The 126,775-nt window shown below is 47.1% G+C and overlaps 1 protein-coding gene across 1 annotated transcript; it reads left to right on the forward strand.

Moving 5' to 3' along the window:
• Window positions 1-24,764: 24,764 nt before the first annotated feature.
• Window positions 24,765-86,064, forward strand: LOC123353111 (myeloperoxidase-like). The gene is made up of 13 exons (XM_044993938.1): window positions 24,765-24,840; window positions 33,966-34,059; window positions 42,106-42,281; window positions 45,978-46,101; window positions 51,573-51,702; window positions 54,178-54,381; window positions 56,845-57,160; window positions 61,623-61,783; window positions 68,543-68,795; window positions 74,320-74,490; window positions 78,393-78,630; window positions 81,354-81,571; window positions 85,657-86,064. The coding sequence occupies exons 1-12, from the start codon at window positions 24,765-24,767 to the stop codon at window positions 81,559-81,561; spliced, it is 2,151 nt and encodes a 716-aa protein (XP_044849873.1). The 3' UTR covers window positions 81,562-81,571; window positions 85,657-86,064.
• Window positions 86,065-126,775: the final 40,711 nt, after the last annotated feature.

Here is a 126,775-nt window from a genome sequence, read left to right on the forward strand (position 1 = left end):
CCCTTTTGTGTGGGTTCGTCTTGTTTTGTCTCCTTAGGAAACAGCGTTGGACTGTGACCACACCAGCAATACAAACAGGTCCTGCCCCTTTCTGCTTACTTCTCTTTCTCCCTAAAAGACAGTTTTTATCATCTTTTATACCTCATAAAAGACTGTCAAATGGGAGACGGGAGGGAGGGGGAGCTTTCCTTCTAAAAAGTGTCTCCTGCTAAAGGGAATAAGGAATGTTGTTCACATAAAAGCCTTATTTAATATTTTCCATTTCAGATGCTTTAACTGATTTTCCTTCTTTTCTGTATGTTTAATAAAAAATTAGAACAAAGTCTAATATTGGTCTTGCCCTTGGACTAAGCAGGCTGGGCTCTCTGTGTACCAAACCCTGAACCTTGGTTAAAACTGTTTAGTTTTGGACAGTGACTGGGGGTATGTCTACACTACGGGATTATTCCGATTTTACAGAAACCGGTTTTGTAAAACAGATTGTATAAAGTCGAGTGCACGTGGCCACACTAAGCACATTAATTCAGTGGTGTGCGTCCATGTACCGAGGCTAGTGTCAATTTCCGGAGCGTTGCACTGTGGGTAGCTATCCCATAGTTCCTGCAGTCTTCCCTGCCCATTGGAATTCTGGGTTGAGATCACAATGCATGATGGGGCAAAAACAGTGTCGTGGGTGATTCTGGGTAAATGTCGTCACTCAATCCTTCCTCCGTGAAAGCAACGGCAGACAATCATTTCACGCCCTTTTTCTCTGGATTGCCATAGCATGGTAACCATGGAGCCCGTTTAGCCTTTTTTCACTGTCACCGTATGTGTACTAGATGCTGCTAACAGACGCGGTAGTGCAGTGCTACACAGCAGCATTCATTTGCCTTTGCAAGGTAGCAGAGACGGTTACCAGCCCTATTGCACCGTCTGCTGCTTTGGAAATTGGCGATGACGTTTACCAGTCATATTGTACCGTCTGCTGCTGTCATGGGTGCTCCTGGCTGGCCTCGCTGAGGTCGGCCGGAGGCGCATGGACAAAAATGGGAATGACTTCCCAGGTCATTCCCTTCTTTATGTTTTGTCTAAAAATAGAGTCAGTCCTGCCTAGAATATGGGGCAAGTCTACTAGAGAACCAGAGAGGCAAACGGCCGCTCCGGGTCAGAGCCCCTGAGATCCCGCAGAAATGATGAGCTGCATGCCATTCTAGGGGGTGCCCCTGCAACAACCCCACCCGTTGCTTCCCTCCTCCCACACCCCTCCTGGGCTACCGTGGCAGTTATCCCCCCATTTGTGTGATGAAGTAATAAAGAATGCAGGAATAAGAAACACTGACTCTTTAGTGAGATAAAATGAGGGGGAGGCAGCCTCCAGCTGCTATGATAGTCCAGGCAGGACAGAATCTCCATTACTCATTAAAGGGTGGGGGGGAGAGGAGCACAGCCTCCCGCTGCTATGATGAGGACGGTTACCAGCCCTATTGCACCATCTGCCAGGACTGAATCTCCAAGACACAAAGCTTAAAGAAGGGAATGACCGGGAGTCATTTCCATTTTTGCCCAGGCGCCCCCGGCCGACCTCACCGAGGCCAGCCAGGAGCACTCACAGGATGATGACAAGGACAGCTATCAGTCATATTGTACCGTACCGTCTGCCACCGGGGAGGGGAGAGGATGCTGCTGTTTAGCGCTGCAGCACCCCGTCTACCAGCAGCATCCAGTAGACATACGGTGACATTGAAAAGAGGCGAGAAACGATTTTTCCCCTTTGAGGGGGCGGAGGGGGGGTAAATTGATGACATATTCCCTGAACCACTGGCGTCAATGTTTTTGACCCTTCAGGCATTGGGAACTCATCCAAGAATGCAAATGCTTTTCGGAGACTGCAGGAACTGTGGGATAGCTCGAGTCCTCAGTCCCCCCTCCCTCCCTCCATGAGCGTCCATTTGATTCTTTGGCTTTCCATTACGCTTGTCGCACAGCACTGTGTTGAGTCCCTGCTGTGGCCTCCGTCTATCATAGCCTGGAGATCTTTTCAAATGCTTTGGCATTTCGTCTTCTGGAATGGAGCTCTGATAGAACACATTTGTCTCCTCATACAGTGATCAGATCCAGTTTCTCCCGTACGGTCCATGCTGGAGCTCTTTTTGGATTTGGGACTGCATGGCCACCCGTGCTGATCAGCGCTGCATGCTGGGCAAACAGGAAATGAAATTCAAAAGTTCGCGGGGCTTTTCCTGTCTACCTGGCCAGTGCATCCGAGTTCAGCTTGCTGTCCAGAACAGTCACAATGGTGCACTGTGGGATACCGCCCGGAGGCCAAAACTGTTGAATTGTGGCCACACTAACCCTAATCCGACATGGCAATACTGATTTCAGCGCTACTCCCCTTGTCGGGGAGGAGTACAGAAATCGGTTTTAAGAGCCCTGTATATTGATATAAAGGGCTTCGTTGTGTGGATGGGTGCAGGGTTAAATCAGTTTAACGCTGCTAAATTCGGTATAAACGCGTAGTGTAGACCAGGCCTGGGTTATGTTACTACCTTCTCCAATTGCTACTCCACTGTTTATATGTCCAATAGCCCCTTTTGCTATGGCAAGGCTCAGCAAGCTTATGTTGAGTCGCTTGTCTGCTCTGACCCCTATGTCTTTTTCAGAGAACGTGTCTATGCTTCACGCTGCGGGTATAAATTCTAGGGCAGCAGACATGACCATGCTAGCTGTGGCTGAGCTACTGTGCCAGAAACAGTATAGCCGCATTAGTGTCCGATCCCGCCCAAGATGCCAGGCACATACTCAGAGTGGCTGATGCCTCCACTGTCACGGCCTCACTTTTATTTTTAGTATGCGAGTTTGAGTGGAGCTAGTGGAAGTGTTTCTCCTCGAGCTGGAATTTATACCTCCAGCTCAAAGTGTATGTCACGCTGTCTGGAGTGGCTCGTGAGCATGAGTGCCAACCTCAGGGCAGACTTCCTGCCACTTTAGGTGCCTAAATCCAAGTTTTAGATTCTCAAAACTCCTGTGCACCTGCTATCCAGCCCTGTAGGTGTCTAAATTCTACTGGAGAACGTGCACAAAACCATCCAAGTCCCGACACCACTGAACTACTCAGCACCATAGATGACAACGAAGCCCTATGAGATTCCCATCCTAGGCATTCCTCCAGCTATCTTGCCTGCAGGGTCCAATCTGGTAGCTGTCCTCTTCTGTGTGTCTTCTACAAGGCAGTGGTCCTGTGGGAAAAATACTATGTGATTATGTAATTACAGACTGTACAATAACTGGGGCAAATTAAGGTTCCATGTAGTATAAGTAAATAGAGTGATTGGAGCAGAGGGACTGGACCCTGGGTCTCCCATCTACTAGGTAGGTGCCCTGGTCACCAACCTATATAGCCATTTTCATATTTTACTCTCACTGGCCCAATGACTCTACGTTTTTAATCCACAGAGGAACAGTTTCAGTGGGAGAGACTGAGGCAGCCCTACATCAGACTGTCCCATAGGTCAATGGCTCGTGCACTCCTCTGAGAGGTGGGAGACAAATCCTCTCTTCAAATCCTTTCTCCCCACCAGGTAGAGTGGAGACCTGGACCGGGGTCTCCCACATCCCAGGCAAGTGCTCTAGCCACTTCCTAAAAGTTAGAAGATGGGCACCACAAACACCTCCTCCACTGATTATTTTGTGTTGAGTAGGGCAGGTGTGTAACTGGGATACAGACATTACAAGTAGGATTAATACATGTAGCAACTCACAAACATTTCATAGGCTAACACTAAATACACTGTTATAAATCCAATACCCATCTTAACCATGCTAACAGACAGGGCCATCTCCAGGCACCAGCTTATCAAGCAGGTGCTTGGGGCGGCAACTCCGGAGCGGGGCGGCACTTTCAGGTATTCGGCGGCAATTCGACGGAGGGTCCCTCACTCCCGCTCGGAGCAAAGGACCTCCCGCTGAATTGCCGCAGATCGCGATCGCGGCTTTTTTTTTTTTTTTTTTGCTGCTTGGGGCGGCAAAACCCCTGGAGCTGGCCCTGCTAACAGAAAGGTGAGATGGTCTGGTTTCCAGCAATGAATTTGTCAGTTCTCGGCTGAGGCCTAAAGCCTTGGCAAGAGCTGGAACCTGGTCTGCCAGCAACTTTTGGGGTATGTCTATACTGCAGTCTGCTGTGTGACAGAACAACAATATGAGTGGGTCCCCAGTGTGCTTATACAGCCTGCACTGAAGCCTCTGCCACCATATCTGCAATGCCATTTTTAGCTGTAGTCAAGCTAGCATGGGTATGGGTACCTAAGCTGTAGTCACACATAGGTAATCTACAAGAGTGCTCGAGCCAGAAATCTGTGCATAGTGCTGATGTGCCATCAACAACTGAGTCTAACTGATACTTTGTAGACTCAAAATCAAACTAATTTGGGGGTTTTGAGCTTGATATTGGTATTGGACACTAGACGTCACAGAGGATATTCCAGAGAAGTAAAATTAATATCGATTCTCGCCCCACATTTCTTCTCTACTTCTCAGCAAAAAATAAGCATGATAACAATCCTGACATTTTAACAACAGGTTCTTTTGGGAGGAAGTTGAGTATTAGGAATTCCTTGAGCAAACAGCCTGAAATTTACACCACAAACTCTATCACAGACCCTGGACTGGCAACCCAACTTTCAGGCCAGTCTTTCTGCCAATGTTGATTTTAGGACAGATTGAAAATTCAGCTATAAACAAAAACTGGGTTGCAAAACTTAATTCTGGTTTGGCTACTCACTGCCCCATAGTGTTCTTCTCTTCAAAAGAATGCTCCCGTGCAATGCTCTGTTCAGCTTTAGAAAAACGGAGGCGATCTTTCTCTAGTAAAACACATTTCACCTTATTGGCTTTTACTTTTTGATTTGGTTAATTTTTCATAAGTTCCTGTGTAATGATGCAAAAACTCAGAAGGAAAGTGTAAATGCACTGGCATGTATATGTATTTTGCTAAAATTAGTGCATTTCACAGTTTATGCTTTTAGTTATGCAGTTTGCCCTCAAAATGTCAATTTAAATGTTTAAGAATAAGTTAAAATGTCTGTGCTGGTTTGTAGAAACATGGGAGTTGCCATACTGGACTGGATTCAAGGTCCATCTAGTCCTTGGCCCTGTCTCTGACAGAGACCAGAAACAAATGCTTCAGAGGAAGGAACAAGAAGCCCTGCAGTAGGCAGGTCTGAGTACAGCTGGTTGGAAAATGGAATTTCGATTCCATGAGAAATTCTGACATTTTGAAACTTGTTTGCATTCTGAATTGGAACATAACGTGGAGATTTCTAAAGTGCTCCTGGAACAGAAATTCTGAAAAAATTCTATTTGGAAATACCAAAACTTTTTTTCATAATTTGCAATTGTTTCATTTAGATAATGTCAAAACGTAATACAAAATATCAACTCTAGTATATATTAAATAAAATATGTTGACATTAATATTCTAATATAACAAATACAATCAAATGGTAAAGTTAAAATGACACACTTTTACCTTATTGCAATTAAATGTTTCAACATTATCAAATTGAGACAAGAAAATCGAAAAGATTAATTTTAACATTTTTTCTGGAAACAGTATAGTCCAAAATCAACACATTTCCAGGCATTTTATTTTTGATGAAATTGCATTTTCAAGTGGAAAATATTTTATCATCTAATTATGAGATAATCTTCCCCCATGAAGTCCTCATTCTAATCCCTAATAGTTAGAGATTGGGTTAAACCATGAAGCATAAGGTTTTATATCCCTTCCAACATTTTTGTAGTGTTAACTATTGTAACTCATAATAATTATATTTAATCAGAAAAAACTGGGCCTCATCTAAGAACACCTTACTAAATGCCCCCAAAGCCACCAACTCATAATCAAGATACAAAACCAGGCAGGTAAAACACCAGGCTGGTTTAGAGGGTAAGTGAAGGCAGCAGTAATAAACAAATAAATAAATTAATTAATGGAAGAAAGAGGAAGTTGAGGATAATGAATATACATCAAAAGTTAGGAACTGTAGAAAATTGATAAGGGAAGCAAAGGGACATAAGGCGAAAGCTATTTCCAGAACAGTTGAGGACAATAAGGCAGAGTTTTTGTTTAAACTGTTGTGATGGGGCAAGGCCAGATGGCTACAGTAAAGTACTGAGGAACAGGTATGTTAGCCCCAGGCTAAACAAATCCCTAGTACCATGGTAACCAAATGGCAGTTGCTCCAGGTTAATCAAGGCACCTGGGGCCAATTAAGATCTTTCTAGAAGGCAGTGGCGATAGCTACATTGATTAGAACACCTGCAGCCAATCAAGGCAGGCTAATCAGGGCACCTGGGTTTAAAAAGGAGCTCACTCCAGTCAGGTGGGGAGGAGTCAGAGGAGAGGAAGTGTGTGTGAGGAGCTGGGAGCAAGAGGCACCAGGAGCTGAGAGGGAGAGGGAGAGGGAGAGGGTGAGCTGCTGCTGGAGGACTGAGGAGTACAAGCGTCATCAGACACCAGGAGGAAGGACCTGTGGTGAGGATAAAGAAGGTGTTTGGAGGCGGCCATGGGGAAGTGGCCCAGGGAGTTGTAGCTGTCATGCAGCTGTTCCAGGAGGCGCTATAGACAGCTGCAATCCACAGGGCCCTGGGCTGGAACCCGGAGTAGAGGGCGGGCCCAGGTTCCCCCCAAACCTCCCAACTCCTGATCAGACACAGGAGGAGTTGACCCAGACTGTGGGGAAGATCACTGAGGTGAGCAAATCTGCCAATAAGTGCTGGTCCCACCAAGGTAGAGGAGGAACTTTGTCACACTGTACTAGGAACAAAAAGAATCCTGACAATGGTATTGGTCCATTATTAGTTGGAAATCATAGAATTATCAATAATAATGCAGAAAAGGTGGAATTATTCAATAAATATGTCTTTTCTATATTTGGGGGAAAACAGTGTGATCATATGATGATTACTCCTGGGGGGATTCTGTGCCATAAAATTAAAAATTCTGTGCCAAAAAAATTCAAAATTCTGCATACTATATTTGTCAAAATAATACAATATAGTCACACCAGTGTCAATTGTTCTGGTAATTTATTTAAACTACAATACAGAAAAAAGTCACAATAGCTATTCAGCATTTCCTAAACACATCAAGGTTAAGTTGCAAGCACAGTTATAATCCTGGATTTTCATTTAAATTTCATTACAGAAAACCAAACAGAGAAAAAAAGTAGAATGTCATTTTAAATTGCTCAGACTTTCACACATGAAACTCATACAGTTATTCTAATCATTGTCCTGGACCTGGCTGGGCACTTTGGGAAGTGCTTGGTTCTGATTGTCCTGACATTTTATTGACTGCTTGGTAAATGTTTTATTTGCCCTCAAAGTCTTATTTTTTAATGGGTAAGTAAAATAAATCCTGAGCTGTAATCTAACCCCATTGTGCCACTTTGGCACAGGAAAAAAGTGAAAAGCACATAGGATATAAATCCTCAGCTAGGAAGATCTATCTTCCTGGCTGTCATTTATAATAAGGCTCCTTTACCTCACTCTGGCAATGAAGGGGCCTTAAAACTTTCACAGGTTTTATGCTCCTGGGGGAATTGACGGAGAATGGGGACAGTTAAATAACAATAGGAACATTAACAATGTTACTATGTAGGCAGGCTGCTGCATTTCTACTTCAGAGAATGAGCTCAATTAACCATCAACAGGAACTTTAACAACATCACTACATTGTCAAGCTGCTACATGTGTGCCTCAGAAAATGAGACCAATTAACTCAGGCAGGCTGCTACATTTCTGCCTCTAGCCCGCCTTGTGCATAATCAAAAGCCCTACCCTCCTACACCAGTGAGCTGCAGCCTCAAGAGAGAGGGACAGAATCTCTCACTTGTTGTCACACACGTATGCCCAGCCCCGCCCCCCGACAGTGATCACTCACTCAGGCACACATGCCCAATCCCCCTCCCTCATCCCTGAGGCTGATCCAGGCACACTGGAACACACGCTCTGCCTGAACTGCTGGGGAAGAGGCGCATGTCCTCCAGCAGATTTTTTTTTGCATTTTTCTGCGCAGGGGCACAGAAAAATGCAGGCTATATGAGGGGGCACAGAATTCTGTCAGGAGTAGATGATAACACTCTTTCCATTGCATTAGTAGCTCTGGAGGATGTTAAACAGAAGCTACTCAATTTAGACTTTTTAAAATTGGCAGATCCAGATAACTTGCATCCAAGAGTTTTAAAAGAGCTGGCTAAGGTGTTAATGTTGATTTTCAAAATATCTTGGAGCACTGGGGAAGTTCCAGAAGAGTGGAAGAAAGCTAATGTGCCAATGTGTAAAAAGGTCATTGGGATGCCCTGGATAATTATGGGCCCGTCAGCCTGACATTAATCCCGGGCAAGATAATGGAGCAACTCATACAGGACTTGATTAATAAAGAATTAAAGGAGGGTAATGCAATTAATGCAAATCAACATGGGTTTATGGAAGATACATCCTGTCAAACTAACGTGACACCGACCAGACTGGAATGTACGGCTGCAAGACTTCTTCACCAGTGACAAAGGACAGGAATATGATGCACCTAAAAGCTAAAAAGGCCCGCACATTTCCCAGAGTCACTACCCTTGATAACAGAACGTCAATGATTGCATTGGCTACTTGGATCACAGAAGACCCCACAAGTAGAGTTGCCCACAACAGCAGCGTGATGGTGAGCTGAGCGGGCTCCATGCTTGCTGTGCTATGGCGTCTGCACGGGTAACCCAGGAAAAAAGGTGCAAAACGATTGTCTGCCGTTGCTTTCACGGAGGGAGGGGCGACTGACAACATGTACCCAAAACCACCCGCGACAATGTTTTTGCCCCATCAGGCATGGAAGCTTAACCCAGAATTCCAATGGGCGGCGGAGACTGTGGGAACTGTGGGATAGCTACCCACAGTGCACCGCTTCATAAGTCGATGCTAGCCACGGTAGTGAGGATGCACTCCACTGACTTAATGCACTTACTGTGGCCATACACAATCAATTGTATAAAACTGATTTCTAAAAATTGACTTCCATAAAATCGACCTAATTTCATAGTGTAGACATACCCTTAGTGACAAGGCTGTGTCAACACAGCCTTGTCGCTAAAAGCTGCGTAGTGTAGACAAGTCCTGAGTGTCTGTGTGTAACTGAGATCTGTCAGCTACACACTGGCTCTCACTAGCCTGGGTTATATTTCAGGGTGACCCCAATACACCTCCAGTCCTGGATCTTCCCCCAGAAATATATTTTGTGTACTGTCCAGCCCTCTCCTAGACAGTACAAATATATTAATGCCATTATTCTTTTAAGGGAATAATATGCCAGTTTGCCATTTTAAATAGAGCACCCAGACACTCCAATTTAAACACACTGTATTGGAAAAAACAGGAAAACAAGTTTATTACCTATAAAGAGAGATTTTAAGTGAATATAAGTAATGAGGCATAAAAGTCAGAAATGCTTACAAGAAAAATAAAGATAAAACTAGTATCTGCTTAAGCAACTATCTTAGCTGCAAAGCAAACTGTCTCACCACATGCTCCGGCAGATTACTGACCAAACTCTTTAGGTCAGGACCCCTGCCCCAGTGTCCAATGGCTGTTTCCTTTGGAAGACAAGGAGAGAGCGGGGGTGCCTTGAGGTGTTTGTCCCTCTTTTTGATATTTTCAGTCACCCTCTCAAAAAACATTTCCAGCTGAGACCCAGGAGACAAAGATTCTATGTGGAAGGATGTTCCCTGCTGGTTTTTTTCACCTGTTTGCACGTCCTTTGTTTTCCCTCCCTACTTTATGACTCTGTTTACTGCTTGCATGCAAATTAAGGCAACCACACATTCCTTTGTTTAGGACAGACCTCTTTGCCCACTTCTGCTTGGGCAGGCTGTGGGGTTTGGAACATACGTTAATAATATCCTACAGGGGAATCTTATAACTTCACATACAATGTTGTCGCATATTTTATCAGGACAATACTGACCAGCAAATTGTGAGTTTTCAAATTATATCTTAATAGGCAGCTGTTGTACAAAGATGATGACAATAGTGTGTAGGGTGTGAATACTGGGGTGTATTCTGTCTCATACAGTAAAAGACGTGTTAAGGTTCTCATGTTCTAGAAGCTATGCAGCAATAACTTGTGGAATATGTCACAATTTATCAATTAATATCTCAAGATGTCAAGTAATTATGTCTTGAGCAATACTACGACTGCTCTCACGTTGTGGGGTGCAATCCAGACCAATGAGAAGTTGTCTCACCCACTGCCCGGCACCAATGGCTGGCTGACAGAGTGCCCAACCTGGGCCTCTCACAAACAGCAGGCAGCTCACACGGTGGGTGTCTGTATATAGCTGCAGTCTGGGCTCAGTAGCTCTGACCGCAGCAGCCTGTCAGCTACAAACCAGTGCCACTCTGGCTTCTGCCAGCCTTGGGCACTACCTTCAGAGTGAGCCCAACACACTCCAGTACCAGATTTTCCCCACCAACGTGTTCTGCACTGTCCAGCCCTCTCCTGGACAGTTCAGAGGTCCATGGCCCCTGTAAGGGGTCAATGCAGAGGTGACACGGGGGAGGGGGGGTCCACATGCCCCACCTCCAATTTCTACCAGGGAGGGTTCACCCCAGAATGTGACCAGCAGCAGCCTTTGGGCACTGTGCAGGCAGGAAGGGAGGGGAGCTGCTGCCAGCCACAGGCGGGAGGAGGGGAAAGGGATCCCGGGTCTTTGCAGACCTCATCCCTTACTCCCCTCCCCCCAGTGGCTGGAAGCAGCTCCCCTCCCTTCCTGCCTGCAAAAGGCAGCTGACGCCTCCAGGCTGCTGCTGGCCACCACCAAGACTCAGCCGCCTCCTGTGCCCCAGCTGCAGTGAGAGCAGCAAGTGATTGAGCCCTAAGGAGGCACTGGGCACTAGAGTCCCAGGAAACCTGACTGCAGGGGCTTCAGCGGCCAGAGGTGGCTCAGCAGTGGGGGCGCCTGTGGGATAGAGCGGCTCTGTGCTCCCTGGGGCCAGGACTAAGCCCCTGCCCAGGGGGCTGCTGTGGATTCTGCAGATTGGGCTGGAAATCGCTTCCCCTCCCTACTCCAGTGCGTATCTGAGCGGCTCCCTCGTGCTGGTGTAGTGTCCCAATGGTGCTGTGCGGGGCTCTGGCACAGACAGGGCTTGGCTCCTCCTGGGCAGAGCCCTGTGCGGGAGAGTCAATTGCCAGTCAACTCTGATGACAGCTGCCTAGAGCATCAGCTTGTCTTTGAGAAACGGGTTTACCCTTCCTCAGGCTTGCCTGGTACACACATTTCAGTCATAATTTCCGTTTACTTTCATAACTGTACATAAAACATTGCTACACACATTTCACCATGATATTATTGACCAGCAGCTCGTTAGTTTTCAAAGGATACCTCAAAAGGTATATTTAGTACAAAGATGATTTCAGTAGCGTGTAGGGTATGAACACAAGGTGCAATCGGTCACAACCGCAAGTCACCGTAGTAACTCACTGACATAAATGCTAATGAAAGTGAGAGGAACCAAGGAGTTAGCCTATGAAAAGCAAGGCAGCCTGAAATTAGCGGCATGTGGCAGTACAGTTAAGGAAAAGGGCTGAAATAATTATTTAGAAGGTTCAGGGGGTGTCAGTGTAACACACTATACAGCCCGCATGTTTTGGGGGAAAGAGAAGCCAAGATGGTGATGAGGATGACAATGATGATGATAATGAGACTAATAGCTGACACCTCAGGGTCCCCACCCAGAAATGTAAGTGATGCCAGTGTTAGTATTAGACATGCTGTGAACCCCCTTTCTTTCCTGCTCTGTTGTATTGGTTTTGATATTGTTTATCTGCTCAGTAAGATTCTTAATAAAAGGAGAGTTGAGAACTTTAAGTAGTTTAGTTGTAGTCATTGTTCCTCGAGTGCCCCTAGAGTCTCCAAACCTAACGGTATTTCTAATGCTGATTCACTCCCTGCTAATCCCGATACTGTCGTATCTCTTAGCCCAGGCGACTGTGAGCTAATGTAAAACCAATGTTATATTACTCCAGACATTAATCAGGCGACACTGGTCTGTAAGAGGCTCCCCCGTGCTGGTGTAGTGTCCACCTGGTGCCCCAGGTCACTCCGACAGTCTTTTTTAAATATAGGGACAACATTTGCTACCTTCCTGCCCTCCTGTATAGTACATGTTTTCAATGCAAGATTAAATTAATTTTTTAGCAGCTCAACCACTTCACTCTTAAGCCTCCTTGGGATTTATTTCTTTTAAAATTATTAATTTATTCAGTGCCCTCTTCTGACACCCCAATTTCTGATGGCCGTCCATATTTATACTGATAATATAAAGAAGCGAGCAGGTCAGCGATAGATATCTCCCCAACATCCTCTGAAGTGAAGACTGATGCAAAGAAAGCATTTAGACCCAGATCCTAAAAAGTATTACGGTGCCCTACTTCCATTGATTTCAGTGGGAGTTAGGCACTGCACCTAAACATCTTCGAATAACTGCATTTATCTTCTTAGCTATGTCCTTACCTTTTTCTTAATTGCTCCCTATAGCTCCTGGCAATCCACAGATTGATTCACACTCCTCCTGTTTCTGATATACTTAAAGAATCTCGTTAGTTGTTTTTTTAGCTTTTAGCTACCTGCTCTTCAGAATCCAGCTTACACCCAGGGCTGGCTCCAGACCCCAGCGCACCAAGCGTGTGCTTGGGGTGGTGTCCCGTGGGAGGGCGGCAGGCAGCTCCAGTGGACCTCCTGCAGACGTGCCTGTGGAGGGTCCACTGGTCCCGCAGCTTCGGTGGAGCATCTGCAGGCGTGCCTGCGGGAAGTCCACCGGAGCCGCAGGACCAGCGGACCCTCCACAGGCACGTCTGCAGGAGGTCCACCGGAGCCGCGGGACCGGCGACCACCAGAGCGCCCCCCGCTGCTGCCGCCCTGCTTGGGGTGGTGCAAATCCTAGAGCCGCCCCTGCTTACACCTCCCAATTTCCCTCTTCCATATTAACTGCTGTTTATTGGCTTCACTGGGGATAGATTTCCAGATTCCAAAGGATTTTTGATTGGCTTAGATAACCAATAAATAACCTCTTGACCCAGGCTTGCTATCTTCTGCCTTCCTCGTTTCTTTTTCATTTGCATGAGACTCTTTTATTGTTTCTTTAAAACATAAGGCCGTGATTTCCTTTACTTTGTGACTGTAGGCGCTTCCTGAGCAGCTTCCTCATTTTATTCAAATATCCTTTGCAAAGTTTAGTGAAATTGTGACAGTTTTTGGATGTTGACCCTATTTATTGAACTGGGGTTATGGTCAGTATTACTGAATGGCTCACCTACTGTTAAGTATCAGAGGGGTAGCCGTGTTAGTCTGGTTCTGTAGAAGCAGCAAAGAATCCTGTGGCACCTTATAGACTAACAGTCATTTTGCAGCATGAGCTTTAGTGGGTGAATACTTGCATCCGAAGAAGTGGGTATTCACCCACGAAAGCTCATGCTGCAAAATGACTGTTAGTCTATAAGGTGCCACAGGATTCTTTGCTGCACCTACTGTTAGTTATTTAATTCTTTGCATTTTCTCGGAGAATCTGCAGTCAGGTTTCCAGGACAAGCCTGCTTTTGCCCTGCCTCTAAAATTCACAAAGGAATATTGGTTTCAGAATGGGTAAGTTAAATCTGGGGTTGGCCTCAAAGGGGGCAGAGATGCAGTTAATTCCCAAAATTCTCAATTAAAAAAGAGGACATGCTATGTCGGACTCTCATAAACAGCCATTCCTTTGGCACACCAGCCATTTTTGAACCATTTTTGTCCCGGATGACTAAAAATTGCTCAGTAGACTCTTGGGAGGATGTGCGGATGCTGCATATAGTTTTGATTCAAATTAATTCAGCACATACAATATTATGAATAAAAAGGCACCAACTCACTTCTTCCTCCAATAAGCCAGCAAGTAATAACAACCACAACATAACTGGGTTTAATAGCCAAAGGGAACTAAGATACAAAAACCTATCAGAGGGATACTAAATATAGAAAAGGGGATTTCTATAATGAGGAAGCTCTTCAGAAAAGGCCTAATGTCAGGAGTAAAGGAAGCACCACCCTTAGATCTGGCTATCTAAGAAAACAGTAGTAGGCTTATGCAAACTGCTGAGCAAAAAGGGAACCAGGAAGAGAAAAGTAAATGTGAAGGTTCAAGTCTTCACAAGGTTATCTGGGCCAGAGAGAAATTCTCTGGGATTTGGAAATCCAGCCCGCTAAAGCGGCGGTTTTCAAACTGCGGGTCTGGGTCGCGGCGGTTCTGGTCAGCACCACCGACTGGGCCGTTAAAAGTCCCATTGGCGGTGCTGCCCGGCTGAGGCGGGCTGGTCCCTACCCTGAGCACCGGCTCCACAATCCCATTGGCCCGGAATCAGCCAATGGGAGCTGGGGGGCAGTTCCTACGGGCGAGAGCCGCAGGGAGCCGCTTGCACGCCTCCGCCTAGGAGTCAGACCTGCTGCTGGCTGCTTCCAGGGTGCAGCGCGGTCCGTGGTGCCAGGACAGGCAGGAAGCCTCCCTCTGCACCCCGGCTGCACCACTGACCGGGAGCCCCCCAACATAAGCCTGCGCCCCAATCCCCTGCCCCAGCCCTGAGCCTCCTCCTGCACTCAGAGCCCCCTCTTGCACCCCAAACCCCTCTCCCCCAGCCACACCCCACAGCCATCACCCCTGCACCCCCAAGCTTCTGCCCCAGCCCTGAGCCCCTCCGACACCACAGATCCCTCATCCCCAGCTTTCTTCACCTGGGTCGCCAGAAAAAAAGGTTGAAAACCACCGCGCTAAAGAATCAGTGGGTCCACTGACTCACCAGGGGGTTAAACAGAGCAGCTAAACTAGAGAAGGACACTGCTGAAAAACGAAATTATTTCTTTCATCAGCCCCACAATTGAATTCCTGAGTCTCATTATAAGGCAGATTTTCTCATCCTTTCCTCGTTCTCACAGTTCTAAGGGTAGGTGGGGGATTTGAGGAGCTACAGTTTGGAATTAAGTGCCTACAATGGCAGTTAGTTGCCTAAATCCCTTCGGGGATCTAACTGTTGGTGTTTTTTAAAATTTGGCTCTACCCATGGTCCATGGGTTCACCCGCATGCATAGAAATCAGGCCTGGGTGTGCGCTACCATGCAGGCACCTGCCATATCTCCGCTGGTACCCAGGTCCCACTCTGCCTGCCAGCAGCAGCAGCTCCTCTCAGCACCAGGAACCAGTGGTGACAGCAGGGATGGGAGTGGCAGGCAGGGAGAGCTCCTGCTGCAAGGGAGCACAGCCAGCCCCTAAGTCTGGGTCTGCCAGCTGGGCCCTCTTAGTGGACAGGGCCGGCTCCAGGCAGCAGCGCAGCAAGCTGGTGCTTGGGGCGGCCCATGGAAGGGGGCAGCACGTCCGGGTCTTCAGCGGCAATTTGACGGCGGGTCCCTCAGTCCCTCTCAGAGGGAAGGACCGGCCGCCGAATTGCCACCGAAGAATGAAGTGAGTGAGAGCAGCCGCCGAAGTGCCACCGATCGCGGCTTCCCCCCCCCTTCGCTGCTTGGGGCAGCAAAAAAGCTGGAGCCGGCCCTGTTAGTGGAACCCATCAACAGCTCCACTGGGTGCCGGGGAGCTGCAGGGAGGGGTAAGGATTTAGGCAGTGCAGCCGCAGGGTCATGGGGGGAGGGGGAATGATCTGTTCTCTTTACCTGCTTTGGATGGGAGCTGCAGCACAGGGGGAGGATTGAGGTCTGCAGGGTGGGGGAGTCTGTGCCACCACCACTGGTGCAGGGGTGTTTGTGCCACATGATGCCGCCCACTCTGGGCTGTGATGGCAGCTCTCTTGGCCAAGAGATCCCGGGGTAGCAGGGCTGGACATGGGGCAGAGAGGGAGGGGAGCAGGGCTGGTTAGGTTCCAGTGCACCTATTGAATTGGGAGACAACATCTCTTAAATGCTAGCTTCAAACTTGTAAATTTGCCTTTATTCAAAATGGTCATGACCTTCTGTTCCTGGCAATGGGTCTCAGACAAGATGGCAGCCATTCACACAGGCTTTGCCTGTGGAAGAGAGACTGACCGTAGTAACAATGACCATTAATTCCCAGTTTTCAGTGGGACTGCAGCTAGGCTGTCTGCAGGGAAGGTCATTACCTCTCTATAGCAGAGGGCTGGACAGGAACCTATGAGGACATGGGAACATGACACACAGGAGGGAGGTTGCAACAGAAGACTGACAGAGAGCAGGGAAAGAAAGAGAGAGAGGGATACATAAGCTGTAAGAAAATATGGGAGCAGATAGATTGGGGGCGTTGCATTGGGCAAAGGAGCCTGGGGGAGCATGAAAGGAGACTGTGAGTGGGGAGGGAGGGTAGATGGTGACTGGAGATGGACTGTCTAATGGTCAGTGCAGGTAGCACCTCTGCCCATAAGTAATGCTGTATCTCTAGCTCAGTGCTGAGGTGTGGATGTTTTGATGTTATCTTGCTGTGATCAGCAGAGGGCAGGAGTGGGAGGGGTGGCTAGTAGGAAGTGATATCCTGCTTGTGTGTGCTGGAGTTGATACTTGCAGTGTTCCAATAAATCCTTTGATTCAAATAAAGAGTATCACAACTGGTGGCAGCAGCTTTAAGAAGGCAAAAGCACTTTTGGTTCAGAACAAAGGTACTGGTGACAAAGAGGAGACTGGAACCTGTGAGCATTTGACAAACTTTGAGCTGTTGCACTCTGTGAATGAGTGGCCTGCTGAGTAAGCAGCACAGACCTGGCAGTGTTTCTGGATGGTGACACCAATGCATTTTACCAGCAGCTTCCAGTGTGGATCATGGATCTTACAGACTGTTACGCAAACACTGAACTGCCAAAAGGCCTGGCAAGCCAGGAAGTGGTGGGGGAACCCCTGCCTAGTTATTGGTGCGTATTGAGGAAACTGCTGGGTAGGGCTTTTGCTGTGTCAGCATCTGTGCGATATGACTCGAATGAGGCAGCACCATGATACCAGCCATTTTTGAACCAGGGATTCAGAGTCATTGGCCAGAAATGTTACGGAGACCCTACTCAGAATTCCACAGAGTCATCACATTAAGTCAGCAATCCCATCAGTAGTTTAAGCCAACATGATATTAAGCTTCACCTGCACACAGTCTGGAATGTTTACAATGATTCAATAAGTAATTCCTCTGCTGGTACCAGGCCTAGCCTGAACCAGGACACGGTAAAAGAGTGAATGTAATCCATGCTATGAGAAGAGTCAAGGGTTTTTGCAAAGGATGTCAGGACATAGGCCAGGCTGAGAGTTTAAAAATGCACATAAAGGTCCATGACTCCCAACCAGTATAGAAGGGTTATTTAGCAGTACACCATGCCCTATGCCAGGAGGTGAAAGACTATTTTCAGGGCCTACTAACTGTATAATAATAATAAAAGGAGGTATTCCTATTACATAGAACTGGAAGGGACCCTGAAGGGTCATTGAGTCAAGCCCTCTGCCTTCACTAGCAGGGCCAAGTACTGATTTTGCCTAGATCCCTAAGTAGCCCTCTCAAGGATTGAACTCATGACTCTGGGTTTAAAAGGTAAATGTTCAAATCACTGAGCTATTCCTCCCCTCTATGAAGCGAATCATAGATTAGGGTTGGAAGGGACCTCAGGAGGTCATCTAGTCCAACCCCCTGCTCAAAGCAGGACCAACCCCAACTAAATCATCCCAGCCAGGGCTGTGTCAAGCCAGGTGTTAAAAATCTCTAAGGATGGAGATTCTCCCACCTCCCTACGTAACCCATTGCAGTGCTTCACCACCCTCCTAGTGAAATAGTATTTCCTAATATCCAACCTAGACCTCGCCCACTGCAACTTGAGACCATTGCTCCCTGTTCTGTCATCTGCTGCCACTGAGAACAGCTGAGCTCCATCCTCTTTGGAACCCCGCGTCAGGTAATTGAAGGCTGCTATCAAATCCCACTCCCCCACTCTTCTCTTCTGCAGATTAAGTAAGCCCAAAAAACCAACAAGGAGTCTGGTGGCACCTTAAAGATTAACAGAAGTGTTTTTTAACCCACAAAAGCTTTTTCCCAAATAAATCTGTTAGTCTTTAAGGTGCTACCGGACTCCTCGTTGTTTTTGTGGGTACAGATTAACACAGCTACCTGACTGATACTTAAATAAACCCGGTTCCCTCACCCTCTCCTCCTATGCCCCAGCCACCTAACAATTTTTGTTGCCCTTTGCTATACTCTCTCCAGTTTGTCCGCATCCTTTCTGTAGTGGCCCAAAACTGAATGCAATACTCCAGATGTGGCCTCACCAGTGCCGAAGAAAGGGGAATAATCACTTCCCTCAATATCTCCTGGTAATGTTCCTACTAATGCAGCCCAATATGTGGTTAGCCTTATTGGCAACAAAGGCACTCTGGTGACTTATATCCAGCATCTCATCCATTGTAATCCCCAGGTCCTTTTCTGCAGAACTGTAGCTTAGCCACTCGGTCCCTAGCCTGTAGCAGTGCATAAGATTCTTCCATTTTAAGTGCAGGACTCTGCACTTGTCCTTGTTGAACCTCATGAGATTTCTTTTGGCCAAATTCTCCAATTTGTCTAGGTCCTTCTAGACCCTATCCCTATCCTCCAGCATATCTAGCTCTCCCCCCAGTTTAGTGTCATCCGCGAACTTGCTGAGGGTGCAATCCATCCCATCATCCAGATCATTAATGAAGATGTTGAACAAAACTGTCCCCAGGACTGACCCGTGGGGCACTCCGCTTGTTACCAGCTGCCAACTAGGCATCGATCTGTTGATCACTACCCATTGAGCCCGATGATCTAGCCAGCTTTCTATCCACCTTATAGTCCATTCATCCAAACCATACTTTTTTAACTTGCTGGCAAGAATACCGTGGGAGACCGCTTTCCCCATAGCCACTGCTTTCCCTATATCCACTGAGCCAGTTATCTCATCATAGAAGGCAATCAGGTTAGTCAGGCATCACTTGCCCTTGGTGAATCCATGCTGACTGCTCCTGATCACCTTCCTCTCCTCCAAGTGCTTCAAAATGGATTCCTTGATGACCTGCTCCATGATTTTTCCAGGGACAGTGGTGAGGCTGACTGATCTGTAGTTCCCTGGATTCTCCTTCTTCCCTTTTTTAAAGATGGGCACTATAGTTGCCTTTTTCCAATTGTCCGGGTCCTCCCCCGATCGCCATGAGTTTCCAAAGATGGCTCTGCGATCACATCAGCCAACTCCCTCAGCACCCTCGGATGCAGCGCATCCGGCCTCATGGACTTGTGCACGTCCAGCTTTTTCTGAATAGTCCTTAACCTGGTCTTTCACCACTGAGGGCTGCTCACCTCCTCCCCATACTGCGCTGCCCAGTGCAGCAGTCTGGGAGCTGAACCTGCCTGTGAAGACTGAGGCAAAAAAAGCACTGAGTACTTCAGCTTTTTCCACATCCTCTGTCATTAGGTTGCCTCCCCCTTCAGTAAGGATCTAATGCAGGGGTAGGCAACCTATGGCACGGGTGCCAAAGGCGGCACGTGAGCTAATTTTCAGTGGCACTCACACTGCCCGGGTCCTGGCCACCTGTGCGGGGGGCTCTGCATTTTAATTTAATTTTAAATGAATCTTCTTAAACATTGTAAATACCTTATTTACTTTACATACAACAATAGTTTAGTTATATATTATAGACTTATAGAAAGAGACCTTCTAAAAACGTTACAATGTATGACTGGCACGCGAAACCTTAAATTAGAGTGAATAAATGAAGACTCGGCACAGCACTGCTGACAGGTTGCCGACCCCTGATCCAATGTGATCCTGCAAGGCAGGAAAAGGGGAATCTTGAGGGGGATTAGAGTAGTTATTTTCCCTCTGTATTTGGCACTGGTGGAATCCTGTATCCAGTTCTGGTGCCCACAATTCACAAATCATCTTGATAAATTGGAGATGGGTCAGAGAAGAGTCATGAGAATGAGTAAAAGTTTAGTAAACATGCATTATGGTGAGAGACTCAAAGAGTTCAATCCGTTTAGCTTGACACTGAGAAGGTCAATGGGTGACTTGGAAACAAGGCATGAATTTTTAATTTTGAGAGTAGTTAACCACTGGAGCAAGTTACCAGGGGTCATTGTGGATTCTTCATCACTGGCAGTTTTTAAATCAAGATTTAATGTTTTTCTAAAAGATCTGCTCCAGGAATTATTTTGGGGATATTTTCTGGCCTGTGTTATATAGAACTGCCTAAATGATACACATGGTCCCTCCTGGCCTTGGAATCTTTTAATCATCTAATGTTTTATCAGTTGAATCCCATCTCAGCTTTTCCTGGGATTATTTTGCCTGGGATTGATGTCAGGCTAAATGGCCTGTAGTTACCCAGGTCATCCACCTTGCCTTGTTTTAAACAGTGGCACAACAAGAGCACTCTTCCAGTCTTCTGGAATTTCTCTGCAATTATTCCCCACCATAGATTTTTGCAGGTGCATCAAATGCTGGGTATCCATTTAAGCACCTGATGATGCCCAGCTAAAGCCAAGGTGAAATTATGGCCCAGAGAATCGCAGTTTTTCTTTTAGATATGTCTTACTTATTTCTAGTTTTTCTACACATATTGAAAGTGTTGATTGAAAGAGTGAAAAATGCATTAACTAACAATTAGACTCTTTCACCATTCAGTTCCCTAGAAGTTAAGGAACTGCATAGTAAAATATTGCTCTCTTCCCCTGTTCTATGGATGCATCACAAAGGAAAAATCTGTTGCCTGGGAGGAATGTAGAAATGTGCATTTCTCAACTTCATCTAGGGAAGAAGCAGTAAATATTTCCTCTTGGCCCAGCCTATCCCTAGAGGTGTTTCCTCTTGACAAAGCCCAGCTCAAACTCTGTGAGTGCCCGCCCTGAGATCAGTGCAGCTGCTATAAAAGACCAAGTCACTGAGCTACCCTCACCAGCTGAGCAGAGATGGCAGGTGAGTTGCTGTTACCATTTACTCTCTTTTTTATGGCTTTGTCATTTGTAATAAACTAGGCAGCGTGTTTCTGCGGGAGGGCATGACAAGCCAGGCGTGGTAAGGAAGAGTCAGTAATGGGTAGGAGTGGGGCTGCAGGATCCCTGGCCCTCCTTCGTTCCTTTTGGGTGAGGGAAATTGATAAAGAAATGGGAAGAAAAGGAGTCTCCTCTCCCTCCCCCTGTTCCAACCCCATCCCTTGCAGGAGGAAAGTGGATAAGGAAAAGTTATTTACTTATTCCCATAATACAAGAACTAGGGGTCACCAAATGAAATTAATAGGCAGCAGATTTAAAACAAATAAAAGGAAGTTCTTCTTCACGCAGCGCACAGTCAACTTGTGGAACTCCTTGCCTGAGGAGGTTGTGAAGGCTAGGACTATAACAATGTTTAAAAGGGAACTGGATAAATTCATGGAGACTAAGTCCATAAAAGGCTATTAGCCAGGATGGGTAAGGAATGGTGTCCCTAGCCTCTGTTCGTCAGAGGATGGAGATGGATGGCAGGAGAGAGATCACTTGATCATTGCCTGTTAGGTTCACTCCCTCTGGTGCACCTGGCATTGGCCACTGTCGGTAGACAGATACTGGGCTAGATGGACCTTTGGTCTGACCCAGTACGGCCTTTCTTATGTTCTTATGTTATGTTATGTTCTTATGAAACATTGGGATACCTTACAGTAAAGGACTAGGGGGGATAGAAAACACTAGTTGTTGAGACGAAAGTGCAAGAGTCCTTCCATTATACAAACAGGGGCTAACCTGCCCCTCCCAACCCCCAGCATTATGGAGCCAAGTACATTTCTTTTACTTGGAGATTGATTTAAACCTTGAAACACGAGGTCCAATAACTCATCTAAAATGTATGTTAGCGCTAACTGCTCTAACTGGATATTCCTTTATCCATCCGAATCTTCAGGCCCTTTTCCAGTCTCACTACATTATTGCCCCCAGTGACATCCTGTAGCAGTGAGTTCCCCAGTCTAATTACCCACTATGGGAAAAAGCATTTCTCTTTATGCCAGTTTGGAATTTTCCATTTTTTAATTTCCTCAACTGGCCCCTTTTTTCTTGTATCAGGAGCCAGGCAGAATAGAAGCTCCTGATCTCCCTTCTCTAGGCAGAGCTTTGTTATAGATGGAACTAGTAGAGCCACCTACATTGAAGTTTGCCCAACGAGTCCCGTTGTAAGACCCAGTTTTAGTGACTCACAACCTCACCAAACTTTAACTTTGTGGCTGAAATTTTCCTTGACGAGTGTTTGTAAGTTTCAGAAAAACGGTTTATTCATTTCTCAGAATGAAATCAGGGAAAAATAAAATTTACCCCATTAAAAAATTCTTACAATAGTTTAATTGAGACGTTCTAGCACCTCCATGCTCTAATGCTGTTCTCTGAAAAACCGGGTCCTACGTATCACAAAATTGGGCGCCTAAAATTAGTGGATTCTTTTGATTTACCTTCTCTGTGCGTCAGTTCTCCATCTGTAAAATGGGGATAATGACGCCCCCTTAGATCACAGCGGTGTGTGAAAGTAGATCCATTAATTGCGAAGTGCTCAGAAACTCTAGCAACGAGCAGCACCGAAAATCTGAGGAGGAAAATAATAATTGTGTTTTCAGGGCAGGTTTTGAATAGAGTGCAGTAAATGAGGCCTGGGGCCACACACTGGACAGTGAGAGTAAGACAAAATATTGAGTACGTGTTTCCAGTGAACACTGTCCGTCCTGTGCAAGGAATGAGGCAGGGTCCTGTAGCCAAGAATAGACTGTATCACAAGGCATATGCAGAAGAGGACCCAAGGTTGTACGGGCAACCTTAATCCTGGCATTTCCTAACTTTTGAACAGACGACTTCACTGAACAGTGATCTTTTAATGGAGATTGTGCATGGAATTGTAAATATTTTTATCATCTCCCCTGTTATTCATTTCATCCTTCTCTCTCCCCCTTCCAGTCAGGCTTGTCCCTTCCTATAATCTTTACTGTCTCTTAAACACCTTCATGTATGTCCACCCCCAATTTACCTCCACTCATTCCAACCTGTCCTCCACCCAGCTCAGCATCCTCGCCAACTCTCCTCGCCCCTCTCCAGCACAGTGCCTTCTGCCGAACCCCCCCCAACTGAGAACTTCTCCTACCTAGCCTCCCCAAGTCAGCACCCTCCCCCCTGTCCTGGCCTCCCTCCAGGCTGACAAGCCCCCCTTCCCACCTGATCCCCAGACGCACACTCCCCGTAACTGCCGCAGGCTCAGAACCCCTCCCCTGCTCACAACTCCTCCCATCCGACCCCCAGCTCTAAAAACTCGCTTCCTACCAAACTGCCATCCCCAGAGCACTGAACTCTTGCCCCTCCAGCTGACCTCCAAGCTCCCAAGTCAGAAATCCCCCATCCAGGCCAACCTCAAGCAGGCAAAAATCATGAGACTGGCTCCAAACCACCCCCCTTGCCATCAGGATAAAAATAGCGAGGTTTTTTTGTTAAAAAAATTATAGAATTTATTTGTTTTCTGGTTTCTGAGCATTTATAGACTCATAGACTGTAAGGTCAGAAGGGACCATTATGATCATCTAGTCTGACCTCCTGCACAATGCAGGCCACAGAATCTCACCCACCCACTCCTGTAACAAACCCCTAACCTATGTCTGAGTTATTGAAGTCCTCAAATCGTGGTTTAAAGACCTCAAGGTGCAGAGAATCCTCCAGCAAGTGACCCGTGCCCCACGCTGCAGAGGAAGGAGAAAATCTTCCAGGGCCTCTGCCAATCTTCCCTGGTCCCCTCACTACAGAAGGGATGAGGACAAACTGGAGAGAGTCCAGCGGAGGGCAACGAAACTGATTAGGGGCTGGGGCACATGACTTATGAGGAGAGGCTGAGGGAACTGGGGATATTTAGTCTGCAGGAGAGGAGAGTGAGGGGGGATTTGATAGCAGCCTTCAACCACCTGAAGGGGGGCTCCAAAGAGGATAGATCTAGACTGTTCTCAGTGGTGGAAGATGACAGAACAAGGAGCAATGGTCTCAAGTTGCAGTGGGGGAGGTCTAGGTTGGATATTAGGAAACACTATTTCACTAGGAGGGTGGTGAAGCACTGGAACGGGTTACCTAGGGAGGTGGTGGAATCTCCATCCTGGCTGGGATGATTTAGTTGGGGTTGGTCCTGCTTTGAGCAGGGGATTGGACTAGATGACCTCCTGAGGTCCCTTCCAATCCTAATATTCTATGATTCTATGGTGCACTCCCCATTTGCAAGCTTTTCTCTGAGTCATAGAAGGGACCACCCAATTGAGTCTGACCTCTTGTATCTCATGGGCCAGTAATCCCCACCAAATTACCCTTGTATTGAGCCCAAGAAATTGGCTTGGACTAAAATATTGCAGCCCTCAGGAGGCAAAACTATTGTGAGGGACAGGCAGAGGATAGGAAGGACAAGGTGCACCTGTGCCAGAGGCTCCTGCAATGGCAGGGAACTGATTTCATAAAATGTGCCCAGATGATCTTAGCAAACTCCCATGCTAAAACCCAAAAGTTACTGCCAATCTGATCTGGGGGCAAAATCCTTCACCCCACCAATCATAGCCTCATCTGCAAACTTTATCAGCAGCAAATCTATGTTTCCTTCCAGAACACTGATACAAATATTCAGTGAACAGAGCTGTGGAAGTTGATCTCTTTCAGTGGGTGCATGACATCCATGGGCCTTTTACCTCCTTTAATTATTGCTAATAACCGAGGTGTATTTGTGTTTCTCTCCAGGGATGAAGCCAGGGATCCCCCTCTTCGGATTCTTGGTGACCCTGAGCCTGTGCCAGGCATCTGGATCTTCCATAAATGGTACCGTCCCCTTTCTTCTGCTGCTGATGCTCTGCATTGGGGGGTTAATGCTTTGTGGTGGGATCCAAAGTCAAAACTCACTGTGCCGCCCCCCCCCCAGTCTATATAGGTTTGAAGTGTTCCCTCTCCCACCCAAAATAAAACATATGCCTGGGAAGTAAACAGTCACTATGAATATCCAAGGACTTCAGAGAACCTGGTCCTTATCCCCTTTTTACAGATGGGGAAACTGAGGCACAGAGAGGGTAGATGTCTGCCTCCAGGACATAAAGAGTCACATACAGTAGAGGCAAGAACAGAACCCAGGTCTCCTAATGCACAGTGCACTCGTGTCCGAGTCCAGGGCCATGCTGACTCACTAGTGTCCTCTGTAGTAAAACAAAATGAATTGGCGATATAATCAAAAAAACTCCATGTCCTAAAGGGGTTGCTTTTGCATCCACACCATATCTCACACCCTCCCTCAAAAAAGTTAGCATTTGCTTGGGAAAGTTTTGGCAAAAACAAGGCAGCTCGTTTTTTTTTTACAATAAATAAACCACTGATTCCAGGCTTATTCGCCTGCTAAATTTCAGTTCTCAACTCATGGAGGCACTAGAGCTCTTCAAGGAAATGGCTGGAAAAAAAGTTGGCAAAAGTTCATTCATAGAAACAGCTGAACTGTTTTGCTTAAACTTGCCAAAAATATTCAGCCTGAGGCAGACAGCACGCCTGGAACGTTCCAGCCCCTGAAAGATTAAAGCTTGGCCAAGTTATAACAACGGAAAACAGGGTGCTATAATGGGAAGTCCTGGGCAAGTTCAATAATAAGGGTCACCACCAATGTCCCCTATAATTAGAGCTCAGGTGTAAAGAATTTATGTGCATAAGTGTTTATGCACTGAAAAAATCCATGGACTCCTGCTAGGATTAAAAGCTCTATAGAAATGGTTATGACTAAAAATCGCTCAGTAGAGTCTTGGGGGATGTACAGACTCTGCATACAGTTTTGATTCAAATTACTTCTGCATATAATGAATTGAAAGGCCCCAACTCATGTCTTCCTCCAATGAGTTAGCAAGTAATAACAACCACAACATAATTGTGCTTAATAGTGAAGGGAAATAAGGTACAAAAAACGATCACAGTGACACTAAATGTACAAAAGGGGATTTCACTGCAATAAGGAAGCTTTTCAGAAAAGCCCTAATGCCAAGAGCAAAGGAAGCAACACCCTTGGATCTGCCCACCTAAGAAAACAGTCGTAGGCTTGTGCAAACTGCTGAGCAAAAAGGGAACCAGGAAAAGAAAAGTAAATGGCAAAGTTCAAGTCTTCAAGAGGATATTTGGAAATCCAGCCCCAGCCAAGCCAATTAACAAGAACATACACTACTGCAGTCAATACGTAAGAGGGAAAGGAGGAGGCTGGGATGGATTTTGTACAGTAAGTAGTTGAAGGTATAAACACAATGAGAAATTATCTAGAAGTAGGGTGACCAGACAGCAAGTGTGAAGTGAAAAATCAGGACAGGGGGTGGGGGGCAATTGATGCCTGTATAAGACAAAGCCCCAAATATTGGAACTGTCTCTATAAAATCAGGACATCTGGTCACCCATCTAGAAGAAGCAGGAAGCCCACTAAAGAATCAGTGGGTCCGCTGACTTACCAGGGGGTTAAATAGAGCAGTTAAAATTGAGAAGGACATTGTTGAAAAACTAAATGATTTCTTTCATCAGCCTTGTATATTCATTTATTCCAAGGCCAGAAGGAACCATTGTCATCATCTAGTCTGACTTCCCATGTTACACAGGCCACAAAACTTCCCCAAATAATTCCTAGAGCATATTTTTAGAGAATCATCAGCTCTTGCTTTAAAAATTGTCAGTGATGGAGAATCCACAGTGACCCTTGCTAAATTGTTAATTACTCCAACTGTTCAGAATTCACGCCTTATATCCAGTCTGAATTTATCCAGCTTCAGCTTCCAGCAATTGGATGATGTTATACCTTTCTCTGCTCGATTGAAGAGCCCAGTATTAATTATTTGTTCCCCATGTAGATACTTTCAGACATAATCAAGTCACCTCTTAGCCTTCTATTTGTTAAATTAAATATAATGAGAGACTCAAGAAGTTCAAGCTCAGGCAGATTTTCTCGTCCTTGTGTCATTCTCATGACTCTTCTCTGACCCTCTCTTCAATTTATCAACATTCTTCTTGAATTGTGGACCCCAGAACTGGACGCAATATTCCAGCAACAACCGGACACAGTTGACAAATTTATATGCAGGTGATACAAAGTTATTCAGGTTAGTCAAGCCCTGGAAGACTGTGAGATATTTCAGACAGATCTGTCCAATCTAAGTGAATGGGCAACAGAATGGCAGATGAAATTCAGCGTTAATGAAAAATACTCATAAAGCGTACAAGGCTCTAAATTAATGGTATCAACTCGGGAAAGTGACCCGAGCTTCATTATAAAGAGCTGAATAAAGCCCTTTGCCCAATATACAGCTGTGGTCAAAAAAGCAGGCAGGATGTTCTGACACATAAGGAAGGGGATGAAGAGGGATAAGGAAAACATGGCTGTTATATAAATCAGTTCCCTCGTCTGGGATACTGTGTTCGGTGTTGTCCATCCCATCTCAGAAAAGGACAATGTATAATTCCAGGGCCTTCAGAGAAGGGCAATGAGAAGGATTAGGGAACGGCAAAACTCTCCTCTGGAGAGAGACAGGACATGAAAAATTACACAAAACAACAGTCTAGGTAAGTTACACAGGGAGCTGTCAGGTGCTGGCTCCAGGCAGTCAGGCCTGCTGGTGGGAGTGGAGGTTGAAGCCAGGTGGTCAGAGTCGGTAGACAAGCCAAACTCGCTGGAGTCAGGGCTGGAGCAAGGTCAGAGCAGGGCATGGGCAGGCTGGGGCAGGAACCAGCACTGGATCACAGGCAGGCTGGGAATCTAGAGTCTGTTACATGGCAAGGCAGCAGGAGGGTCACTGCCCAGCTAGTGCTGCTGCACGGCCTAATTTGCAGCTCCGATGGGGATGGGGAAATACCTGAGCGTGGGGGTCATCTGACCCAGGCTCTGCTCAGGGATAGGCTGCTGCCCTGTGCCTGAGGGCTGAGTCACTGCAGGCTCTGTCGGAAGGGTTGGGCAGATGGGTCTAGACTCCTTCTCAGCAGTCCGAGTCCTAGCCCAGGCCAAACCTGATCTTAGAAACACCATATGTCCTGAATCTGCAGAGGGTCCGAGTTCTGTAACCGTCTTTAATTACAGAACTCAGAGAGCTCCTGCTGCAAGGGAGCACAGCCAGCCCCTAAGTCTGGGTCTGCCAGCTGGGCCCTCTTAGTGGAACCCTCAACAGCTCCACTGGGTGCCAGGGAGCTGCAGGGAGGCGAAAGGATTTAGGCAGTGCAGCCGCAGGGTCATGGGGGCGTGGGGGAATGATCTGTTCTCTTTGCCTGCTTTGGATGGGAGCTGCAGCACAGGGGGAGGACTGAGGTCTGCAGGGTGGGGGGGTCTGTGCCACCGCCACTGGTGCAGGGGTGTTCGCTCCATGTGCTCCCGCCCGCTCTGGGCTGTGATGGCAGCTCCCGCTTGGCCAAGAGATCCCGGGGTAGCAGGACTGGACATGGGGCAGAGAGGGAGGGGAGCAGGGCTGGATAGGTTCCAGTGCTCCTATTGAACTGGGAGACTACATCTGTCCCAGGTTTCAAATGATCTCTTAATTTCTAGCTTCAAACTTTTCCTTTATTCAAAATGGCCACACCTTCTGTTCCTAGCAATGGGTCTCAGACAAGATGGCAGCTGTTCACACAGGCTTTGCCTGTGGAAGAGAGACTGACCTTAGTAACAATGACCATCAATTCCCAGTTTTCAGTGGGACTGCAGCTAGGCTGTCTGCAGGCTGTTCTATAGCAGAGGGCTGGACAGGAACCTGTGCGGAGATGGGAACATGACACACAGGAGGGAGGTTGCAACAGAAGACTGACAGAGAGCAGGGAAAGAAAGAGAGAGAGGGATACATAAGCTGTAAGAAAATATGGTAGCAGATATATTGGGGGGGGCACTGGGGAAAGGAGCCTGGGGGAGCATGAAAGGAGACTGTGAGTGGGGAGGGAGGGAGGGTAGATGGTGACTGGAGATGGACTGTCTAATGGTCAGTGCAGGTAGCACCTCTGCCCATAAGTAATGCTGTATCTCTAGCTCAGTGCTGAGGTGTGGATGTTTTGATGTTATGCTGCTGTGATCAGCGGCGGGCAGGCGGAGGGGTGGCTAGTAGGAAGTGAAATCCTGCCTGTGTGTGCTGGAGTTGGTACTTGCAGTGTTCCAATAAATCCTTTGATTCAAATAAGAGAATATCACAACTGGTGGCAGCAGCTTTAAGAAGGCAAAAGCACTTTTGGTTCAGAACAAAGAGGAGACTGGAACCTGTGAGCATTTGACAAACTTTGAGCTGTTGCACTCTGTGAATGTGTGGCCTGCTGAGTAAGCAGCACAGACCTGGCAGTGTTTCTGGATGGTGACACCAAAGCATTTTACCAGCAGCTTCCAGTGTGGATCATGGATCTTACCGACTGTTACGCAAACACTGAACTGCCAAAAGGCCTGGCAAGCCAGGAGGTGGTGGGGGAACCCCCTGCCTAGTTATTGGTGCGTATTGAGGAGACTGCTGGGTAGGGCTTTCGCTGTGTCAGCCTCTGTGTGATAAGTCTTGAAAGAGGCAGAACTGGCTGTACTGCCTGCAGAGTTGGCAACGCAGAAAGGGGCTTATGCTCACTGGTGAGCCATGAGAATACTCTGTGACAAGTCAGTTTATAAATGGTTTAACAAGGGAATTTCCTAACCTGCTGGGGAAGGAGGATAACGTACTGGATAAATGCATGGATCAGACTAGACCGGGGTCGGCAACCTTTCAGCAGTGCTGTGCCGAGTCTTCATTTAGTCACTCTGAGTTAAGGTCTCGCATGCCAGTAATACATTTTAATGTTTTTAGAAGGTCTCTTTCTATAAGTCTTTAATATATAACTAAACTATTGTATGTAAAGTAAATAAGGTTTTAAAAATGTTTAAGAAGCTTCATTTAAAATTAAATTAAAAAGCAGAGCCCTTGGACTGGTGGCCAGGACCCAGGCAGTGTGTGTGCCACTGAAAATCAGCTCGCGTGCCGCCTTCGGCACCCATGCCATAGGTTGCCTACCCCTGGACTTGACGCAGAATTATAAATGTGGAAGCAGAAACTTAGGTTTCTTTAAGCTCTCAACTATTAATTCCCAGCCCCCAGGTGAGTCCTGTATACCACATGCAGCTCTTCAAGTAGATTGCTAGGGAAGTGGCTACAAAATTGGAGAAGGCCCCGGTGCAAGCTATTCACAGGTGTCCTTTAGGTCAGATGAGAGAGAGAGATTCCCAAGGGACTCCCAGACCAGACGACATTTGCAGATGATGTGGAGGCAAAGGCCTTTGCAGACAGAATTGCTCAAGCAGAGGAAACCCAGACCAGGCAAACTAGAAGTTGCTGATGCAGTGGTGCCACCATCCGGAAATATTAGAACGGCTCATGTGAAGTGCTACCTGGATACCTATTACAAGTCTACATGGTGTCAGACTGCACCAGAGGGATATGAATTCTCATGCACATTAGTGTGTTGCACTTCTGTGGATGCTGCTGATGCGCACTAGTAGTTCCCTAGTGGGTTCATGTAATCGCATTTCAAACAGGACTCCATTGCCAGCTTGGCTTAACAGAGCAAATTTCCGTGAGCTTAAACACAAGAAGGAAGCTTACAAGAAGTGGAAACTTGAACAGATGACCAGGGAGGAGTATATAAATATTTCTTGAGCATGCAGGGGTGTGCTTTGGCCTTCCTGATTACAACTGAAGTTGCAGCTAGCAAGGGATGTGAAGCAAGAAGATTAGGGAAAGTGTGGAACCCTTACTGGGGGAGGGATAGCTCAGTGGTTTGAGCATTGGCCTGCTAAACCCAGGGCTGTAAGTTCAATCCTTGAGGGGGGCCATGTGGGGAACTGGTGTAAAAATCTGGGGACTGGTCCTGTTTTGAGCAGGGGGTTGGACTAGATGACCTCCTGAGGTCCCTTCCAATTCTATGAATGGGGGAGGCAACCTAGTGACAGATGATGTGAAAAAAGCTGAAGTTGTAATGTAATAATTGGAGATATACCAATCTCCTAGAACTGGAAAGGACCTCAAAAGGTCATCAAGTCCAGCCCTCTGCCTTCACTAGCAGGACCAATTTTTGCCCCAGATCCCCTAAGTGGCCTCCTCAATGATTGAACTCACAAGCCGGGTAAGGCAGGCCAATGCGCAAACCACTGAGCTATCCCTCCATTCTCTTTTTGTCTTGTTCTTCACAGACAATTTCAGCTCCCAGTAACAGCAGGGGGAAGTTACTATGGTAAAGTGGCAAATTAAGTCTGTCACTCAATAACAGACTTAAAAGTGGCCATTCTTCAACAAAAAAAACTTCAAAAACAGACTCCAATGAGAAACTGCAGAACTGGAATTAATTTGCAAACTGGACACCATCAAGTTAGGCCTGAATAAAGACTGGGAGTGGATGGGTCACTACAAAAACTAATGTTTATCATTTAGTGTGACCTCACCTATATGCAAAATCAACCAGGAGTCCTTGTGGCACCTTATGCCACAAGGACTCCTTGTTGTTTTTGCTGATACAGACTAACACGGCACCACTCTGAGGGTACGTCTACACTACGGGATTATTCCGAATTTGCATAAACCGGTTTTGTAAAACAGAATTTATAAAATCGGGTGGAGCGCGGCCATACTAAGCACATTAAATCGGTGGTGTGCGTCCATGGTCCGTGGCTAGCGTCGATTTCTGGAGCGTTGCACTGTGGGTAGCTATTCCCTAGCTATCCCATAGTTCCCGCAGCCTCCCCCGCCCCTTGGAACTTCCGGGTTGAGATCCCAGTGCCTGATGGGGCAAAAATCATTGTCGCGGGTGGTTCTGGGTAAATGTCGTCAGTCACTCCTTCGTCTGGGAAAGCAACGGCAGACAAGCATTTCGCGCCTTTTTCCCCTGGATTGCCCTGGCAGATGCCATAGCATGGCAATCATGGAGCTTTTTTTGCCATTTGTGACTCTCACCGTATGTGTACTAGATGCCGCTCACACAGGCGATTCAGCAGCGCTACACAGAAGCATGCTTTTGCTTTTGCATGACAGCAGAGATGGTTACTAGCCATATTGCACCATCCAAACCCTTCCATAAATTGGAACTGAGGATGATCATGGCTACCAGTCCTTTTGTACCATTTGCTGCTAGTGCCCCTGGTCAATCAGCCAGGGGCGCAAAAGCCAAGAGTGGTTACTAGCCATATTGCACCTTCCATCGTTTTGTACCATTGGCTGCTGTCATAAGTGCCCCTGGCCGATCAGCCAGGGGCGCAAAAAGCAAAAATTGGGAATGACTCCCTGAGTCAATCCCTCCTTTTTGGTATCTAAAAATAGAATCAGTGCTGCCTAATATAGGCAAGTGTGCTAGAGAACCACCTGCTCTGTGTCAGAGCGCAGAAATTATCATCTGTATGCTATTCACAGGGGGTGCTCCTGTAACAACCCCACCTGTTGATTCCGTTCTTCCCCCAGCCTTTCTTGGCTACCGTAGCATTGTCCCCCCACTTGTGTGATGAATTAATAAAGAATGCAGGAATAAGACACACTGACTTGTTAGTGAGAAATGAGTGGAAGGCAGCCTCCAGCTGCTATGATAGTCCAGACAGGACATTAAGCAGTGTGTAGGAGAGAAGCCCAGCATCCCACTGCTAGTCCAGGGGCAACTGAATCTTTTCTTTACACATGAAGGGTGGGGGCTGATGGAGCTCACCCCCTGTTGCTATGATGAGGATGGTTACCAGCCATATTGCACCATCCATCCACCAGAAAAAATTAGGGCCAATAGGCTGATGACAAGGACGGTTACCAGTCCTTTTGTAATTTCCATCATTTTGTACGATCCCGCCCATGGCGGGAGCAAGGATGTTGGTGTTGTGCTGCACTATCGCGTCTATCTGCAGCATTCAGTAAAGATAGGGTGACATGTAAAAGAGTGAACCTTTCGCTTCTGGGGGTGGGTGGGGGGTGGGTGAGTAGATTGCCAAGCTATGCCCTGACCCGCAGGCACTGTGTTTGACCCTAGAAGCATTTGGAGCTCAGCCAAGAATGCAAATAATTTTAGGAGGCTGCAGGAACTGTGGGATAGCTTCAGTCCTCCAGTCCATGCGCATCCATTTGATTCTTTGGCTTTCCGTTACGCTTGTCACGCTGCAGTGCGCTGAGTCCCTGCTATGGCGTCTGTCTGGAGATTTTTAAAAAAGGATTCTGAATTTCATCTTCTGTAACGGAGCGCTGATAGAACGGATAGAACGGATTTGCCTGCCCTTACAGCGATCACATCCGCATGGTCCATGCGGGAGCTCTTTTTTTTATTTTGATTTCGGACTGCATCGCCACCCGTGCTGATCGGAGCTCCACGCTGGGCAAACAGGAAATATTCAAAAGTTCGCGGGGCTTTTCCTGTTTACCTGACCACTGCATCCGAGTTCAGATTGCGGTCCAGAGCGGTCACTGGTGCACTGTGGGATAGCTCCCGGAGGCCAATACCGTCGATCAGCGTCCACACTAACCCTAATCCGATATGTTAATACCGATACTAGCGTTACTCCTCTCGTTAGGGAGGAGTACAGAAACCGGTTTAAAGAGCCATTAAAATCGATATAAGGTGCCTCCTAGTGTGGACGGTTTTGGCGTTAAATCGGTTTTACGCTCCTAAAACCGATTTAAACGCCTAGTGTAGACCAGGCCTGAAACCTCTCACTTATATGAACAGGCCATTCAATTTCACCCAGTTACCCCTAAGTTTAACCTCGCTTCGTGTCTCCCTTTCTTTAGCTTAGATCCATAGCATGAAAAAGGTTCAATTATATATGAACAACTTTCTCAATCAAAACTCAGTCTTGGCTTTAAGTGCCTAAAGGTGAATCCAGCAAGTTCACAGCACGAAGGAGAAGAAATGTGCTCCTTTCACTTTGGGTCTGTGCAGTGAGCTGGTGGGAAGGAGTTGTCCTCATGTCCTGCTCTTTCCTCTCCTTGGACTAGATATCGTGGAGACGCTGTCAGATCCATTCTTTCTGAGCAGCACTGATGAAGCCAAGGAGCTGGTGGATGCTGCATACAAGTACGAACGGGACAGGTCAGTTCACCTTATGTTATCCATACTGGGGGTACAATTTTATAAAAAAAACATGGGAACATGATACCATTATCTGGGGAGTTTTGCTTTTGTACAAATATGTATTTATTATGGTGACATCATAGTTCAGGGTTCTGAAATTTTTTCCTAGCCTGGATCACACCACGTGCACTAATCTCTTCCCTCCACAATGGTATGGATCACCTCCTCTCCCGTTTGTGATCTCACAGTACTGCTAAGGCAACTACAGCAATTGCTTACAGTGCAAAGTGATATTAGGAAAGTACACATATTTTAGCTTCTTTTAACGTGGCTCAGCCAGTGGAAATAAGGAGAGTCAGCATGACATGACCAACCAGCTCTGTGAGGACCAGCAGCAGCCAGGGCTCATCATCGCTCATCACTGTCACTACAGTGATTCTGTAGGGAGGGGTTTAGCTGTTTCTAGTCTCAATATCAACTCTGTCGAACCATTCTGGAAAATACCAGCCCCTCTCTCTGATATGGGAAATATGGCATGTTTGGTCTGTATCAGGGGAGAATTTTGGAGGAAAGCTTGAGGTTATTGGACAAAGCACTTCTCAGAGATCATATTGGACTGTCCAAAATTAGGTGTAATTCCCTTTTAGAAACTCTACCTTTTTTTGTGTGTGAAGCCTATTTAAAAATGCTTTCGGGTTAAGGGAGAATTGAACTGGGTTTCCCACAGTGTAGCTGAGTGCTGTCACCACAGGGCTAATGGTTAAAAAGGAGGCTTCCGCCTTCTGCTCCCCCACCCAGCCATTTTGTGAGGCTTGTCCTGTTTTGCTTTTGTTAAAATGCCTTAAAATCAAGATGAAAAATTTCAAGTTGGGTCAAAATAAAACATTTTGTTTCAACATTTCAGAAACATTTATTTTTTATCAACATTATTTGATAAACTCAACACAAATTCACAAATAGATTTTGATTGAATGAAACCATTTTTTGGTGAATGAATTAACATTTTTTGCTTGGCTCTAATATTGACTGTGCTATTCATCACAAGCTAGTATTGTGATGAATACCAAATCTGATATTCAAATTGTCATTATTAGGCATTAATCTGGTTATTCCAATACTATTAATTTTTGCAGAAATATCCAGTTGATATCTTTATCTGCTCTGGCGGAACATTCCATTCATTTGCAAGGATGGAATAAGGTGGATAGTGCTACAAATTTAAACAGGTGTTGGTTTAGTGATGTAAGCACCATGTCCTTACATGTGCAGAACAGAGTTCCTCCTGGATCTTCCTTGTTCCTGGTCACACAGATTGCATTACTTGCTACTGTTGCTTTAGTCTACCTATGGCTGGCAAGGAGACTCTTTATTCCTCTCCCACTGTGATACTTGTTTCCTCTACCTGGGGCTGCAGGTGAAAATGTCACAGAAACTCCAACTTCTACAACATGTAGACACCTGCCTTTTGTACAATTTCATGTATGTCCAGTCCCAGCCAGCAGCAGGATGTTAACCCAGGGCATTTTGAAACAAAAAAGTTAGAAGCCTTCTTCAAAAGTGAATTACACTTTGACAGCCCCAGATGGTCACTATGAAACGTGTCTCCTTATTTCCGCTGCTGGGCTGTGGCCCCGTCTTTCGGCCATGGATCTCACCATGGATTTCCAGGCCGCTATTGCCTCTGGAATGGAGCACGGAAATACACTCTACGTACAACTGTTGCCAAAGACCACTCCGAAACTCCAGCAGACACAGAATTCAGCTGCCCATTTACTCAGTGGTGTTTCCCCAGGGGCACTCATGACATCTGTGCTTCTGAGTCTGCCCCAGCTCCCCGTTCATCCAGGAGAAATTCCGCAAGTTGGCTTTGACTTGAGAAGCTCTAGAAATAGGTCTATGCTGGGATAAAAATCCTGCGGCACCAAGACACAGAGCCTGGGTCAGCTCACTGGGGATCACAGGGCACAGGCACGGGGGCCAAAAATAGCAGTGTAAACGTTGGGGCTCAGGGTGGAGCCCAGCCTCTGAGACCCTCCCCCCTCCAGGATCTCAGAGCCCAGGCCTAATCACCTACACTGCTATTTTTAGCTCCACAGACCGAGCCCTGTGAGACTGAGTCAGCTTACCTGGGCCAGCTGCAGCTGTGCCATGGGTCTTTGATTGCACAAGCATAACACCTATACATAGCTTGGGGCATCCCCCTATTCTTTAGACTATTGGGCCTTACCCCACAACCTTCTCTCCCCATTTCCACAAGTACCTTTGTGGCTTCAAGCCGCTCTTTGGTGTTCTTCCTCCCCAACATAGTCCTACGTGAACTCTCAGAGGTCCAGGCCTTCAGGGATGGGACTGGTCTTTTGGTCCAATACATCTCTTCCCAGGTAGTCCAAGAAAGTTCTCTGGTCATCAGCTACCTCTCTATGAATGCAATCAAATCATCGTAAGAGGAGGGGTCATTTTGGCCAACCCACCCTCATAAGTCTGATGGGAGTCCTCTCATGAACCTGTCCAACACTAAAAATTCTATAATCTTCTCTATGCTGTAGGTATCAGGATGCAGCCACTTCTGCATGAGATGGATCAGGTCAAACAATTGTGACCTTGGTTCTTTGCTCTCCCAGTGTCTCCACTCATATAACCTCTGCGCCCTTATAGCTGTCATCACCTTGGATCTTGCCAGGATCTCAGCTTTCAACTGAGGGTAGTTTGTAGCAGCTTCTGCTGCCATGTCAAACAAAGACAATAGAGACACCAATTTCCACACACAACAAAGGGGAATACCTCTCCCCACCCTCACTCTGAGGGTAGTTGGCCTAGTAATTGGCCCCGGGCTGCCAGTCCTTCCCGTAAACAGGAAATCTGTTACGTAGCTTCCCCTGTAGGGAAGACAACAGCCCTCCACCCTGGAGCAGCTTTTCTTCTGCTGCCAGTAGCCCTGCAGCAGCTCAGCTCCCCTCCCCTCTCTCACTGGAGGAGGGTTTTAAACATCTCAGGCAGTGGCAGATTAGCTACTGGGTGAAAGGGACCCACGCCCAGGGGCCCCGTCCAATTGGGGGGCCCCTGGGAAAACGGGCACCCTGAGCCCTCACCCTGCTCCCTTGGCACTCCTGCTGGGGAACAGAGTTGAGGGCTTGCACTGCTCCGCCCACCTGGTGCTCCTGAGTCCCAACTCCACTCTCCGGCAGGTGTGCGGGGTGGTGGTGGGGGACTGCAGGTGGAATAGGCAGGGAGGGACCCCCACTTGGTCTGGCCCAGGACCCCAAAACACCCTAATCCACCTCTGATCTCAGGCAGTCCTTAGTGCAGGGGTCGGCAACCTTTTAGCAGTGCTGTGCCAAGTCTTCATTTATTCACTCTGATTTAAGGTTTCGCGTGCCAGTCATACATTTTAATGTTTTTAGAAGGTGTCTCTCTCTGTAATGTATAACTACACTATTGTAGTATGTAAAGTAAATAAGGTTTTTTAAATGTTTAAGAAGCTTCATTTAAAATTAAATTAAAATGCAGATCTTACCAGTTTAGTGTGATCCTTGCCCTTGCTTTTCCTTACTGAGTTTTCCAGTGTCTGGCATGGATTTGGATACTTTAAGCTGCACACAGGCCTCTGAGTGATCAGTTGTTAACTGTCTCTGAGCAGGACAGAGGACAGATTTCATATGTGAAAATACCTGTTCACACAGGTATGTGGATCCAAATGCTGAAAGCATTGCAAACGCAATTTTCTTCAGTTAAATTTCACTGGCCACAGGTCAGAATAGAGGCCCCATGATCTCTCTCGGTAGCTTTAAGTGCACTCCACAGATCTCCAAACTTTGATGCCCACAATTCTGAGCTTTTCAACTGAATGAGCTGCATTTCGAGATCTTCAACACCCAGCCACTGAAATACAGACAAATCCAAGTTGCTTTCGTTGAACTTTTCAGGTTCAATTAGAAAAGAAGGCATTGGGCCGAATAGCTGGAAATATTGAAATCTGTCAGAAAATTCTGATTCCAGTTCTTGCACGTACTTTCCAATCTCATCAGCACTGTCAATAGCTCTTTTCTGTGTTGGAAGTAGTGGAAAGTCAAAGTTCGAATATCCCGAGAAAAACTGCTAGTTTTACAACAAATGCCTTCCAGGTTTCATAAAGATCCAGAACCGTTTGCCCTGCACCTGTGGCGATTTTTCCCCCCACTGTGAGTTGAGGGGTACTTTTGACAAAATGTCAGCTCCTAAGAAAGCAAAGTTAGATGTCTGTTCATTTCAGCCTTCTTGGACAGACACATTTATCATGCTAGGGCTAATCTTCTGGCCTTCTACCCCTTTCTTGCGGGTGTGGAGCTGCTGGGCCAGACCCTCCTCCCCGCCCCCGCTACCTTGCCGGTTGGTGGGCTCCCGCGTTGCTGCTGCAGCTACTCCTTGCAGGGGCAGGGGGAGGGGGCGGGCGTCTCCTGGCCTTCTCCACGGAGGGGGAGTGAGGGACCCTGACCCTGCTTCTGCTGCCACCACCTGAGGGGTCCCTCCCGCCTGGTTGCCAGACTGACAGTTGCTGGTGCTGCTGCCTCTTGGGAGCCTCCACTCCTTACTCCGGGACTCAGCTGCCTGCCTCGCCCCTTTTCCACCACCTGGACCTGCAGCAGCAGCGTGTTCGAACTGAGTTACAAGCGCACGTGGGCCCGCGTGTCCCCCCCCATCCCCTTGCACTGCTTCCTCTCCCCTGCAGCCTTTGGCTGGTGGACTCTCCCGCCCTCTGCCTTGCCCACCAGCCTTCCTGCTGCAGCCTGCCCCTTTCCCATGGCTACCTGCCCCTTGCTACCCTTTTTGCCCTCGACCCTTAGTAGCTTCAGTTTTCCTGCCACGCCCCAGTCCCTGGGTGATGGTTACATTGCCTGCCCTGCCCACAGCCTGTTTCCAGCTCATCTGTTTCTCCCTGCTCCCACTGCAGTACCCCTGCCCTGGCTAGCCCCCTTGCTCCCCGCACCCATGTGCCCCCCTACATGTTTGTGCCCCTCCCGCTTTTGGGTTGAACCCTAGCATTCACCGCACGCCCCAGTGACATCATAGTCCTTCCAGCACGTGGACCCCCTGGGTGCCCCTGTGCCTACGAGCCAGACATGCTGGCCGCTGCCGGGAGCCGCCCAGCGGGCCTGCCTTAGCCCCGCTGTGCTGCAGACCGGACTTTGGGCTTATTAAAATCTCCCAGATTGCTTTTAATCCTCACTGGGTGGCAATTCTACCAGAGCGGAGGGTGCAGAAACACCCAGAGTTCTCAGGTGGCTGCGCAAACACCTACCTAGGAGATGGTACAGGGACACACAGACCCCTACCTCAGACAAGGGGGGGAGGGGTAAGGACAGGGTAATGGAAGAAGATGTTTTGTTTGAACTCGCTGGTACAGGATAACGACAAAACGCACATGGAATGTAATACAGAACTTGGTGGTGTTGTGACAAAAGTCAGGCTGGAAAACTGTAAGAGCCGCCCCCTCTCCCCTTCTCCTGACCGCTGTCCCTGCTCTTACTTCTGGGGTGCCCCTGGGTTCATCTGCCTGCCTGGCCACAGAAGGCACCTTGCTCATGGCTGCCGGGTCCACTGAGGCAACGGCCAGTGTTCAGCTGCTGGGTGCACCCCCCCCCCCGGTGTGGGGCAGCTGTCTTCCCTATGGCTGGAGGCCAACTGCAAACATCTCCTTCCCCGATGCCGTGGCTGCAGGCGCCGTGGCTGCTGTGGCACCCGAGCCCTGCATCGCCAAGGACTCCCTCCTATTCCTGTTTCCTCAACCCCGGAACCTGGGCAAGAGGTGCCACACTCAGGCAGCTTGGCTGCCAGGGTCCCCGATCCCAGCTCTGCCCCCATCGCCGACTCCAGTTCTGCCCCTGACCTGGTCCTGCTCCCATCACCTCTTGTGAGTGCCCCCGTCTCAGTGCGTGTGCCTGCACACTCTCTCTCTCTCTCTGTTTGTGATGGATCTTGGTGACCCAGCCCTCCGGCCAAGTCACATAGTCTGTATGGGAGACAAAAACTAACCCCCCTTCTGGGACATATGTCCAACAGGGGGCCTATCCACAGTGCCCTCTGTAAGGTCCCTTGATCTGCAGCCCAACCTTTGGGCTCCCTCCTTAATCAGTGCAACAGGGCCTATCACAGTGCATGGGTTTGAACTGTCTCAGCCCCTTCTGGGCTCTCTCAAATTGCCCCCGGTGTGGGGCTATATCCCCCAGGGCTCCCTCCCTGGAGACTCTTTGCCTCTCTGGCCTTTCTGGTCCCAGATCTTCAGCTAGGCCACTAATAGAGTTCAATTCCCCTTCTGGGGTGTATCAAAGTCCAGGCCAGTTTCCCAGTGGCTGGTGGGAGGGACCTGACCAACCCTCTAGTACAGGTCTCAGCCCCTATAGATAGAATCCGTCCACCATGTCCCTTTAAATAAACTGTGTCACTGCTACAGGTCCCTGTGCCACTTCCCTGCAGTCCCAGTTCATTTTTCGCCCTTATCTCAGGGCCTCGTCTTGATAGTCCCAGCAGGCAGCCTGGAATTCCTTCACATCCCCCCAGCTTCTGACAGCACTGCTCTGTCCGGGTCCTTTAATTCCCTCAGCCAGCCAGGCACACCATCCACTCTCCTCCAGCTCCAGCAAGAAACTCATCTCACTCTGGCCCTGCAGCATTTTATGCTAGCCTGCTGGGCCCTGATTAGCTGCTTCCCACACAGATGCTCAAGGCAGCTTAGAGAACCTCTCTACTTCCCTTTTCTGGGGTGCGGTGTGGTAAAGCCGTGAGAACTCTGGGATCTGAGAACTCCAGATCTAGTCCCCCCCATCCCACCTCCCTTAGCATTTCACAATCACTGTCACCATCTTGGTCAGGTGGTTGGCAGTATAAGCATGGACTTTCTTTCCATAGAGACTCTGTTGTACAGTATGATTCATTTCAGATTTTCACCTTATTTGACTCTGCTTTATTTAACATGTATTGCCAATCGCTCACCAAGGTGAATCTACTCCGTCATTCCTGTACATTTTGTTCCTCAATATTACCATGTCCCATTGATTATCCTCATCCCACAAAGTTTCTATGATGCCTGTTATATCACTACCCTTATTTAATGACACTCTAGTTAACCCATCTTAGTACTGAGACATCTCACATTTGGTTATAAGCACTTGTGCATTTTGTCAGTATTCAGTTGCTTGCCTTCATGTGTTATGTTTAAATGGGATTATTTTACGTTTAACTGTTCCTCACTGGCTCATACCTGTGCTTTACTAACTTCTTTCCTATTCTCCATAGTAGGATATAGAGTTCCCTCTCTAATAAATTTATGCCTAGGGGATGTCTCTACCTGAACCACGTGCTGCTCCACACCTGTCAGCTTTGCCCCAGACCTTAGTTTAAAAAAATCCTCTACAACCTTTTGAATGTTATGTGCCCGGTGTCTGGTTCCATTTTGGTTATGGTTAAGCCCATCCCTCCTGTATAGGCTCCTCCTTTCCCCAAGGTTCCCCAGTTCCTAATAAACCTAATCCCTCTTCACCATTGTCTCATCCACAGATTGAGACCTTGCAGTTCTCCCTGCTTCAATGGCCCTGTGCATGGAACTGGAAGCATTTCAGAGAATGCTACCATGGAGGTGCTGTGCTTTAATCTCTTCTCTAGCAGCCTAAATTTGGCCTCCAGGACCTCTGTCCTACCTTTCCCTTCTCATTGGTACCTACACGTACCATGACCATGGCTCCTCCCCAGCACTACCTATAAGGCTATCTAGAGGTCTCATGAGATCCATTACCTTCACACCTAGCAGGCAATTCACAAACCCAACCACCTGTAACTTCATATAAATTAGCATGATTCTGTATAAGGAGACGCATAACACAAAGTTGAATTATTTATAGAAAATAGCAAATGTTTGCCAAGCGGGGGTTACAGATTGGAATGGGGTGTCCCTTACAGCGATGACCTGGGAACCCTGAGGCTGCTGGTCAGGGTGTAGGAAAGATCAGTGTTGAGCTGGCTGCTGCAGCTCTGCCCCTCAGTTGTTTTGGACAGCAGTGACTGGTGCACCACTTCAGGATCCCTTTTTTCCAGAGCAAAAGAGGCCATACGGGAAAAAGACGTCAGCCCCTCAGATTTTCTGAAACATTTAAAGGATCCAGTGGCAGGAACCAGGTCTGCAATCCGAGCTGCCGATTACATGGAAACCACCCTGAGCCTCCTGAAGAAGAAGCTGCGTCGGATGGTGAAAGGAAAGTTTAATATCACAGGTACTGTGCACATAAGACTGTAAATGGCTATTAGCAGGAAACCTGTCAATGTGTAGCATGCAGGACTTTTGGCAGACACTTTTGAACAAGCTAGAAGTAGTAACAAGGAAGTCCTATAAGAATACTGCTTCACAGCTAGTACCTGTAAACAAGCTTAGAGCTTGGCACAGCAGAAAAAAGCATAACAAACTTAGACTGCTGTGTGGAAGGGGAAACTGAGGCACACCACCTCCTGGCATTGGTGGCTAAATGCCAAGACACCTGCACTCTACAAGGTATTAATATCTACACTGTGTTAACAATGCTGGACTCTAAATGGCTTTCAGGCAACTTGGAAAAAGAAACCCAGAACTTTGTAAAAACATCTGTGAATAACACTACAATTTTTGGTAACACGGGGAAGTTAGTTAACCAAGACCTAAAGAGGATTTTAGGCACACTGCCTTCTCATTAGTCAGTAACGAACCCTCAGGGGTGGTGGGTGGGGGAAGGCGCCCCATATTCTTCATAGATATATTGTTATGATATGAATATAACATAACTAAAACATGTTCTATGCAAGATGGGTCATGTGACATATCATTGGAAAGGTTATGATTTACTGAATATGATTATCCTATTTGTATGCCGGTATCATTCCTATATCTGAAGTTAGGAATAGGGACTATGTATCAAATGCAAAAGTGTTTTCACCTGGGGACCACCCATCAAACAAAATGCAGTCAGTCTGGCTGGTTAGCCAATGGGCCATTAGGGGGAACAATAGGACTTTGAAGATGCTAATCTCCCACCTTCCTGGGAAGTCTTCTGGAGGATTTAGGGCTGCTTTCACATGGCAGGGTCATGTGATCATTTCACCTGGTACTGGACTCCATCTCGGACTGCTAGTATTTTTCCACACTGCTGAAAACACCTAAGATTGAATTGGAAAAGAAAGGACTGGACCCAGGCTAGAAGGTGTCTGGCCTGTGAAGGGAATATCTGGTGTTCTAAGCTGCCACGCAAGAGCAGTTTGTCTTCAAGAATCTCTGCAACCTGCTTAAAGCAACATTTAGGGTGAGAAATTACTACTTGTAGCCAGTTTCTTTAGTGTATTAAGTTTAGTTTGTGTATTGGCTTTATTTGCTCAGTAGTCTATAAGGGATAGCAAACCGATCAAAGCAATCACTTAAAATCGTTCCTTTGTAGTTAATAAACTGGTTTTGTTTTCTTTAAACCAGTTTGTGCAATCCATAACTGGGGGGCGAAAAGCTGTGCCTAGCTTCTCCACATTGAGGGAGGGGGTGGATTGCATGAGCTTACGCTGTACAGGTCTCTGTGCAGCGCAAGATGATGCCATTTTGGGTTTGCACCCCAGAGGGGGAGTGCATTTCAGTGCTGGGCAATCCCCGAGCTGAGTCTTCCCAGGCAGAGCTGATCTCAGTGTCTGTGTCTCTCTGAAGCTGGGTGTGGCTCTACCTGCACGTTGCTGGAGGAGGCTTGGTGGCCTGGCTCAGCAGGGCAGGGTAAGGGAACCCAGGCTGGTGGAACTGGTGGGCTCAGTCAATACCAGTCAGCTCTGTGTTCTTGGGGAACCAGGGTGCAGTATCCCATCAGTATCCCATCATGGGTGATGCTTAACCCATCAGAGGAAAAAACTTGCAGAGAGCAGTGAAGGGCATTGGAAGACACACCTAGATCCCTCCTGACAAGGGTGACAAGATTAAGACATCTCCATTGGCATACAGAATGAAGAACAGAGAGCTCCCCAGCCTCATCTGCATGAAAGATGGGACAGGGAAACATCTCAATTTGCATACAGAATTGAGAACAGAGACAACTCCCCTAGCCTCATCTTCATGAAAGATGGGACAGGGAAACATCTCAATTTGCATACAGAATTGAGAACAGACACAACTCCCCTAGCCTCATCTTCATGAAAGATGGGACAGGGAGACATCTCCATTTGCATACAGAATGGAGAACAGAGAACCGCACTGAACTCTGGGACCAGAAAAAGCAGGGAAGCACTGCATCATGGGAATCTCTGCTCCAGATGCTAATGAACCTATGTCTGCCCACACCCAGCTCAGCAGTTATCAGACCAATTCTAGTAATGAATCCTTGATTGATATCCAAATACAGAAGCAGCCTAGTTGCATTGTGAGCTCCCTGGAAGAAAACACCACCCATAGCCAAGAGTGATCAGCTCCTATTGTCTAGCCTAAAGAAAACCCTTGAGTCATCAACTTACCTATAAACAAATCTAGTGTTCTCCCTTCAACCATTGTATTTTCTCTACAAAAATCTCTACTCACCCTCCAGTCAGTGTTCTGATGCTTAGATCCAAACTATGCATCAGTCCCACTGGGACTCCATCTTCTCCTGACTGATCGTGCTGGGGGCTCTGCCTGTCTCCAGCACTCAGGACCCTGAGCTACCACCATCACCTAGGAACCCCGACCAGTTCAAGCCTCATGGAGTGGGTGAGATCCCTCCCCCCTCTCTCTTTCTCTGTTTTCCTTTCTACCGTAGGTATTAACCTTTAATGATGTAGGTTATGTTGGTTTAGCCTCCTTGTGTAGTTATCACTAGTATTCAATAAATAACTGTTATGGTTAAGCTGGCTGCTTCTCTCTCTCTTGCTGAACCTTACTCTTTTGTGTTTTTAGCTTCCCCCATTCACTCTGCAGCAACGCTTCTTTTACCTAAGCTAAAGATCCCTGCAGCACCCAGAATACTGTGGGGTTTGCTCATCAAGTAGGTTACTGCCAGTACAATTGTGATGTGAGAGTGAGGATAGGGAAGCATAAGGGTAACAGCTTGAAAGTGCTGCTTGACTCAATCCATGGAGCCCAGGGGCACATAAGGGGGGGCAGCTTGAAAGTGCTGCTTCATCCAGCCCAGTGAGTCCAGAGACATATAAGGGTTTAGCTTGACAGTGCTGATTGACTTGGTCTGCTCAGACTCTGTGGGTGGGTGGGTGGGTGTGTTCATCTGGTTCTGGGGCTGGAGAAACCCAGCCCTGGAGAACCTAGGTCCGGCAGGGTAGCTCCATTGGGCGGGGATTTGCAGCAGGGAGAAGTAGAGCTCCATATGAAAACACAAGTGACACAAGCCGTACATTGATAGAATTACAGAACACCCCCCTCCCCCAGAAGAGTAACCCGAATAAATGAATGTACCCCAAAGTAACGGGCAAATCTGGTAACACAGTGGTACCCCAGTACATCAGGTGGCACCCGGGACAGGGCGATAACCCATCACACTGGCCTCCCCTACTCCTCCTGCCCCATCCTTTAATCCTCCCATTGCTTCGTCCCCACCTAGTCCCCTCAACCTATCCTCAAATTATGTCACCATAGTCATTGAAAACACCATACATTTTAACTCCCCACAAAAGGCACTTTATCTCATCAGTATTTGAATCAGGCAGGCATTCTAAATGTAGGGATTTTGTCATTAGCACTTCTGAATCAGTGCCGATACCTGTCCTCCACTTCAGATGCTCCAAAACTGCTGAGAGATGAAGGTTGCAAACAATATGATTCCTAGAACTTGAAGTACTGAGTGTGTTCCTAACTAGAAGGCGTTTTTAAATGAGATGCTATTTGTCTGTAGAGCTTTCCTGCTGGGGGAGCCATGAAATGGAACTATTGGAGACTGTTCCAGAAATTATGACAGAAATGGCTTCACTCTGATTGGCTTCTCTTGCAGATGTACTAAGTAGGAAGCAGAAGGAAATTATTTCCAAGGCAACTGGTTGTGACTATCAGATTCGTTCCATTAAGTGCCCAACGAGTAGCATTTACCGGACCATTACTGGAGAATGCAACAACAGGTAAAGCATTGATTTCTCAGGTATAGTAGAAGGCCGCCAGCCTAGACACCTTAAAGTTGTCAGTCCAATACCATCCCACCAAGCAGAAAACACTGGATTAGTAGTTACTTGTATTGTGTTAACACTGCGGGGCCCAAGAGAGGTGCTGTACAACACATAACAGAGACTTTAACCTGGAGGAGTGTGGCAGGCTTCACCCAGGGGCCTATTGGTCAAACTATGGACAAAGAGTCTCTCTGAGCCTTGAGGCTGGTCTTCCAGGCAGTCCTGGGGCCCAGCAGCCAAGCCACCATTCATCACCCCCCGGAGTCCTCTAGTATCTCTCAGGAGGCCGGGGGAGGAGGGAAGGATGGGGGACCTGGGCCCTCCGTCTCCACTGAGTCCCAGTGGAGGACCCAGTGGAGAGAGGCGAGCGATGGCTCAGTCCCTTCTGACTGCCATTCTGGATCAGCCTCCCCGTATCACTTCCTACCTTCTTGTTTCCCTTCAGTCTGGGGCATGGCCCAGCCTTCTGCTTACAGTGTTGGTAATTCAGGGCTTCAGCTGGGGGTGGGCAGCGATGCTCCCTAGCTCACCCTTGGAATCCAATTGTCCCCTCTTAGTCAGGGGAAAGGAGATCCCAGCCAGCCCCTGTCCTTCCCCTCTAGATTGCTCTGCCTCAGAGGCTGCAGCCTGTCTGCGTTCTTGCAGCCAGTGTCTCCTCTGCCAGGCTGCCTGAGCTCCCTTTTAAGCAGGTCTTCCGTAGCAAGCATGCCCGGCAGCTGCTGAGGAGCAGGGCCTTCTTGGCCCAGTACTGTTCCACCATTCCCTGTACCATCGTGTGAGGTCTGTAAACCCCATCACAAGGAGGTTTGGAATTTCTTTAAGTCAAAGGGGCAAAAATTATCTGGAATTTGCATTCCAAGCAAAGGGCAAAGCTTGCAGGGAAGAGCTCCACACGTAACTGGCTGAATAACACCGCAAAGTGATACTAGAGCTAAGACAACAGTGTACAAGGAATCATAGAAATGTAGGACTGGAAGGAACCTCAAAAGATCATTATGTTCATCCCCTCTGTGCTGGGGAAGGGACAAATACACCTAGACCATCCCTGACAGGCGTTTGTCCAACCTGTTCTTAAATGACAGGGATTCCACAGTCTCCATTGGTAATGTACTCCAGTGCTTAACTATCCTGACTGAAAGATTTTCCTTATAGCTAACCTAGATCTCTCTTGCTGCAGATTAACCTCATTGCTTCTTATCCTAACCTTAGTGGCTATGAAGAACGACTGATCACCATACTTGTTTATAACAGCCCTTAACATCAGTGAAGGTCCCCCTCAGTCTTCTTCTCTGGACTAAACATGCCCAGTTTTATTAAACTTTTCCTCACAGGTCAGGTTTTCTAAACCTTTTTTCATTTTCATGTTCTTCCCAGACTCTGTCCAATTTGTCCCCCTCTTCCCTGCAGCGTGGCATCCAGAACTGTACACAACTGCAACTGAGGCCTTCCCAGTGCTGCGTAGAGCAGAGCAATTGCCTCCTGTGCTTTACATAGAACACTCCTATCAATACAAACCAGAATGATATTAGCCCTTTGTGCAACTGCATCACATAATTGGTTCATATTCAATTTGTGATCCAATGGAACTCCTGTATAATTTTCTGCAGTACTACTGCCTAGTCAGTTGATTCCCCATTTTGTATTTAGGAAGGAAAAATCAAATGCCCAAGTGTAGTCCTTTGCACTTGTCTTTATTTAGTTTTATCTTACTGATTTCTGACCATTTTTCCATTTATCACGGTCATTTTGAATTTGAATCCTGTCCTCCAAACTGCTTGCAACCTCTCCCAGCTTGAAAGAATGAAAGAAGGGATTGATCAGCCGAGAAAGCTACATCTTGGTGGTCAGAAATGTAGGGTTACAGTGAGACTTGCTAAAAGTGAAGCTGAGTTAGTCCTTGTAAAGGAAATTAAAGCAAATAGTAAGAGGTTCTTTAGTCCTGTAATTAAAAAGAGAACAAGGAAAGAGGAAGTGGGGCTGCTATGGAAACGGATCTGGTAGAAATTAAAGATAATCTAGGTATGGCCCCAGCACTAATGCTTTGCCTGCCTTCAATAAGGATGATAATGTAGAACATGTGAAATTAATGATGGAAATGTGTGACTAGAAATGGATACGATCACATCTGACGTGGAAATAAAGCTCAAAGAGCTCAATGTGCTCAAGTCAGGGGAACCAGAAAACCTCCATCTCAGAATACCAAAGGAACTGGCACATGGAAGTGTCAATCCAGTAGTAAAAATGTTTACGATAGCTATCAAATTGGGGTGGTACCATGTGATGGAAGAATAGTAAACATAGTACTTATATTTAATAAAGAGGGGGGAAGTGACCTGAGCACCTAGAAACACATTAGTCTGATCTCAATAGTATGCAAGTCTTTGGAACAAATTTTGAAGGAGAAGATAATTAAATACATGAAGGTAAATGGAACGTGGGTTTACCAATGGTAGATTGTGAGAGAGACAAGGTGGGTAAGTCGATGGAATTTTCCAAAGCACCTAAACCAGTTACGCACCTGACTCCCTTTGACCGGGGTCCAAGGGGAGCCAGATTGAGGTTACTTAATTAGGGCAAACCGCAAAGAATGGGGCAGACAATCCAGAAGGTGGTGGTCATTCCAGTACTTAGATCCATCAAGATAGCTTCAAAACAGCTTCTATAATACCTTACTGGTTACCCAGAAGCCAAAACACAGTTCCCTTAAAGCAACCCAGCCTTAGGCCTCCACCCAGACACCGAAGTCAAATATGATGAGGATTACTAAAAAATTTTCATCATATAAGAAAGTTCTACCAATCCCAAAGGATTGGACACATTACCTGCCAGGTTAATGACTATTTCAGCTCTTACCCAAATACATGCTATAGCCAATTCTTATTAACTAAACTAAAATTTATTAAAAAAAGAAGAGAGAGAGAGAGAGTACTGGTTAAAAGATCAGTATACATACAGACATAAGTACAGTTCTGAGATCAGTTTCATAGTAAAGATGGTGAGCTTTGGAGTTGCAGAGTTCTTAGAATTAGTCCATAGATACAGTCCAATGTTCATATCCAAGGTGATCCAGGTGGAACTGGAGATCTCAGTCTTACGACTTAAGCTTCCCCTGCATAAAGCATCAAATGGATCTGAGATAAAAAGGATCAGGACCCAAGACACCTTTATACAGTTCCAGGCCTTCTCTTGACAGCATGGAGTCCTTAGGCTAACAACAGGCAATCATGGAGACTTTGAAGTAGACTTATTTCCTAAGCATCACCGGTAATTAGCTTTATATTATTATATATTATATATTAGATTAATATAAGGCAATTGCCTGTTTTCCTCCATTCGCAGGTGATTTGCTATATATTTCCAAGAGAGATCAATACAAGGATATCACTATATTTACAGGTTTCAGAGTAGCAGCCGTGTTAGTCTGTATCCGCAAAAAAAACCAGGAGTACTTGTGGCACCTTAAAGACTAACAAATTTATTTTAGCATGAGCTTTCGTGAGCTAAAGCTCACTTCTTCGGATGCATAGAATGGAACATAGAATTCTATGCATCCGAAGAAGTGAGCTTTAGCTCACGAAAGCTCATGCTAAAATAAATTTGTTAGTCTTTAAGGTGACACTATATTTACAGTTCATTTAAATGTTGATCTCTGATTTAACAGAATGCAGCATAGACAGGAACCCTTTGGTTACATTGTTAACCTCTAACAATATATATGTAAACACGCAAAAACACAAACATTATCTACCAATATGTCCCTAAAGGTTGAATTTGGGTCATTTATCTTGCAGGATGCTTAACCCTTTCTGGCCATGTGTCTCACACCCACTGAAAGTTAAATACCTTTGTGTAGCTAACCCTTAGGTTGTGAAATACCTGTCACTTTTGTGTATCTAACCTTTAGGTTGTGAAATACCTATGTCACTTTTGTGTAGCTAACCCTTAGGCTCTTATGTCACTTTTGAAAATGGAATTTCAGGCCAGATTTTCAAAGGTCTTGAGGCATCTAAAGATGCAGATTGGTGCCTAGTGGGATTTCCCAAACCACCTAGGTGACTAATGCCCATTGAGAAAATCCCACTAGGTGCCTATCTGCATCTTTAGGCACCCAACTGCCATTAGGAATCTGGCCCCTAGTAACGGATTTCGCCCTCAGGACCCAGCACCTTGCTCTAACTACTCTCTGTTATGGACAAATATCGTTATCTCAGCCAGGAGTTTTTTCTCATTAAAATGTCCTGAGCATTCTGCAGTTTTGTGTATTGTAAAAATACACCACCCTATGGTCCTTTCAGGCACATGGTTAGCAGTGATGTGTTCCTTTTAGGTGCATTTCATGATTTCAGTGGGAGTTGGGGTCCAAATTTTCAAAGGATTTAGGTGCCTAATGAGGCAGATAGGTGCCCAGTGGGATTTTTAAAGGCATTTAGGCACCTAAGTCCTGTTGGGTGCGCTAACCCTCTGGCTCCAAGAGCCATGTGGGAGGTGAGCAGGAGGAGCATAGGGCAGTGGTGGGCCACCTGCAGCCCCATGGGCCGCACACGGCCCATCAGGGTAATCTGCTGGCAGGCCGCCAGACCGTGTGTTTACATTTGCACAGCTGCCCGCAGCTCCCAGTGGCTGCGGTTTGCCGTTCCCGGCCAATGGGAGCTGTGGGAACCAGTGTGGACTGCAGGGACGTGCCGGCTGCCACTTCCCACAGCTCCCATTGGCTGGGAATGGCGAACCGCGGCCACTGGAAGCTGTGGGCAGCCGTGCAAATGTAAATAAACTGGCGGCCCACCAGCGGATTGCCCTGATGGCCCACGTGGGGCCTGCGGGCCACAGGTTGCCCACCACTGGCATAGGGGCTCTTTGGCTCACCTGCAGCCAGGCTGGAAGGCTCTTGTCAATTTCACAGGCAGCCAGGAAGACAAAAAATTGCCTTTCCGCTCCCCCAAAGAGAATGTTTCTTTAAATCCCTTCCCATGAAAAAATTCATGTTTTTGATATTTTGTCTTGGGTTGAGATGAAAACGTTTCTAAAAACACAATTTTTTTCATGGGAATGTATTCCCATTTTTTCGGTCCGCTCTAGTTGGGATCATGGGTATATTGAGGAGTGTGAGGCACTGATACTGCAGAGATGGAGACCATATAAGTAGCTTAGATTTAAATTCTGAATTACAAATGTGAGTATGACAACGACATTAGGATTCGTCCTTTTACCTCAGTATTAACTATAGCCTGTGCTAAGAGACTTTGAGTCTTTGCCTCAGAGGGTTGGCTGTCCAGAATATATTTGTTTCCTCTGAACCTGAAAACGATTCCTTTCTAGCGTTATAGCAATTCAACTTAGGTTCCAGGGAGAAAAAGAAATTCTACTTCTCTGCAGAATGTGTCCCTGCCGAAATAGTTTAGTTGTTTGTTTTCTTCCCAATGTTCCAGGAAACATTCCTATTTTGGAGCTTCCAATCATGGATATGCCCGCTGGCTCCCGGCAGAGTATGAGGATGGAGTGGCTCTTCCCAAAGGATTAACTGAAGGAAAACTTTACAATGGATTTCCGCTCCCACTGGTACGAGACTGTGAGATCATTTGGTTTCTTGTTCAATCAATGACTCCCATATTTCAGACCTCTCCATGACTGGGGAAAAGTGCTCTCTGGGCAGAGGCCCAGGCCAGGCTGCTGCACCGTTTAAGTCTATTTTGAGGACACAAGTGAGGCTTAAGCCGTGCATATGTCTTGCCCTGGGCTGTGTTGCTTGGAGCACTCCACACACCTTCATGCCTTGGCAGGTGCTGCATGTGCAGGGGATACATTCACACCGAGCAGCATTTCTGTTACTCTCTGGGGAGAAGAAAGTGCTCATTGGAGCAACATTTTCCGGGGGATGCTCGACCCCAGCTCTGCTCCAGGCCCCATCCCAAGTCCACCCCTTCCCCCAAGGCCCCACCCTGCCTCTTCCTGCCCTCCCCCTCCCCGCCTCTTCCTGTCCCTTCTGCCCCTCCCCCAAGCCCCCCCCGCTCCCTCCCCCCAGCACCTCCTGCACGCCGTTAAAGAGCTGATTGTGGGGGCTGGAAGGTGCTGGGGGGAGGGGGAGGAGCAGCCACGGATGAGTGCTGAGCACCCACTGTTTTTTTCCTGTGGGTGCTCCAGCCCCAGAGCATCCAGGGAGTCGCGCCTGTGGCTTACACTCTGCATGGGGCGAATTTCACTCCAAATGGATATGTCAGTTCTGTGCCCTGGGCATTGATGTCTGTAAGGTGGGATTACTCCTGCATCTCCACCTTCCCAAAGTGCTTTGAGACCCATTGAGGCCTGAGAACGGTGCCAATGCATTGCATCACTAGCCAGCATTCTCATTCTCTCATTCAAACAGTTTAAGTTCTTAAGTTCAGAGATCCTGAGTTCAAACCCTTCAGACTCCCTGACATTATCCTGCTGTCATTATACTGTGTGTCATGCCCAGTCCAGAAGCCAGTCCACATAGGGGACCTGAAGAAGGACTCTGTGTAGCTCAAAAGCTTGTCTCACTCACCAACAGACGTTGGTCTAATAAAAGATATTCCCTCCCCCACCTTGTCTCTCTCATAGCCTGGGACTGACACTGCCCACACATAGAGGACAACAGCCTACTACTGCTCTAATCTACTGGAGCGACTCCTTTAGCTGAAGAATAAGGTCTATGTTCAAACCTGCTGCTAACCCAAGCTCCTGGGTTACTACAGCTACATATGATGGAATTGTGTTTCTTCAGGTTCTTTAAATTCTAGGAAATTCTATACCAAAAAATATTGTTAAACGAAGGTTGCAAAGTTGAGCCCTCAAAAGTGAGGGAATGCTAGACTCACAGGTGCCGGCTTCCTCCAGGCCCCTGTGGTACGCAAACCCCCATTACACTCCACCCCAGGCCCTGCCCCCACCCCACCTCTTCCCGCCCAGTTCCCCCCTCTCCCCTGAGGGCGCCCTGTCCCCGCTCCTCCCTCCCTCCCTCCCCCCCAGGCCTCCTGCAAGCCATGAAATAGCTGATCATTCAGTGTGGAAGGTGCTGGGAGGGAGCGGGAGGAGTTGATCCGGGTTGCTGGTGGATGGGAGGCGCTGAGGGGAAGTGGAGGGAGCTGATTGGAGCACCCACGAAGTCGGCGCTTATGGCCAGAATGAACCCAGCACTCCCACTCCTTCTGGGTCACCCAGGTTGCACTCCCTCCCACTGCTCTGACCCTCAGCTCCGTGGAGAAGTCAAGAGGAGAGGATCCACAGTACCACAATGGCAGAAGAGCTTCCCTTCCTCACGAGGGGAGAGCTCTGTTCACAAAGGGCGACTTTCGTGTGCAGATGGGGGGTGATGAGCTCAGTCTGGCGTCAACACACATGACTGAAAGCACGCAGGGAGCAGACTGGCTGAGTAAGGAAGTTCCATTTTAAGAGTCGCTGTTCAGAGTAAAACCACACAAACGCTTTCCCCATCCCCATCATTACGATCACTGTGTACTGTGGTTGTGCCTAGGACCCCAGTCATCAGGCAGGACCCCATTGTGCTAGGCCCTGTGCAAACGGAACAAAAATCTTCCAATCTAGATATAAAATGAGGCAAAAGGTGGACACAGAGAGGCAGACGGGGAGCACAATGCAACAGCACAGGGCAGCATGATGGACAGGGTCTCAGCTCACCAGCTGCCTAAGCACTGCCTAGCTTTCTGTAGGCGTGATGGCAAAGGAGAGTTTGAAGAGGGGGTTTGAAGGAGGAGAGTGAAGTGGCTTTGCAGGTGTTTACAGGGAGCTCGCCCCAGCCGCTGAATTGCAGCAAGGGAGAAAGCACAAAGCTGCTTCTTTAAAGAGTCAAGTGGGCGAAGAAGGCTGCATCCTTGGCAGTTCATTGAACTTCACCACTGATGTTCAGAAATTGACTTTCAGCATAACAAAGTGTCGTGTCTGATACTTTCCTGAGGTCTGTAGCAGGCTACCCCGAAAGTTACAGCACTTCCCCTATGGAGCTAAACACATTCACTGTGTCTCAGCCATAAATGATTTTGTTCTGATTCTGTGCAGGTTCGAAAAGTGTCAAATGAAATAATTCACACAGCCAATGAGAATGTCACCCAGGACCAGCAGCGCTCTCTCATCTTCATGCAGTGGGGTCAGTGGGTTGACCACGACTTGGACTTGGCCCCTTTCACTACTACAAAAATCACCAATAAAGAAGTTCATTGCGAGACCAGTTGCACCTTCGAGCCACCTTGCTTCCCAATTAAGGTACCACTACAACCCTGAGTCTTTTCCTCCCTTGCAGGAGCAGCCCCTGGGCTCTAAGACCGAGAATAGTGTATAATGTTAGACCCAGAAAAACTTGATGTTGAAAAAATAGAGATCAAAGTCGTGAATTCTTGAAAGAGCCTAGAGCACCTAGCACACTGTATATTACAGGGGGAGCTGGGAGTAACCAGTGGTGCTGGGACATTTTTCATAGTGGGGGTGCTGAAAGCTATTGAACCAAACTGTAAACCCTGTATATAATGGAATCCACTTCAAGCCAGTTCATGTGGCAGCACCCCTAGCTCCAACACCTATGGTAGTAACCTCTATATTTAGGTTGCCTAGCACATTCTTGTCCATGGGGATTGCTGTCCAAGCCTGGCAGTACAGCCTAGTGGGAAGAGTCTGCAATCATGACAGGCCAGTGGTGAGAGTCTGCGGGGTGTGTGGTAGGGGAACCCGGGCCCTCCCTGCTCCATCGGGGACCCTGTGACTGGCAGGTCAGATACACAGCCTGGGGCAGACACCCCCTGATCCTGCTCCCTGGGTCACTTCCTACCCCAGCCTCTGCCCCTCCAAAGTCACAGCAGAGTCTGCTTATGGACTCACTGATTGGCGATTCGCCCTGGCAGTGATCCAAAGACTCTTCTCCATCAATCACAGCCCACTGCTCCCAGTCTCCCCAGGGCCCTCCGGTGGCTCAGCAGATGGGTCTGCTCCAAGCGGTGGGAGCTCCTGTAGCCTCTCTGTAGGAGCTAACAATGAATTTTTCCCTTGCTTTATCCACCCTGACACAACTGGGATGCTCCCTTTTGAGCTCTGCCTCCATTATGAGCAGGCCCTGCAGGTGCGGCTGGGCTGGGCCTTGTGGGCCCAGAGCTACTCCTTAACCCTTGGATCCCCAGTGTGGGGCTTGTACACCCCATCACAATTCCATCATAAAATACTCTTGCAAGCTTTTGTGGGAAGCTCTACTAGCTCCATTGTTTGCATTTGGCTTTTTAAATTTGGCACAGAGAAAGCCCTGAGCCAGAGAAGTGCCTGTTCATTGCCCTGTAGAATTCTGTTCATGTTTTGCTGAAATACAATAAATAGTTGAAAAAATGGCAGGAAAATGTTGGTAGCCTGCTGAAATCCTAACTGAACACCACATTCTAAGGCTGGGCCCACACTGCTGCCAAAGAAACAGTAGCCACCCTACTGGGAATGTCTATCAGCTGTAACAGGGTATTGTGGGGAGAGACAGACTGAGATGCTGCACCCAGCACTTTCCCCAAGCAAAAGAAGACAGGGAATTATACGCACAAAAACTCCATAAAAGGAACACTATTTAGATTGCAAAGTCAAGCAATCCAAAGTTTAAAAATGCCAGAATTCAGGATTCCATGCAGCCTTTATTCCATCCCCTGGAACATATGGATCATGCTACAGTCTTGTATTATGTGATAACATACTCTTTTTTCTAGGATTCGTTTAGTGCACAGAATGGACACACAAAAGGCAGAGTTAAGAGCAGCCATAACACTTGTCATTTCCTGACTTTTGAGTGCTTGACTTTGTGATCTAAATAATATTCTTTTAGCATAGTTGGGCTTTTTGTTTGTTTTAATTGGGTTGTTTGAGGGGAGGGTTGTATGTAACATTTTTATAAATCAGGAAAAGAATCTGGGCATCACTGTGGACATCTCAGTGAAAATCTCTGCTCTATATGCATCTGTGGTCAAAAAAGCAAACGTGATGTTACAACGCGTAAAGAATGGGATGGAGAATATGACAGAAAAAATGTAAGGGCCTTCTATAATTCAATAGACTGTGGAACTCATTGATACTAGATGACAAATGTAGCAAGATACAAAGAGAGATATGCATAACAAGAGCATCCAGAGTTAGAATAGCTAATGCTAATAAAATTTTTCACAGGGTTCTAAAATTCCTACTTCAGATTTTAAACCTGATCTTTTGCTATTAGGGGGCAGATTATCTCATGACTGCCTACTGCAGGGTTCATGGCACCTTGCTCTGAATCATCTGCTACTGAATGCTGTCAGAGACAGGACATTAAACTAGATGTACCAGGGGTCCAACCCCCTGCTCAAAGCAGGACTAATCCCCAGGCAGATTTTTACCCTAGTTCCCCAAATGGCCCCCTTAAGGATTAAACTCTCAATCCTGGGTTTAGCAGGTCAATGCTTAAACCACTGAGCTATCCCTCCCCCTAGCTGACCAGCTGAGGTCCCTTCTAGCTCTGATATTCTATGATTCTCTGAATGCATTTGGAACATTTATAGATTCTAAGGCCAGGGGGTATTGTGATCATCTAGTCTGACCTCCTATATAACATAGGGCATAGATCTTCCCTAGAATAATTCCATTTGAACTAGGGAATATCTTTTTAAAAAATCCAATCTTTATCAACACATCGACACTTTAAATTGGGAGTAATTCTCTTTTTGTTTTCTACAGATTCCCCCTAATGATCCACGAATTAAGGACCCAAATACTTGTATGCCATTCGTCCGTACAGCTCCAGTGTGCAATGCCAAAACATTTATGCGAGAGCAGATCAATGCAATCACCTCATTCTTGGATGCCGGCATGGTGTACGGCAGTGAAGTACCTTTAGCTAATAGTATTAGGAATCAGACAAACCAGCTGGGTTTGATGGCGCTGAACCAGAACTTTACTGATGCAGGGCTGGGATTACTGCCCTTTGAGAACAAATCCCAAAGCCTCTGTTTATTCACAAACAAGACCATGAATATCCCCTGTTTTAAAGCAGGTAAGTCATGTGACTGGAACACAATTAATTTTCTGAAGTGAGCTGCAGAGAAACTTAGCAGTGCCTGAGACAAATATAATGAGACATCAGAAACTATTGTGTAAAAGTGCTGTGTAAGAAAAAATGGGGGGAACCATGAAAATCACACTGAAAATGGAAAGTGAAATGTTTTAAGCCCAAAACATTTTTTTTCATTTTAAAATGTCATTACAAAACTAAATGAAAAGTTCTACTCAAAAGAAAAATTCCCACAGAAAAGCCATCATTTTTTCATGAAAAAATTTCCAATGGTCATTTTCCTCACGGAATTTACCATGAATTTTTTTTTTTGTGGCTTTTCAATCACTTTTTGTAATTTCCTAGTTTGTTTTAATAAACAGACGAACAAAACAACTGTAACACCCCTTTTCCCGCATGATCAACAGCAGAGTTTGTTCCAGGGTCTGGAACCTTTTGCACTTCAGCATAGAGCAGTACCAGTGACATGGAAGAATGACTGCAGTAGGTGGAAGCAATAATAAGCCATTTTTCTCTAAAACAATGGACTAGATATGGAGAAACAGTCCCCTTCACTCACGCTCATGGATTTGGCAAATTCTTTCTAAGAAGTAATGTGGCTAAGAGGATGAAACTCGAGTGGATGAGAAACCTGGGTTCTGTTCCCAGCTCTGTGAGGCTGATGTTATGAAATGTCTGTTCCTTTTTCTGTAAAAGGGGAGGTCTGACACCTGAGTCTTTGCTTAGTAGTAAGAATTATGAAGTGCATAAAATAATTAATACCAGTTAATAGGAGAAATGAGGTTAGAACCTATGGCTGTAGGCAAAGGGGAGTGAGGAGGCGAGCGGTGAGGTGGATGGTGCAGGGGCTGGCGGGGGAGTGAGGAAGCAAGCAGAAGGTGGGGGGTGGGGTGGGGAGCAGCGGGTGGGCAGGGGTGGGGAGGCGAGCGGTGAGGTGGATGGTGGGGGGGCTGGCGAGGGAGTGAGGAAGAGAGCGGCAGGTGGGGGGTGGGGTGGGGAGCAGCGGGGGGGCAGGGGGTGAGGAGGCGAGCGGTGAGGTGAATGGTGGGGGGGCTGGCGAGGGAGTGAGGAAGCGAGCGGCAGGTGGGGGGTGAGGAGGCGAGCAGCGGGGGGGCAGGGGGTGAGGAGGCGAGCGGTGAGGTGGATGGTGGGGGGGCTGGCGAGGGAGTGAGGAAGTGAGCGGCAGGTGGGGGGTGGGGTGGGGAGCAGCGGGGGGGCAGGAGGTGAGGAGGCGAGCGGTGAGGTGAATGGTGGGGGGGCTGGCGAGGGAGTGAGGAAGCGAGCGGCAGGTGGGGGGTGGGGTGGGGAGCAGTGGGGGGGCAGGGGGTGAGGAGGCGAGTGGTGAGGTGAGTGGTGGTGGGATTGGCAGGGGAGTGAGGAAGCGAGCGGCAGGTGGGGGGTGTTGAGGAGGCGAGCAGCGGGGGGGCAGGGGGTGAGGAGGCGAGCGGTGAAGTGAGTGGTGGTGGGGTTGGCAGGGGAGTGAGGAAGCGAGCGGCAGGTGGGGGGTGGGGTGGGGAGCAGCGGGTGGGCAGGGGGTGAGGAGGCGAGCGGTGAGGTGGATGGTGCGGGGGCTGGCAGGGGAGTGAGGAAGCGAGCGGCAGGGGGGGGGTGAGGAGTTGAGCAGCGGGGGGGCAGGGGGAGAGGAGGCGAGCGGTGAGGTGAGTGGCGGGGGGCTGGCAGGGGAGTGAGGAAGCAGAGCGGCGGGGGGGTGAGGAGCAGCGGGTGGGCAGGGGGTGAGGAGGCGAGTGGTGAGGTGAGTGGTGGTGGGATTGGCAGGGGAGTGAGGAAGCGAGCGGCAGGTGGGGGGTGAGGAGGCGAGCAGCGGGTTGGCAGGGGGTGAGGAGGCGAGCGGTGAGGTGAATGGTGGGGGGGCTGGCAGGGGAGTGAGGAAGCGAGCGGCAGGTGGGGGGTGGGGTGGGGAGCAGCGGGTGGGCAGGGGGTGAGGAGGCGAGCGGTGAAGTGAATGGTGGTGGGGTTGGCAGGGGAGTGAGGAAGCGAGCGGCAGGTGGGGGGTGGGGTGGGGAGCAGCAGGGGGGCAGGGGGTGAGGAGGCGAGAGGTGAGGTGAGTGGTGCGGGGGCTAGCAGGGGAGTGAGGAAGCGAGCGGCAGGTGGGGGGTGGGGTGGGGAGCAGCGGGTGGGCAGGGGGTGAGGAGGCGAGCAGCGGGGGGGCAGGGGGTGAGGAGGCGAGCGGTGAGGTGAGTGGTGGTGGGGCTGGCTGGGGAGTGAGGAAGCGAGCGGCAGGTGGGGGGTGGGGTGGGGAGCAGCGGGTGGGCAGGGGGTGAGGAGGCGAGCGGTGAGGTGAATGGTGGGGGGGCTGGCGGGGGAATGAGGAAGCAGAGCGGTGGGGGGGTGGGGAGCAGCGGGTGGGCAGGGGGTGAGGATGCGAGCGGTGAGGTGAGTGGTGGTGGGGCTGGCAGGGGAGTGAGGAAGCGAGCGGCAGGTGGGGGGTGAGGAGGCGAGCAGCGGGGGGGCAGGGGGTGAGGAGGCGAGCGGTGAAGTGAGTGGTGGGGGCGCTTGCGGGGGAGTAAGGAGGCGAGTGGCGAGCCAGCAGCAGGGTGTGGAGGCAGGAGGGGTGGTGGTGGCTGCAAGCTGGAGAGTGAGGAGGCGAGCGGCAGGTGGGGGGTGGGGGGGGAGGGGAACAGTGGGTGGGCAGGGGGTGAGGAGGCGAGCGGTGAAGTGAATGGTGCGGGGGGGCCTGGCTGGGGAGTGAGGAGGCGAGCGGCCGGTGGGGGGTGAGGTGGGGAGGTGAGCGGTGAGGTGAATGGTGGGGGGGCTGGCAGGGGAGTGAGGAAGCGAGCGGCAGGTGGGGGGTGAGGAGGCGAGCAGCGGGGGGGCAGGGGGTGAGGAGGCGAGTGGTGAGGTGAGTGGTGCGGGGGCTGGCAGGGGAGTGAGGAAGCGAGCGGCAGGTGGGGGGGGAGGAGGCGAGCAGCGGGGGGGCAGGGGGTGAGGAGGCGAGTGGTGAGGTGAGTGGTGGTGGGATTGGCAGGGGAGTGAGGAAGCGAGCGGCAGGTGGGGGGTGAGGAGGCGAGCAGCGGGGGGGCAGGGGGTGAGGAGGCGAGCGGTGAGGTGAGTGGCGGGGGGGCTGGCGGGGGAGTGAGGAAGCGAGTGGCGGGGGGGGTGGGGAGCAGCGGGGGGGGCAGGGGGTGAGGAGGCGAGTGGTGAGGTGAGTGGTGCGGGGGCTGGCAGGGGAGTGAGGAAGCGAGCGGCAGGTGGGGGGTGAGGAGGCGAGCAGCGGGGGGGCAGGGGGTGAGGAGGCGAGTGGTGAGGTGAGTGGTGGGGGGGCTGGTGGGGGAATAAGGAGGCGAGCGGCGAGTCAGCAGCAGGGTGAGGAGGCAGGCGGGGGGTGGGTCTGGCTGCGAGTGGCGGAGTGAGGAGACGAGCAGCAATCCACCAGCGAGCGGGGTGCTCGCCGCAGGCAGGGCGGTGTCTGTGGTAGGGGAGTGAGGGGGCAAGAGGCAGGGGAGGGATGCAGGAGGCAAGCGGCGGGCGCATGGGCAGTGGCTGGATTCCCCCCTTTTGGGGAGGCTAGCCCCTGACTCCACCCCTTCCACCCGCCCCCACTCCGGCAAGCAAAGCCCCAAGACCCCTGCCCCCACTGCGGCTGGAGCCACAAGCCCCCCACTCGGAGAAGCCCCGAGCATCCCCCACCTCAGCTGGAGGAACCCCGAGACTGCCCCCTCCACACACACACACCTGCCTGGAGAAGCCCCAGGCTGGCCAAAGCCCAGAGCACCCCCACCTGCCCAGAGCAGCCCCGGGCCAGCCACAGCCGTGCATCTCCTCCCCAACCCTCCCCAGACCCAAGCTGCCCAGATATGTTTTTCATTATTATTTGGACTTCTATTATGTCAAAGCATTTTTAAATTTACTTCAGAATTGTTGTACAGACAACCACTTTTAACCAAAAAGCAAAAGAAACAATATTAAAAAAGACAAGAACATGCAAAGCATCTTATTTGTGTTTCTATTTTTTAGGTCCAGTCAAGAATAGAGATAATTGTGCATTATTTTTATTATTGAGTTTGCAAAAACAAAACAAAACAAAACCCCCAAGACCTTACATTAATAAGTTACAATGATTTGGATGTATATATGTGCATATTACTTTATTAACTTTAGGAAAAATAAATAATTGTAGGGAAAAAGTGTCAGTGAGGCCTCCAGCAAGAGCTGGTGGCCGAACTCTGAGGCCACCAAAAAATTTGTTGCGAGAACCCCTGCACTAGGGCCAAATTTCCAGTCCCTGCCCCACAGCACGGAGGTGCTCAAGATCCTCAAAATAACAGTTGTAAGAACATTTTAATATGGTCAAAATAATATTAATTCCCTAGTCCTGTTCTTGGAAGTGCAGCTCACCTTACAATGCAAGAGTCTAATATAACAAGTTAAAAACAGTTCCTCAGATGAATAAAATATAAAATTATACTGTATTTTTATAATTTAGGTGATGCACGAGTAACCGAAAATCTGGGACTTACAGCTATACACACACTCTTTGTGCGGGAGCACAATCGCTTGGCTACTGAGTTGAAGAAATTAAATCCACAATGGGATGGAGAGAAACTCTACCAGGAGGCCCGAAAAATCATAGGTGCCATGACCCAGGTATTAGCCGCAATATCGTTTTTGCTGCCATTCACTTGTTGATTAAAACATTTCTTGCTCAGATTTAGACATGATTTTTTCCCTCCAGAATTGCCACTGCAGGTTGCTACACACCAAGCTCGCTCAGCCCTGTAGCCACTGGGGCTATGCATTCAGCAGCCTGCAGATCTAAATGTTTTAGGCACCCTCTGTGCTGCAAGTCGCCTCTGCCTTATCATTCACAGCTCAGTTTTAGTGGCTTAGTGTTTGTCATAAATAAACAGATCAGGGTTAAGGTCTCTTTTCCCTGGAAAGGGTTAACAAGCTCAGTAACCTGAGAAACACCTGACCAGAGGACCAATCAAGGAACAGGATTATTTTCAAATCTCTGTGTTCCTTGTTTGCTCAGAGCTCTCTTTGGATCTAAGAGAGGACAGTCATGTCTCCAAGTTCTCCTGGAGTAGTTTCTACTATTTAATAGTGAGTATTAATTAGAAAGGCGAATTAGTCTTATAATTTGATGTCTACATTTGCAATTGTGTGTTTTGCTAAAGGAAATTCTTTATTCCTGTTTGCTGTTACTTTGCTTTCACTGAGAAAGAAAGGAGGAGGGGGGATTCTCTCCAGAGATTGATAAGTTTAGACCCTGTATGGTTCTATCTTGGATTACAGAGACAAGTTACTTTCTTTTTATTCTTTAATAAATTCTTTTCTTTTCTATTAAGGACTTGTTTGGTCTTTCCTTGGGTGGATTCTCAGGGAAAGAGAAGGGGGAGGTATCCCTCTGTAGTTAGATCCCGGTATCTCTCCTAGGAAAAGGGAGGGGGGAGGAAGCAGGGGGAATGGTTTATTTCTCCTGGGTGTAAGAACTCCATGGATTTGGGGCTCTTGGAATCCCCTAGGATTTTGGGGAAGGACTGTGTCTCAATCCACATATCTGATTGAGTGGTGGCAGCTTACTAGATCTAAACTAGGATTTTAGTTTAGAGGGAAACCAAGTCAGGTCCCCACATTGGAACCCAACAGTTCCAAGTGGGGGTGAGACCTATGACAGTGTTGTACAAATGGAAATAATGACTATGTCAGATATTGAAACCGCATGCGGTATCTTTGGGAACCAATGCAATCAGTCTATGAATAGTTTCAGTGTGATTGTGTTCTACTCTTTGGGGATAGTTACCACAGCTCCTCCAGGAATTAAAAACAGTGAGGGATGATTAACACGAGTTGCTAAGACAACTCCATGGGTGGATTGCATTTCTTGGCTCAGACTGGGTTTTCCAGAGACAGGGAAAGAACTTGGGCTATAGAATGGTTGAGTTTAAACACGCTCGGGGTCCTCATTTTGATTCAGCAAACAGACAGGACCTTTGGTTCTAAGAGGACCGCACCGCCGGCTGCAGGGTTGGAAGAGATGTTAGCCTACCAGACTCCCCATGTGGAAGCTGGGTGATTTCTGACATGTTTAGTTTGGGTGTAAGAACTTTAATTGTTTTTATATGTTGTCTCTGTGATGCTTTTTTCCTAAGAATAAATGTACTCTGCTGAGAAAGAGGTGTGGGAGTTGGTAACTACTGGCTCGTGTCAGTTATTGCCCTTAGAGAGAAAGCACAGCCCAGGCTGACTGGCTTGATGAGGATATCACGGTGGGTGGCAGGAGGCTGTGTAGCCTTAAAAACCCAGAGATGCGGGTCTCTCGCCAAGGAACTTTACATAGGAGCGGGGAATATAGGTGCAGTAACCCTGAAACTGTGACAATAACAAAAGGAAACCTAAGGAGTTAATTTTTTGTCCTTAACATGGCGATTGCAGGGAGACATATCTGCAAACACAGCACCTCATGCAATAACAAAATGTCTGCAATGCCTCAGAATATAACCGGCTGAGAACACTGGTGAAGTGCCTACTCCAAAACTCTAGGTTACGGCGTGACTTAATCACAGTCTATAAGTATCTGCCTGGGGATTAAATACTTACTAATGGGCTCTTCAATCTAAGGGCAGGTCTACACTACAGGGGAAAATCAATCTAAGATACGCAACTTCAGCTACGTGAATAATGTAGCTGAAGTCGAAGTATCTTATATCGAATTACCTACCGTCCTCACAGCGCAGGATTGATGTCTGCGGCTCCCCATGTCAACTCTGCTACCGCCGTTCGGGTTGGTGGAGTTCCGGAGTCGACAGGAGCGCGTTCGGGGATCGATATATCGCATCTAGATGAGACGCGATATATCGATCCCTGAGGAATCGATTGCTACCCACGATACGGTGGGTAGTGAAGACGTACCCTAGCAGAGAAAGGTGTAACAGACCAATGGCTGGAAGTTGAAGTTAGACAAATTCAGCCTGGAAATAAGGCGTAAAATGTTGATGAGGAGAGGAATTAACCATTGGAACAACTTCCCAAGGATCATGGTGGATTCTCCAGCACTGGCAGTTTTAAAATCAAGATTGATGTTTTTCTAAAATATCTGCTCTAGGAATTATTTTGGAGAAGTTCTATGGCCTGTGCTATATAGAAGGTCAGATGAGATTATCACAATGATTCCTTCTGCCCTTGGAATCTATGAACTGTGCCCCCCAGCTCATCTTGCACCATGCAAACAGCCAGCAAGGTGATGACTTATGGTCATCGTGCCCCTGCAGAAGTTGTTCTCTGCTCAGCCTTTGGTGCCCATGAGCTGAGAGATGTCCAACCCACCTTCAAAGAAGCAGGGAGAATTCTGAAATCCATCATCCTGTGCTGGTACTAAGCATTGTGAATTAACAACAGAGTCACCTGTGTCACTAAGGCAAAATTATCTGCCCTTGAAGGACTCTGACACTGCAGGTCTGGACAGCATGCCTTGTCTAGAGCCATATCCATCTTCTAAGGCTCCTGCATCAGACTCACAGATCTTAGAAGCTGCGAGTGCTGCATGGAATGTGCCTGGAACCACCGTATCTAGGGCTCTCCCTTCAGTATCTCAGATCCACAAGACCCTTCCTCATCACAATGAGATGTCTGCATCAAGAGTCCCTGTTATTGCACGTTCCTTGTCTCTCTTTTCATCATCTCTCATTTACTTTAAAGAAGCCTTATTCAGGGTGCAGGAACAAACCAGAAAGAATAGCAAATATGGCAGGTGACCAGCTTGGCTTAACAGCAAAATCTTCGGTGAGCTTAAACACAAGAAGGAAGCTTACAAGAAGTGGAAACTTGGACAGATGACTAGGGAGGAGTATAAAGATATTGCTCAAGCATGCTGGGGTGTAATCAGGAAGGCCAAAGCACAATTGGAGTTGCAGATAGCAAGGGGTGTGAAGGGTAATAAGAAGGGTTTCTACAGCTATGTTAGCAACAAGATGAAGATCAGGGAAAGTGTGGGACCTTTACTGAATGGGGGAGGCAAACTAATGACAGATGATGTGGAAAAAGCTGAAGTATTCAATGCTTTTTTTGCCTCAGTCTTCACAGACTTCACAGACTTCACAGTCAGTTCCCAGACTGCTGCATTGGGCAGCGCAGTATGGGGAGGAGGTGAGCAGACCTCAGTGGTGAAAGAACACGTTAAGGACTATTTAGAAAAGCTGGACGAGCACAAGTCCATGGGGACGGATGCGCTGCATCCGAGGGTGCTGAGGGAGTTGGCTGATGTGATTGCAGAGCCATTGGCCATTATCTTTGAAAACTTGTGGTAATCAGGGGAGGTCCCGGATGATAGGAAAAAGGCAAATATAGTGCCCATTTTTAAAAAAGGGAAGGAGAATCCGGGGAACTACAGACTGGTCAGCCTCACCTCAGTCCCCAGCAAAATCATGGAGCAGGTCCTCAAGGAATCCATTTTTAAGCAGTTGGAGGAGAGGAAGTTGATCAGGAATAGTCAACATGGATTCACCAAGGGCAAGTGATGCCTGACCAACCTGATTGCCTTTTATGATGGCAATCAGGTTGCCTTTTATAACTGGCCTTTTATGATGCCTTTTATAACTGGCTCTGTGGATATTGGGAAAGCAGTGAACATGATATACCTTGACTTTAGCAAAGCTTTTGTTATGGTCTCCCACAGTATTCTTCCCAGCAAGTTAAAAAAGTATGGATTGAATGAATGGACTATAAGGTGGATAGAAAGCTGGCTAGATCGTTGGGCTCAATGGGTAGTGATCCACAGCACAATGCCTAGTTGGCAGCTGGTAACAAGCGGAGTGCCCCAGGGGTCAGTTCTGGGGCTGGTTTTGTTCAACATCTTCATTAATGATCTGGATGATGGGATGGATTGCACCCACAGCAAGTTTGCAGAGGACACTAAGCTGCGGGGAGAGGTTCCTTGTCAATACACTGGAGGCTAGGGATAGGGTCCAGAGTGGCCTAGAGAAATTGGAGAATTTGGCCAAAAGAAATCTGATGAGGTTCAACAAGGACAAGTGCAGAGTCCTGCACTTAGGACAGAAGAATCCCATGCACTGCTACAGACTAGGGACCGGCTGGCTAAGCAGCAGTTCTGCAGAAAAGGACCTGGGGATTACAGTGAATGAGAAGCTGGATATGAGTCAGCAGTGTGCCCTTGTTGCCAAGAAGGCTAATGGCATATTGGGCTGCATTGGTAGGAGCATTGCCTGCAGATAGAGAGAAGTGATTATTCCCCTCTATTCTGTACTGGTGAGGCCACATCTGGAGTATTGCATCAAGTTTTGGGTCCCCCACTATAGAAAGGATGTGGACAAATTGGAGAGAGTCCAGCGGAGGGCAATGAAAATGATTAGGGGGCTGGGGCACGTGACTTATGAGGAGAGGCTGAGGGAACTGGGCTTATTTAGTCTGCAGAAGAGAAGAGTAAGAGGAGACTTGATAGCAGCCTTCAATTATCTGAAGGGGGGTTCCAAAGAGGATGGAGCTCGGCTGTTCTCAGTGGTGGCAGATGACAGAACAAGGAGCAATGGTCTCAAGTTGCAGTGGGGAAAGTCTAGGCTGGATATTATGAAAAACGATTTCACTAAGAGGGTGGTGAAGCACTGGAATGGGTTACCTAGGGAGGTGGTGGAATTTCCATCTTTAGAGGTTTTTAAGGCCCAGATTGACAAAGCCCTGGCTGGGATGATTTAGTTGGGGATTGGTTCTGCTTTGAGCAGGGGGTTGGACTAGATGACCTCCTGAGGTCTCTCTTCCAACCCTGATCTTCTATGATTTCCCTATTACATGTGGTCTGAAAGCAGCCTTTCCTCCTGGGGCTTTCCTGGCTACAAGGGTGCACGGTTACCCTGCCAGGCGACTTATGGTGCCTTTGAACCTGGGAGCACATGGCCTGTGTGGATTCAAATATCACCTAATCCTGAATCTTCTCATGCCTACCCTTCTAAAAAGGGAGATGATGAAAGAGCAAAATCACCATATTCGCCTTCTCCTGAACTGTCCAAGAAAACAGTGGAAAAACCTCTGTCTCCAAAAGTGTCAAGAATCTGCCTCCCTCAGGAACAGTACTGAAGAGTGAGAAGAAGAAGAGGAACAGGTTTTGGGGTAACTGCACTTGTAGTCCCCCTCTGTCATCCTTCAAGGCCATCTACTTAAGGTTGACTCCAAGATCTCATTCCTGAGTGATAACAGCTCAATGGGATTATGTTTTCCAATGGACAGTTCTTTGCACTTATCAACACTGAATTTCATCTGCAGTTTTGTTGCCCACTCACCCAATTTTGTGAGATCCCTTTGTAACGCCTCATGTTCTGCTTTGGACATAACTATCTTGAGTAATTTTGTATCATCTACAAAGTTTGCCACCTCACTGTTTAGCTCTTTTTCCAGGTTATTTATGAGTATGTTGAACAGCGCTGGTCCCAGTGCAGAGCCCTGGGGGACACCACTATTTACCTCTCTCTGTTCTGAAAACTGACCATTTATTCCTACCCTTTGTTTCTTGTGTTTTAACCACTTACTGGTCCATGACAGGACCTTCCCTCTTTTCCCATGACTGCTTACTTTGCTTAAGACCTTTTGGAGAGGGACCTTGTCAAAGGCTTTCTGAAAGTCCAAGTACACTATATCCATTGAAACACCCTTCTCCACATGTTTGTTGACCCCCTAAAATAATGCTAGCATGGAAATCCATGATTTTAATCTCTTACCGAGGCATCCTCTTGGGGAGCTTTACAGGATAAAGAGCTCCAACTGGGGAGGAAAGTTCATATCTCAACCATGCTGTCTATGAGTGAAGTTCAGCCCTGTGCAGAGGCCAACACAAGGCACAGGCACTATCCAAGTCCCTCAGATAGCTGGGCCTTCCTAGTCCACCCTTTTGAATATCAGCACATTGGCTTTTCTCTGGTCCTCTGGAACATAAACATCAGTGGCTCAGAGAGCTCCACGGCTAAGATTTTTAATTCTCTTGGGGGAAAGTTTTCCAATCCTGCAGACAAAATGTTTAACTTCAGTTGCTGTTTAGCGTACTCCCTGTTTACTATTGGAATAGAAACTATTTAATTATCACTGTAAGCTATGAATACATCCTCTTGCTCCTTTCAAAACATAGAACATAAATATTTATTGAAGACGTCTGCCTCTTCTACATCATTACGGACAATTTTGCCATCCACACCTAGTAACAGAACAAAGCCATTGCTAGAATTGTTTTTGAGCCTCATATATTTAAAATTTCCTTCTTTAATTTTCCTGGCTGTTTCATTGATGTCTTGCATTTTGAGACAGAATTTTTGACCAATCCTATAGATAATGCTAGAAAGTGATCATTTTTTCCTTTAGAAAGAGTGTATATGAGCTTCTAACTCAGTCTGTGTTCCCTTCCAGGTAATAACATACAGAGACTACTTGCCACTTCTGCTTGGAGATGAGACTGAGAAGGAAATACCACGCTACAGGGGCTATGATGAGTCTGTGGATCCCACCGTGGCAAATGTATTCTCCTTGGCTTTTCGCTTTGGTCATAGTTCAATACAGCCTTTTGTGAGCCGTTTAGATGAACATTTCCAACCTTTGGGTCCACATTCCCAGGTGCCTCTTCACCTCACATTTTGTGCTTCCTGGAGGGTTGTAATGGAAGGTAAGCATGCTTTGCCAGGCCCTGCCTGCAGTCCTGCTTTGCCAGCAAGGTAGAGATTCAGAAATGTACTTAAGCAGATGAGTTCACTGGGACTTAAGCACATGCTTCAAGTTAACCACATGCTTAAGTACATTCCTGAATCAGAAACTAAAGCTCATTACATCTGATCATTTGTTTCTATGCATCAGGACATGTTTTCAATTAATAAATCATTTCCTCAATTCCAGCCAATAAGCAATTTTCATCAAAGTGTAATTATCTGGGCAAATGGATAGAATCATAGAATCGTAGGACTTGAAGGATCTTGAGAGGTCATCTAGTCCAGTCCCCTGCACTTTTGGCAGGACTAAGTATTATCTATTATTTATTATAGATTATTTGTACAGATTATTATTGGGGCTGGCAATTAATCGCAGTTGACTCAAGCATTTAACGCAAAACAAATTAGATTAAAAAATAATCACAATTAATTGAAGTTTTAATCACACTGCTATACAATTATAGAATACCAATTGAAATTTATTATAAATACATTTGACATTTTTCTATATTTTCAGATATATTGATTTCAGTTACCACACAGAATACAAAGTGTACAGTGCTCACTTTACATTATTATTTTTGGTTACAAATATTTTCATTGTAAAAAAGATACAAGAAATAGTGTTTTTCAATTCACCTCACAAAAGTACTGTAGTGCAATCTCTTTATTGTGAAAGTGCAACTTACAAATGTAGAATTATTATTTTTTAGGGCTGTCAATTAATCGCAGTTAATACAAGCGATTAACATAAAATAAATTAACACATTATTTTTAATGAGTGTTAATCACACACTTCTCTTTTGACCCTCTTTGCTTACTGTACTTCATCACTTGGCCGACAGTGGCACAGTTCTACTGTGTTTTCGTGATTAAATATCAGAAAAAATTAATGGCGCAAAGCAGCAAAAGTTCAAGTCTTTTGAATGGGTCTTTATTTTTAAAAAGCTTCTGGGTGGTTCTCTGGATAAAAAGACGGTCATCTGTAGTTATTGCAAGGCTGAGTTCCAATACCATTGAAGTACTTCAAGTCTTCAGTACCATGTGCACACTAAACCTGCTTTCACCTCAAGTTCTTGTGCTACAGATAACCTACTGACAGCAAATGAATCCCGCCAGCCATAACAGAGTATGCTTAAAGAGTTTCAGGATTGCGACAAGCCCCTGGATCAAACAAAGTACACCAGCTTAACCAATGCTATTGCAAAGTGGATATCTGTGGACTGCAGACTGCTCAACATTGTAAACCACAGAAGGCTAAAAGATGTTATTCAAATTGCATCTTCCAATCATACACCTTGCCCTCCTGAGGAACTATTGCATCACAAATACATGACCTCTATCTCAACGAGAAGGTTACAGAGTTGGAGCTTCTGAAAAATGCACTAACTGTTGCTTTGACTGGTGATCACTGGACATCCCTGTGCAATCACAGCTATCTTGGAGTCACAGCACAACTGATTGATGCTGCATGGACACTGCAGTCGTTTGCTTTAACAGTAACGCAGACTGAAGAGAGACATGCTGAAGCATGTGCAGAGCACTTTTTGGATGTTGTGAAAAAATGAAATATTCAAGAAAAGATTACAACAATTTTGTACTGACAATGCACATAATACGATAGAAGCAGACAGTCATTTGCCTTTTGAACATATGACATACATCGCTCATGGTCTGGAGCAATAAATTACAGTAGTGCTCAATGATGGTGGTTTTGAAAACGTGCTGGCAAAATGTAGAAAACTTGTGGGCCATTTCAAACACAGTCCAGCTAACAGTACAGAGCTAGGAATACAACAAGCTGCAAATGAACAGAAACAAGAACCTCTTGTACAAGATATTTCAAGCAGATGGAACTCCACATTGGGTATGATTGAGTGTCTGTGTAACCCACACACCTTCTGGGTGTGGTGTTCTGTCCCATCTAGTGGCACCGAGACCACTTAGAGAGAGACATAAAACGAGTCTGTTCTGCAGCCTTAGCTAATAACCAGGTGGCTTTTCGCTCAGGCCTTTAGAGGCTCATGTACTATGCTCCAGAGGTCCCTAGTTCAATCCCGACGACCAGGATCTGTCAGTGTTACAAGAGGGGGGCTCATCTGGGATTTCAACTGGGAAAACTCTGAAGCTCGGGATGTGCTTCCTCAGCTAGGGGAAGTATGTAACCCACACACCTTCTGAATGTGGTGTTCTGTCTCATCTAGTGGCACTGAGCTCACTTAGAGAGAGAAATAAAATGGGTCTGCTCTACAGCCTTAGCTAACAGCCAGTTGGCTTTTAGCTCATGTGGTAGAGGCTCAGGTACTAAGTCCCCAGTTAGATCCTGCCCGCTGACGAGCGGGGCCTGTCGGTGTTACATCAGCTTTGAAATAAAGTCACTATCACAGCCACATTAGCTCTTCAAAAGCACAACTTATCAGTGCCGACAGGTAAGGATTTAAAAAACTGCAAAAGCTAGAAACACTACTTGAGCCCTGCTGGTTTGTGACTGAACTCCTTGTGGGAGAATCGTATGTCTCCTGCTCTGTGGTTTTACTCACATTCTGCTATATAGTTTGTGTTATGGCACTCTCGGATGACGACCCAGCATATGTTGTTCAGTTTAAGAACACTTTCACTGCAGATTTGACAATGCACAAAGAAGGTACCAATAAGAGATTTCTAAAGATAGTTACAGCATTCGACCCAAGGTTTAAGAATCTGAAGTGCCTTCCAAAATCTGAGAGGGACGAAGTATGGAATATGCACTCAGAAGTCTTAAAAGAGCAACACTTCAATGTGGAGACTACAGAACCTGAACCGCCAAAAGAGAAAAACAACCTTCTAACATGCGTCAGTCTGCACTTCTTTGGATCATTATCAAACAGAACCCATCATCCGCATGGAAGCACATACTCTGGAATGGTGGTCGAAGCATGAAGGGGCATACAAATGTTTAGCATATCTGGCATGTAAATATCTTGCAACGCTGGATAAAACAGCATCATGCGAATGCCTGTTCTCACTTTCAGGTGACATTGTAAGTAAAAGTTATCTCCCATAAATGTTAACAAACTTGTTTGTCTTAGTGATTGGCTGAACACGAAGTAGGACTGAGTGGATTTGTAGGCTCTAAAGTTTTACATTGTTTTATTTTTGAGTGCAGTTATGTAAAAAATAATAATTCTACATTTGTAAGTTGCACTTTCATGATAAAGAGATTGTACTTGTATGAGGTGAATTGGAAAATTACTATTTATTTTGTTTATAATTTTTACAGTGCAAATATTTGTAATAAAAATGATCATATTAATTTAATAGTATTCTATTATTATTTAACAATGTAATTAAAACTGTGATTAATCACAACTTTTTTTAATCTCATGATTAATTGCAATTCATTTTTTAATCATTTGACAGCCCTAATTATTATTAGAGATTATTATTATTATTATTATTATTTTATTTATTATAGAGGGCTATATTTATTTTAGCCTTTTTATAGTCTTGGGGCTGCAAGACTATCTTCTTTGATAGAGGTTTTCCAGAATGACATTTACAATCCTTTGTGGGAGGGATAGCTCAGTGGTTTGAGCATTGGCCTGCTAAACCCAGGGTTGTGAGTTCAATCCTTGAGGGGGTCACTTAGGGACCTGGGGCAAAAATTGGTCCTGCTAGTGAAGGCAGGGGGCTGGACTCAATGACCTTTCAAGGTTCCTTCCAGTTCTAGGAGATAGGTAATAATTGGAGATCTACCAGTTTCTCTCCCCACACCTAGAGCTTCTCATAGCCAGGGAAGGGAGATGAGCCAATGACTCTGTGAAGTCCAATAGGGACCTCATGATGCTAATCTAATTAACCTGGAAGGTACTAAGTTACTATGGTGATGGGAATGGTAGAAAACTCTAAAATGGACAACAGGTGAGCTATGAGCTTCAATCTAAACATGGCACTACAAATTGCCAGTGCAAGTTTGAGCTGCATGTGCAGATGGAACAGCTCATGGAACAAGAGGGTGACAGTCTCCGTTCAGTTGTGACTACACTTGGAATGCTGCATTCAGCTCTGGGCACCAGAAGAAAACAAACAAACTGAAGGGTGTTAAAAAAGAGCAACAAAAATGAGGCTAGGACTCTAGTATGCAGCAGTGTTATAGCCATTTTGGTCCCAGGATATTAGCAAGACAAGGTGGGTTAGGAAATATCTTTTATTGGACCAACTTCTGTTGGTGAGAGAGACAAGGTTTTGAGTACACTACCCGAAGAAGAGTTCTGTGTAGCTCGAAAGCTTGTCTCTCTCACCAACAGAAGTTTTTCCAATAAAAGATATTTCCTAACCCACCTTGTCTTTCTGGGATTCTAGGAAAGATTTTAAAAGCTGCCAGTAACTTTCACTGTTTCCAAAGTGGCCAAATATGAAGAGCATAGACAGATCAGATACAAAGGCTAAAAGAGCTTATGAACACTTTTAGGATAGACATCACGCAGAGAGCTGCCAGGTCTAGAACCTGAGGACCTTGTTCATATCAAATTGGAAACAGTGTAATACAGTTTAGCACTGCATTACATCACTGACAGAAGGATTGTTCAGTGTGTTTCAGGAGGTGTAATTAAGAGTAATGATGTCAAGCTAAGAAAAGGAAAATTTAAGCTGAATTTCAGGAAAATGTTCCTGAGAGTAAGGAATTCAACGCTGGCCAACTCTTCCAAGGGAAGCCAGGGGATTACAAAACCATTGGGGAGGACATTTTAAAACTAGACAGAACAAAAGGAACTGTAAAACAAAGCCCTTCTTTATGAGGATGGCCTAGAAAGGATCAAGTAGAGCTTGGTGAAATTTTTCATTTGAAACATTTTTTTTCAATGAATGGGGGCCTTTTTTTGTCAAAATGGAACTTTCCATAGCAACTCCCCACTTTGAACAACATTTTGGATTCTTGTTGAAAACTTGAACACCCAACATTTCAGCTGAAAACCAGGTATTTTTCACTTTTTGCCACTGTTGGTCCCAAAATTTTGATTTTCAAGTTTTTGATGAAAACCTAAAAACTTTTGAAGACAAATTTCAATGAAATTTTCCCCAGGAACAAAACACACATTGCCCAGCCAGCTCTACCTGTGAGGTCTTTTCCAGCTCTTGTTTTATTGCTGTGAGGTAAAAACACAAAGATCCATTTTTCCTGAAGGAGAAGCCTTCCCGGTTCTTCCTGTTCAGTTTGTTTACTAAAACTGCTTGGCTTCCTTTGAGCAGTTCAAATTGTTATCAGACACCAGGCCTCTGCGTTTGCAGACATTCTTATAAACTACTCTGGTTCCTTAGGGGGAACATGGTGCATACTGTTAGCTAGGAATGACTTCCCCAACCATCAGAGCAGGAAGGATCTCAGGTGACCCTGAGGAGCAAAGCGAGCATTGGGGCTAACCTTCTGTTACAGAAAATGTAGCCTACAAGGTGGAATCTATCACAGACTGTTCTGTTTCTTTCTGGACTTGACCTTTATTGCAGGTGGAATTGACCCGCTTCTCCGTGGTCTGCTGGTTGACCATGCAAAACTAATGAAACAGAATCAAATGATGATTGAGGAGCTCCAGGAGCGGCTTTTTGAACAGGTAGAAATAATTGGACTGGATCTAGCAGCCTTAAACCTGCAACGTGGAAGAGATCATGGTCTTCCAGGTAAGTAAGCATAAGGCTGCATCCCACAGGCAGTAATAGTGATTTCTCTGCATTGTTTGCAGCTGCTCCCACAATGTCCTAGGCTTTTTCCAGACAGCCAAGGAAGCACAGCCCCTGCCCTGAGGAGCTAAGGATGGGTGGACAGACAGATGTCAGGGAGGAAAAATGATTCTGTACTGATTATCAACATTCACCAAAAGGCTTTTAAGCAGAATTTAAATATGGATAGTGTGGGGCCTTTCGGACGAGCTTGGGGAGTCCATAAATGGGGAGGAGGGATTTGGGGGAGAAGGCTGAAGGTGATTGGCTGTCAGCATGACAGATGGGCAGATGGAGGAGGGAGCATGATGGAGTAGAGGAGAAGGGGGGAATGCAACACTGAAAAAGAAAGATAACCAGGGAGGGGCAGAACTGTACAGAGACGTGGAGGTGGCAGCCAGAGGCTTAAATCTGATGTCAGAGCTGATGGGAGCCAGGGGAGGGACGTGATCAGATGGATGGAGAAGGAAGGTGGCTCTATTGCTAGATTCTGACAGGCCAGAGGGAAAGGGTGTGTCTGGGTGGCCAGAGAGAGGCTGGTGCAGCCGTCAAGACTTGGACTAGAATTCTGGTGTGGGAATGGAAAGAAAAGACGGGATCTTGGAGACGCTGAAGAGGAAGCAGCAGAGTTTGGAAATGGCCTGGATGGGCAGCAAGGGAGAGGGCGGAGTCAGAAATAGCCCCTGTGGTGCAGGCCTGAGTGACAGGGGCTGGGGGCTATTGATCGTGGTGGAGAAGAGGGAAGATTGGGAGGGAAGGGAAGGTGTTTGGGTTTGGCTGTGTTCAGGGTAAGATGATGACAGGGGCGGGCACCCGAAGGGAGATGTCAGAGAGCCAGGCCAAGAGGCGGGATTGGATGGCAGGAGACAGGCAAAGCATGGAGAGAGCTGTGTGAGCCATCAGCATGCAGACGAGAGCTGAGTCCTGTGAGTCTGTCCAGGGAGTGAAGGGAGATGAGCAAAGGGCAGAGCCCTGGGAACCCCTGAGAGGGACAGAGGGCATCTCATTGAACAGGACACCGAGCTTGAAGTCAGAGGGGTAGGAGAAGACAGTGTCTCAGCACACAACAAGGAGAAGATGTCCAGGAGATTTTCTGCTGTAATTGTCTCAAACTCTGACAAAGATTTGTGGGTCATGGTGGACAATCAGCTGAACGTGAGATCCCGTGCAATGCCATGGCCAAGAGAGTTAATGAGATCCCAGGAGGCATAAACAGGGGAATCTTGAACAGTAATAAAGAGGTTATTTACCTCTGTATGTGGCACTGGTGCGACTGTTGCTGGAATACTGTGTACGGTGCTGATGTCCACAATTCAAGAAGGACATTGATAAATGAGAGAAAGTTCAGAGAAGAGCCATAAGAATGATCGAAGGATTGGAAAACCTGCCTTATAGTGAGAGAGTCAAGGAACTCAATCTATTTAGCTTGATGCCGAGAAGGTTAATGATTGACTTATAAGTCTGTAAGTACCACATGGGGAACAGAAATTTGATAATCGGCTCTTTAAACGGGCAGACAGAGGTATAACAAGTCCCAATGTCTGGAAGCTGAAGCTAGACAAATTTGGATTTGAAATAACACATACATTTTTAATAGTGATGGTAATCAACCATTGGAGAAATTTGACCAAGGACTGTGGTGGATTTTCCATCATTGGCAACTTTTAAATCAAGGTTGGATGGATTTTTTAAATGATACACTACTTCAGAAGAAATTATTTTGGGGAAGTTTCTGGCCTGTGCTCTACAAGAGGTCAGACTAGATGATCAGGGGTCCCTTCTGGCCTTGGAATCCATGAAAACTGTGGTGACTAGATTTTTCGCAGCAGGAATAGTGTCTGGATTTCACTTTTTGGTGGAAATTGCTCAAACTTTCAAAAACAAAACAATGTCCTTTGGCAGATTCGGACCCTCGGATTATTATTATTATTTGTTTGACCGTAGAACCTAGGAGCCCAAGTAATGGACCAGGACCTCACTGTGCTAGGCCCTGTACAAACACAGAATAAAAAAACAGAACAAGAATCTAAGTACAAAATGAGACAATAGATGGCTACAGACGTATCTCTGGGGAAACACAAGGAAACAGCGAGACAATATTGATCACCATGACAGGCCGTGGGTCTCAGCACAGCAGCAGCCTACCTGTTGGCAAGCTTTTGTAGGCTTCACTCCCAGGAGAGTTTGAAGGCGGATAATGAGGTAGCTTTGAGAATGTTGACAGGGAGCTCCTCCCATGAGCAAGGGACAGCGTGAGAGAAAGCTCAAAGGTGCTTGTTTGAAAATTTAACAAGTGGGCAATGGAGGCTGCCATTGGCCAGTCAGGTAGGAACTGACACCTAGATGGTGCGTGAGAGATGATAGGCAGGGTGAGGCCTTGATGATAGGCATAAACGTGAATAAATGCAGCTTGTGTTTGATGCATTAGAGGAATGGGAGACAGTGGAGGGATCTAAAGAGGAATGACATGGTTAAAGCAATGGGCTAGGAAAATTATCCTTGCAGAAGTAGTCTGGATTGTTATGAGTGGGACAAGTTTGCATTTGTCAAGGCCCAAGAAGAGACTGCTGCAGTAACTGAGATGCATAATGAGGAGATCTTGGCCGAGAGCTGTAGCTGTGTGGATGGACAGGAAGGGCCATATCTTAGAGACATTTTACAGAAAGAATCAGCAAAATTTAGAGACAGCCGGGCTGTGAGGACCAAGTCGAAGATGGTGTCCAGGTTAAAGGCCTGAATGAAGGGTTTGATTTTCACCCAGCCTTTACTCCCCTGCATCTTGCAAAGCTTGGCTCTGGTGCACAGGAGCAAGGGGTGCTACACATCTGCTTACATCCCCGAGCCCTCAGAGCAATGGTGAGCTGGAGCCAGTTCCCACAGGTTCTCAAGAACCGGTTGCTAAAATTAGACCTCCGTGGAGAACTGGTTGTTAAAGGGCCAGGAGGTGGGCAAAGAACTCCAGTCCGTAGGCCGGACCATTCTGTTGCTCCCAGGATTCCCAGCTGGGGAGGCTGAGGCTTCCCGGGCCCCTTCCCCGCTTCCCCCCAGCTGCAGCGTGGCCAGCCGCCGGCACCAGCTGGGCAGCTCAGCTGAGCTCCGGAGTCATCCTGTTGCCGCTTTTTGATGGCCCAGCAAGGGGAGAGGGAGGGCTGCTGCAAGCTCCAGGGCTGACCCAGGGGGGACGGGGAGGGGAGGGGGCAAGTGGGGCAATTGGCCCAGGCCCTGTAGCGGCCCCCGGCCCCGCAAGGATGTCTCCCCCGGCCCCTCCCCCACTCCCCCCCTTAAATCAGAACTTTTTATAGGGAACCGGCTGTTAAGATTTTTGCAGCTCATCACTGCCTCAGAGTAACGGGGCTGGCACACAAGGAGGAGTCACTGCCTCCTGCAGACATCGAGGAAGCACTGGCCTTGGGGGCATCCAGCGAGACACTGCCCCTGAACAAGGACTTTGTCTTATGGACACAGTCTAGCTCATGGAAAAGCCAGCCCCTCCCCCCCGGTGACACTTCAGAAAGTTACAAGCATCGGAAAACAGGGATTGATAATAGGTCCTGTGCTGCATTCCTCATTGATACATTCACTCCCAGTAGCACATAGTTATAAAGTTAGTAGGACACTGAACTTTCCAACTCAGCTTTACCTCCCATTCCCGTTTGTGAAGACAGAATTTTGTTAATTCAGTGTCTGATTCTAGATGACACATCAACATCTGTAGAAATATTTTTTTAAATCCCGGACAAGGCAAATGTTACTAGTGGGCAACGGCAAAGTGGGCTGCATGTGGAGAATGGAGGACAATGGGGAGATGCTGGCACAGATGGGAGGGAGATGGAGGTATTGACTGCTCTGGTCTGGTTCTGCAGGGTATAACGCCTGGAGGAAATTCTGTGGGCTCTCACAGCCTCGCAACTTCGCTGAACTCTCTAAAGTACTGAGAAATCCTGAGCTGGCCAGGAAGTTCATGAACCTGTACGGGACACCAGACAATATCGACATATGGATTGGGGCTATGGCAGAGCCATTTGTTCCCAATGGCAGAGTGGGACCTCTCCTGGCTTGCATCATTGGAACTCAGTTCAGGAAATTGCGAGATGGGGACAGGTAGGCTGACTGGAAAGTGAATCTCCACTTCCATTTTATCTACAAAAGAACAAATGGCAGTTGGTGTCATGTGCTGTTCCATTCCCTCACCGATGGGCTTGCTTGGTGTTCCAAGCGCCACGGCTCAATACCGGGGTTTCATTCACAGTTATTCAAGGGGCGCCTCTGTGGGAAGGGAAGTTGATTAATCCCTACGTGGCCAGACAGCTCCACTCACTGGTGCATGGATAGTCTGTTGAGGGCTCTGAAGAAAGGTGAAACGCCCTTAAATCTCTTATAAAGGTGGTAATTTCTGTGGTCATTATCCTGGGTGTATGAATCCAGTCTGCTTCAAACCAACACGAAAAATGCAAACACTATGTCAATTTTAATTTCCATTTCGTATATTGCCACTTTCAAAACATTTCTTAGAAATGCAGGTTTAATTTGACTGTTAATGTTGCAGTGGAGTTTCCTTTTAACAATGATGTCACCACCATTCTCCCATAATTTATGCCATGCAAAAATACTACATTAAAAAAAGTTATGCAGTTTGCAAAGTCGAGCACTCGGACGTTAGGAAATGCCAGAAATGAGGCTGCCTGCAATCTTAACTCAGCACCCTTGTGCGTGTGCATTTTGACAGTCTTTTTAATTACACGATTGTGTGTTGTCGGGGTTCTGGGAACAACAACATAGGACGGACAGCGCTCCAGGAATGAGGCAGCTGTTCAATATTTCTTCTTATCCTTATTGTTCAGCATGTGACCCCTGCTGTGTTCACCTCACATCATCCAAACCTTGCACTGAATACAGAATTCGTCATTTCTTCATGGGCAGTTCCAGGGCACTGACCTTAGTATCACCAATGTATCTTCACAACACCTCAGTGAGGTAGGAAGGTGTTATGGGCCCCGTTTTACAGACGGGCACAGAGCTAGGAACTCCATAACTTACAAGTGTTTGTTCTGCCTTGTTCTCAAGGGGAACCAAACCATTTTTGCTGAAACACAGCAGAAAAATCCAGCTTGAGGCAGAGCCCAAGCCTGGTGAATCTCCGCCTGCAGGGTTCAGGTCTGGCAAAGTAACAAGTGATAAACCAGAGGAACCTGAGCAGGGCCAATGTCTTCCCCTCCCTACCTCGTCCCCTCTGCCATAGGCTTGATGGTGGGGGGATAAGTTATTGTCTCCCTGCCTGAGAGTTGGGGGGGAAGTGTCCCATTTCTCCCTCCCCTCAGATGACCCTTATACTAGCACGTATAGCACTGCAGGGAGACGGGGTCCCAGAAAGGCCCCCAGTATCATGCAGTTCAAGCCAGCTTATGCCCCTACACATGCCTGCCCCCTCTCCAGTAGCAGGAGCCCCACAAGGTCTCTGCACTTCGGTCACCCGGGTTCCTCTCAGGGTGGGTGCACCTAGGCCTCTTTCTCCGTTTCCTTTAAAGAGGAGGACGATGCTGCCGTCTTCCTGGTGGCTGCCTCGTGCTCCTTCCCTCAGGTAGGGAGCAGCTAGCTCCTGCCTTTTCGCCAAACTGAGCCAGGCTCCCTCCTTTTCTCTCCCCTCCAGGCCTGGCATTGGCTGCGGGTATAACAAGGCAGGGCTAGCTAGGCCCAATGGCTCTCTTTAACCCCTTTCGTGCTGGTGGGCAGTTTCTGTGCTTGACCACATTTGTATCTTTTCCAACTCATTGTGCAGCCCTGCCTAGCCCATGGCACACCATCCAAGCACTGGGCGGAAGAGAGAATAGTGCATTCCAGGAACTCGCCCTGTTTCAGGGAGGCATCAGCCCATTTTACTGACAGGCCCAGAGGTCTCTTTGCTCCTGTTGGAGTTGGGGCCATGATCTGATTGGACTGGTGAGGGAGGGGGAATCCTTGCCATGCTGTTAGCGCGGCTCCTGCTACTGGAGTGAGCCAGGGGTCGTTTGTGGACTAAACAGTATGTGATCATTCAATTAAGGTCTCGAACACAGCCCATACACACAAGAGGGCAGAGTTAAGACTGTGCAGGCAACCTTAATTCAGGGATTTCCTAACTTTTGCATAGATTCAGAGATGTTAAGGCCGGAAGGGACCATGGTGATCATCTAGTCCAGTGACTCTCAAATGTTTGTACTGGTGACCCCTTTCACATGGCAAGACTCTGAGTGCGACCCCCCCTTATAAATTAAAAACTCTTTTTTATATATTTAACACCATTATAAATGCTGGAGGAAATGCAGGGTTTGGGGTGGAGGCTGACAGCTCGCGACCCCCCCACCCATAATGACCTTGTGACCCCCTAAGGGGTCCAAACCCCCAGTTTGAGAACCCTTAATCTAGTCTGAGCTCCTGTACAGCCCAGGCCAGAGAACATCTGTGATTCCCACAGAAGCTTTTTAGCCCATGACTTTGCAATCTAAAGTTCTTTGCATTTTCAGTAGAACTTATCCGTATAGAATCTTCACAGTCTTTCTCTAGAAATCCTGAAGGCATTTTGGTTATAGGAGATTTATTAACATTAGAAATACACTTTTTTTTAACTTCCAGCTGAAAATGTGGCCCCACTGCAGCTGGTGGGAGTTTTGCTGCTGACTACAATGAATCCCAGATTTCACACACCACCATTTGTATTTCCTTTTCACAGGCAAGGCTACTTTTCATATCAATGGAGACAAAACAAATCATGATCCGCCAGGACTAAATTCATTCCCAAGAAGGATAAACACGGGCTGTAACACTGCTGCTTTTCTGCTTCTTTGTAGATTCTGGTGGGAGAATCCCGGGGTTTTCACTCCACAGCAGCGCCGTGCCCTGAGCAGAAGTTCATTGCCACGGGTTCTCTGTGATAACACTCGCATTAGAGAGGTGCCAAGGGACGTGTTCAAGGTCAACCGCTATCCTGAGGACTTTGTGAACTGCAGAGTGATCAACAGTCTTGACTTGTCACCTTGGAGACAACGCAGTAACTAGGGAGTGGAAGGTACAGAATGGACCCTGTGCCCAGAGAAACACACACAACTGGGCCCACATGGAGGCTACTCCTCCCCAGCATTCCCTGGCCTTTCCTCCCCAGATCAACCCCAATCCCCCAAAAAACTCACTCTTCCAGCCACCCTTCCTCCAACAGATTCTTCCTCCCAATCCCCCACCTTGATCTTCCCATCTGCCCCAGAGGCTCCCGCTTGTCTTCACTATAACACAAGGGCATGTTAGCACTGCTTGGCAGAGTTGTGTTAACCAACACACTGGCGAATACACCCACAGCAAAGTTGGTTTTAGCACCATGTTCATAGAATCTCAGGGTTGGAAGGGACCTCAGGAGGTCATCTAGTCCAACCCCCAACTAGTTCAGGGCCATGTTCTGTCACACCCTGATTTTCTAGTGAACACAAGCCCATTGACTCTCTTGTCCCTAAGGCTCTGTCACTGCCTGGCCCTGGTACCAATGACCCGACCTTCACCCACCCTGTTCACAGACTGTAGGTTGGATCCAGCTGCACTGAAGACAGTGGGAGGCTTTCCATTTACTCTAGTGGGAGTTGGACTGGGAACCCTAGATCCCTAGCTTGGGATGGCTGTGGATCATGTACTCGTACAGTTGCCTTCCTAAGAGACACAGACTCATCCACTCATTCCACTTCATGGAAACGTACAGGTTTGACTAACTTTTCAGTAGGAAGGTTTCTCAGATCCAGGATTGGCTTTCTGGAGAGAGAGACCCAGCCCTACCCCAGAACAGCTTGCTCAGGAGCAAGGACTTGGGTCTTCCACATCCCAGGGAAGTGCTCTAACCACTAGGCCATAGAGTTACTCTCTTTCAATGACTCCTGTTGGAGCTGTTCCATTTTATATTGAAAAAATTACGTTTATTGCTCTAGAGAGGCTGATTCTGTTGGCTGGTGGTCAGGGTACTCAGCTGGGATGTGCAAGATCCAAGCGCCTACTGCAAATCAGGAATGTGAACCTGGGGTGTTTTCATCCCACGTGAGTGCCCTAACCACCAGGCTACTCGGTATCCTGGGGTGGGCAGGTGCTTGCACTCATATTTGGGTGTGGGGGATTTTGAAAGGCCTCGGTTTTGTTTTGAATTGGAACCAAACAAATTAGAGACGTCATTTTTTCCCAAATGGGAATTGCTGTTTCTGGCCAGCTCTAGTGTTCCAGTGGAATTCAGGTGTCAGGGGAGCCCTGGTTGCAGCAGGGTGACTGATCTCTCAGGGAGCCAGGACCAGTGCCATGCAGGGTCTTGAAAAATCAGGACAGCACCCCATAGAACTGGGCTCTGAATTGAATGGGGAGCCAGTGCAGAGAACAGCATGTTGGGGTGATGTGTTCCCAGGGTCCTGTGTTGCTGAGCGACCAGGTTGCTGTGTTTTTAACAAGCTGTTTTTTCTTCAGGGCTTGAGCTTCCCTCCTAGATAAAAGGAATTGCAATACCCGGCTTAAGTGTCACAGTGCGCAGATCATTGTGACCAGCTCTGCCTTTCCTACCACCAGGCACAGTCGGGCCAGCCACAGACAGCAGGGAGCTTTTTTCTTTGTTGCTGTTGCTACATACATCGAAGAGGACCCCGGGCTGTGGACCAGAGTGGCAGTGAGAGGGCAGATGGCTGGGACTGTGATAGAGAAGGAGTGCTTTTCCTTTCCCACCAGTATTATCCTGGTTCAGCTTCAGCCAGCTGCTCTTCATGCAGCGGCTGAGCTCAGAAGGCAGTGAGAAACTGCCATGGGGCAAGTACACGCCAATCCCCTTTGGGGCGGGGAAAAGGGCGTTATAGCCCTGTGGCTAAGTCCACCTGAACACTCTTAGCCTTAGGCCACACAGCCTAATGGCCAGGGTCAATACGGCTGCCCTCTCTTGCAGGGCCTTAGGGCCTAATGGTTGTGGGGGGCACCGCCAAAGGAGGGGGTGGCTGGGGTGGGGAGTCCCAGACCCTCTTTACTTCACCAGGTCCCAGCCCAGGGCCCTGTTAGCGGAAGTGTATTCACCCTTGGGTCAGCGGGGATCTGAACAAAACATGCTGATTTAGTGCCCAGTCATAGAATCAGGGAAGATGAGGGTTGGAAGGGACCTCAGGAGGTATCTAGTCCAACTCCCTGCTCAAAGCAGGACCAAACCCAACTAAATCATCCCAGCCAGGGCTTTGTCAAGCCTGACCTTAAAAACCTCTAAGGAAGGAGATTCCACCACCTCCCTAGGGAACCCATTCCAGTGCTTCACCATCCTCCTAGTGAAATAGTGTTTCCTAATATCCAACCTAGACCTCCCCCACTGCAACTTGAGACCATTGCTCCTTGTTCTGTCATCTGCCACCACTGAGAACAGCTGAGTTCCATCCTCTTTGAAACCCCCCTTGAAGTAGTTGAAGGCTGCTATCAAATCCCCCCCCCCCCACACTCTTCTCTTCTGCAGACTAAATAACCCCAGTTCCCTCACTTCTTCTCATAAGTCATGTGCCCCAGCCCCCCGATCATTTTCGTTGCCCTCTGCTGGACTCTCTCCAATTTATCCACATCCTTTCGGTAGTGGGGGGCCCAAAACTGGACGCAATACTCCAGATGTGGGCTCAGCAGTGCCGAATAGAGGGGAAACAAAGGCACGTTGTTGACTCATATCCAGCTTCTCATCCTCTGTAATCCCCAGGTCCTTTTCTGCAGAACTGTCGCTTAGCCAGTCGGTCCCTAGCCTGTAGCACTGCATGGGATTCTTCTGTCCTAAGTGCAGGACTTTGCACTTGTCCTTGTTGAACCTCAGATTTCTTTTGGCCCAAACCTCCAATTTTTCTAGGTCACTCTGAACCCTGTCCCTACCCGCCAGTTTATCTACCTCTCCCCCCAGCTTAGTGTCATCTGAAAACTTGCTGAGGGTGCAATCCATCCCATCATCCAGATCTTTAATGAAGATGTTGAACATAACCGGCCCCAGGGCCGACTTCTGGGGCACTCCACTTGATACCAGCTGCTAACTTAACAGCGAGCCATTGATCACTACCCATTGAGCCTGACAATCTCATGTGGTGCAGAAAAGGCTGCAGGAGGGAACTGAGCCTTACTGGTCTGCATGGTGGCAGAAGAGCTGTTAGCGCTGGTCTTCAGCTTAATCTTTCCCTTAATTTCAGCCCATCGCTCCTAACTGTACCCCATTCATAGATGTGTAAGGACAGAAGAGACCCTCCTCACCCTCTAGTGTGATCTCCTGCATAGCACAGGCCAGAGACCATTACCCAATCAGTCCTGTAGTGACACCAATAAATTGTGATTGAGCTAGAGCATAACTTTTAGAAAGAGACACCCACATTTGATTGAAAGCTGGAGTTGTTCATAGCCTTTAAGGGCAGGAAGGATCCTTGATCATCTTGTCTGACCCCGTATAATACAGGACACTAAATTACACTCAGTAACCACTATATTGAGCCTAATCACTTGGGTTAAATTAAAGCATTTCAGTCCGCAGGAGCTGAGCACTACAGGGACCAGGAGACAGCAAGGTGCCAGTGAGATGGAGATTCCATCCCACCCTTTGGTAATCTGCTCCAGTAGTTGATCACCTTCACTGTTAACCATTAGAGTTTCTTGCCAGTTTGAATTTGTCTAGCTTCATCTGCCAGCCACTGGGCCTTGTAATGCCTTTGTCCAGTAGATTAAAGGGCCCCCTAATATCATTGAAAAGAAGCTGGATGATGCAGTCGTGTTTTACAGTGCTGGCGATATCCCTTTTATTCCAACAGTAACTAGGCAGGTGTGAAACTACACCTGCTAAAGAGAAATTTCTTTAAATCTGCAGAACCAGAGAATTTGCATCCTAGAGTTCCAAAAGAATTGGCCAAGAAGCATTCTGAGCCATTGATCTTAATTTTTAACAATATTAGAAAGAAAGGGAAAGTCCCAGAGGACTGGGGGAAAAGCTAATATTCTGCCAATACTCTAAAAACGTTCAGCACCAAAAACTGCTTCACTCAGAGACAGAATAAACAATAGTTCAGGGGAAATTTCATGTCCAGGACAATCCCAGCCACCCAGGAGCCTTCTCTGCTTTATTAACACCTTGCCCATTTCACCCCACAGAACAAGCATCTGGTGACTCCGTATGATGGAAGTTGAGATTTCCCTGGAGGGCTGGATTGAGGATGCTGCTGGCAAGGATTCTTCACTACTTTCAGTCTAACCCACTGCTGACACTTGCTGGCTGGAATGCACGGCCTGGCTCTGTGGCTGGCTGGACTGCATGGCCCACCCGCTGTCATTTTGCCTGTGTTTGTGTCGATTTTCTTCCATTTGCAAAAACTTCCAACACTGGCATTAGCTTGCAAGTGGCCACTGCTAAAAGAACTAGGATTAGCTAGTAACACTCGCTAAAAAAGCCCAGACTGAATTGAAGCCCATGAGTGCAGATTTACAAGTTAGTGATTGAAGGCTGCCTTCTGGCACCTCTTTTTGTGATTCTTCAATTTCTTTATCATACAGATAATTGATTCTCTTTCTGGTTTCTCTGAATGGTGAAAGGGCAAGTTGTTCACATTAAAGATATTATCTCAATAAAGCCTGATTTATGCAAAAATGTATTCAGGTACCATCACCTCCCATTTCTGATTATTGTCAGTATATTGGAACAAATACACCGTTAAGCAGAGAGCACTACCTAGCCAGACTATATACATCTCTAGCACCCCTCAGGGAAAGGGTGGCCCCTACTCCTGTCTCAGAGTCCAGGGCACCTCCCCACAGCTGTTTTGTTCAAGGCGTCAGCCCCCTTTTGTGCCAACAAAAAGGCAGCATGCTTCTGCAGCCCACAAAAAGCAGAGTCTGAGCCCTTTGGGAAGCCAAAGAAAGAGAAACAACCTGGCACTTCTCCTTTCTGAGGGGGCCTAGGTGGACAAGGCTCTCAAACCTTTTCTGCAATCCCTGCTTCCAGGGACCAAAGGGCTCTTCGTTGCAATCCTCCTTCTTCAGAGTGCCCCCCCTGCACTGAGCAGGGCTCCTCCCTTTTAGGGACCACCCGTCTCCAGGCTTGACATGCCTCACAGGTACAGCAACAACTCCGTAGCCCTCTAAAAAATTGTTTTGAATTGACCAATATTGTGATGTCCTTCAGATTCCATGGGTAGCATGAAGAATTCACATACATTTTCCTGAAGACACATGCCTTGGTTCCTAGTCACTGAAAACCCTTCTTCAAGTGCCTTCCATACTACACAGTAAGCCACCCAGGTATCACTGGATTCCTGGCACCTCGTGCAGGATTTTGCCCATGGATATGTAGCAGGAGCACGTGAAATGGCAAATGGTGTGAATGAAAGCGGTAGCAGGGACCTTTGGATGTGTCTGTTGTTCAGTACTGCTGCACCAACATCTTGTACCAGTACCGGCAGCTAATGCGTGTACCAAGGGTCTCAGTCAAATGCTGTCCGCAGCCAGCGAGGCAAAGCATCCGTCTGCGATGTTTGCTACACCTCCCTACTTCGTCTTGTCAGTCTTCTAGACCAGACGTTTCAGCACAGCTGGATCCAGAATTGTCCTAGTGCTTCCTGGTATCTCAGCTGTGAATTCATGGCAAAGCTGCCTGCCCTGTCTGTCCCTTGGAGCACTAGCAGCTTTTGCTACATTTCCTGCAGTGACTCAGCGGCTGCTCTTAAATACACTGTAGCCCAGTTCCTTTAGGAGGCAAAAATGCAAAGACAGCAGAGCCTTGTCCTTCGGCCTCTGGGGTAATTCTGGAAAAGCTGGAGAGTGACTGTGCTGCTCACTGTTTGAAGTTACCTTGCAATTCAGTGGAGTTCTTTTGCTGCTGCTTGTCCCAGAGAAATGTCTGCCTACACCATTCACTGGACTATCAAATACCTCTTTGTAAGCAGGCACCGCTAGGCCCTCCTCCTGCTCATCCTTACAACAGCAGGCAGGACAGGGGAGTGTCACCTAGTGTGTTCAGAGCTAAGGTTGCAACCAACCTCCATAAAGCCCTAGTCCAGCCCTACCTTTGTACATTTAGATTTACTATATCTAGCTATTTTGTTATGGCTGGTTCGAGGTTCAGTCTTGCTGCCATTAATTTCAGTGGGAGCAGGCTGAGCCTGTGTGTGTGTGCGTGTGAGTGTGTGTAAGTTTTTTTAAAAAGAGTTAAGAAGGATTTTTAATAAATCTATCAAACTCGGGGCAGTACCTTATCATCATACCTATATTTAAGAAAGGGCAAAAAAATGATCCAGGCAACTACAGACCCCTTCATCTTAACTCACTAGAATGCAGGGCTTTAAAACAAATTTTGAAGAAAAAAATTACTAAAGACCTTTCTTTGATAAAATAACTGAGCTCTTAGACAAGGGAAATTCAGCAGATCTAATCTATCTGGACTTTAGTGAGTCATCTGACATGGTAGCACATGTGAAATTACTAGTTAAATTGGAGAATATGGAGATTAATACAAGAACTAGAAGGTGGATAATGAACTGTCCAATAGGAGATCACAACAGGTTGTGCTGAAGGGAGAACTGTTGGGCTGGAGGAAGGTTAATAATGGAGCTACTCAAAGATCAGTATTGGGATCATTATATTTCAAAAAGTAGGAGTGAGCTAATGAAACTTGCGGATAGCACAAATGTAGAGACATTGTCAATGTAAAGAAGGATTGTTGTATTAAACAGGAAGAATTGGATGACCTAGAGGACTAGAGTAATAAAAATGGGTTGAAATGTTGATAGTACAAAGTGAAGGGTCATAAAGTGGGGTCTTATCAGTTGGACGTGACAGAAGAGGAGAAAGACCTGAGTATATTAGTTCATTGCAAGATGACTATGAGCCACCCATGTGATGCAGCCATAAAAAAGGCAAAAGTAACTCTAGGATACATCAGGCGAGATATTTCCAGTAAAGACAGAGAAGCATTAATGTCATTGTGCTAGGGGGTTGCACACTCCATAGCTTGTGTAGGCCGTGCTCGTTGCACATCCCAGGGGCTACTTGCATCCTTCTGTTCCCCCTCACAATCTCACTGTGTGCCACCCTCCCATCCCCTTCTATTTCAGAGACTTCCTGCAACTTCCCTCAGTCTCCTCCCTGCCAGGGAATCTGTGTCCCCTCATTCCTCCTTCTCCCCTACTAGGGTCCACCATTCTCCCTGCCACCATGCAAGCAGCCCCATGTGGATGTCTGCACCCCCTTGTCACTTCCCTCCATGTCCTCCATTTCCCCTCCCTCCCACCAAGAGTTCTGGGTGCCCCATTTCTCCTCCCCTCCTAGCGGGTGTCACAGTTTCAGGGTAACTGCTCCAGCATGGTATGCTAAAGGAATCCTCTCAGGCATCTAGACATCATGGCTGTCTGGGCAGGGACCCACATTGCTCTCCCTAGTGACCAGGGGTTTAGGCTTGTAGTACCCAGGCACTTCACTGTGTTGATTCATAGAATCACAGAATATCAGGGTTGGAAGGGACCTCAGGAGTCATCTAGTCCCACCCTCTGCTCAAAGCAGGACCAAACCCAACTAAATCATCCCAGCCAGGGCTTTGTCAAGCCTGACCTTAAAAACCTCTAAGGAAGGAGATTCCACCACCTCCCTAGGTAACCCATTCCAGTGCTTCACTAGCCTTCTAGTGAAAAAGTTTTTCCTAATATCCAACCTAAACCTCCCCCATTTCAACTTGAGACCATTACTCCTTGTTCTGTCATCAGCTACCACTGAGAACAGTCTAGATCCATCCTCTTTGGAACCTCCTTTCAGGTAGTTGAAATCATCATCAAATCCCCCCTCATTCTTCTCTTTTGCAGACTAAACAATCCCAGTTCCCTCAGCTCAGGGTCAGCTCCAGGCACCAGCACAGCAAGCGCGTGCCTGGGGTGGCAAGCCGCGAGGGGCGGACAGCCAGTCGCTGTGAGGGTGGCAGTCAGGCATCCTTTGGTGGCATGCCTGCGGGAGGTCCACCGGTCTCGCAGCTTCGGTGGCAATTCGGTGGTGGGATGCCAAAGGAGCAGGACCGGCAGATCACCTGCAGAAACACCACCTGACTGCCGTGCTTGGGCCGGCAAAAAACATCCTGCCTCAGCCTCTCTTCGTAAGTCATGTGTTCCAGTCCCCTAATCATTTTTGTTGCCCTCTGCTGGACTCTCTCCAATTTTTCCACATCCTTCTTGTAGTGTGGGGCCCAAAACTGGACACAGTACTCCAGATGAGGCCTCACTAATGCCAAATAGAGGGGAATGATCACATCCCTCGATCTGCTGGCAATGCTCCTACTTATACAGCCCAAAATGCAATTAGCTTTCTTGGCAACAAGGGCACGCTGTCGAGTCATATCCAGATTTTCATTCACCGTAACCCCTAGGTCCTTTTCTGCAGAACTGCTGCCCAGCCATTCGGTCCCTAGTCTATAGCAGTGCATGGGATTCTTCCATCCTAAGTGCAGGACTCTGTACTTGTCCTTGTTGAACCTCATCAGATTTCTTTTGGCCCAATCCTCTAACTTGTCTAGGTCCCTCTGTATCCTATCCCTACCCTCCAGCTTACCTACCACTTCTCCCAGTTTCGTGTCATCTGCAAATTTGCTGAGGATGCAGTCCATGCCATCCTCCAGATCGTTAATGAAGATATTGAACAAAACCGGCCCCAAGATTGACCCTTGGGGCACTCTGCTTGATACCAGCTGCCAACTAGACATGGAACCATTGATCACTACCCGTTGAGCCTGATGATCTAGCCAGCTTTCTATCCACCTTATAGTCCATTCATCCAGCCCATACTACTTTAACTTGCTGGCAAGAATACTGTGGGAGACGGTATCAAAAGCTTTGCTAAAGTCAAGGAATAACACATCCACTGCTTTCCCCTCATCCACAAACCCAGTTATCTCATCACTGAAGACATTTAGGTTAGTCAGCCCTGGATGAATCCATGCTGACTGTTCCTGATCACTTTCCTCTCCCCTAAATTCTTCAGAATTGAATCCTTGAGGACCTGGTCCATGATTTTTCCAGGGACTGAGGTGAGGCTGACTGGCCTGTAGTTCCCCGGATACTCCTTCTTCCCTTTTTTAAAGATGGGCACTACAGTAGCCTTTTTTCCAGTCATCCAGGACCTCCCTGATCACCAGGAGTTTTCAAAGACAGTGGCCAATGGCTCTGCAACCACATCTGCTAACTTCTTTAGCATCCTCGAATGCAGTGCATCCGGCCCCATGGACTTGTGCTTGTCCACCTTTTCTGAATAGTCCTGAACCACTTCTTTCTCCACAGAGGTCACTCCTCCCCATACCGTGCTGCAGAGTGCAGCAGTCTGGGAGCTGACCTTGTCTGTGAAGACAGAGGCAAAAAAAGCATTGAGTACATTAGCTTTTTCCACATCCTCTGTCACTAGTTTGCCTCCCCCATTCAGTAAGGGGCCCACACTTTCCTTGACCTTCTTCTTGTTGCTAACATACTTGAAGAAACCCTTCTTGTTACTCTTAATATCCCTTGCTAGCTGCAACTCCAAGTGTGATTTGGCCTTCCTGATTTCACTCCTGCGTGCCTGAGCAATATTTTTATACTCCTCCCTGGTCATTTGTCCAGTCTTCCACTTCTTGTAAGCCTCTTTTTGTGTTTAAGATCAGCAAGGATTTCACTGTTAAGCCAAGCTGGTCGCCTGCCATATTTACTGTTCTTTCTACACATCGGGATGGTTTGTTCCTGCAACCTCAATAAGGATTCCTTAAAATACAGCCAGCTCTCCTGGACTCCTTTCCCTCTCATGTTATTCTCCCAGGGGATCCTGTTCCTTGTCCTATTCTGCCCCCAACAATCTTCTAGTATCAGAGGGGTAGCCGTGTTAGTCTGGTTCTGTAGAAGCAGCAAAGAATCCTGTGGCACCTTATAGACTAACAGACGTTTTGCAGCATGAGCTTTCGTGGGTATTAAGCTCATGCTGCAAAACGTCTGTTAGTCTATAAGGTGCCACAGGATTCTTTGCTGCTTCAACAATCTTCTATTCATTGAACTTTTTGAAACTTTTCACTTTTAAAGATTGACTCTGTGTACACAAATTTGCAGAGGGACAATAGGGTTGAGGTCTATTATTTTTCACCTCTATATAATATTTATTTATTTTAAACATTATTTTCTGTTAAGAAGCATGTTACTTCTGTAGACACAAATCCACAGTTCGAGAACTGCAAAACTAAGCATCTCTGAGGGCATCTTCTAGACTGAGCACTGAGTCCCATTGGGTAGATAGAAAGTTTAACCTAAATAATCTATACAGAAGCCCCTGGAACCCCATAAGATTGGGTCCCTAACCCATGAACTATTAGAACTCATTTACAAAACTTTTCTTAAACATTACATGAATATATTATCTCATACTATAGAATTAGAATTTATAATCCCTATTCCATGATGAGATATACATTTTAATTAAGATACATAACTTTAGATACCTTTTTTTCCCTCAAAAATCTGATTTAAATAAAAAAAATCAGATTTTTCAATTTTTTTTTAAAAAGTCATTGATTTTTATTCACACTGACAGCAGGGCATGGTGCAGGAGAAGGATAGTTCACTGGTTTGAGCATTGGCCCGCTAAACCCAGGGTTGTGAGTTCCCTTCTTGAGGGGGCCGCTTAGGGATCTGGGGCAAAAATCAGAACTTGGCTTTGCTAGTGAAGGCAGAGGGCTGGACTCCATGACGTTTCAAGGTCCCTTCCAGTTCTAGGAGATAGGTATAGCTCCAATTATTTTTTTTTTTAAGGATTGGTCCCCAGCTGGAGTGAGGCAGGGGCCAGGGGTAAGAGCACAGCAGGGCATGGGGTGGGGGAAGGATTGGTCCCCAGCTGGAGCGAGGCAGGGGCCAGGGACAAGAGCACAGCAGGGCATGGGGTGGGGGAAGGATTGGTCCCCAGCTGGAGCGAGGCAGGGGCCAGGGGCAAGAGCACAGTGGGGCAGGAGCTAGGGCTGGTCCCTGGAGCAAGGGAGGGACCGGGGTAAACTGCAAGCACAGCAGGGCTGGGGAGGGGTAAACAGGATCGCCCCCCGCCCCTGCTCACATAGAGCGGGTACCTACCTTCTCCCTGGTTCTAGCCCGTTCTCTTCTCTGCACTGAGCTGAGGGTGGCAGTGCACTGAGCACAGGGCTGGGGGTGCAAGGTCTGGGAGGGAGTTAGGATGCAGGCGCAGGCTGGGGCTTGGGGTGCAGGGTCTGGCCAGGAGCTAGAGTGAGGGAAGGGGCTCAGGGTCGGGGAAGGAGGTTGAGGTGTGGAGCACTTACTTGGGGCAGCTCGCATTAGGTGTGAGGGGTGGAGGTGGGAATGTGTGTGGGGGAGGTTGCAGGAGTCAGGGCTGGGGTCTCGGGGTTTGTGGGGGGGTTGCAGGAGTCAGGGCTGGGGTCTCGGGGTTTGTGAGGGGGCGCAGGAGTCAGGGCAGGGGGTTGGGGGGTGGGCTGGGGTCCTGATGGTGCTCCCAGCCCCCTGCTCTGAGCGGCTCATGGCAGGGGGCTGGAGGGGGTATTATGCCCTGATTCCACCCCCTTCCCCAAGGTCCCGCCCTGCCTCTTCTCTGCCTCCTCCCCCAAATGGGGAGCACACTGCAGTTCCGCTCTCCCCCCTCCCTCCTGCTGGCAAACAGCTGTTCGGTGGCGGGGGAAGTGCTGGGAGGCAGAGGGGGAGGAATGCTGCACGCTCAGAGGAAGAGGTGGGGGAGGGGGGAGCTTGGCTGCCAGAAGACCCTGCTCTGCAGCAGGAGCCAGCAGGACCCAGCTCCTGCCAGCTGTGCCTGCAGTAGAGGGCGAGGGGCAGAGAAGAGCGAGCTGGCCGGGGCCCCTTTGAACCGTGGGCCTGGAGCAATGGTAAATCCGGCACTGTTTGTTGTTGCTGTGTCCATTACAGAGGTTTCAGAAGAGTATATGTACAAGGTATCAGGCTAGTCGAAGGAGTAAGTACTGGGACAGGGATCATTGAAATCACATAGGGATGTACGGTCGGGTTCCTGACTCCCTGAAATAGTCAGGTGGAGGCACCACCAGATTGTGACTAAGAACCCAAGAAATTGAAACTCACTGCAGCTAAACCAGAGGGCCATTGGGTAAGGGTTCCTTTTGATGATTAGCTGCTCTTAGAAGTATGACGACCTGTGAAATCCCCTTAGATTCTTGGAGGCACCACTGGGATTTTGAAAAGAAAAAACCCTGTCCCTATTAACCTCCATGTTAGTCTGCATGGATAGAAGACTGGTCCTAGACTCATGTGAAGGGGATTGAATAGACCCACACCAGGCAGTGGTGGTGGTAGGCTTTAGTAAGAGTAACTCCAGAGCACAAATTGTATAGGCTTTAGTTACAGTAATGGCCTTTGGAATGGCACTTTTCATGGCAGAACCTCTCAGGAGAAAGAACAGAAATGGCATGCCTCATATGCTGGGTCCATGAGTTTGATGTTCAGATGGTACCTTGTGAAATAATTATGGACGAAGAGGGGATACAGTAGACTCTACAAACTGTAGGCACAATGCCCGTTATGTCCCTACTTCACAGGATGAGTCATCTGATTTTCAAGGAGAAATTCAACATTTGCTCCAGAGAATGGGAAATAGGGAAGACGATTTAAGGGCATTGTATAGTCCTGCCCCATCTATCCAACCTCTGACAGAAGTTTTGTTCCTGAAGGCCATTACCCAGACCATGGGACAATTGGTAGGCCTGGAAGCAGGTACTGGCAGTTATCAGGGACTAAGGACCTTTTCAGAGATAAAACCTACTGTGATGGGTTCAGTCACAGAGATCCCCTTGGGACTGTCAGCTGACGTGCTGAAATTACCTCTGAGCCCATTTTCCCTGCCAGCCTGGGACTTCCAGAACCCTGCCTTGTTGAGCCAGACATGCTAGCCTGTTGCAACACAGACCCAGGGTCTGGTCCATGCCCCCAAAGCTGCAGACTTAACTGAAAACAGCTCATCAGGTTACCTGTTTCCAGCACCCAGACACCCAGTTCCCAATGGGATCCAAACCCCAAATAAATTGATTTTACTCTGTATAAAGTTTATACAGGGTAAATTCATAAATTGTCCACCCTCTATTACACTGATAGAGAGTTATGCACAACTGTTTGCTCCCCCAGGTATTAATCACTTACTTTGCATTTATAAACAAACAAAAGTGATTTTATTAAGTATAAAAAGTAGGATTTAAGTGGTTTCAAGTAATAACAGACAGAACAAAGTAAGTTACCAAGCAAAATAAAGCAAAAACATGCAAGTCTAAGCCTAATACATTAAGAAACTGATTACAGGTAATATCACACCCTCAGAGATGTTCCAATAAGCTTCTTTTACAGACTAGACTCCTTCCTAGTCAGGGCCCAATCCTTTCCCCTGGTACAATCCTTGTTAGTTCCAGCAGACATTCCAGGTGGTACGCAGGAGTCTTCTCATGACTGGCAGCCCCCTTTGTCCTGCTCCAACCCCTGTTATAGCTTTGGCACAAGGACGGAATCTTTTGTCTCTCTGGTCCCCATCCCCACCTCATCAATGGAAAAGTACAAGGATTAAGATGGATTCCAATACCATGTGACATGGTCACATGTCCCAGTAAGATCCCTAGGCTCCATTCTTCCTGGGTTGACCCACATAGACACAGGAAGGCTTTCAGGTAAATAAACCATTTACAACCAGTTGTCCTAGTCAATGGGAGCCATCAAGATTCTAAACCACCATTAATGGCCCACACTTTGCATAATTACAATAGGACCTCAGAGTTATACTTCATATTTCTAGCTTCAGATACAAGAATGATACATGCATACAAAGAGGAGGAACATATTCCTTAGGTTATAACCTTTGTTATGATACCTTACAAGAGACCTTTTGCATAACACATATTCCAGTTACATCATATTCACACTCATGAGCATATTTCCATAAAACATATGGAGAACAACGTCACACCCACCTCTGTGCATGAGGAAGAATTTGAGGCCTGGTTGGCTCATGCTGTTGATATGGAACAGGAATGGACATGCTCCAAAAGGGAAAAAAGAAATAAACTAGTGGAAAGTCTGCAAGGGCCTGCTGCTGAATCTTTTCAGTCACTCAGGGCCAGTAACCCAGAGGCAATTGTTGCTAACTGCCTCTCAGCCATGGATGGTGTGTCTGGAAGCACTGCAAGGAGAGGATGTTATATTAACATTCCAGACCATCCCATTAGAAATGTGGGAAGAAGCTATTTCAGTACCTGGCATGGATGGAACGACTCCTGCAGAGGATCCACTATAACAAGGAGTTGCAGGGAGTGATTTGGATCATCTTAGACTGGAGCAAGTGTTAACGGGTGCCACACATGCTGAATTGATGCTGTTCTAGCTGCGATTAGAGGACAGAAAGGGGAATCCCCCATCTTTCGCTACACTGATAAGATAGGTCAGGGAATGGGAAACTAGGGACTCTAAAAATAACCGTTCCCGAGGGACTGAAATGAGAGTGTGTACTTTGGAAGCCACTCAGTATAACACTGAAAGACAAAAGATTCCCGCCCTATGTAAATCCTATTTAAGGCAGGGGAGTGAGTTAATCATGGTTCATTCTTCACGGACTCCCCACCGAGGATGGCTGCTGGTAACATCTAAGAAACAAAGACAAATGTGGGGAGAAGAACTGAGCCCAGGCTGGGAAGGTGTCTGGCCTGTGAAAGAAATACCTGGCGTTTTAAGCTGCAAGCAAGAGCAGCTTGCCTTCAAGAACCTCTGCAATCTGCCTAAAACAACATTTAGGGTCAGAAATTACTACTTGTAACCAGTTGCTTTAGTATCTTAAGCTTATATTGCATTTTTGTTTTATTTGCTGGGTAATCTGTTATCCTTATAATCACTTAAAATCTATCTTTTTTAGTTAATAAACTTGTTTTTGTTTTCTCTAAAACCAGTTTGTGGAATTCATAATGTGCGGGGGAGTGGGGGCAAAAAGCTGTGCCGATCTCCCTCCACATTGAGGGAGGGGGCGGATTTCATGAGCTTACACTGTACAGGTCTCTGTGCAGCGCCAGACGAGACAATTTTGGGTTTGCACCCCAGAGTGGGAGTGCACTTGAGTGCTGGGCACCCCCCGAGCTGAGTCTTCCCAGGCAGAGCTGATCTCAGTGTCTGTGTCTCTCTGCAGCTGGGTGTGTCTCTACCTGGGTGTATGATGGAAGAAGCTTGGGGGCCTGCTTAGCAGGACAGGGTAAGGGAGCCCAGGCTCAGTGGTACCCCAGTACATCCGGTGGCACCTCTGAGAAGGGGGCAACCCATCAGAGTTTCTTAAAGATTTAAATGTGTCTCCTGATGACATAAGTGCCCCTTTATGCGGACTTCATAATACCCCCTCCCTGAGTGGCATATAATCATGGTCAATGTACTTATGTCAGTGCAGTGTAAGCATAGTCACCGCATTACTTAACTCAACTGTAACTTCCTCCAGCAGCTGTCCTGCCTCACACTGACTGCTCTGGTCACCATTGTGAACTCTGCTGCCCAGGGATCACAGAAACTGGAAGCCCCCTCTGCCCTTGAAAGCCCCGATAATCTTTGAAATTCCTTTTTCTGATTTCTCTCTTGGTAAACAAACACACATAGCAGTTCTCCATATTTGACTTTAACTGCCCAGCTGACCATGCCAGCTACCTCTCCAAATGCACTCCCGCCTGGAGTAGGCAGAAGATATTAGACCTCCTCGGCTTATGTGGGAAAAGAGGCTGGGCAGACACAGCTCCAATCCAGCTGTAGAAACGTTGACATCTATGAGTAGATTGCTCAGTGGATGCAGGAGAAGAGCTACAACAGGAACCAACAGTAGTGCTGTGTGAATGCCAAGGAGCTATGACAGGCATACCAGAAGGCCAGGGAAACCAACAACCGATCCAGTGCGGAGCTACAGACCTGCTGCTTTTACAAAGAGCTGTGTGCTGTTGTCAGTTAGGTGCGTGTGTGCACTCTCCATATGCTGTCCCAGCCCTGTTCAGATAGTTGGTCCAGAAGACCTTACAAGAATGACCACTGGCATGGTTCGGTGACAAAGGCACTCAAGCCAAATGTATTGCTCTCAAGACACTAGCACCCTGGCTCCATGGTTACAGGACACTAACACATACGTGTCCAGTGGCAAGGAATGGCTCAGACAGCAACGAGAATTTCTGCTGTCCCCAAGCCATGCACGAAGGGTTAAGATGAGGCACTCCAATATTTATAGACTGAGACAAATAATTCTCATGCCACTTTATGTGTTTCGTGACATCTGCTTTTTACCTTGCCTTGTATCATGTTCCACATGTCTCAGGCACAACATCCCTATTCATTACTTCTGTCAAGCTGTCTTATCTGGTGTTAGGACAGGATGGCCTTGGGCTAATCTTTTGGAGTATGTTCTATTATTCTATGCCCTGAAACTATCACTTCTTAGGCAGGCCGGTGTCTTAGCAATGCTAGCAGTACCTTTGCCAAGGTCATATAGTGAACTTGTAAACAGCTGCTTTAATACATGGTCTAACTTTGGTTCCCAGACTCTCGTTCAGGCCTCAGATCTTGCACCAGGCCCAGTGTGCCATGCTCTCTCTTTCTCCTACACATGCTTGGTGTATGTATAAACTAGAACATTTGTTGATGTAACCATGCATGTTTGCAGAATCAATCACATAATCACAATAGAAGATAACTGTTACACTCGATCACTATCTTGGAAAGGTGACTTTGTTTAGATTTTTAACTAAGAGTCTCTCAGAATAGGGTGCCAATTGTTATCAACTCTGTTGTTGCTAACACAACAGAGAAAAAATAATCCGAAGATAGATCACAAGGCAATTTGATCAACAACGTACATGCTAATTCACCAAGGTCTCCTTCCCAATGGATCTATAGTAGTCAACCCTTGTTACTTGTTTCCCAGTGAATTATATTAGCCCCAGTTTTTGACTAAACACTCCTAACTATCTAATATAAACCCCTACTTTTATAAGAGCATAGACTCAGTGCAGTTTTACAAGCTTGTAGACTTGGTCTCATTTTATATCTGTACACACCTAAAACTTAAAAGGCAGCATGAAACCATTAACCATGGTAGACGTATGTACAGTGTTCTGTAATCCTAGTTAACAATAGTCAATGGTTCAGTTTTATAGACACTACAGCAATCTTGATTTGAACATGTTACAAAACACGGAAACACACAGTAACTGACAATCTTTAAAACACACACATAGTATGTACACTTCTACTAATTAGGCATCCAGTTTCAGGAAGTGGTCAGTTGACTGATTTGGTTCATCACCCCCAAAAAAGTTGATGTGTCATGTATCACCAGATCTTGGCTCAGCCATCAGCTTTCAGTTCAGTTACTGTTCACGCAGGCGCTGATGCTGCAGGTGGAGGGAAGGACAGATGCTACTATAATTTTTTCCTGCTGTGCTAGTGGGCAACCCAAATTGCTGGAAAATAGAAAGAGACAGTTAAAGGTGCCTATATGAGACAGGTGCTTGATGTCACCAGGAGAGCTCCCAGATGGCTAGCACAAGTCCTCAGTCATCTCCCTTCCACATGTCTGGTTTTGGGGAAATGATGTGCTGAAGGAGACAGGCTGTTTTATCCTGTTTCCTCACTTGGATGTGCTGGTGTGGACCAGTCAGATGCTGACCCATACTTCTTTCAAAGAGTTGAAATGTCCAACTATGATGAGGTGTACTGGGCCAATGGGGATGGACCAATCCCTGTGGCCCAAGAGGCCACGCCCCCTTTCCCCTGCTGCGGATGCTCCAGGTGGAAGAGCCAGATAAAAGGAGGCAGCCCAGCTCAGTCGGGGCGGGCTACGGAGGAGGAAGGACGTGTACTGCAGGTTCCTGCAGAGGTGCCTGTGACACTCCAGGCGTTAGAGCTCCCAGACCCAGACTGTGCTGCAGGCGACTCTCTGACTGCCAGGGAAGCCAAGCTGCCACCAGCTGAGGAGGTGCCCAGGACGCAATCTGTGGTAACAAGTGACTCAGGGAAGGTACTAGAAGCTGGTAGAAGCCGACGTTTGAAACACTAATGGGGAGTTCCCTGGCTCCATAGGGCCCTTGGTCAGAACCTGGTGGAGAGGGACTGGGTTCTCCTACCACCACCCCGGGCCACCAGGCATGGCTGCTGTCTGCCCAGAGGTGTAGGGCCCATACACTGTTTTGCCCCACCCAAGAGCCATGGACTGATTGATGATTTGCTCTGTCCAGAGGGCCGATTCCCCTACTGATACTGCCTGCCCCAGCCAGGAGGCTTAGGGACCATAGACTGTTTGTTCATTCTGCCCCGCCCACGGGTTACAGACTGATCCTTGTCCTGCCCCGTCCAAGGGGGCCAGGACTCCAGTTGTGGGTCTCGGTCCCAAGCGGAGGTCTCAGGAGTCATGGCCTATTTGTTTACACAGCCCCGTCTGGGTACTGGAGCCCACTTTGCAGCAACCTTGCTGTATCAGCAGGAAAACCCGATGACGGTGTGACGAGGCCAATGGGGGCAGCCCGGCTACGCTAGACACCTAGACACCAACCAAAATGAGTCATCCTCTCTCACCATCTAGTCAGGGAATGAGACATCAGCTTCTGAGTTCTTGCAACTTGGACCAGTCTCTTTGTACAACACATCTTGTCACACTAGCGCAGGTAAGACAAGTTAGGCAATAACTGTTGGTACAAACATGTTGGGTCGCACTTCGACCAATGGATGGTTTGCGCCAGATAGCAATTTACCTCTGCAAGTTGCTTGCCATAGGTGCTTTGAAGTGTATCCCTCTGCCAACTCAAATTGCAGTTTGTCCACCAACACTGCTAACTGCTGAAATGTCCAGGTTAAAGTTAATATAATCTATACAAAATCCTCCATATTCTTTTTCATAGATTCCAAGGGGCATCTGATCATCTAGTCTGACACACACCATACAACTTCTCCAAAAATATTCCTGGAGAATATATCTTTAAAGATCATCCCATCTTGATTTAAAAATTGTCAGTGATGGTTCCCTGCCAATGGGAGCTGCAGGGACGCTGCTGGGGGCAGGGGCAATGCGTGGAGCTGCCTCCCCCCACCGCCGCCAGGGGCCGCAAAGACATGCCAGCAGCTGGCCGCTTCCAGGAGCAGCATGGGGCCATGGCATGCAGGCAGCTGGCCTGAGCCCTGCTGCACCAGGCCCCCCTTAGCCCGGGGCCCTGGGCTACAGCTCCTAAAACCCAAGCGTTAATCCAGCCCTGCCCTCCAGCTTCCCCGCCCAGTTGGACTCGCTGCAGGAAGCACATGGTGTGGAAGGAGATACTGAATGCTCCGAGGTCAGACCCAGGAAGGTCGAAGCTGTGTAAGCTTCTTGCTCTGGTGACAGTGCGCTCAACGAGAGGAGGCTCCCCCAGAGTCCTGACTTGCTTCCTAGGGAGCAGTTCCAGAGCATCGCCCCGATGACTCCGTGACAGCTGGTGGAAGAGGTGGGATCAACTGCATTGGTGGATCTGAGATGGCTGGATTTGGAGCTGAGATTGAAGGAGTTAGAGGACTGTGAGAGACAGGGAAGGCATGAGGCAGAACAGCAGGAGAGACAGAGGCAGCATGAACTGGCGATGGCAGAGGGACCCGTCCAGGGGTGAGTGGGGATGGACCTCAGGTTGCCAATTCTGAAGGGAACCTTGACATTAAATTGCTGCCTCACATTAAGGAGGGGTGAGATATAGATGCCTGTCTCACAACCTTTGGGAAGGCTGGCAGTTGGAACCAGGCTGACCTTGCTGAAAGGCTCTGGTGTCTAACCCCCTTCCTGGGTCCCAAGGCCATAGAGCTGTTTAGGGAGATGGGCGGGGTGAAAGATTTTCTCCCGCTCTCAGCCCCAGCATATATGTCTGCGTGGACTCTCCTGGGCTCAGGCCCCTCGAACCCCCAGTGGGAGTGGAAGGTGGTGGGAGTGCGGGCGACCTCCTGACTGTCTCCCCAGCCTGACGGGAGTGCGGGCAATCACCCGACTGTCTCCCCTGCCTGAGGGGAGTGCGGGCAATCCCCTGACTGTCTCCCCTGCCTGAGGGGAGTGAGGGTGATCCCCTGACTGTCTCCCCAGCCTGAGGGAAGTGCGGGCGATCCCCTGACTGTCTCCCCTGCCTGAGGGGAGTGCGGGCGATCCCCTGACTGTCTCTCCTGCCTGAGGGGAGTGCGGGCGACCCCCTGACTGTCTCCCCAGCCTGAGGGAAGTGCGGTGGATCCCCTGACTGTCTCCCCAGCCTGAGGGGAGTGCGGGCGATCCCCCGACTGCCTCCCCTGCCTGAGGGGAGTGCGGGCGACCCCCTGACTGTCTCCCCAGCCTGAGGGGAGTGTGGGGATCCCCTGACTGTCTCCCCAGCCTGAGGGGAGTGCGGGCGATCACCCGACTGTCTCCCCAGCCTGAGGGGAGTGCAGGCGATCACCCGACTGTCTCCCCAGCCTGAGGGGAGTGTGGGCGATCCCCTGACTGTCTCCCCTGCCTGAGGGGAGTGCGGGCGATCCCCTGACTGTCTCCCCTGCCTGAGGGGAGTGCGGGTGACCCCCCGACTGTCTCCCCTGCCTGAAGGGAGTGCGGGTGATCACCGGATTGTCTCCCCTGCCTGAGGGGAATGCGGGCAATCCCCTGACTGTCTCCCCTGCCTGAAGGGAGTGCGGGTGATCACCGGATTGTCTCCCCTGCCTGAGGGGAATGCGGGCAATCCCCTGACTGTCTCTCCTGCCTGACGGGAGTGCGGGTGATCCCCCGACTGTCTCTCCTGCCTGAGGGGAGTGTGGGCGATCCCCCCAGGGCCGCCCAGAGGATTCCGGGGGCCCGGGGTCTTCAGCGGCGGGGGGCCCTTCCATTCCAGGACCCGCCGCCGAAGTGTCCCGAAGACCCGCGGCAGGGGCCCCCCCGCCGCCGAATTACCGCCGAAGCGGGACCTGCCGCCGAAGTGCAGCCCTGTCTTCGGCGGTAATCTGGCGGAGGGGGGCCCCGCCGCGGGTCTTCGGGTCACTTCGGCGGTGGGTCCCGGAACGGAAGGGCCCCCCGCTGCCGAATTACTGCCGAAGACCGGGCTGAACTTCAGCGGCGGGTCCCGCTCCGTCTTCGGCGGTAATTTGCCAGCGGGGGGTCCTTCCGCCCCGGAGCGGAAGGTCCCCCCACCGGCAAAGACCGGGAGCGGCAGAAGCTCCTGCGCCCGGCCGCACAAGAGTTTGCCAGGCACCCCGGAGCGAGTAAGGGACCCCGCTCCAGGGGCCCCGAAAAACTCTGGTGGGGGCCCCCGTGGAGCTCGGGGCCTGGGGCAAATTGCTCCTTTTGCCCCCCCCTCTGGGCGGCCCTGGATCCCCCGACTGCCTCGCCTGCCTGAGGGCAGTGCGGGCAATCCCCTGACTGTCTCCCCAGCCTGAGGGGAGTGCGGGCGATCCCCTGACTGTCTCCCCAGCCTGAGGGGAGTGCGGGCAATCCCCTGACTGTCTCCCCAGCCTGAGGGGAGTGCGGGCGATCCCCTGACTGTCTCTGTTTTTCCTTCATTTCTTTAGACACAGTTATATTGGTATGAAAGTGCTTATTCCAATTGAGGAAGTGAAATCAACTATACAGCTATAAGGCATGTTTATACCTTTATAACTGTTTACACTAGGGCTTTTACAGGAAAAAAAAATTTGTTGGCAAAAAATCACAGCCATAACCAGCCTAAGTTATTCCAGGAACACTTTCAAGTGTAGACCAACTGGAAAATATTTTTCCAGACCTCAAACTATTTTTGTGGATCTTCTCTGCTCACTTTTTCAAGATCCTTAGATTTGAGTTGTAAGTTTAAGTAGTAAAATATAAGTAGGCTCACGCCACAGGGGCATGGGCCTAAGAAGCAGGTATCACTGAAGTGCATATAAGTAAGATGAGGCCGCGATGCTGGGCCTACAGATGCTGGGTCTGTAACTCTGTAGCCTGACCATAAGAAGGCCTCAGGCCTGAAACAGGTTGTCATGACTTGTTGACCAAGAGATAACACCGAAGCAGTAAAATGTAAGATTACAGAATGACATACCAGGGGTACACTCCAGATTAGCGGGGGGCTGTGTCACCCCTGCCCTGCAATGTTGGGTGCCTTACAATGGCTTGCTGTATTCATGCCCCCCAGGATGCTCACAAACAGCCTACCAGTATGCAAGCCACAGCCTGAGTGTCTGTGTGGAACTGAGACCTGCCAGCTACACCCTGGCTCTCACCAGCCTGGGTTATATTTCAGGGTGACCCCAACACCCTCCAGTCCTGGATCTTCCCCCAGAAATGTATGTCCAGCCCTCTCCTGGACAGCACATATATATTTATTCCTTTAAGGGAATAATAGGCCAGCTTATTATTTTAAATAGTGCACCCAGGCACTCCAATTTAAACACATTAGAGTGGATAAAACAGTAAAACAAGTTTATTACCTATAAAGAGAGAGATTCTAAGTGAATATGAGGGTAGAAGACGGGAAGTCTCCTGATTCATACTGAGAAAGTAGGGCAATCAGCTAGTTATTTTAGGTGCATGTATACGAATGCAAGAAGCCTGGGAAACAAGCAGGAAGAACTGAAAATCCTGGCACAATTCAAGGAACTAGACTTAGTGGGGTAGCTCACATGACTGGAGCACTGTCTTGGATGGATATAAACTGTTCAGGAAGGACAGATGGGGGAGAAAAAGTGGAGGAATTGCACTGTATTTAAGAGAGTAGTATTACTGCTCAGAGTTCCATTATGAAACTGGAGAAAAGCCCGTTGAGAGTCTTTGGGTTAAGTTTAGAGGAGAGAGCAACAGGGGTGATGTTGTGGTGGGCGTCTGCTATAGACCACTGGATGGAGGATGAGGTAGATGAGGTTTTTTTCAGACAACTAACTGAAGTTTCCAGATCACAGGCTCTGGTTCTAATGGGGGACTTCAATCACCCTGATGTCTGCTGGGAGAGCAATACAGCAGTGCACAGACAATCCAGGAAGTTTTTGGAGAGTGTTGTGGACAACTTCCTGTTACAAGTGCTGGAGGAACCAGCTAGGGGCCGTGCTCCCCTTGACCTGCGGCTCATAAACAGGGAAGAATTGGCAGGGGAAGTAGAAGTGGGTGGCAACCTAGGCAGCAGTGACCATGAGATGGTTGAGTTCAGGATCCTGACAAGAGGAAGAAAGGAGAGTAGCAAAATATGGACCCTGGACTTCAGAAAAGCAGACTTTGACTCCATTAGGGAACTGATGGGCAGGATCCCCTGGGAGGCTCATATGAGGGGGAAAGGAGTCCAGGAGAGCTGGTGTATTTTAAAGAAACCTTATTGAGGGTGCAGGACCAAATATCCCGAAGTGCAGAAAGAACAGCAAATATGGCAGGCGACCAGCTTGGCTTAACAGAGAAATATTCGGTGAGCTTAAACTCAAAAAGGAAGCTTACAAGAAGTGGAAATTTGGACAGATGACTAGGGAGGAGTATCAAAATATTGCTAGAGCGTGCAAGAGTGTAACCAGGAAGGCCAAGGCACGATTGGAGTTACAGCTAGCAAGGGATGTGAAGGGTAACAAGAAGGGTTTCTACAGCTATGTTAGCAACAAGAAGAAGGTCAGGGAAAGTGTGGGACCCTTACTGAATGGGGGAGGCAACCTAGTGACAGAGGATGTGGAAAAAGCTGATGTACTCAATGCTTTTTTTGGCCTCGGTCTTCACAGACAAGGTCAGCTCCCAGAATGCTGCACCAGGCAACACAGTATGGGGAGGAGGTGAGCAGCTCTCAATGGTGAAAGAACAGGTTAAGGACTATTTAAAAAAGCTGGACGTGCACAGGTCCATGGGTCCAGATCTAATTCATCCAAGGGTGCTGAGGGAGCTGTTTGATGTGATTGCAGAGCCATTATCTCTGAAAATTCATGGTTATCAGTGGAGGTCCTGGATGATTTTAATGAATCTGTAAACTCAGGGGTTGTACTGTATGACTGGAGAATTGTTAACATAGTTCCTACCTTTAAGAAAGGGAAAAAAAAGTGATCTCAGCAACTACAGGCCTGTCAGTTTGACATCTGTAGTATGCAAGGTCTTGGAAAAAATTTTGACGGAAAAAGTAGTTAAGGACATTGAGGTCAATGGTATCTGGGACAAAATACAACATGGTTTTACAAAAGGTAGATCGTGCCAAACCAACCTGATCTCCTTCTTTGAGAAGGTAACAGATTTTTTAGACAAAGGAAATGCAGTGGATCTAATTTACCTCGATTTCAGTAAGGCATTTGATATGGTTCCACATGGGGAATTATTAGCTAAATTGGAGAAGATGAGGATCAATATGCAAATTGAAAGGTGGATAAGGACCTGGTTAAAGGGGAGACTACAACAGGTCATCCTGAAAGGTGAATTGTCAGGCTGGAAGGAGGTTATTAGATTATTAGAAATGTAGATAGCTGGGTCTGTGATGACCAGGAGAACCGTATGGTGACTTGCCTGCCTGGTGCGAAGGTTGCGGATCTCTCAAGGCATCTAGATAGACTTATGTGTAGTGCTGGGGAGGAGCCGGTGGTCGTGGTACATGTAGGTGCCTCTCGCACTGAGGTTGCCTCTCCGGGGGAGGGAACTCCAGTTTCTAGGAAAAGGCAGGTGTTAGTAATGGGAGATTCGATTATTAGAAATGTAGATAGCTGGGTCTGTGATGACTGGGAGAACCGTATGGTGACTTGCCTGCCTGGTGCGAAGGTTGCGGACCTCTCGAGGCATCTAGATAGACTTATGTGTAGTGCTGGGGAGGAGCCGGTGGTCGTGGTACATGTAGGTACCAATGACATGGGGAAGGGTAGGAGAGATGTCCTGGAGGCCAAATTTAGGCTGCTAGGGAAGAGACTGAAATCCAGGACCTCTATGGTGGCATTTTCAGAAATGCTCCCAGTTCCACGCGCAGGGCCAGGTAGGCAGGCAGAGCTTCAGAGTCTCAATGCGTGGATGAGACGATGGTGTAGAGAGGAGGGGTTCACGTTCATTAGGAACTGGGGAAACTTCTGGGATGGGAGGAGCCTATACAGGAGAGATGGGCTCCACCTAAACCAAAGTGGAACCAGACTGCTGGCACTAAACATTAAAAAGGTTGTAGAGCAGTTTTTAAACTAGGAGATGGGGGAAAGCCGACTGCTGCAGAGGAGCGTGTGGATCGGACACAGACTTCTCTTAGGGGAGAGTCTGATGATAGAGAATCTCCAGGTTATAGTCAGGAGCAGAGGAATGAGAAGTATAATGTAAGGGCCGGATCAGATGATAAACAGTCACATAAAAAAGAATCTGGCACATCAGAAAAAGGCAGGCTAATAAACAAGGACAAGTTTTTAAAGTGCTTGTACACAAATGCCAGAAGTCTAAATAATAAGATGGGTGAACTAGAGTGCCTTGTGATAAAGGAGGATAGAGATATAATAGGCATCACAGAAACCTGGTGGACTGAGAGCAATCAATGGGACACAATCATTCCGGGGTACAAAATATATCGGAAGGACAGAACAGGCCGTGCAGGGGGAGGAGTGGCACTATATGTTAAAGAAAGTGTTGATTCAAATGAAGTAAAAATCTTAAGCGAATCCACAGGTTCCATAGAGTCTCTATGGATAGAAATTTCATGCTCTAGTAAAAATATAACAGTAGGGATCTATTATCGACCACCTGACCAGGACAGTAATAGTGATGATGAAATGCTAAGGGAAATTAGAGAGGCTATCAAAATTAAGAACCCAATAATAGTGGGGGATTTCAATTATCCCCATATTGACTGGGAACATTTCAGTTCAGGACGAAATGCAGAGTTAAAATTTCTCGATACTTTAAATGACTGCTTCATGGAGCAGCTGGTACGGGAACCCACAAGGGGAGAGGCGACTCTAGATTTAATCCTGAGTGGAGCGCAGGAGCTGGTCCAAGAGGTAACTATAGCAGGACCGCTTGGAAATAATGACCATAATACAATAGCATTCAACATCCCTGTGGTGGGAAGAACATCTCAACTGCCCAACACTGTGGCCTTTAATTTCAAAAGGGGGAACTATACAAAAATGAGGGGGTTAGTTAGACAAAAGTTAAAAGGTACAGTGACTAAAGTGAAATCCCTGCAAGTTGCGTGGGCCCTTTTTAAAGACACCATAATAGAGGTCCAACTTCAATGTATACCCCAAATTAAGAAAAACAGTAAAAGAACTAAAAAAGAGCCACCGTGGCTTAACAACCATGTAAAAGAAGCAGTGAGAGATAAAAAGACTTCCTTTAAAAAGTGGAAGTCAAATCCTAGTGAGGCAAATAGAAAGGAGCACAAACACTGCCAACTTAAGTGCAAGAGTGTAATAAGAAAAGCCAAAGAGGAGTTTGAAGAACGGCTAGCCAAAAACTCCAAAGGCAATAACAAAATGTTTTTAAGTACATCAGAAGCAGGAAGCCTGCTAAACAACCAGTAGGGCCCCTTGATGATCAAAATTCAAAAGGAGCGCTTAAAGATGATAAAGTCATTGCGGAGAAACTAAATGGATTCTTTGCTTCAGTCTTCACGGCTGAGGATGTTAGGGAGATTCCCAAACCTGAGCTGGCTTTTGTAGGTGACAAATCTGAGGAACTGTCAGAGATTGAAGTGTCACTAGAGGAGGTTTTGGAATGAATTGATAAACTCAACATTAACAAGTCACCGGGACCAGATGGCATTCACCCAAGAGTTCTGAAAGAACTCAAATGTGAAGTTGCGGAACTATTAACTAAGGTTTGTAACCTGTCCTTTAAATCGGCTTCGGTACCCAATGACTGGAAGTTAGCTAATGTAACGCCAATATTTAAAAAGGGCTCTAGGGGTGATCCCGGCAATTACAGACCGGTAAGTCTAACATCGGTCCCGGGCAAATTAGTTGAAACAATAGTAAAGAATAAAATTGTCAGACACATAGAAAAACAAACTCTTGAGCAATAGTCAACATGGTTTCTGTAAAGGGAAATCGTGTCTTACTAATCTATTAGAGTTCTTTGAAGGGGTCAACAAACATGTGGACAAGGGGGATCCGGTGGACATAGTGTACTTAGATTTCCAGAAAGCCTTTGACAAGGTCCCTCACCAAAGGCTCTTACGTAAATTAAGCTGTCATGGGATAAAAGGAAAGGTCCTTTCATGGATTGAGAACTGGTTAAAGGACAGGGAACAAAGGGTAGGAATTAATGGTAAATTCTCAGAATGGAGAGGGGTAACTAGTGGTGTTCCCCAAGGGTCAGTCCTAGGACCAATCCTATTCAATTTATTCATAAATGATCTGGAGAAAGGGGTAAACAGTGAGGTGGCAAAGTTTGCAGATGATACTAAACTACTCAAGATAGTTAAGACCAAAGCAGATTGTGAAGAACTTCAAAAAGATCTCACAAAACTAAGTGATTGGGCAACAAAATGGCAAATGAAATTTAATGTGGATAAATGTAAAGTAATGCACATTGAAAAAAAAAATAACCCCAACTATACATACAACATGATGGGGGCTAATTTAGCTACAACGAGTCAGGAAAAAGATCTTGGTGTTATCGTGGATAGTTCTCTGAAGATGTCCACGCAGTGTGCAGAGGCGGTCAAAAAAGCAAACAGGATGTTAGGAATCATTAAAAAGGGGATAGAGAATAAGACTGAGAATATATTATTGCCCTTATATAAATCCATGGTACGCCCACATCTCGAATACTGTGTACAGATGTGGTCTCCTCACCTCAAAAAAGATATTCTAGCACTAGAAAAGGTTCAGAAAAGAGCAACTAAAATGATTAGGGGTTTAGAGAGGGTCCCATATGAGGAAAGATTAAAGAGGCTAGGACTCTTCAGTTTGGAAAAGAGAAGACTAAGAGGGGACATGATAGAGGTATATAAAATCATGAGTGATGTTGAGAAAGTGGATAAGGAAACGTTATTTACTTATTCCCATAATACAAGAACTAGGGGTCACCAAATGAAATTAATAGGCAGCAGGTTTAAAACAAATAAAAGGAAGTTCTTCTTCACGCAGCGCACAGTCAACTTGTGGAACTCCTTACCTGAGGAGGTTGTGAAGGCTAGGACTATAACAATGTTTAAAAGGGGACTGGATAAATTCATGGTGGCTAAGTCCATAAATGGCTATTAGCCAGGATGGGTAAGAATGGTGTCCCTAGCCTCTGTTCGTCAGAGGATGGAGATGGATGGCAGGAGAGAGATCACTTGATCATTGCCTGTTAGGTTCACTCCCTCAGGGGCACCTGGCATTGGCCACTGTCGGTAGACAGATACTGGGCTAGATGGACATTTGGTCTGACCCGGTACGGCCTTTCTTATGTTCTTATGTTACTAGTGGAGTTCCTCAGGGATCGGTTTTGGGACCAAATGTATTTAATCTTTTTATTACTGACCTTGGCACAAAAAGTGGGAATGTGCTAACAAAGTTTGCGGATGACACAAAGCTGGGAGGTAAATTGCCAGTACAGAGAAGGACCGGGATATCATACAGGAAGATCTGGATGACCTTGTATACTGCAGTAAGAGTAATAGGATGAAATTTAATAGTGAAAAGTGCAAGGTCATGCATTTAGGGATTAATAACAAGAACTATTGTTATAAGCTGGGGACGCATCAGTTGGAAGTAACAGAAGAGGAGAAGGACCTCAGAATATTGGTAGATCACAGGATGACTATGAGCCTACAATGTGATATGGCTGTGAAAAAAGCTAATGCGGTCCTGGGATGCATCAGGTGAAGTATTTCCAGTAGAGATAAGGAGGTGTTAGTACCATTATACAAGGCACTGGGGAGACCTCATCTGGAATATTGTGTGCAGTTCTGGTCTCCCATTTTTAAGAAGGATGAATTCAAACTGGAATAGGTTCAAAGAAGGGCTACTAGGATGATCCGAGGAATGGAAAATCTGTCTTATGAACGGAGACTCAAAGAGCTTGGCTTGTTTAGCCTAACCAAAAGAAGGCTGAGGGGAGATATGATTGCTCTCTATAAATATATCAGAGGAATAAATACCAGGGAGGGAGAGGAATTATTTAAGCTCAGTACCAATGTGGACACAAGAACAAATGGATATAAACTGGACATTAGGAAGTTTAGACTTGAAATTAGACAAAGGTTTCTAACCATCAGAGGCGTGAAGTTCTGGAACAGCCTTCCAAGGGGAACAGTCGGGGCAAAAGACATATCTGGCTTCAAGACTAACCTTGATAAGTTTATGGAGGGGATGGTATGATGGGATAGCCTAATTTTGGCAATTAATTCATCTTTGACTACTAGCAGTAAATATGCCCAATGGCCTGTAATGGGATGTTAGATGGGTGGGATCTGAGTTACTACAGAGAATTCTTTCTTGGGTGTCTGGCTGGTAAGTCTTGGCCACATGCTCAGGGTTTAGCTGATCGCCATATTTGGGGTTGGGAAGGAATTTTCCTCCAGGGCAGATTGGAGATTTTTCGCCTTCCTCTGCAGCATGGGGCACTGGTCACTTGCTGGAAGATTCTCTGCACCTTGAAGTCTTTAAACCATGATTTGAGGACTTCAATAGCTCAGACACAGGTTTGATACCGGAGTGGGTGGGTGAGATTCTGTGGCCTGCATTGTGCAGGAGGTCAGACTAGATGATCATAAAGGTCCCTTCTGACCTTAAAGTCTATGAGTCTATGATTCTGTGATTAGAAAAAGGAAAACATAGTGCCAATATTTCAAAAAGGGAAGAAAGAGAACCTGGGGAACTACAGACCGATAAGCCTCACTTCAGTCCCCATCAGAATCATGGAGCAGGTCCTCAAGGAATCCATTTTGAAGCACTTGGAGGAGAGGAAGTTGATCAGGAACAGTCAGCATGGATTCACCAAGGGCAAGTCATGCCTGACCAACCTGATTGCCTTCTATGATGAGATAACCAGCTCTGTGGATATGGGGAAAGCAGTGGACGTGATATATCTTGACTTTAGCAAAGCTTTTGATATGGTCTCCCACAGTATTCTTGCCAGCAAGTTAAAGAAATAGGGATTGGATGAATGGACTGTAAGATGAATAGAAAGCTGGCTAGATTGTCGGGCTCAACCATAGGTGCCAACTTCCCCTCTTTCCCCTGGATGCTCGACCCCCCCCCGTCCCAGTCCCCGTCCCTTCCCACCCCTTCCCCACCCCCATTCCAACCCCAACTCTGCCCCCTCCCTGCCCCTATTCGAACTCCTTCCCCAAATCCCTGCCCCATCCCCGCCTCTTTCCCACCCTGAGCGTGCCATGTTCCCACTCCTCCCCCTTCTCCCAGAGCTTGCTGGGCAGGAAACGCTGGGAGGTAGGTGGAGGAGTGGGGATGTGGCGTGCTCAGGGGAGGAGGAGGTGGAGCGGGAGGTGAGGGGAGCTTAGCTGCCAGTGGGTGCAGAGCACCCACTAATTTTTCCCTGTGAGTGCTCCAGCCCCGGAGCACCCACGGAGTCGGCGCCTATGGGCTTAATAGATAGTGATCAATAGCTCGATCTCTAGTTGGCAGTGCCCCAGGGGTCGGTGGGATGAAAGATGGGATGAACTGCACCCTCGGCAAGTGTGCAGATGACACTTAGCTGGGGGGAGAGGTAGATATGCTGGAGGGTAGGAATAGGGTCCCGAGTGACCTAGACAAATTGGAGGATTGGAACAAAAGAAATCTGATGAGGTTCAGCAAGGACAAGTGCAGAGTCCTACACTTAGGAAGGAAGAATCCCATGCACTGCTACAGGCTGGGGACCGACTGGCTAAGCAGCAGTTCTGCAGAAAAGGACCTGGAGATTATCGTGGATGAGAATCTGGATATGAATCAACAGAGTGCCCTTGTTGCCAAGAAGGCCAATGGCATATTGGGCTGTAGTAATAGGAGCATTGCCAGCAGATTGAGGGAAGTGATTATTCCCCTCTATTCGAACCTGAAATGTTGTGTCCAGTTTTGGTCCCCTCACTACAGAAGGGATGTGGACAAATTGGAGAGAGTCCAGCGGAGGGCAACAAAAATTATTAGGGGGCTGGGGCACATGACTTACGAGGAGAGGCTGAGGGAACTGGGCTTGTTTAGTCTGCAGAAGAGAAGAGTGAGGGGGGATTTGATAGCAGCCTTCAACTACCAGAAATGGGGGTTCCAAAGAGGATGGAGCTCAGCTGTTCTCAGTGGTGGCAGATGACAGAACAAGGCGCAGTGGTCTCAAGTTGCAGTCAGGGAGGTCTAGGTTCGATATTAGGAAACAATATTTCCCTGGGGTTTGTGTGTGAAGCACTAGAATGGGTTCCCTAGGGAGGTGGTGGAATCTCCATCCTTAGAGGTTTTTAAGGCCCAGCTTGACAAAGCCTTGGCTGGGATGATTAAGTTGGTTTTGGTCCTGCTTTGAGCAGGGAATTGGACTAGATGACCTCCTGAGGTCTCTTCCAACCCTAATATTCTCTGATTCTATGATTCTGTGAATGAGGCAAAGAAGTCAGAAATGCTTGCAAGAAAAATAAAGATAAAAAGTTTGCTAGTATATACTTAAGCAAACTGTCTCACCATGTGCTCCAGCAGATTACAGACCAAACTTTTCAGGTTAGGACACCTACCCCAGCGTCCAATGGCTGTTTACTTTTGTCTTTGCAGGTGCTGACAATGAGGAAGCCGGGAGAGAGATGGGGGTGCCTTGAGGTGTTTGTCGATCCTTTTTATAGTTTCAGTCACCTTCTCAAGACACATTTCCAGCTGAGACCCAGGAGACAAAGCGTCTATGTGGAAGGATGGCCCCTGCTGTTTTTTTTCTCCTGTTTGAACGTCCTTTGTTTTCTCTCCCTACTTGATGACTCTGTTGACTGCTTACATGCAAATTAAGGGAACCACACATTCTTTTGTTTAGGACAGACCTGTTGTCCCACTTCTGCTTGGGCGGGCTATGAAGTTTGGAACATACTCCCCTTTAAGGAGTCAATGTACAACAGTTTGCTACTTTAATTGGAGCCACCAAACAATTCAGTTTAAACACAAAACTGGATTCGTTTTGAATAAACAAGTTTATTTAACTACAAAGAGGTAGATTTTGAGTACAAGTATAAGGCATTAAAGTGAGAAATGGTTACAAGGGAAATAAATATAAAATGCTTTCTAGTAGCTAAAACTTAACAAACTAGACTGGGGTCAAGGTAAAATTCTACTTGCACTGTTGTTGCTCAGGGGACGTGATATATTCACACCCCCGAGTGACATAAGTTATACTAACATATGTGTACTAGGCCATAGTAGAAGAATCTCTTGTTGGTTGGTTGCTAGCTTTTAGCTATCTGCTATTCTAAATCCAGTTTACACCTCCCAATTCCCCTTTTACGCATGAACTACTGTTTATTGGCTTCACTGAGGTTAGATTTCCAAAGTTCACAAAAATTTTTGTTTGGCTCAGATAACCTCTTGAACCAAGCTTGTTATTGACTGGTTTTCTTTTGTCTTCCTCGTTTCTTCTTTGTTTGCATGAGACTCTTTTATTGTGTCTGTAAAATGTAAGGCTCTTACTTCCTTTACTTTTTGACCTTAAGCCTTTTCTGAGTAGCTTCCTCATTTTATTCAACTGTCCCTTTGCAAAGTTTAGTGAAATTGTGACAGTTTTTGGATATTGAACCTATTTGTTGATCTGCAGTTCTGGTCACTATTACTGAATGGCTCACCTACTGTTAAGTATTAAACTCTTGAATTGTGTCTATGAAACTGCACTTGGGGTTCCAGGACAAGCCTGATAACCTTTGAAAATCCACAAAGGAATATTGGTTTCAGAATTGGTAGGTTAAATATGGAGCTGAGTGTGGCCCCAAATGGGGCAGAGGTGCAGTTAACCCCCAAAATGAGATATATATGGTTGCAGCAAGCCTGGGATCTAATGACAGTGAATTTCCAGTAAGTGCCAATAGTAGTGAAAGCAAGTATTGTAGAAGTAAAAAACAAAGAGAAACTGTCTCAATCTTTTTGGGGAAAAGAATAGTGAAAAGAGACAGACAGGAAAGATAAGATATAGGCTGCTTGGAATATAGAGAAAGAGTGTTGTTGTGGCTGTGTTGGTCCTAGGACACTCAAAGATATTAATTCACCCACCTTGTATCTCATAACCGGAGAGCTCCCCTTTGTCAGAAGTTGACGAAGGCATAGTTGGATAACCTGCTATACTCTAAGGACCAGGAAAGAAATGATTGTCTAGGACTGTAAGGGACACCCAGCGTGGGGAGAAACCTTGGAGATGGCTCCTGAGAGGGAATCAGGGAAGAACTGGACAGAGGCAACAACCAGCCTTCACCCAAACAATATATTTCTTCAGCCCCAGTTGTGAAAAAGCGAACAGGTAGAGAAGGAGAAACTGCAGCTGGAGAAAGACAAACTGTGCTTGGAAGCCCAATAACTTGCAGGCCAGGAGAAGCAACATTGTAGAGAAGGAGATCAATATTATATCCCAATATGATATTATATATTATCTGTCAATATTATATCACAATAGCATCATTCTATTTACAACAAGCTAGAGAATCCATGAAACAGGGTCATAGGTCAACAACTTGTATTAAAAATGCCAGTGTTTATGCACTGTTGAGGAATTGTGAGTATTTCCATGGTGGAGGGGGACCATAGTCCTCCAGGAACTACCTCCCAAGTGGGGGGTAAATAGGAAAATTCACTCAGGTTGTATCAACTCCGGAGAGAGAGGCTCACACACTGTGGTTCAGACTGGATTCTCCAGGGACCAACACACAAAGCTAGGAATTTCGGTTAAAAAGCCTGAGTTAAAACTGACTCAGGGCCGTCTTTCTAATCCAGCAAAGAGACAGGCCCTCTGGTCCAAATCCTTAGGGAAGGGTCAGAAGGGCTTTGGCCAGCTGAGGCCCCTTAAGACTTGGGGACTAGTGCTGAGCAAAAGCTGTTATGAACCAGAGACCACGGGAAAAACCCTGGTGTGGGGTTTGAAGGACTAATCATCAGCCAGAACCCATGTTGGCATTAGAGGGTGATCTCTGGTAAGCATATTAGCATGCACATAGGTTTTCTCTGTTATGCTTTTACCTTAATAATAAAAGTGGTTGCTTAAAAAGAACGATGTGGTAACTTATAACTGTTGGCAGGCACACTATCTACTGTCTCTGAGGAGAGAAGTGAAGCAGGCCTGCTTAGGCAGTCTGTCTTTTGGGGAATAACAGGCGTGTTGCATGGAACTGTTCAGCCTGGAAATACTCATTCAGAAGGGAGAGAGATGTGGGTATCCGCCCAAGAGAAGGGACAGTTGAGGAGCCTGGAGTCTAGAGTGGGTGCCCTTATTGGACCAGAGAAGGGGAAATACAGCTGCAGGTGCTCTGAACTGTGACACTCATCACAACTCCTGAGACGGAGAGTCCTGTCATTGGGTATAATGTTATCAGGTTGTTATCCGGAATGGCCAGATGACACAGAACTCCCAACACTCCATAATTTGTCAATGGCTTTTCCCCATGTTCAGCAGAAAAAAGAAGAAAATGTTGGTACACTTGCTCAGGGCTCCAAAGTCTGGGGACCGTGGTATGGTCTTGGCAGGGAAATGTGGGGTCTCAGTTAAAAAGGGCACACAATATACTTGAAATGTCAGAATCTCATAAATTGCCCTTCTGTTGGCATACCAGCCATTTTTTATCTGGGATTCATAGTCAGTGGCCAGAAAGGTTAGCACGACCCTACTCAGAATTCCATGGGGGTCATCACATTAAGTCAGCAATTCCATAAGTAATATAAGACAACCCGATACTAAACCTCACCAGCACACAGTGCTGGAACATCTACAAATGATACAGTAAGTAATTCCACTTCTGGTACCAGGCCCGGCCCTGAACCAAGATAGGGTAAAAGAATGAAGACATTTGAATGTGACGCTCTAAGAACGGTCATACTGGGTCAGACCAAGGGTCCATTTAGCCCAGTATCCTGTCTTCTGACAGTGGCCAGCGCCAGGTGCTTCAGAAGTAATGAACAGAACAGTTAATCATCAAGTGATCTATCCCATGTCGCCCATTCCCAGCTTCTCCTAGTTATAATGACACCAGGTGAAATCAAAAGCTGGGAATTCACATGCTTGTAATGCATTAGGCTGGATACGACGTGGGGAACAGAAATTTGATAATTGGCTCCTTAAACTGGCAGACTGAGGTATAACAAGATCCAATGGCTAGAAGCTGAAGCTAGACAAATTCAGACTGGAAATAAGACATAAATGTTTAACTGTGAGAGGAATTAACCATTGGAGCAGGTTACCAGGGGTCATTGTGAATTCTCCATCACTGGCAATTTTTAAATCAAGATTTAATGTTTTTCGAAAAGATCTGCTCTAGGAATTATTCTGGGGATGTTTTCTGTCCTGTGTTATATAGGAGAAGTGTCTAGATTATCACAATGGTCCCTTCTGCCCTTGGAATCTATGAATATATTAATCCTCTAATTTTTCATCAGTTGAATCCTGTCCCAACTTTTCCACTATTTTGCCTGGGATTGATGTCAGGCTAACTGGCCTATAGTTATCCCGGTCATCCAGCTTGCTTTGTTTTAAATATTCACACAATATTAGCACTCTTCCCCACCACAATTATTTCCAGTCTTATCTAATTGCACTTATCCATGTAAGTACCAGATTATGCCCAGCTAAAGCCAAGGTGAAAGTATGGCCCAGAGATTCTCAGTTTTTCTTTTAGATATGTCTCACATATGTTGTCAGCTGGCTTGCACATGTGTCTTTCTGTGTGCTGTCCACAGCTCTGTGCAGATACCTGGTTTAGCAGACCTTGCCCCCAATTTCTTTTTGCTCTGCTATTAGTTGGGTCATGGCAACAATTTCTCTATTTGACTTTTTAAATGTTCCCTAGTGAGTTCGTGATGGTAGTTACTAACTTTCATAACCAGTACAAATAATTTCTTTACCAATTTCTTTTCCCTTGCCTTTATATTGTTTGCCGTGATTAATTTGTTAATTTTTATTTTATATTTGGTTAAACAGGTTAGCAATGTCATGCACATTGTAAATGGTGTACTATTTCTTTTTCACGTCAGGGACAGTGACTGACACTCCATACGTTGAGAGTGTGTGGCACAATCATTGCATCCGAAGAAGTGAGCTGTAGCTCACGAAAGCTCATGCTGAAATAAATTTGTTAGTCTCTAAGGTGCCACAAATACTCCTGTTCTTTTTGACTGACAGTGACACTTAACAGTGATGTCAGCTGGCTTGTGTGTGTGCGTTCTTTACATATGCTGTCTCCAGCTCTGGACAGAGAGCTGATTCAGCAGACCTTGATAGCACTTCCCAGTCTGGTTAAGTGCTGGAGGCTGGAATGTTGTTGCCTCGGTAACGCTGTTGAGGCTGCTCATTGCTTCTGTCCTTGGAGCTTCAGTGTTATTAATAGATAGTGCAGTGTGTTAGTTCAGCAGACACCAATGTTACTCATAAAGAAAGACCACAGGCATGGTTCGGTGACGAAGGCAGTCAGCCAGGTTTACTGTCAGTGAAGCACAGAACTAGCTCCCTAGATCAATACACTAATACAAGTATGCTCATTACAATGGACTCAGCTCAGTCAGCGGTGGGACTTTCTGCTGCCCCCTGCGCTGGACAAAGGGTTAAGGTGAAGCACCCCAACATTTATAGGCTGAAACAAACAACTAGAATACACAACTTACACACCACATTACATATTTTACGACATCTCTTTGTTATCTCCCCTTGTTCCTGATATCTTGGACAAAACATCCCTATTCATTATTTTGTTAAACCATCTTAACTTGTAGTAGATGGGGATGTATCTGTACTAGCTGGAATATTCATGCAAATATCTAATGCCTAGTACACTAGCAACAACTTCCCCAAGTTCATGTACTAGACAGTCAACTTGTAAGCATCTACTTTAATACCTGGCCGGACTTTGGTTCACAGTCTCTGGTTCAGGCCTCGGATCTTATATCAGGCCCAGTGCTCCAGGATCTCTCTCTCGCTTTCTACTACAAGACGTTTCTAGTTTTTCCACACATATTGAAAGTGTGTTGATTGAGACAGTGAAAAATGGAAACCTAAGTCCCCAACCACCGGGAATAATGAAGATCACAAAATTAACTGACAATGAAACTCTGTCACCATTCAGTTCCCTAGAAGTTAAGGAACTGCATAGTAAAATATTGCTCTCTTCTGTTGCCTGGGAAGAATGAAGAAATGTGCATTTCTCAACTTCATCTAGGGAAGAAGCAGTAAATATTTCCACCTGGCCCAGCCTATCCCTAGAGGTGTTTCCTCTTGACAAAGCCCAGCTCAAACTCTGTGAGTGCCCGCCCTGAGATCAGTGCAGCTGCTATAAAAGACCAAGTCACTGAGCTACCCTCACCAGCTGAGCAGAGATGGCAGGTGAGTTGCTGTTACCATTTACTCTCTTTTTTATGGCTTTGTCATTTGTAATAAACTAGGCAGCGTGTTTCTGCGGGAGGGCATGACAAGCCAGGCGTGGTAAGGAAGAGTCAGAAATGGGCAGGAGTGGGGCTGTAGGAGCCCTGGCCCTCCTTCGTTCCTTTTGGGTGAGGGAAATCAATAAAGAAATGGGAAGAAAAGGAGTCTCCTCTCCCCCTCTTCTCCTGTTCCAACCCCATTCCTTGCAGGAGGAAACCCTGGGATACCTTACAGTACAGGACTGTGGGGGATAGAAAACATTAGCTGTTGAGAGGAAAGTGCAAGAATCTTTCCATTAAACAAATGGGGGCTAACCTGCCCCTCCCAACCCCCAGCATTATGGAGCCAAGTACATTTCTTTTACTTGGAGAGTGATTTAAACCTTGAAACACGAAGTTCAATAACTAGTCTAAAATGTATGTTAGCACTAACTGCTCTAACTGGATATTCCTTTATCCATCCAAATCTTCAGGCCCTTTTCCAATCTCACTAAATTATTGCCCTCAGTGACATCCTGTAGCAGTGAGTTCCCCAGTCTAATTACCCACTATGGGAAAAAGCATTTCTCTTTATGCCAGTTTGGAATTTTCCACTTTTTAATTGCCTCGACAGGCCCCTTTTTTCTTGTATTGGGAGTCAGGGAGAATAGAAGCTCCTGATCTCCCTTCCCTAGGCAGAGCTTTGTTATAGATGGAACTAGTAGAGATGAAACTACATTGAAGTTTGCCCAACAAGTCCCATTGTAAGACCCAGTTTTAATGACTCACAACCTTGCCAAACTTTAACTTTTTGGCTGAAATTTTCCTTGATGAGTTTTTCTTTGATGAGTCTCAGTTTCAGAAAAATGTTTTATCCATTTCTCAGAATGAGATTAGGGAAAAATAAATTTACCCCATTAAAAAAATTCTTACAGTACTTTAACTGAGAAGTTCTAGCACCTCCATGCTCTAATGCTGTTCTCTGAAAAACCGGGTCCTACGTATCACAAAATTGGGCGCCTAATTGATTTACCTTCTCTGTGCTTCAGTTCTCCATCTGTAAAATGGGGATAATGATGCCCCCTTAGATCACAGCGGTGTGTGAAGTAGATCCATTAATTGCAAAGTGCTCAGAACCTCTAGCAACGAGCAGCACCGAAAATCTGAGGAGGAAAATAATAATTGTGTTTTCAGGGCAGGTTTTGAATAGAGTGCAGTAAATGAGGCCTGGGGCCACACACTGGACAGCGAGAGTAAGACAAAATATTGAGTACGTGTTTCCAGTGAACACTGTCCGTCCTGTGCAAGGAATGAGGCAGGGTCCTGTAGCCAAGAATAGACTGTATCACAAGGCATATGCGGAAGAGGACCCAAGGTTGTATGGGCAACCTTAATTCTGGCATTTCCTAACTTTTGACTTCACTGAACAGTGATCTTTTAATGGATATTGTGCATGGAATTGTAAATATTTTTATCATCTCCCCTGTTATTCATTTCATCCTTCTCTCTCCCCCTTCCAGTCAGGCTTGTCCCTTCCTATAATCTTTACTGTCTCTTAAACACCTTCATGTATGTCCACCCCCAATTTACGTCCACTCACCCCAACCTGTCCTCCACCCAGCTCAGCATCCTCGCCAACTCTCCTCGACCCTCTCCAGCCCAGTGCCTTCTGCCGAAACCCCCCCAACTGAGAACTTCTCCTACCTAGCCTTCCCAAGTCAGCACCCTCCCCCCTGTCCTGGCCTCCCTCCAGGCTGACAAGCCCCCCTTCCCACCTGACCCCCAGACGCACACTCCCCGTAACTGCCGCAGGCTCAGAACCCCTCCCCTGCTCACAACTCCTCCCATCCGACCCCCAGCTCTAAAAACTCGCTTCCTACCAAACTGCCATCCCCAGAGCACTGAACTCTTGCCCCTCCAGCTGACCTCCAAGCTCCCAAGTCAGAAATCCCCCATCCAGGCCAACCTCAAGCAGGCAAAAATCATGAGACAGGCTCCAAAAAACTCCCTTGTGATCAGGATAAAAATAGATAAAAATAGTTTTAAAAGTGTAGATTTTATTTGTTTTCTGGTTTCTGAGCATTTAAGAACATAAGAACATAAGAACGGCTGTACCGGGTCAGACCAAAGGTCCATCTAGCCCAGTATCTGTCTACCGACAGTGGCCAATGCCAGGTGCCCCTGAGGGAGTGAACCTAACAGGCAATGATCAAGTGATCTCTCTCCTGCCATCCATCTCCATCCTCTGACGAACAGAGGCTAGGGACACCATTCTTACCCATCCTGGCTAATAGCCATTTATGGACTTAGCCACCATGAATTTATCCAGTCCCCTTTTAAACATTGTTATAGTCCTAGCCTTCACAACCTCCTCAGGTAAGGAGTTCCACAAGTTGACTGTGCGCTGCGTGAAGAAGAACTTCCTTTTATTTGTTTTAAACCTGCTGCCTATTAATTTCATTTGGTGACCCCTAGTTCTTGTATTATGGGAATAAGTAAATAACTTTTCCTTATCCACTTTCTCAACATCACTCATGATTTTATATACCTCTATCATGTCCCCCCTTAGTCTTCTCTTTTCCAAACTGAAGAGTCCTAGCCTCTTTAATCTTTCCTCATATGGGACCCTCTCTAAACCCCTAATCATTTTAGTTGCTCTTTTCTGAACCTTTTCTAGTGCTAGAATATCTTTTTTGAGGTGAGGAGACCACATCTGTACACAGTATTCGAGATGTGGGCGTACCATGGATTTATATAAGGGCAATAATATATTCTCAGTCTTATTCTCTATCCCCTTTTTAATGATTCCTAACATCCTGTTTGCTTTTTTGACCGCCTCTGCACACTGCGTGGACATCTTCAGAGAACTATCCATGATAACACCAAGATCTTTTTCCTGACTCGTTGTAGCTAAATTAGCCCCCATCATGTTGTATGTATAGTTGGGGTTATTTTTTTTTTCAATGTGCATTACTTTACATTTATCCACATTAAATTTCATTTGCCATTTTGTTGCCCAATCACTTAGTTTTGTGAGATCTTTTTGAAGTTCTTCACAATCTGCTTTGGTCTTAACTATCTTGAGTAGTTTAGTATCATCTGCAAACTTTGCCACCTCACTGTTTACCCCTTTCTCCAGATCATTTATGAATAAATTGAATAGGATTGGTCCGAGGACTGACCCTTGGGGAACACCACTAGTTACCCCTCTCCATTCTGAGAATTTACCATTAATTCCTACCCTTTGTTCCCTGTCCTTTAACCAGTTCTCAATAATATATTCTCAGTCTTATTCTCTATCCCCTTTTTAATGATTCCTAACATCCCATCCACGATAACTCCAAGATCTTTTTCCTGACTCGTTGTAGCTAAATTAGCCCCCATCATGTTGTATGTATAGTTGGGGTTATTTTTTCCAATGTGCATTACTTTACATTTATCCACATTAAATTTCATTTGCCATTTTGTTGCCCAATCACTTAGTTTTGTGAGATCTTTTTGAAGTTCTTCACAATCTGCTTTGGTCTTAACTATCTTGAGTAGTTTAGTATCATCTGCAAACTTTGCCACCTCACTGTTTACCCCTTTCTCCAGATCATTTATGAATAAATTGAATAGGATTGGTCCGAGGACTGACCCTTGGGGAACACCACTAGTTACCCCTCTCCATTCTGAGAATTTACCATTAATTCCTACCCTTTGTTCCCTGTCCTTTAACCAGTTCTCAATAATATATTCTCAGTCTTATTCTCTATCCCCTTTTTAATGATTCCTAACATCCCATCCACGATAACTCCAAGATCTTTTTCCTGACTCGTTGTAGCTAAATTAGCCCCCATCATGTTGTATGTATAGTTGGGGTTATTTTTTCCAATGTGCATTACTTTACATTTATCCACATTAAATTTCATTTGCCATTTTGTTGCCCAATCACTTAGTTTTGTGAGATCTTTTTGAAGTTCTTCACAATCTGCTTTGGTCTTAACTATCTTGAGTAGTTTAGTATCATCTGCAAACTTTGCCACCTCACTGTTTACCCCTTTCTCCAGATCATTTATGAATAAATTGAATAGGATTGGTCCGAGGACTGACCCTTGGGGAACACCACTAGTTACCCCTCTCCATTCTGAGAATTTACCATTAATTCCTACCCTTTGTTCCCTGTCCTTTAACCAGTTCTCAATCCATGAAAGGACCTTTCCTTTTATCCCATGACAGCTTAATTTACGTAAGAGCCTTTGGTGAGGGACCTTGTCAAAGGCTTTCTGGAAATCTAAGTACACTATGTCCACCGGATCTCCCTTGTCCACATGTTTGTTAACCCCTTCAAAGAATTCTAATAGATTAGTAAGACACGATTTCCCTTTACAGAAACCATGTTGACTATTGCTCAAGAGTTTATGTTTTTCTATGTGTCTGACAATTTTATTCTTTACTATTGTTTCAACTAATTTGCCCGGTACCGACGTTAGACTTACCGGTCTGTAATTGCCGGGATCACCCCTAGAGCCCTTTTTAAATATTGGCGTTACATTAGCTAACTTCCAGTCATTGGGTACCGAAACCGATTTAAAGGACAGGTTACAAACCTTAGTTAATAGTTCCGCAACTTCACATTTGAGTTCTTTCAGAACTCTTGGGTGAATGCCATCTGGTCCCGGTGACTTGTTAATGTTGAGTTTATCAATTAATTCCAAAACCTCCTCTAGTGATACTTCAATCTGTGACAGTTCCTCAGATTTGTCACCTACAAAAGCCAGCTCAGGTTTGGGAATCTCCCTAACATCCTCAGCCGTGAAGACTGAAGCAAAGAATCCATTTAGTTTCTCCGCAATGACTTTATCATCTTTAAGCGCTCCTTTTGTATTTTCATCGTCAAGGGGCCCCACTGGTTGTTTAGCAGGCTTCCTGCTTCTGATGTACTTAAAAAACATTTTGTTATTACCTTTGGAGTTTTTGGCTAGCCGTTCTTCAAACTCCTCTTTGGCTTTTCTTATTACACTCTTGCACTTAAGTTGGCAGTGTTTATGCTCCTTCCTATTTGCCTCACTAGGATTTGACTTCCACTTTTTAAAGGAAGTCTTTTTATCGCTCACTGCTTCTTTTACATGGTTGTTAAGCCGCGGTGGCTCTTTTTTAGTTCTTTTACTGTTTTTCTTAATTTGGGGTATACATTGAAGTTGGGCCTCTATTATGGTGTCTTTAAAAAGGGCCCACGCAACTTGCAGGGATTTCACTTTAGTCACTGTACCTTTTAACTTTTGTCTAACTAACCCTCTCATTTTTGTATAGTTCCCCCTTTTGAAATTAAAGGCCACAGTGTTGGGCAGTTGAGATGTTCTTCCCACCACAGGGATGTTGAATGCTATTGTATTATGGTCACTATTTCCAAGCGGTCCTGCTATAGTTACCTCTTGGACCAGCTCCTGCGCTCCACTCAGGATTAAATCTAGAGTCGCCTCTCCCCTTGTGGGTTCCCGTACCAGCTGCTCCATGAAGCAGTCATTTAAAGTATCGAGAAATTTTATCTCTGCATTTCGTCCTGAAGTGAAATGTTCCCAGTCAATATGGGGATAATTGAAATCCCCCACTATTATTGGGTTCTTAATTTTGATAGCCTCTCTAAAATCCCTAAGCATTTCATCATCACTATTACAGTCCTGGTCAGGTGATCGATAATAGATCCCTACTGTTATATTTTTACTAGAGCATGAAATTTCTATCCATAGAGACTCTATGGAACCTGTGGATTCGCTTAAGATTTTTACTTCATTTGAATCTACACTTTCTTTAACATATAGTGCCACTCCTCCCCCTGCACGGCCTGTTCTGTCCTTCCGATATATTTTGTACCCCGGAATGATTGTGTCCCATTGATTGCTCTCAGTCCACCAGGTTTCTGTGATGCCTATTATATCTATATCCTCCTTTATCACAAGGCACTCTAGTTCACCCATCTTATTATTTAGACTTCTGGCATTTGTGTACAAGCACTTTAAAAACTTGTCCCTGTTTATTAGCCTGCCTTTTTCTGATGTGCCAGATTCTTTTTTATGTGACTGTTTATCATCTGATCCGGCCCTTACATTATACTTCTCATTCCTCTGTTCCTGACTATAACCTGGAGATTCTCTATCATCAGACTCTCCCCTAAGAGAAGTCTGTGTCTGATCCACATGCTCTGCAGCAGTCGGCTTTCCCCCATCTCCTAGTTTAAAAACTGCTCTACAACCTTTTTAATGTTTAGTGCCAGCAGTCTGGTTCCACTTTGGTTTAGGTGGAGCCCATCTCTCCTGTATAGGCTCCTCCCATCCCAGAAGTTTCCCCAGTTCCTAATGAACGTGAACCCCTCCTCTCTACACCATCGTCTCATCCACGCATTGAGACTCTGAAGCTCTGCCTGCCTACCTGGCCCTGCGCGTGGAACTGGGAGCATTTCTGAAAATGCCACCATAGAGGTCCTGGATTTCGGTCTCTTCCCTAGCAGCCTAAATTTGGCTTACAGGACATCTCTCCTACCCTTCCCTATGTCATTGGTACCTACATGTACCACGACCACCGGCTCCTCCCCAGCACTACACATAAGTCTATCTAGATGCCTCGAGACATCCGCAACCTTCGCACCAGGCAGGCAAGTCACCATACGGTTCTCCCGGTCATCACAGACCCAGCTATCTACATTTCTAATAATCGAATCTCCCATTACTAACACCTGCCTTTTCCTAGAAACTGGAGTTCCCTCCCCCGGAGAGGCAACCTCAGTGCGAGAGGCAACCCCAGCACCATCTGGAAGGAGGGTCCCAACTACGGGAAGGTTTCCCTCTGCTCCCATTGACTGCTCTACTTCCCTGGGCCGTTCTTCCTCCTCAACAGCACAGGGGCTGTCTGAGCGGAGGTGGGACAATTCTACAGTGTCCCGGAAAGCCTCATCAACATACCTCTCTGCCTCTCTTAGCTCCTCCAGTTCCGCCACCCTGGCCTCCAAAGTCCGTACATGGTCTCTGAGGGCCAGGAGCTCCTTGCACCGACTGCACACATACGCCACCCGCCCACAGGGCAGGTAATCATACATGCGACAGTCAGCGCAATAAACTGGATAGCCCCCACTCTGCTGCTGGGCTTCTGCCTGCATTGTCTCCTAGTTAGTGAAAGGGTGGTTTACGGAAAGTAGTTTTGGAATGTGGTTCGGTTTATAGGTTTTAGGGGGGGGCCACGGGGAAGGGGTTAGGGCTGGCGAGGGGCTCCCACTCCCCTTCTAAACTCCCTTGCGAAACTCCCTGTTAGCAGCCCCTGGTCGCTTGTGCGCGGCTTTATAAAGCGCTGGCCTGAGTGAATGCCCCACCCACTGATTAAGGCTCAGCCAATTACCAGAGGCTTCGAGCTTTCAAACCTGCCTCCAACTGCCAGCCAGAGCACACGGTCCCTCAAACAACCAACCAAACGAACAGACTGACAAACACAAGCTCAGCACACAGCAAGTAACCCCCAAACACAAACAAACACACACTACAGATAGACACTTACCCCACAGATGCTGTATTAGCTCCTCCTTCACCTGGAGAACTCCCTTGCGAAACTCCCTGTTAGCAGCCCCTGGTCGCAAAGCACTCTTATGGTGCACTCTCCATTTTCAAGCTTTTCTCTGAGTCATAGAAGGGATCACCCAATTAAGTCTGACCTCCTGTACCTGATGGACCAGTAATCCCCACCAAATTACCCCTGTATTGAGCCCAGGAAATTGGCTTGGATTAAAGTATTGCAGCCAGCAGGAGGCTAAACTATTGTGAGGGACAGGCAGAGGATAGGAAGGACAAGGTGCACCTGTGCCAGAGGCTCCTGCAATGGCAGGGAACTGA

This window comes from Mauremys mutica, chromosome 19 (genome assembly GCF_020497125.1).
Source record: "Mauremys mutica isolate MM-2020 ecotype Southern chromosome 19, ASM2049712v1, whole genome shotgun sequence".
NCBI classification, from domain to species: domain Eukaryota; kingdom Metazoa; phylum Chordata; order Testudines; family Geoemydidae; genus Mauremys; species Mauremys mutica.

Excerpts from the sequence above, each read along its gene's own strand:
- LOC123353111 (XM_044993938.1), top strand. The coding sequence starts at position 24,765 with ATGAAGCCAGGGATCCCCCTCTTCGGATTCTTGGTGACCCTGAGCCTG. Across the intron at positions 54,382-56,844 it reads CACCTTGCTTCCCAATTAAG|ATTCCCCCTAATGATCCACG; the intron begins GTACCACTACAA and ends TGTTTTCTACAG. Across the intron at positions 78,631-81,353 it reads AAATTGCGAGATGGGGACAG|ATTCTGGTGGGAGAATCCCG; the intron begins GTAGGCTGACTG and ends GCTTCTTTGTAG.